At 38.7% G+C, this 144179-nt stretch overlaps 5 protein-coding genes across 5 annotated transcripts; 3 read left to right on the forward strand and 2 right to left on the reverse strand.

Annotated features, from left to right (window-relative positions):
- Positions 1-24426: 24426 nt before the first annotated feature.
- LOC140237777 (large ribosomal subunit protein mL45-like) lies at positions 24427-31808 on the reverse strand. Its single transcript, XM_072317713.1, has 7 exons — positions 31695-31808; positions 30472-30742; positions 29006-29070; positions 28230-28381; positions 27345-27393; positions 26598-26747; positions 24427-25478 (listed from the first exon to the last, which is right to left on the reverse strand). The coding sequence occupies exons 1-7, from the start codon at positions 31740-31742 to the stop codon at positions 25185-25187; spliced, it is 1029 nt and encodes a 342-aa protein (XP_072173814.1). The 5' UTR covers positions 31743-31808; the 3' UTR covers positions 24427-25184.
- A 74-nt stretch (positions 31809-31882) lies between these two features.
- On the forward strand, positions 31883-42730 carry LOC140237725 (uncharacterized). Its single transcript, XM_072317653.1, has 5 exons — positions 31883-32021; positions 34574-34617; positions 36541-36717; positions 40214-40308; positions 41727-42730. The coding sequence occupies exons 1-5, from the start codon at positions 31948-31950 to the stop codon at positions 41967-41969; spliced, it is 633 nt and encodes a 210-aa protein (XP_072173754.1). The 5' UTR covers positions 31883-31947; the 3' UTR covers positions 41970-42730.
- A 1887-nt stretch (positions 42731-44617) lies between these two features.
- On the reverse strand, positions 44618-56487 carry LOC140237518 (nascent polypeptide-associated complex subunit alpha-like). The gene is given in 8 exon segments (XM_072317449.1): positions 44618-46841; positions 47623-47745; positions 50243-50386; positions 52051-52163; positions 53976-53994; positions 53996-54171; positions 54900-55001; positions 56290-56487. Coding segments are annotated over 7 exon segments (654 nt in total). The 5' UTR covers positions 54961-55001; positions 56290-56487; the 3' UTR covers positions 44618-46823.
- A 7446-nt stretch (positions 56488-63933) lies between these two features.
- LOC140238237 (uncharacterized) lies at positions 63934-86887 on the forward strand. The gene is made up of 8 exons (XM_072318173.1): positions 63934-64087; positions 65820-65958; positions 68608-68750; positions 69956-70239; positions 73861-74017; positions 84605-84746; positions 85856-86001; positions 86541-86887. The coding sequence occupies exons 1-8, from the start codon at positions 63946-63948 to the stop codon at positions 86885-86887; spliced, it is 1500 nt and encodes a 499-aa protein (XP_072174274.1). The 5' UTR covers positions 63934-63945.
- Positions 86888-114237: 27350 nt separating this feature from the next.
- Positions 114238-130188, forward strand: LOC140237640 (uncharacterized). The gene is made up of 8 exons (XM_072317566.1): positions 114238-114379; positions 117442-117580; positions 123207-123349; positions 124260-124549; positions 125192-125348; positions 126332-126473; positions 128085-128230; positions 129851-130188. Exons 1-8 carry the CDS (start codon positions 114238-114240, stop codon positions 130186-130188), a joined length of 1497 nt encoding a protein of 498 aa, XP_072173667.1.
- The last annotated feature ends 13991 nt before the right edge of the window (positions 130189-144179 follow it).

Raw genomic sequence — 144179 nt, forward strand, 5'->3', positions numbered from 1 at the left:
AAAAAAAAAAAAAAAGTCACGTGAAAAACCCAACCTGAATAGTTCTATACATGCTACCAGTGTTTCTGATGTTCTGTTAAAAAGGAATTACACACACACACACACACACACACACACACATACACACACACACACACACAAATATACATACATATATAATGATATTTGTAGTCCGCGTGTGTGTGTGTGTGTGTGTGTGTGCGTGTGTGTGTGTGTGTGTGTGTGTTATTTCAAATCCTTCGAGGGTGAAAATCTGTGAGTGATGGGATTTACTCATTTTCCCCATGAATTGATGAATATAAAAGCTGTGTGCTTAAGCGTGTTTCATCTTTGTAAACATCAATACACAGCTCATCAGTACTATATATGAAGAATAACATTTCCCCACTTCTATCCTACATCGTCGATTCTGAACCGAGTGAAAGGAGTTGATAAATAGGTGTATGAAAGATGAAAAAGGTGTAATATGCATATTTTGTTACTGTGTAAATCACTGACGGATTGGATATCAGACATTTTATTGACCCTACACTCTTTCTCAGAGGATAGTTCAATAATAGTAAAGCCTTTTCAACCTCTTTTGCAACCATGGTAACAGATAGGCAACAATAAATCGGCTTTAAGCGGTTTTAGTCGTTACACTTTGTTTGCTTGCAGATACCTTTGTGCAAAATGAAAATACAAAATAATCGAAGGATAAACAAGCATATAATACACAGTACATATGCAATGCAAAAATTGTATTATAATGAAAAAAAAATGATTTATGCAAAGGGAGGAACTATCATGAGCAATATTGATTGAAGCAATGAAAGTAGCTCGCAAAAGTACATAAGTATAATGGATGTTTACAGGTCAGTGCAATAATGCTGTGATTTGCCACTCAGCGTATGATAAAGTTTTGTTGGAGATGGAAAAAAAATGAATAAATCAAACTGATTTGCATACGTTTGTGCTGTGCGTGCAAGGTGTGCTACTGTTGCAGTGTGCACACTGTTGGGAATTTTGGCTATGTGAAGTAATGCTGCCATGGTTCAGAGGAGGACTTTGTTTGAAGAAAAGAAAAGAAAGGATGAATCAGGTCTTGACATTCAGAGCAATCATTCATGGTTGTATTTCAGCAGAGCGCGTTTCTTCATCAGGGTCCTAAAAGAAAAACAGAGAAGAGGCAGTTTTCATATTATATTAAGGTAATAAATTGCACTTGCATTTTTCAATCGCACGATTGCATTTGCAATCATCTTCACTTTTATTGATTTAAGTCGAGCCACGTGACAGGGTCGTGACATTTTCTTTGAAAAATTACTTCCATAATCCCGCCACCCATGCACCTTGTTTTTCTTTGCGTATTCGAGAGTGGGAAAAAGACACGTAACAAGATTGGGCACGTTTTCATGCTCGGTGTTTTTGACTTGAGGTGAATTTTAAAGCGCCACATTTTGATCGCATGCAGAAATACATGCTTTATGTCACTCTCGTTTCGTCGGTATACTCTTCACCTGGTTTTGGAAGTAAGCCCCACACTGCCAGTGGTCCATATAATGGCCTCCTTTGTAATTCGTTCCGCTCAGCCTCCCGTGGGAAATTACAGTGAAGGACCAGTAACACGTGGCTGAATTCAAGTTACATCATGAAAGCAGTCCGGTCTCTCTGATTTTCATTCAGTGTGTCTTCAGACTGATTTATGCCCGGAATCTGACTCAGAGTCAGATCTTTCGCATATAATATTTTTTTTCATCTAGATGAATATGAGTATGTTGTTGATGTAGCTGCAGTTGCATCTTATATTACTGGGTTTTATCCATGAATGATGCTACAATCACATTAGAATCCATGCTCTATAACTGAATATACTGTATGATATGATTACAGTATGTTCGCTTCAATGAAGCAGGGGGAACTATATGTCTCAGTAAGAATAATTCTGGTGAACGTGCGGTAGTGTATAAGGATTAATGAAAATAAAATGCGTCAGTTGAGATGCCAAAGGCTCACACCCTTTTACATCATAGGGCATAGGGACATTATCACTTTGTGTTATGCGCTATAAGCACTGTCGATTATTATTATTATTATTATCAATACTCCCTTTAAACCGAAATTTAACGTTATCGGCTTATTTATAGCGAGCCTATTATTGTTCATATTTAGAGGTAACTGGAGAATCTCCTGAAATCAAGGGCTCTAGAACGAGTTAAGATGTTCCAGTTACTAGACGGGCTCTGATGTGTTGTTTAATAAACAACAATGTCAAGTGTAGACTTTTTTAAAAACTTAAATGTCATGTACTTTGGAAAGAATCATGAATATTCAGTCCTACATGTTCGCACGATCATGCGAGGAAAGGAGTGTGTTCACATAGTATGACAGTGAGTGCAAATTGAGATTTTTTTTCCCCCCAAATAGAGCTCTTTCAATGTTGCTTTTCTACTTCTGATTTGGAATACTCTGCCAACAGGAAACTATGATTTATGTGGATTGAAGGAATTGGTTAACATAAAATCTCTCTCTTAACCAGACTTTGTTAGATTTGGAGCAAAGGCCTAGAGCACACATGATGTTTTTGATCATCCTTACCCCCTGTGTGATAATGTAACAGCGATAATTATCTAAAACACCCATTTACTTGGAATCATGATAGCATAATCACCCTACACACAAAATGCCTACTCTCCATAGTAAGCTATAAAGTAAGGGCCCTCTAACGTTCGACTAGGTATCTTTGTCTACTAATTTGATAAGAAATATGCTCTGGGTGTGCGTGTGAATAAAACTAAAGCCGACGTACCACTTACAGTGTTATCTCCGCCTCACCACGGCCAAGACTGATTGCCGTGCCACAAACGGGATGACGCCAAACGGCTCTTGTTCCTTTCTTTTGTGATCGTGAAGTGATGAATCCGTTCCATTGGATATACAGACGGCCTCTTTTACAGCGGAGGGCAACTGATCCTACAAAATGTTTCATTTTAGCCCATTTCTCGTAAATCGCAAACTATCATATTTTGCATTGCAGCTATACAACACCCTTCATGGCTTTATGGTGGGATCGAAGTGACACGGTCATAAAGCTTTGCACCTATTATACTTTCATAGAAGTGAAGATTTAAGCTCTACAAAATATGACACATAACACTGGAATATAAATGGAACACTGCAGGTAAATGTATAGGCCTAAATGTATTCGAAACATCTGCACATTTACCGGGACTAAAACTGGTATTGTTATTCTATCACGCAAATTTCATTTACATTCCAGCATTAACCCATCCCCCCCCCAAAAAAAAAAACAACAACAACAACAACCCCAAACAAACAAACAAACAAACAAATAAAAAACAAACGAAAATGCTTTGCAGCTTTTATACGACACGTTTTATGACATGCACATCATGTTCCCATGCTTTGATGGTCAAGCATAAACCGGTCATAGAGCGATTCAAGATTCTAACGTACAAGCAGTGAAGACAACACGACAAGGATGCATCTTAAACGTATTTCACGTATTATGCCTCCAGAATTAGAATATAATGCTGCCGGAGGAGATGTATATAATTGGATGTCTATTTTTCGTAATCATGTTATTCTCTTTAATAATCTCGGATAGTGTAGGTTACAGATATAGATTTACGTCAACTTTGTTTATTTTGACCCTTCTTCCTAATCCTATGAAGAAACAACAATAATACCTTTAAAGGAGCACGGAGGTAGAGAACACAAGGCCCTAAAACACGAGGCCGAGAATTCGAATCCTGCCAGGCGCGAGTGTAAGACGTGTCGCCACAATGTCTGTCTTAGCTGACTTATTTGTATAGTGATAAACATGTCTGTGTGAAGGCGGGTTTCTCTGGAAGAACTTTCTGTCCCACGCAAAATGACCTTAACCACCTCATGAAGAATACTATCATTAATATAAGTGCTATAGCTATTGCTTCTGCTCCTATAGTAAATCGCCATCATCGTCACGAATACGATAATCACACAGGCGTAATTGAAGAACATTAAATTGTGGTCAGCCCCGTCATTCTGCTGTAGCTATTTCGCCAAATTTTAGTGCGTGTTTACCAAAACGATTGCTTGAAAGCTGAGACATAGCATGGCCGGCGGCAAAAGAACTCATGTCGTCGCTAGGGAGAACAAAAGTGATGGCCTGAAGTCTACGGGGAGAAATGTTGCCCTATACCACTGCATTCATCAACACATCGTTATCCCAATCGATTCATTAATGTTGCTGTTCCACGTTTCGCCGAATTCGATTTACCCCCCCCCCCCCTTCTTCCCCTCGCGGTCATCCCGATGTTCAAACAAAGAAATAACAATTTCCATCTTCCTTTTGATGGGCCCTTATTTCGGACTCCATGCCGTCTGCGATTCAAATTTGTCCAATCAAATCGTAATAAGAGACTAAGTGGAGACTTCACAAGCTAGATTGCCTTTGTGATGACCCTCAACTTGACCTCTGCTGCTGTCTCAACATGCATGTCTGACCATCTTTAATGAATCTTAAGATATACCCTCAGTATTTTTCCTGTTATTTGAGACTGCAGAGATACTATTGAAGAAGAAGAAGGAAAAAAAAAAACACCCAGGCGGAAATCTTTCCGCGGAGCAGGGGAAAGTTTACGATGAAAGATGCCCACTCCCAAGCGGCTTTCAGTTTCCCATCGCGCGTGTCAGTCAAAGTAATGCCCGCCTTCCATCAGGCGCGGGTGTATAAAATGTGGCTCAAGAAGTAAGCCATGGTACGGGATGCTGTTATTCTGTCGTGTTTTATGTTGCGCTGAATATTGTATTGCTTATAGTGTTGTGTTATGTTGTATCAAAGCTTTATGATAGTTATGACCTGAAGGAGAATATACGTTAAAAGTGTTCATCAACAATCCCCTTCCATGTTAAAGGTACACATTGATGGGCTCGTTTGTGGTGAACAGATCTGATATAATGTGAATTTCAAGGGTTAGAGAGCAATTGAAATAGGGACTTTGACTTCATAAGATAATGGTAAACCGTTTAACTGTCCAGTCTTTTGAACCACCTCTTTCAAGATCACTCATTTTCCCCCTGCCTCCCGAAGGACACCCATCCAATATCAGATATCTTAATACAAACAAAATCTAAATCTAAGCTTCCGCGAGGGCATTTACCTTACACTCACATACACCTACACATACGCGCGCGCGCACACACACACACACACACACATTATCATACACTTTTTTAAAATGATATTCTTCATTTAAATTTCTTCCGATATCGGCATCATGAATAATTTACAATGAAACAAATATAAACAAAACTGAACGGCAATATTCTTCTAACTTGTGCTGCTCTTTTTAACATGCTGTGAAATATTTTATGCAAATTCATACCGTGTCAGTGGCGGATCCAGAGGGGGCGCACCAGGCGCGCACCCCCTCTTTATTTGTTGTTAAAACAAAAGAAATACAAGGAAAAAATGAGATGAAACCCTGCGAAGTAGCACCAGAAATACTGTTTGTGCCCCCCCCCCCCCCCCTGTACGGAATTCCTGGATCCGCCCATGCGTGTGCACAAAAGTGATACAAAATTCTACATAAATCTCAATATATATATAAAAAAAAATCCACCTTGATCAACATGGTCAAATTCATGAATATCTGCTTAATTGCACAAAATGCATACTTGAAAAGACAGCATTTCACAAAAGTCTGAAGTAAACTAAAATCTTATAAACCATAATTTCTTTGAGCGAACGAAATTCATAATTGTTTTATCTGTCACCCTACCCCATATCTGCTTTCATTATACAAAATAGAACATTATTTACATGTGTGTTGCTTGTCACCTTTACCAAAAGATAATAAACCATATCCCTACTTAACCACCCCAACTAACAAACCATGACCCCACTTTACTGCCCTAATTACAACTACCCAACCCCACCCGCATGCACGTGAAACATCTCTATACACACATCGAAACAATCCCTGTTCACTTCCACACTATAAAACAAATCCCCAGAAAAACAAAACAAAACAAAAACGAAGCAAATAAAAAACAGAAGAAAACGACAGGTATGTAGTTACACAAGCAAATACACATACACTTGACAAAGGACACATACATACACACATTGCATACAAACACATTTAACAAAAGACACACAGACACTCGATAAAAGACAAACTTACACTCGCACATACACACACACACACACACACGACACACACACACACACACACACACACACACACACACACAACACCTACTGTACATTTTATGAAATCGATGTTGCACATGCTTCCGGAAAATATAAAGTGACGGCGTGGACAACGCTGCGACAATTTTTCAATACGCACATGGTTGTCGCTCAGCTTATCACATTTTGTGAGTAAGTGAAGTAGAAAAAGATTGTTTAAGTGATCTAGGAGGTAGACGTTCTTTCCAGAACGAAAAGGGCACGATAGCGCATTTCCTTCCGTCGAAAGCCGGTTTGTCGTTGAATATAAATGTAACCGATTTTGTCCCAGTTGATTAATCGAATTCTTCCTGTTTTGGTCAAGTGTTAATTTGTAATGAGTAACTAATAACGGATATTCAAGAAATAGTTCAATCACGATTTAGCCTCTGGTGAGAGGCAAGATTTCGTAATAAGAAAATGTGCTAGATGTGTTTTATTTCATTTTCCCCCCTCCAACTGTAGTCCTTTTTACGGACGTGTGTCAAAAATACGTTTGCGTCATATTCTAGTGTTGTATGTGAGTGTGTTTTGCAGGTGCGTATGTGCTTGTTCTGTTTACTTGCTTACATGTGTAATGTGTTGATCCATTAAAACTGTCCTCTGACACAGGTCTCACGAAGTATATTCACATCATCTGTAGATCTCGACTGCACTCCTGCATCTATGCGCTTCTCAAATCCGCCAGGCGGTTTGATTTTCCTAAAATGGAAAATACTAATATCAAGCCAGAAAAGAAGTGCTAAAGCTGATGTAATTCCCTTCTCTTCCTATAGCATGGATTGAAAAAATTTCAGACTCTTGCCAGAGTGGGATATTTGACTCCATAGGACCTGTGATCTCTTGATCGTGAAAAGCGCGATCAGCGGTATCCCGTGACCATCTCCGCGAAAGACGAGTTTTCTGCAAACAGGCAACTCAGTGTTATGTATACACCTCTTCCGCAGTGTCACTTATGACCCCAGAAACGTACTCTTGACTGACCAGACAATGTTATGAGATCTACACGTATACCAAACAGCACCGTCAACTGGTTGTTTGGACAGCGGGGAGTCCCTCCTGGCAAAAAGTATAGTTGACGGGTGACCCAGTGTCCATCTCCTGACCAGCTTGTGCTTTCATCTTGAAGTACCTGCGTTTCCTTTGTTTCGTCCCTTACTGTCAGTTTACCGTCATGCTTTCGGCGCTTTTGTAGTTTAAGCCGCATAGTTAGGTGGAGTACCCCCTTTGCAGCATTCTGACCGTAAAAGAAAGTTGTCATCACCTGCCCTTGCATTCACAACAGCTTGGTCATTGCCTCCTTGTGGTTTCCTCGTGCTTGGCTTGAACTTGAAAAACGAAAAAGAATGTGACTCTCCTAACAAAAGTATTGCTGATTCAAAAAGAAAAAAATCTCGATTTTTTTTTTGAGGCAACAATTTGACATTGATTTCAGATACAAAGGTATTCTGCTGTTAAAAAAATAAAGGAGAAAAATACTATTAAATAATATTCTCTATCTCTCTGTTACATTAAATGCTTTACCTCTTCAGTGAAGTATAATGCAAATAAATTACTAAATGACTAACTCTTCTTTAAAAGACAAAAGCTGTTGGTTTTATGCGCTATTTTTCTTGTCATGCGAGTGTTCCCCCCCCCCCCCCCCACTGATTCAACGTGTTTGCAAAACTTTCGAGCCATTACTCTTTATTATGAAATCGAGCACCCCTCTTGTTTCGAATGCAGGTCGGATTATGAAATGGCCTGCGATCAACCTCGTTACTCCCGCAGGTGTTGGTGACGGAAACAAATTCCGTGATGAATTCGACGGCTCCCCGCAGCCGACAAACCTGCTTCCTAATCACATGGTTGCGTGATAGAACAAAATGACCACTTCAATTCGTTTTGGCGCCATTCTGTCGGCAACAAGAGGTGACTGAAGTGACAAGGCAATATCATCGTGTCATTCCTCTATAACGCCAGAGTCAAAATGGTTCCGAATAAGAAGCTTGTAATGGGGTGATTGAATGAAACGGCAATGATCTGATTACGTGAGGATGATACCGATTTGGGAGCCAGCCGTTGTCATGGCAGCGAGCGGCCGGGAAGGCGCGAAATTATGTTGCATGAATGCATTGTGATAATACGCGCAACACTCGGATTTCATCATAATTCAATTACGACACAAGATAGAAATGGCAAAATGAAGTTAAGGGTGCTAACCCTAACCAGGGTGTGGTGTATCGACGGGAAGGTGGATCAGATAAAATTGAGCCAAGACTTTTGCTTTGCTGTAAACGTGTCGATTAGTGGTCGCAAGTTGAAGTAACACGATGCATATTTCATCTGTACAGCGCCTAAAAGTGTTTAATAATCATTACAAACAGAGACTTATCTACCCATATGGCATGCATAACAGCCTCTTCACACACTTTCTGCCCTGTTATTATCACTAACCCAACATCGCCGTGTACCTATTCACACACCAGGGGGGTCAAGACAGACAAACGTTTTGATACGTGCAGGCTTCCAACCTACACATGCTATAAGAACTCCTGTGTAGGAGTCAAGCCCAACAGCCCAATCGACTCATGTACAAGTACCACAATGTTAACATTTGTTGTTAACCCTTTCTGTACCAGGAACTTTGGACACACAAATCATACAAAGGGTTAATGTGCACAGACTGAGGTAAAGGAAACTCATCGACTATTTACAATGTACATACAACAGTCCTATATGAGCAGAGACAGGGTTTATCGTATGCCATCTCCTTAATGTCGGATGGGACATTGAGATTGAGAAGAGCACATTTTCTCAGAAACTAAGAGAGCTTGAGAGGTACTAGTGTGGTGCTTCTATATCAATCTTGACCGGACGTTTGGTGTACTAATTGATCTGATTCGCACACTTCCATGTGAATAACATAAGTATTAATTCGTGTCGTCGACCCCACCCTGTGATGCGGAACTTTCAGTTATCAAGTTTCCAACAATGCATCGTAAAGTACCCCTGCGCTTACCTCTACCCATGATACCTTAGTTCAATTTCATTAAGTCATCACATTAAATATTTTTACCTAAATGATCTCAGGATGGCCCAAATCGCTCATTGTTATGCAGCTATTAAAGACTTTCGAAGAGAAGTAAAATCCATTTCATGAAGTCTCTCATAAGCGTGTCTTATGGGCGAAAAGTCTCCCATAAGACTTTCATGAAACGGAACCTCGGATGGGGGACCAGTGGATAACGCAATGCGCCTGGCTTTAAGAAGGTTAAGAGTTTCTGCCGTTCTGTCACTCCTGTTCTTGAACAAAGCATTTTGGCAGCAACGCTCTTGAATACTTGATTTAGCATGTATGCGCCGAAAAGTGGCTGGAATCCTCGCAAGGGATTTAAAGTGGAAGCTTCATTGATGGCGCGAGTTTGATCTTTGGTGACGACGTAATGATACGTAGCACCGCTACGTGGTAGAAAGGCACAATATCAGAATAGTATCAGGCAAACAACTACTACTACGTATGTAGTGAACACTTTGACAGGGTTTTCAACTACTCTTTCCTCCATTCCTACCCAGTCCGTCTTCACCCGTCTTTGCTGTGATAATTAACTTTGCATCGTCTGCTATACGGGAATGAGTGATGGTTTCAGAGACAGCGTTGCACTACTGCAAGTTACCAACTAGGCCGATATGACTACATGTGTGGTTGTGTAGAACGTGGCAACTGTGTTTGACTTCTCGAGATGTGTGCAGGAATACTTGGACGAGACACCAAAGTTTAATGCTAGATATTTTTGCTCCTTTTCACGGGACTAAATTGCACACAGCTCGCAACGTCACGATTGACACACACACACGCAGCATATGCATGTAAATAATCACTGAGGACGTCGAGCGGTGTACCAATAAACATAGATTATTTTCGCCCTAGATTATCCACGAGTTCCTGGAAGTCCAGCGATTGAACAGGTAGAATGCAATGAAAATGTCAAAGGCCCAACTTGCTCGTCAGAAGAAAAAAGGCGGAGAAAATAAAGAAAGTGGTCTGGACGCGTGCCTCGGGTTCATCGATAAGGTAAAATGATTGGATCAATGGTGTGACGAGATACGGTAGCGGAGCACCCAGGGTCAGCCTAAATCGTAGGGTGACGAAATCGGGAAGTCGGTCAACTCATGATAATGCACCCACGTCGGGTAATTTGTTACGTGGTCGCTTCATTAACTCCGTCACCTGCTTATAACCACGGGGTACAGAAGGAAATGTACGAAATTATACGAAAATGCTGGATACGAGTCTACTTGCATATTCACGTCACAGAGAAGGACTGATATTGACAATGTGTGGGCTGGGTGAAAAAAAAAAATCACAAAAGAAAACTTCGAAAATGAACCGTCGGAAGACTACTGTGTTTGTTTATGCCAGTTTGGCACCTGATTAGACACAGACACAAGAATTTCTGTATTTAAGGGAATGATTATCATAAAGTCTTTATACAAACTTGAATGTCCTAACGGAAAGTGAGTAGGGCCTCCTCACGTCATTGAATATTGCTAACGTTAGTCGTCTTCAGTAGAATGATCATGCATCGGGGTGAATTCTGGTGGATTTATTGAAGTTTTTTTTTTATGACATGGGTGGAAAACGTCAGTACCATAAAATGGCCACCTCCGGGTATTTTCGCCCTATTTCCGTCCACAAAAAAAAATAAATAAATGATAAAATGGGAGAGCAAAGGAGATAGAGGGAGAGAGAGAGGGAGAGAAAAGACGGTTCAGAGCTTTTCCGCGAGGACTATTTATTGGGAGTCTCTTCAGAGCCCTTTCGCTTCAGAATTTGATTTCAGAAATCGCATCACGGAGGAAGAGAGTATCAGGAACGTGCCCAGGGGTCCGTATACACAGCTTGACGGTGTGCCCGCTTACATCACTCGAAAACGCACGGCGCGCGTCACTCTTCATTTCCCGCTTTGCTTGCCTTTCAAAACGACTTTGTGAATAGCGCTCACACTTGATTCCGGTGGGAGAAAAAGTGAATGAGCACATAAGAGTGTAGGAAAAATCTTGTATTGCTAGCACGTCCATTCCCTTCAAAGATCTGTCTGTAACTCATACTTCTTCAGTCATTAATTTTTAAGTGAAAACGAGAATAATTAGATGACGTCATCGGCACTCAATTTTCACAGTGGTGTGTATCCATACAGAAGAAAATCGTAATTTGGTTTATGATTTGGCCAGTATTCACAACCTCTGATACGTCAAAGGCATAATTACTGAGTTATTAACTGCAACAAGAAAGACTCAATGTGAAGGCATTGCATTTTGATTTCCATTACAACCGTCTGTAGAGGTCTTCCGTTATCGCCTGACGGAAGATGTGGAGTAAATTGAGCAACGGGTTTTTACTTGCACCATGTATCATATGCACCTTGCATCCAGGCACTACACATTCAGGTGCCCTTGTGATACGCACACACACATGTAAATCTGCAAGAATCTTCAGGATTGAAGGAGGCAGAATAAACAGGAGAAGAAAAAAATTTAATATAGGCCTACTTTTGTGTTTGGGAGACCCGCTAGGCGATAACGACATATCACAATCATTCTAATTTTGTGCATTGAAGATTTTAATGACATTTCCATTGTTATTCTCCTTGTGTGCCTTTAAAGTGAGGTCGCTTGGTGAAATCACCGTTACGCGGAGGATAGAAGCACCTCCTTGATATTTAGGAGCCCTCTGGATTTTTTAATGCTCAATTTCTTTTTCCAGGAAATATCGCAAGCATGAAACAAATTTCGCGAGGAGCAAAGATTCGCGAAAGCAAAATGCGCGCGATTCCATATACATTGTATTGAATGCCAGTGGCAATTCGCGGAAATTTCATGCCGTGAAAACGGCCCTTGGCTCCAGTTCGCGGAAGCTTATTATGCCGCCAAAGTAACACTGTGTTCATGTATCTGAGAAAGTAACGTAACAAACAAGAGGTTCAGATTTGTTGCAAATTTTCTCATTATGGCTCCTCGCGAAATTTGCGAAAGTTTCATGTATGCGAAAATTCCTGGAAAATAAAATTCAGCCTTTACCAGAGAATTAAAAAAAAAATCCAGAGGGCACCTACTCTTATATCAATGAGTAGGTCCTGAGGGATCATTTCTCCAAATTTGGTGCTTTTATCCGCCCTGTAACGACAATCTCAGAATTTAACGTGAAGTAACCAGACTATTATTTGTCGAGGTAAACTCGTACACTGGGCGTAAATTAGCTGAATTTAAATAAATTGGTTGGTAGCGCGCACCTCACCGTCCGTTCCCCCCCTCCCCCATTAAAGGGATGTATGGTACTGGTTGAGATGAGGATTCAGCTCTTCACTCTTTATGAGATATTTAAAAACCACTTTATGGAATGCTCCAAAGCATACAATTCTAAGAGGAGTTCAGAGTTTATCTGACGAAAATCGGTTTTAAAATGGCCGAGATATCCAAAAACAAAGTAAAACAAAACGATCCTAATAAAAGATGGGCCCCTCCTTTCATAAGGGCCTTGTCACATCTTTCCGGGCAAGCCTTGCGTGCGATTTGCGAAGAACAATTATTACTACCCGGAGGTCCCCGCAGATGACCAGCACATGACGGTACCTAGCACGTATCTCACCGTAGTTACCCGAAGTTGCTCACGCAAGTCCTATTCAGCCGCAGCCAAGTTTAGGCCCTGTCACACCTTTCCGGGCAAGCTAAGCGGGCTTGTTGCGTGTGTGGATTTTCCAGCAGGCAGGACAATTTTTGCAGGCTAACAAGGATTTGGGCAAGTTTTGAATGCGTCTTACCTGCTGGACCCGTGCTACTTACGTTCTACTTCCGTGTGAACTGCGTGTCAGGCGCATGGTTGACGAGTGAGGGCTGACAACTCGGTGAAGGAATGCCTCTGAAGGAATGGCAGAAGTCCCACAGAATGCCATTATCTTGGCCGCATAAGGGGACTACGAAGTATCTGCGTTACAGCTGCGAAGTACCTGCGTGGGAGTTGCCTGCGAGGTGCTGCCGCTAAGGGCCTCCTACTGGCGTTCTGCGTGGATCTCTGCAGGCAATCCCCGCGACTCACCTGGAAAAAGTTTTGGTCATGCTCAAAACTTGGCTGCGGGTAAATCGGACTTGCGTGCGCACCTCCGGGCAACTACGAGAGAGATACGCGCTAGGTACTGTTTTGTGGGGACCAACTGCTGGGAGGTCCGGGTAGCAAAAATTTCTCCCCTCAAGTCAATCCGCAAGGTTTCCTCAGACATGGTGTGACAAGGCCTTGGGTATGCTCAAAACTCGTTCCGGGTGAGTCGCAGGGGTTCACGCAGAACACCTTAGCGGCAGCACCTCGCAGGCAACTCCCACGCAGGTACTTCGCAGCTGTAACGCATGCGGGTACTTCGCAGTCCCAATATGTAGCTCGTAGCTGAAAATGGATCGGTTTCAAAGCTCTCACGCAGGTCACACGGAATACACGCAAGTAGCAGGTAAATAGCACGCGTCTAGCAGTAAGACGCAAGTACGGAACTCGCAAACATCGCGTGCTGGAAAATCCCTACTCGTAACAAGCCCGCGAAGCTTAGCTGAAAAGGTGTGACAGGGCCTTTAGGATCGCTTCTTTTTGGATATCTCCGGCCATTTCAAAACCAATGTTCATCAAATAAATGTTGAATTCATCTTAGAATTATATGCTCTTCCATATCTCATAAGAGGTTTCTCACTACCTCGAAATATCACCATCAAAAACGTTGGAAACTGCCCCTGCTCAACCGAAACTGTACCATCCCTTTAAGCAGCACTTAAAATTCTCTTCTGTGCTCATTCACTTCACACTGTTTCAAATTCTTGTTTCCTTCCACAAACTGGTCGCCTAATATCGGGTCAACTTGCATCCAGGACTTTGCATCCATAATTCATTCTTTACAAGTTATCACGAGTGAAAATTTAGAGTTTGCATTCTAAATTCGTCTCTCTGCGTCTGTATCCTTAAACGTTTCAGCTGCAGAGAGTAAAAAGAAAAATAGGCTGCAAAGGTCAATATTTGATCAAGTAATGATAAATGACGTGTGCGTTGAGCTTGAAGTCAATCCGTTTATACGTTACGTGGGCCGATGATTAATGCAACTATTCTCACGTCTCATTCCTCCCTGCCACTTAATTTTCCTGTCTTCCGCTTCCTTTCTTACTTCTTTAATCTTTCTCCCTCCCTCCCTCACACACACACACACACACACATAAGCGCTCTCCTTTTATATCTCCCTGCTCTTCATGTGGAAATAATGAATGTTAATAGGACTCATCCATGCTTAAAAACACACTTAACGTAATGCTTAGTTTGAGGTGTGAAACAATTTTACAGAGGCCTATTATACATAGCACATTACCAAATCGCTGTTTCTGATTATCGCATTCCTCCGTCTATATACTTCCATAAAAGCAACACAGCAACAACAACAACAAAAAAAGAGAAAAAAAACCCAAAACCCCCAAAACAAACAAAACAAAACAAGCAAACAAACAAAACAAAACAAAAAACAACAACAACAAAACACTATTTGCATTCCTGGATAAAATTTTCAAAATTTTCCGAGACATTCTTTCTGGCTTTGAAAAGAATAAAAGCGATCGAATCCGGTCCTTGTTATTCATCACATACCCGTGAAATTCCCCCATCATTTATTTTACAATGCAATATGGGAAAATAGAAAAAAAAAAGAAATATGAAAAGCCGCAGTTGTATAATTATGTAAGATTTGTAATTCCAAAACAGTTACACAATTCTACCAAAAAGAAAGTGTTTCAAATATCCTTGTTAATTTTTCGTTTCTAATAATCCAGCGCGGGCGCGCACACACACACACACACACACACACACAGACCAACAACACACACACGCAGAAGAAGAAGCAGGATTACGCCTCGACATGGCCTGCGAGGGTAGAACAGACACTTTTGAAATATTTTGAAGATTAAGTCACAAGTAATCTGACCCATGTCTTCATAACTATGTCTTGTGAGAGGCGGGGAACTGGAGTAGCGTTTGATGTCGATTTGTGATGGGCTTTCCAGCAATTAGCGCATTGGATTAAGTGAAAACCCAACCCCATGTTCAAGTTAACTGTAACAGCTAGAAGCACAGTGTGGTGGGGTTCCTCTTAGAAGAATGTGAAGACGGAGTCTAAAACCTTGCGGCGCTGAATTGGCTTGCTCTCATTGGACTAGATGTATTGGCTCTTGCGAATGGTCTCGCCATTTCTCCCGGAAATTTGAAACTACACATCATTACAATCATTAGAGTATGCGATGTGGTGGTATAGCCTCTCATGGCAGGCACGCTCGTCTGCAAAAACTTTTCTTTGAGTGCGTTTCCATGTCTTGCGTCAAAAGTAAGCAGAAGAGAATGGATCTTTTTGTTTTTTACCATCTTTTCATTTTGAGAAGGTGCGGATTGCTGCCACTTCTCGTTTAACATGATGACCGCATTTCTGACGTCGCGTCGTGGCGCTTTCACGCTGATGGAAAGCATGAAAGTAATCACTTGCGAGGAGATTAGGTCTGTATTAGCACATTTTACATGGGAATTTGTGTCACATTTCTCTGATTTCAGTGAGATCACAGTTTTAATGTTTGTCACTGTTCTGGGACCCCAAACTAATAACGAGAGAAAGCATGGTGACCTACATGTCGAGAGACAACTCTTTCGGTTATATGGTGCACCGGGGCTTCTCAACCAGTATGCCGTGATGTCTTCCCAAAATAGAAATGAAATAGAAATGTCGTTATGGCGGCTGGTATGCATCCGCCATAATGCATGGTTCTCCCAATAGGTCTGTAGTAGCCTACGTCTTGACAATGTGTGACGACAGTTTCACATAATTGGCAAGATATCAAAATAACATGTTTGTCAGAAATGTGCTAAGTGCTTTCTTGAACTAGGTTTGATTGGATGAATGGCTATATTGTCTAAGAGAGCAGGTATTTGGGGATTTCAGGATATCTGCCTGACCTTTGACCCTTTTACAAGTTTTAAAGGCATTGTGTAATTTCCAAGGTATAGAGAAAAAGTGTAATTTCAGTATTAAATAGTAAAATTTCAGCATTTAAACCGGGCCTTTGACCCTTGACCTTTGACCCATAACCCTAAAGTTCCCAGGAGAATCACAGTCAAGCAGTACATGCATGAATGTACTACGTTTCATGAAGATACCTTGAGTCACTTCCAAGATATGGAAGAAGAAGTGAAATTTAGCATTTTCACTTGATCTTTTGATCTTTAACCTTCTGGCAAAAAAAACTTTCCCAGAGAATCTCTATTCGGTAATATATGTATACACTAAGTTTCAAGAAAACTCCTTTAGGCATTGCATAGATAGGAGGGTATTTGTGACATTTTGAGGATTTGACCTTGACCTTTAACCATTGACCTTTGACCCATGACCTAAAAATCCCGAAGATTATTACTGTCAGTCAGTACATGCATTATGTACTAAGTTCCATGAAGATACTTTGAACCATTTCCGAGATATAGAGAAAAAAGTAAAAATTTTCACATTTTCACTTGACCTATGACCTATGACCTCATGACTCGAAACTTTCTCTAGAGAATCTGGATTATGTAATACATGACCACACTTAGTTTCAAGAAAATACCTTCAGGCATTGCATAGATATGGGGGAAATATTTACATTTTGAGCATTTGATTTTGACCTTGACCTTTGATCTTTGACCTTGAGCATGTGCACTCAAAAGATGATAGGCACAACTTCGGATATGCCAACTTTCGTAAGGATACCTCAAACGGTTTTTTAGTTACGCTGTCCACAAAATTGATTGCGAACGGAAGGTCGGACGAACGAATAACCCGAAAACATAATGCCTCCGGCGACGCTTCGTGGCGGAGGCATAAAAAGATTTGTATTCGATCTACACATAAATGTAACTGGGCCTCAAAGAGAAGCGCCGGGGTAGACAACCCCGGATTCAATTCCTATTCACAACATCTTCTATTCACGACACAGTATCTCATCTTCACGGGCCGAGGAGCCGGGGGATGGGGGACTTGGGCTTGCAGCCATTCCCTCCTCCCCCTCCCCCTTAGCTATACAAAAACGAACAAGAAGAAAGGAGGGAACATGCATTTTGAGTCACAGAATTCCCCAGGGTCTAATGTTGTCAGCGTCTAGCTCATGTATATACAGAGTCATGAAGTAATAAAAGGTTTCTTTAAAGTAAATCTGACAAGCACCCGCTCCTTCTCCATTCATGAAACATGAGAAAGAGAACAGATCACGTGACACCATAATCAGATGACTTGTCTAAGTCACGACACAATGTTGGGTTATATTTTAGTCATTTTGATCCCTGTCCATATTCCGTGCTGGTCATCGCACGTTTTCTTTTACTCGTCTTTTGTTAACGACTTTTGTTGGAGGGGGGTAAAGGGATACATCATCACTTTTTTTTTGGGGGGGGGGGGGGTGGTTACGGACACCTATGAGAATATCTAGAGAGATCTACTTCCGTTCCTGCACGTGTTTGCGCGCATTGCTTTGTCGCCAGGAATCGCCTCGCGCGTTGCGCTTATTTTCGGCGCTCTAAGTATACAATGTACTCTAATTCACCAGTTTAGATTCTGCATCTTGCCTATAATGTGACATGACGTTCCCGTCCCACCAACTGAGTACACTAATGTGCCCCTACCCTCGAGATGCGAAGACCTTTAGACTTTTTATTGTCTATCGCCAGACTTTTGAACTTCTGTTGTTTTGTTGTTGTTGTTGTTTTTTTTTTTTGGGGGGGGGGGCAGGGAGCGTGGTGAATTGTTCCTGAGCAAACACTTATGTTCGTATTCCAAGTATACATGCTCATGTTGCGTTTACACCATGTTCCCGGCAGCCACGGCCGGCAGCCACGTTTTAGGCCACCGTGGACAAAGCGGAATGGACGTGAAACAACGCGGTGAGACGGGATGGGCAAACATGACAGGCCGTGATTGCTGTGGATGCCGTGTCAGATTTTTAAATTGTCCAATAAAAAGTTTGCCACGGCAGTCCCGGTGCTAATGAGGGATCTTGTATGCCGTAATAAAACCAGGTGAACACAACAAAACACGACGGCACGGAATAGGCGGTAACAGAACTTGGAAGCGGTCCGTAGCGGGACGCGACGGAAAATATTGATAGTCTGGCTTGACCAGTCGCCGTGAGAACAGTGTTTGATTACTGAGACCCCGTTTACAGTGCAGGGCTGGGTCGAGCCCGGGCCAAGCCGCGGCCGAGCCTGTCCTCAATTGCAGTACAGTGGAGGGCTCGGCCCGGGCTTTTAAATCAAACCTCTCAATATTTTGTCGCAGTGGCGCTCCGCTTGTAAACAAAGTAAAAAGATTATTATTGGAAGCGCCGGTCCCTTTGGAGACTACCTCCAGAGCTTGGCCAAACTTTCATGCGCGGCCGATTTCGGTACCGCATTAAAGGCCTTTTGCGCGTACACAGTGAAATGAAGGCTCTTTCACGCACTGTAAACGGGGTCTATGATAATGTTCACTATATAGGGTAAGGATTGGAACGAAAAAGACTAGAATGCGAAGGGGGCAAAAAATATGCCATCTACCTATACGGCGCACTACGTTTCAGGAAACGGGGCTGCCGTGCCTATGACCGGGAACATGGTGTAAACGCAGCATTTTAGTATAACAAGATGGGCATCAGCACATTATAGACTCAATTAGGCGGTGCACACAGTCGCGCTTTCCGAATCACTTTCATCATCAGCATCATCATGATGACAGCGGCTTCTGACACTATTAAATCAATAAATAAAGTGCCTCTTAAGTTGTACATGTATGTCTACCACTTGTTGCGCGAAGTTGGCGATAATCGAAGAATATAAACACTATTTTTTTCAATCCTCCGCTATTGATTTCAAAATAAAACAACTTTGTGAGAGACCAACTCGCTCCCCCCTCCCCCCATCCACCCCCTCCCGCCACATCAGCCGACGATTAGACTGCTCGAAACAAAGTATATGAGAACAATATCTTCGTAACCAAAAACACATGTCTACCTCTGAGAAATTATCTTGTACAATCTTCAGCTGTTTAAAGGTGAGTTTCTCTGTGCGTTTGTTTGTTGTGTGTTTGTGTTTTGTTTGTTTGTTTGTTTGTTGTTGTTGTTGTTTTGGTTTTTTTTTTGGGGGGGGGGGGGAAGGGGATTTGAAGCTACTTATGGTTGAAGGGCTTCCTGATCAATCTATAGCGTTGTAGATTATTGCCACCGTTCTATTTAGTTCAATCGTTTTGCAATTAGTTGTGTTCCACGAACGTTATTTTGACCCGATTGTAACTGATGTAAAAGGGCTGTATTGTAAACCAGTATGGTCGGATATTAGGCGTGTATGAATATAGTGATATGAATAAGCAATATATTGTATAAACTGAAAATGGCTTCAAAAATTGCGTGCGTTCGTTGTTCCACTATCAAAAGAGTTGTCTCTTTAATCCACGGAGAGTCAATGTCCGTTGCATAAATCCCATACAGGTGTCTAACAGGCGTCTTTGCTATTAATGTGAGTAGACCTGTTATTATATCGTACATAATTTTGGTTTTGTCATCCCTCCAGTTCACTACTTCTCTGTTGTTTGTTTGTTTTTCTTGTTGTTTTGGGATGTCTTTTTTTTTTTTTTTTTTAAACCTAGTATGACAATTATATAGTTAAATCTCCACTCTCAGGAACCGGGCGTTCCACATTCTGTTTTGAAATGAATCCTGTTTACCTCATCTTTGAGGTAACGGGAGTTGTATTTATCCTGTGAATAGTGAGCTTCAGATCTGAAACGCTAATCCTACAACACGGCGAAGCAAGAAGAAGAAGAAAAAATATGTTGTTCTGCACATGCGCAATACAGCTGTTTCCATTGTCCAACCCCGGAAACGAAGAGTGAGCGTCATAAACACTAAACTCATAACTCATAAACATTAGTGCCGTCGCATATCTAGACCAAAGCTCGCTCATAAAGTCGACTAGAGACTCAGCACTTGATACAAACACACATAAACACACACACACACACACACACACACAGTGACAAGTATAATGGAAATCCTCAGCATAATATTATGCATTCACTTGATACTAGTACTCGTGTACATGGATTACAGGGTGATTACATTGATGGGAAGGAGTTATAATCAGGACTTGCTAAAATTAATATACAATGTACATTGTAATTGACAAGCAAAGCGTGTCTTTAAAATTGAAACAGACAGGAATGAGAAAATTGCTACTTTTCGGGCAGCAGATCAACTACAATTGTATTATGGGTTGCTCAGATTAGCACGCGGAAGCGCTGACGAAAAACCGGGACGAAATGAAGCGACACGAATCGAAAAACTACTGAGGCAGCTTAATTTACTCAGTTCGCCACAACATGATTATTAATGGCAGTCACTCGCTCTAACTGAGAGACAAAAAAAAAAAAAAACAACTGCCCGCCCAAAACATAAAAATGCAATTTGATGATAAACACTTCAGCGGTTTCGATATGATTTTTGCCGATGTAGTCAGATTTGATTGGAATCTGAAAAAAGGGGAAAAATAATGTATTCCCATAGTGCTTAGTACATGCCCATGTGTGGAAAACAAAGCCGTAAATCCTAATGAGTTTTCCAGCTACGTGTTTACGTATTTCACAGGGTTGTTTCATTTTTGTTTCTTTAATTATAAGGTATCGGCATAAACAGCGCTACTTCAGCAAATGAAGGGTAAGAAGCACTCGTGACCAGGTTACCTGCGTACAATCTGCGTAAATTTCGCGGAAAGTCGCCAAGCGTGACATTACCGTATTACCTCCTTTTTCCGCTCCCGAGTGATTAGTGGCGCGAGCACGTACGATTGTTTTCGGGAAAATCATGAAACCTCACTTTCTGCTGAGATCGTACACACCGAGCAGAAAGTTTGACACATATCAAATCTGAACAATTTCAGGTGGTGCCATGATGCAATATGAATATGTGATAAGTTAATCATACACGTATATAAGATTGACTTCACATACACACACAAACACACACACACACACACACATATATATATATATATATATATATATATATATATATATATATATATATATATATACGTATATATATATATATATATATATATATATATATATATATATATACGATACGTATATTTATATATATATATATATATATACGTATATTTATATATACATATATATATATATATATATATATATATATATATAATACACATATAATGAACATATATCATAAAATTACATCTGCGACACCTTGCAATCGTTTTTGTTGTTTTGTTGTTTGTTTTTTATTACTTTGCATGTAATAAAGTATTTGAACAAAATTTTAAATTGTATTTGAAGCAGTAGTAACATCATGTCTGAGTCGACCTAGCACACCTTGAAAAATTTGGTGGGGGAAAAAAAAAAGTTGAAGAAAAATTCACGTAGATTTAAACACATTATTCTATTGCATCACTTGTAAGTCAAAATCCACATAAGTTGAAGGATTTTCTCTGGTCACTGTGGATTTAATTTAGGCGAGGGTGACTGTAATTCATGCGACAGTGACATCAACAATGAGACATGCAAGACGTTTTCATCTCATTGGTTATAGATGGTGCTATATACTATCCACTGAAACTTGGAGCTTGAGTTTTGAAACCTTGCAGTAGTCAAAACTACTGTTAACACAGCGACAAAAGCGAGACACAACAGCCAATACCATTTATCATGCAAATATCCATTGTCTTTATTTTGTAATTTAGTCATTTGAGGTCATCCCAAACACAACCTTCATCTCCCCGATGTCAAAGGCAAATTTTATCACCGATTTGCATAATTGCTTGCCATAAATAAAACAATGCGATACACAAAAGTCACACTGCATACATGGTACAAGTTTTCTTGGTATTTAATCATTACTTGTGGTACAGACAAAAAGCCATCTGCAGCCACTGTATCAACCCTTCTTCACACTTATCTGGTTGTGAAGCAGTAGTTTTTCTTTTTTTTTGGGGGGGGGGGAGGGGGGCTGGTGTTTAAAGATTTAGAGGAACAAAATACCATAGACCTTAAACTCGTGAAGCAGAAAAAAAATGGTGCCCTCAAATGTGAAAAAACTCCAAATATCACAGAAGAATCCCCCTCCCCCCCCCCCCCCAAAAAAAAGGAATGAACACATCATTATTAATGAAGAATAAGCATTCCCTCCACAGTAAGTAACTCTACTAACAATGTGTCCGGGTCTGACCAATTTAATGATCTCCTGGTATCAAATAATGTTCTGCATTCCACACATTTCAACACTATAATTTATGGATTTGCACACTGCTCTGCCAGCTTTATATAATTCTCATTCTCCAAGCCCAAGTCCGTGATGTGAACGAAATACAGCATACCTGTGCAAGCACACCTACATTTAAGGATGTCAACATAACCTCACCAAAGTCAGGGATACTGTAAAATGAGGAATGTTTGTGTGAATTTAATTTCGCGAAATTTAGGAGTGCGAAGATTCGTGAAACTACATTGCACACAAAAGTTCTTCTCTACACTATATGCTATGAATGCCAGTGGAAATTCACAAAAATTCCATGCCGCAAAAAAGTCTGTTGGCTCCGATTCACAAAACTCGCATGCTGCGAATACTGTATATGCATCTTGTTTTACAGTATAGCACAGAGGAATCAGAAAGCTCCTTCTGTGTTACACGCAGATCCATAGGCAAATATAAATCCCGAATCAGGGAGATTCTTATACAGTGGACTCCTGTTATAATGAAGTCCTTGGGACTGGCAGTTTTCTTTCGTTATAACCCAGGAGGTTCAAGAGAATGGAGTCACAACTGTCGTATTTCCTTTGAAGTCACGTTCGATGCCGCCACTCGAAAGTATTTGAAGCATGTGGCAAACTGGATCTGCCGCGCAGATAGGAAGACAATTGACTCATGTCTCATTGCATAATCATCAGCCACTTTCTAAAGAAAATATGTCTTTGTGATGGTAATTACTTTTCGCCATCCCTACCTATAAAAGATAGGTGGTATATAATGGTAAAGACACGGGGATGCGCGAATAGAAATTGCGCAAAAAATGATGAAATGAAAATGAAAATTACTCGACTGGCCGTGCCCGGCCACTAATCTGATATATCTATTGATATAGAATTATACTCGAAGATTATTCCATATCAGTTTTATTTGGAGGAATTAAGTGGAAAAGTGATAAAACTGGCTTTCCGGGAGGGTACAGTTTTAAACACTTTCACATGATACAGCTCTGATTTACACTTTTGCACATATTTCCTGAAGGGATTGACCTTTGTTTAATGAGCTTTATCATTACGTGAGATTTCGTTTCATTTAATAGATAAACAAGCAAAATATAGCCAACATTAAGTTAACATTAAAAATGAATCTTCAGATTGTTCAGCAAGACGGCGGCATCAAACCTCGCCACCAAAGGCACAGATGCACCTGTGGAATTCTTTTGTACATCAATAGAAAAGTGACAACTGTTTGAATAATTACAGCCAGTTGGAACTCCATCTCTTAAACCTCCTTGTTATAACCGAACAAATAAACAATAAAAAAATAAAAATAAAATGGATAAAGATGCAGCCTGACTTTTGACCTCTATGTAACCGGAATCTTGTTATAATTGTGTTTGTTATAACGAGAGTGCACTGTACAGTCAAGCCTATCTAATAGCGGCCACCTGTCTATAGTTGCTACATGTACCTGTCTATAACAGTCATTTTTTTTTTCATCTCCCATGTATGGCCACTACAGACAGGTTTGACCGTATTCTCTTACCTGGATAGGAAAAGATATCTGGCTTTTCAGCGAGCCTCTCGCAGAGTCAGGGATACTTGGTAGCTCTCTACTCCCCCTGTCCAAAGAAAAAAATCTTTGAGACAATCTATTAATTTGTGCCAAAACACACATCCCTGTCTAGCTCCCTCATTCACTGGTTTTCCTACACTAACTCCCATCTTCCTTCTCACATTTTTGGTCCAAGCCATGCAATGGCAGGGCTGCCAACCTCGAGTAAGAGTTTAAAGTAAGACACTGTGAGGGAATGAGCAACCAAACCCGAGGGATTGAAGTGACAGTAGTGGTGGGGGTTGGGGATGGTGTAGAAGGGGAGTGTCTCCCCCCCCCCCCTTTTCCACTGGAAGGATATATGATAATTTTACATTTTAAATGGTGCACTCTGGTGCATACTTAAGTAAAGATTTCAACTACATGTAATGCATCTAGAGAGAGAGAGAGTATGTGCCTGTATTAAAGAAAATCTTGAAAGTTTGGGCTTGGGCATATCAAATGTTTGGATTATCAGGGATTTGAGGAACACTTCTCTTTTTTTACTTTTTGTTATTGGGGTTCAGCGTGAGAATTCTTTCATCAGAGTGAGGCAGTTAAAATTTCGTGAACTGCGTGAGTCTCATTCTTTCATCAGAGTGAGGCAGTTAAAATTTCGTGAACTGCGTGAGTCTCATGCTAATTGCTTGAGAGTTGGCAGCCCTGCAATGATGTACCATCCCCTAATGTGTCATATGAAACATGTGATAGGAAGAATGAAAATCATTTGTGTTCTAATCCCAGCTCTTAGAGTAACAAGTATACTCCTGAAAGGTGATTGGCTTCTGACTGCTACCAAGTTATTGCCATGGTAGCTGCAATCGGTGAAACCTGCAATTCTTCAATATGAGCATCATGTAGGAGGGCTCTGGCACAACATAAAGTTCAATGTTGAAATTCTTCCAAAGCTCCCCTTAACATCCTCTTCCATCCTTGCTGAATGAGGGTACAAGTATTACCCCTTGCTCAAGGTGCCTCTACTTGTCCTAGGTCGGGTTCTCCAATTTGGCATGGCTCCTGTTAGCCTCCAAAGCTCTTTTAAAGATTGGAGGGCAAATCATCTCTGCACAACTCAGTTCCCTTTTTGCTCCAATTCGACCTTGCGGTCTCCTTCCATTGCCTCCTTCACTGCCGCATCCTCCTCCTCTACCAGTCCCTCCTCCTCCTCCTCCTCCTCTGGTATCACCATGGTCCGGATGACTGGTTCCCGATGATCCGCCCACTCTGGTATAATCTTGCCGTGCATCCTCCATCTCCCGTAGCGATGGGGCAGGTGCTTCTCAAACACCACATACTCCAGCACGTCCTTTGGGATGTCTTCGCTGCCGACCATGAGCCGACCGAATCGATCGTAGATTGCCAAGGTCTGTAAACATTGGCACACAATGTTGATAAAGTTGCATATCAATTTCTACATTTTGCTGTCTTCGTATGAAAATCAGTGCCTCCTACCAATGACAAAGCACTGTATTGGCACCTGTAGACTACAGTGGACTGTCACTTGCAGAACTTCTATTTTCAGAATTTTTACTTTATCTTCTACTCTATTTTCTTTCCTGGATTTTTCCATCTTTCTTCTATAATATCTGCATGTTGTGATTCAAGTTCTTGTTTGGGATCAACTTTAGAAAGGGCTGTAAGCCTACATTGGCTCTGTCATTCTCTGAGATATCATGCAAATTTGTTTTAATCATGTAGATTTTAAACGTGTATGTCTATTACATATAGTTTTGCTTTCTATAAGATTGTGGAAATAAATTCAAATTCATTATTCAAATTCAGACTATAAACAAAACCCTAGTACAGACGCTCCTCATACTGGTGGCATTTTTGACATTGCTGCTGCATTTGCAATTTATCAAACTTATCACCAATATGCCTCACAAAAAATATTGCTATCTGACAAAAGGTTGACTCTTCACTTGAATAAAATATATAAACATTTTCAAACTCCTTTGAAATATCAACAATTGAACTAATGACAACAGCATAATATAAGCATGAAGGACAGAGAGAGAAAAAGGAAAAAAAAAAGAAGAATCTTCTGAATTACAAAAGGACTTCTGATTTCAGGAATGATACGTACAGTGTATCACTTTGAAAGAGAAAAAGCAATTGAGTGGTCAACATGCACACACAAAAAAAGGCAGCATTAAGCATCCAGGTGAGAACCCAATATGGACACAAAGCTAAACAACAGGTGTCTTGCCTCTTGACCAAGAAAACAAGAAATATATCAACACTACTATGCTCACTTTGCAAAATCCTTCCTTCATTTAATTTCATCAAGAAAGGAGTCATGTAAAGTAAGAAGTGAAAATAAGGGAGGAGATTAAAAAAAGAGAGCTTTAGTTGTTATGGTATGTTTCAAGAAAGGTGTCACATGATAGTCATTCTATTCCCCCTTCCCCCTCCCTACCCCCCCCCCCCCCACCCCCCACAAAGAAGTTATAAAATACATAGTGGGAGGAGTTCTGTTGCTAACCTGTTTGGTATGCAGCCTGACGGTCACCTGACCGTAAATGTTGCCCTTGTTGATCATGTCCGTGCATCGGATGTGGACGACTCTCGGCTTCTCCACGGACTCCAGGAGCTGCCAGCGGATGGTCTTGTAGCGGAAGCCGGCTATCATTTCCTGGAGTTGCAAATGACAGATAGAATATGACAACATTCTCCAGCTCCTAGAATGGTTTCTCAGAATTGGAATGATAAATTTCAGAGGAAACTGGCTTCTGAACAGATTATTAACAAAGGCGTGATAACTTCAGGTCATTTTGGCATTTTATCACATTGCAGGAGATATGGAAACATGTAGCGTATTTGAAGAAGTTATGCCATCTCATAATTCCTGAAAGGTTATCTCGATCTTTCTTGTATGTCAAAGCTTACCTCTACTGGAATGACATCCCTGACGTGCAAACCACATTATCAACTGTGGCAGATTATATAACCGCAAAAAGCACTGCCTTCGAGTGACCTTGAATGAATCATTTTCATCATAGAATGAGATGAAGAGAAAGAGATCCGAGTGTCCCATGCAGTCTATCTGTAGGTAGTATTTAATCTTTGTTCATAAAAATAGGTTCTGAGACATATAGGAGATTTCCTTCTTAGGGTGATGTTTTTCATGATGCCAAACACATCAGGTTGAATTCATTTCACACACACACACACACACACATCACACACACACACAAAAAAAAAAAAAAAAAAACAAGTGGCACATACTCACTGGATAACATTTCTCTGTGACTAGTGAATGTAGTAGATGTCTGTCAAAACTGTAAAAGAAGAGGATGAAAATTGTCAGGCAACAGTATCATTACAATGGAAATGGCAGTTTTATTTTGTGAAGGGGATCAGCAAAGTTAAGACAATAAGTCATAAACAAGACTGTTCAAAATGGTGTGCAATTTCCACAGGTCGTAATGCTAAATATAAATGAGGAAACAAAATAGTATTGCACACATTTGCAGGTGATATTGGCTACATGCATATTACTTAGATTTTGTAGTCACTTATGCTGCAACTACATCAGCTTAAAAATGTACAATTTCGAGACAAAGATGGCACTCATCTATGACGTAAACAGTTACGGGAATATTCCCTTGGGATACTCATATGTCTAAATGCATTTGGAGTTCAAGTTGTTGTTGTTGTTCCTTCAGTTCAAATTTGATTTCTGAATTTCATAAATACCACGTTGTTCCAAGGCCATCATCCCAGTGATGCACACTGCGTATTGCTGACAGCCTCTTCCACTTATACCTCAAAACATGTTAGTGTTTAACATACATATCTCATTTTGTTTATGTGCCTGTATGTCTACTCATGTTATGAGTAAGTTTAAATATCACTGATTTGTCACATTATAATTGAATTGTTGCTGATCTATCACATATCCTTGTTTGTACAAGTGAATAAATAGAACAAACTGAAACAGAATAACTGAAACTGAAAAACGAGGAACATGCTATCGAACTTACAAATGTGCTTCAGATAGAATGTGGTGAAAATTGCAAGTGCCAGAAAGCAGAATAGACGCTAGCTTTTTCACCTAGCAGGAAAGTGTACATACATGTTTCAGACCAAATCAGTAAAAATGCAAATGACTTACTCTTGGAGTGCATTGTGTGCATCTACATATATCTGTTGTGCTTGATATGCAAAATCTGTCATGGTGAACTCCGGTTCAAACTGCCTAATCTTCCTCTGGTTGAACTGTGTAATGCCAACATTCTTCACTCTCTCAAGACGTTGCTTGGCACCCTGTGTACAGGACGATCAAAATGAATGCACAAGAAGAGCATTATATCAAAACATTACCTCTAAATGATATTTGACACATAGCATCATATGCAAGGAGTCCAAATTTGAAATCATTTACAACATGAGAATGTGTAGCAGGTACTATTGTACTAAACATAATTTTTACTGTCAGTATGAAAATGAAAGAAATACCATGACTATGCAGTTGGTTTCAAACACTACATTGGGCAAAAATTACCACTTTGTCTAATAATTCAAACTCTAGCAAGTTCATGAGATCTACTGTTTTGGGATGCCATAAAATATGAGTAGTATTGAGCTAATTTGATTTATTCACCCTTACATCGATACTTTGACCACTCTTAAGCAAAAAACAAATCAAAAAACAAAACAAAAACGATTGCACAGCCATAAGTTAACTGAATAAGAGCAAAACTGCAACTCAATAAATCCATTCTACTACTTTATGACAACACACACTGTAAATCAAGAGTAAAATTGCATCAGTAGAGAAGGAAATGAAACACCCATGTGTTCTTCAAACCCCATGTACTGGATTTTGACCAACATATTTAAGCAATGTCTGATACACCATGTGCATAAACCCTGTAACACAAAACATACCTCAGTTGAAAGGGATGAAGCTTTTCCGTCACCCTCAGGGGGAACATACGGCTCGAAGAAATCTCCTAAATACAGACACAGGATGAAAATAAATACGAGCGTTATCAAATTTTCAGACATGTCAATAGCTGTGTAAAAGTCAAAAAAAAAAAAAAAAAAAACCTCTTATCATAAAGAATGAGGGATACCCTTTGGTGAAATGTCCTTTGAATGTGTTTGTTTTTAATAATTTTTGAAAGCAACTTGTTTATAAACTACATGTGACCACGCATTACAAAACCAAAAAGAAGTGGCACATCTTGATTTCATGTGAAAACTTGAAATAAGTGGAAGAGGTTAACCTGGTAAATCTCTAGCATTTCATATTTTCTGAAAGACCAATTGCTCCACACAATACCCATTTGGGATTATAAACAAATGGGAAATTGATTTTTCTTTTTTTTTTTGGGGGGGGGGCAGTTTCTTGGAACACTTTTTCTTTCTTGTAGAATAGTGTGATTAGCTACATGTACGTGGCTTATGCTTCACTCTGATATTAACTTCATTACTGGAAGGATGGTGCTACTGCTTTGAATGTTGAAAGTAGTCATTAATAGAATGTGCTAACAGAATGTGCAAAATTTTAGCGTAATTTGATAATTCCTTCATTGTGAGTTGTGCATCCCGTTTTTTGTCTCATTCATTTCGCAGCACACACTTGGCGAGATCAAGCACTTAAATAGACCTTAAACTTCAAAGCCCGTTTTCTAAGTAGACACTTTTCCAGAGTTTATACTTTCTTTCCCTTATTTAAATAGGTTAGGAAAGTCTATTTCTCATGAGTAATACATCATTCTACTGCATAGAGTCTACTCTTACAGAATCTGCCCTGAACTAAAAGTCCCTATCTAGCAACTTTTTGGTGATTTTGTGATGCAGGGTCACATACGCATGTTTGCAAGACAGAAAATGAGCAGTTATGGCACATATTGTCTAAAGTGTCAAATCAGCAGTAAAAATGTGATGCAAAGCCATACCATAGATGAGTAAGATGAAAGTATCAAAATATTCCTGTGATGCCATACTGAGAAATTGAGAAAATGTTCATTTTATACTAGAGCAACAGAAATCTTTTGTCATCATGTTCTCACAATCTCAAAGGGAGAAAAAAAAAGAAGAAAACACCCACTTGATACTTAGACATAACTTAACAAAACCCTGCATATCTGGGCTTTCTGTGAGCTGAAATTAAGGAGCACAAAACATTGTTTTGACAGAGCAGGATAGAGGGTTGGTGAAGATCCACTTTACACCACTATAGGTGATATACTGGCATTCAGCCTTCACTTCATAATTTGCCCAGTACCCATCCAAACTTCACTAAATGATCGTATTACACTACTCATAATGGGAATTTATTTACAGCGACTTTGCTCTTGGGGTCAAGAGACTAAAAGCTTTCATTTCAACAGATCTTCAAGTTTCACCTGTGCAGGTGATGGTTATGGGTCTCTCCTGGTACTGCTGGCCCGGTCTGATGCCTGCCTTCCGGAGCGTGTCAAGGATGTACTTCCGTCGGTCATTCTTGTATTCTTCTGCCTTGCGGAGCCGCTCCTGGTCCTTGAGGGTGAGGCGGCCCTTCTTGCTAGCCTTATGAATTTTCTGGGTGGTCCTGGTTCTCACAGGCTGGTGGCTCGTGACTGCCTGTGCAGTGGCTGCTACCTGCTTTGTTGTGAGGAGGAGCCGACAGTAGCTTACCTTTGGGACAAGAAAAAGCCAAGGTTAGAAGTCTTGAAGAAAAAAAAAATCGTACACTGTACATCTTCCCTCCCCCTCCCCTTTTCATGAAATGAGGTGGGGTTAAAGATTTTTCATGATTGACAAAAGAAATGCTGTGACCCTATAGCTAGTGCCGTGTAACAAAGTCAGTCCAACCTACTACTGAGATCAAATAGATTATAGCCTAACCAGACGCTGTGCGAAGCGACACTTGCACTTGTGAGTTGTGTACAGTGAAAGGGCTGTGTATATAATTAGCTAGAGATATTAGTAGAATTATAGAAACCCATGTTTATTATTGCTTTCAATAGACATAAGTTTTACCCGGTAATATAGATTTATAGAACTCAGGAACTGTCTATCTATCTATATTGCACTTACAATAATCTAACTGTTGTTACAGCCACAGGGTTCCCCAAAATTCCACACAGGGTCACAGGACTTCTTCTCTTCAACTAACGTTAGACCTAGGGCCTACCTACTATTTACTAAACTGAACCTTACCATTATTATTGCCATTGACATTACGATTAGAACCTCTCGCAAAGAATGTTTATAATTCTTTTAAACCACTCCATGATCATGATTACTGCCTGTAATGTAAAAAGGGGCTTGGTAATTTTTAAGGGCGCAGAATTATGTGATACCTCTTTGGTAAGGGTATTTTTTATGCAATAACATTGGCGCCAAGTTAGACAAGGCGATGATGCAGATCGGAGTACATGAATACATGTAGGCCTAGGCTACCAACGTCCTTTAGAAACTACACTACAGCAGATATGAAGAATGGTATAATGCACAGCCCCACGTATAGAAGATTGTGTTATCATGCAAAAGGGAACGTTCAGGGACGTTTGAAATAATCTGCCTCCACAGAAGTCCACGCTGCTTTCACACTACAAATGTACAAGATGGTATGCGCACTACTCACCGGAGAATTATAGCAGCGGTTTGCTGTCCTGAAAATAACATTTGCCATGATTTTTTTTTAAGCAATTCGAGTTGTGAACTCCCCCCACGCAGTCAACTCACAGCTTGAAGCTTCGCTGATTGACAACACGTGCGTGTGGATAGCACTAACTAACGTTACGTGAGCTGTGAGGAGTCCTCCCAGCTCCAGCCAGGAACATCCCACCAGCGGTTGCTAGAATTCCCAGTAAGCTAGTCCCACAGGCAAGGTGAAAATGACAGAAACTGAAAATGATTCGGTTTCAACATCTGGTAATTCCGGTTTATCAAGAAAAGAAAGGAGAATGCAGTAAGTTGCCTGCTGTTGCGCCTACGAATAGTTTTGTCATTGTGGCGGTATTCCAGTTTCTATAGAATTGTACAGGTTTAATAGTCCCGCATGCGCATGTTCATGTTTGTGTTTTTTTCCAGGATTTAAAACCACCATCTCACTGCTTTGAGACAGGGGCGGTAAATCTTTTGATCTTTCCTATCACTCCAGGAGTATCAGTCCAGTTGGGGTGAATATCTTGGTCGTTTTCCTTTCCAGTACTGCAGTAGAATAATTATTGTTAAATAGTGTAACTTGCTATTTAACCCTTTATTTAGCCTAATTAGGCTTTGTATAAACTTTTGTGTGCCATATTGCTTATCGGTCCATCATGTCCATAGGTTTCTGTGTGAAATCTGTGCACATTTGACTCAGTGTCACAGAATGGGATGAAAATTCTATATTATAAACTCTTGTTTAGTGTTAGTCTTGAAGTCAAAGTGAAGTAGATCTATATTCTGCTGGTGTGGAAAGGCCTACATCATCACATCATAACCGATAACATGTAACGTTATACATCATAATTTACAAGTATGTTGTATTACCGGACAGCATGGTAATTCCGGACACGCACATTTCTGCGTACTGATGACATTCAATACGCGCAGGGCTTCGTAGACTAGCCTCACAGAGCGTTGTATGGACCAAAATTGCAAAAAATGCGACACAAAAATGTGAACAATGCTAGTTCAGAAGCAGACATTGATTTTTCACATGATTTCATCGCGTGAACTGTTTGAAATGTTCATGTCAGACATTTTACTGTAAAATATGAAATTAGAGCGTCATTTGCCGATTCACTCTTTGTCGTCCGCTTGGTAGGAATGTGTACGGTGAATCGTGGGTATGAATTGTGATTCTGGTGCAAGGACAAGATGCTATTACAATGCGATTTTGCACCGCGCAAAAAGACAACTTTTATTTAGAGGGATATGTTTGAAGCATATTTTCTAAAAACTGGAGCAATCAATTGACAAAAGTTGGCTGAATTCATAATTTCCAGGAGTCTGTGAATAAGTGGTGTTATTTTAAGCCGAAATTTCATCCTCTTGAGTACGGAATTCAAAGCCACAAAAAAAAAAAAAAAAAAACGTCCGGTGATAGGATCTACTATCCTACAAAGTGAGCTGGAGCTGTACATGTAGAATAAGGGGTAGGCCTAGTGCTATAATTAGTACCTGGTAGCTGGTCCTGGTTGTGGGCATTAAAGTTAATATACAGAACTTATTTGCCCCTCTGCTACTCCATCATCTGGATGGTGGTGACTATATAACTAATATTTGTTTTCTGTGCTGTGCGGTTTAAATCTCATATATATGTTAATACTTAATAGGACTCATAATAGTGAGAACATGGGCGTAAAAATTGCTGCTCAGGGTTATATTTGTCCTTTTTTTGTCTTCCATGATTTCTCCAAGTTAGATTTGAAAGAGTTGACTGATGTGCTCTGTCCTCAGTGTCGGATAGGTAATTTGCTGCTATGTTTAATAGTGGAATTTGGTCAGTTTTGAATATTCCAGTACTCGACGTGTAGAGTGTAGGGGAATCACACTTGTGGATACTTGGATACTTGGTTGATTAGCCCTCTATTCCTGTGGGAAGGGCTCTCAGTCTATTCTTGAAGGATGCCACAGTGGGTGCAGACACAACATGCTCTTGAGTAGAAGTGGCCAGCAAGTTGGGTTTTGTAGCGTCTATGATAAAGCTTGTAGAGTGACCTCTTAGTGTTTGGGTGGGGTAGAGGAGAAAATATCTGATTTGGTTTTATAATGGCCATTTAAAAACTTGTATAGGTATCTATAAGATCAGTCTTGATTCTTCTCCCCTGAAGAGATTCCAGTCTGATTTTGTTGCTACATAAATGTGTGTAAGCATCTTGTCTGCACCTTCTCTAATGCTTCAATGTCTTTCTTTGTAAAAGGACTCCAAACTGTGAATGAGTATATTCCAATGCTGGTCTCACTGTGGTGGAGTAGCTCTATTTTTCTTAATATTATTTGTAAGGATTGTTAATGTAAATTTATTCGTGAACTGAGGAAGTGGCCATTTTATATGAGATTGTTGATACCCTAGCTTCTGCAAAAGTACTATGTACATGTAGCATTCAAATATTTAGTTCTGATGAGTATCACGAGGAAGAGACCAAATACTCAGCAATAGGCATATTATGTACTCTGTGCTACAAAGTTGATGGAAGTAGCCTTGTATCTAATTTGCTATTTTGCCCTATTTATCTTCATCACCATGTTCTCCTTGAACTCTACCTTTGTTGCACCAAGTACCAACATTGTTTTATGATTGTATCATAATATCATTATGCTACAAATCACAGAATTCATTCTACAATCTTTTTAGACATGTAGAGCTCGATATTGCTCAAATGTTCCTCTATCACTTTTTTGTGATGTCGGGTTTTAACTTTTTTTTTATCAGGAAGGCAAAGTGAAATACATTCACAAAACTTCATCAGACTTGTGTCTTTCCACTTTCAACTTATCATTTTGTGTTATTTTATTTCATTTGTTTTTCAGATGGTGGAGTAAACACCAGCCTCAAAATGATCAAGCTCCAAAAGGTACTTTGAGATCATACAGCGTATATGACTTGTCCTTGTGATTTTAAGGAGAATGAAGCCCAAATATGTGGATTGAGAGAATGCAGCAATATTAGTACAGTTCCTGTTTCTGTTTTGGTTCCGTTGGTATACTCAGAATTAACTGTACTCCACCAATGTTAGTAGAACACTATCAGTGAAGTTTTAGGAAAATCAGAATATCCATTAAAAAGCTATGAATTTTCAGAGTTTTAAGCTGCCATTTAAATGGATGAAAAGACTACTAGTACAACCATTTGTGATGTAATCACATGACAAGACAGAGAAAAAAATAAAGAGACTTCAACATATTTTAGTGTTTTGTTGTTGTTTTTTTTTCCAGCATAAAAGGAAGAGCAGTTGAACTACTGTATCTCCTTGAGAAAGCATAGAGAGTCAGTATCACCCTTGACAAATGATGCATCACGCGTCACCCCGGGGTACTGTAGTACCCCAGGTTACTGCGTTGTGTAGCGCCACCTCATGTCCACTCGAGGACAGCAAGAGAAAAATGCATGCACCATGTGTGAGTGTACATGGTCATTCCCATGCCACTGCATGATACCACTAGCATGTGCTTCAGTGCAGTGCAGTGCAGTGGCTAGCACACCCTAGCTCCAGCACCAAAATAATTTCCTCTTTTTGGCACCCAGGGTACAACCTTCTAAAAAAAATAAATAATTCAACAAAATGGCTGATTTTTATTTGGTACCCCGGGATACCATTTATGTCATCAAATGTTAGTAACAAGTCGAGGGAATGTACTTTTCAATAAGAAATGAAATTTTGTGGCATTCTCTTTTTATTTTCTCTGTGTCGTTTTCGTGCTGTGACATCACAGGCTGTAGTATTCTACTCATCCAGCGATGGCGACACTGAAACTTTAAAAAGTAAAAATCTTTCAATGGATTACATGTAATTGTCTTAATATCCTCAAACTTTCTGACGTGTTCTACTAACATTGCAGCATTCACTGAAGCCATATACTCTGAGGTTCACCCGTCTGTGCAATGTCATTTATATATACTGTATTTACTCAAAACAAGGAATCAAAAAGGGATATCGCTCAATGTCAGGATGGCTACATAGATTTATGAATGAAAGGAGTCATGTGATTAGAATTATAAGAACATTCTGCAGGACAGTATCATTTATGCAGACCTACATCTTCTAATGCTGGACATATGCTAAAATGTGCCATGTAACTGTTCAGATCTGAACTTATGATACTTATTGCAAGGGATTGATTTTTTTTTTCAGTTTATGCTACAAGATTACAGTTTTCGTAACTGAGGCTTATTTCAATATGGCAATCTTAAATAGCAAGACCATACACTGCATTGCTTTTACATAAAACAGCTTTACTGACTCCATTAGGAATATTGTCTAGAACCTGCAATTGCCTTACAAATACAGACATTATCAATGCAGTGGGGGAAAGTAAGTATATGTTTTATGACTTAATTTCAGGCCAAAGAAAGGCCATATAAAGTGATGTTTCTTTAATTTGTTACATGTCATTTTTTTTTTCATTTGTGTGTAAGGTGGTGTCTTGTCCATGTGTGTATGAGAAGAGGTTCCATGACATTTGCTCCTGCGACAGTTGCTCCCATGAAATATCTGCATGCTAAACCACAAAACCCACCCACAAACATAATCCTATTAGCTAACCCTAATTGTAATCCCCACATCATAAACTTAAAACCCTATCACAACCCTAACCCTAAGTCCTTGGAGAAAATAGACTGCGGCCTGAGCAATTGTTGCAGGAGTAAATGTCTGTCACCATGAGAAGAGCACTGTATATGAAGTGGGCTGTTTGTATTTCATAATTGTGCAGGCTCAGTAATTTGTCATTATCATAAATAATGAAGATAGATCATATCAAATCGAAATTGCTATTAGAATCCAGCTTTAAGGAGGCCCTCAAGAGTCAGGAAAGCACAGATGCTTTGGCGCCCTCTCAGTCAGGAGATGTCAAGGCGAGGAAGCAATCCGACAAGAAGTTCTACGTGTTGTTTGTTGGGCAGATTCCATACACCGCCACCACGGAAGACATCACAAAGCATTTCTCAAAAGCAGGTGAGGTTTTTGGCACTTGACACAGCCCAGTAACTCTGTGTGTGTGTGTGTGTGTGTGTGTGTGTGTGTGTGTGTGTGTATGGATCAGGGCTGCCAACTCTCACGCATTGAGTGTGAGACTCACGCATTTTGGTCCTTTCTCACTCTAAAACTTTATTTCATTTGCATGCATTTCTATTGATCTCACTCATTTTGACTCCTAAATTATAGCATTGACCTATGGGAGTCTCACTCTCAACTAGTTTCCAGTGCTGACAGCCCTGGTGTGTGTGCATGTGAAGGTATAACCAGTTGAGGACGAGCTGATTTTACTATGAGACGTTTCCCAGAGACGCCTGCCCGAGTATACTTGGGGACAACTGTAGTCTTGAAATGGTTAACTATCAAGCTCGCCTTGTAGTATTATCTTGAGGAGCATAATTTTTCATTTCAGGTGAGATTTATGGCACTTGACACAGCCCAACAGCTTTGTGTGTGTGTGCATGTGAAGGTATTAACCAGTTGAGGACGAGCTGATTTTACTATGAGACGTTTCCCAGAGATGCCTGCCCGAGTATACTTGGGGACAACTGTAGTCTTGAAAGGGTTAACTATCAAGCTTGCCTTGTAGAATTATCATGAGAAGCATAATTTTTCATTTCAGGTGAGATTTATGGCACTTGACACAGCCCAACAGCTTTGTGTGTGTGTGCATGTGAAGGTATTAACCAGTTGAGGACGAGCTGATTTTACTATGAGACGTTTCCCAGAGATGCCTGCCCGAGTGTACTTGGGGACAACTGTAGTCTTGAAATAGTAAACTGTCAAGCTTGCCTTGTAGAATTATCTTGAGGAGCATAATTTTTCATTTATCTTCACAGTGCTTTGTTTGCCGGTTTGAATGCACACGAGAGTGCTCTCTTTCCCAATTGGTACATATGTCTGGAAACTGAATAAGATTACTTCGTCGGCCGAGAACCAGAAGGGTGTTCTTGCAGTTTGGGGGGAATGGAGTTACTGGTATCACATTGTCAAGCTTGATCTCCTCTACATTATGGTGGCAATTTTGAGTTACTGTATTTTCATTTTCAGTAAAATGTAAAAAAATCCAAACCACAAAGGTGCTATTTTACCCGATATTTGGAACAATGCTTATAAACCTACCCACTGTTGATTAAATAAACTTTTTATTTCATGAAAATTGATTGTCTTGTTTTTATTTATGCTCAAATCGTAAAATGCAATAGTGCCCTTCTGGTTCTAAGCCGCCGATTTAATCTCCCCAATCCTTGTGTCATCGTGGCCTTTCTGTTAACCCTTTGGCCCGAATTCACAAAGATGGTACAAACAAAACCATGGTCAAAACCATGGACAAAAACCATGGAGCGCCAAGTGTCAAACAGAATATTTCGTTACGAAATTGGTCATTTCGTCGACAAAATGACTGTTTCGTTAAGGAAATTATCATTTCGTGGACGAAATGTTCATTTAGTTACAAAATGTTGTCATTTCGTAACAAAATAATCATTTCATTGACGAAATGACTGATTTCGTAGCGAAATATCGCATGCGACACTTGGCATTCCATGGTTTTTGTCCATGGTTTAACCATGGTTTGATTTGTACCACCTTCGTGAATTCGGGCCAAAGGGTCCGTAGGTTTATGTGTGAAATTTGTGCATATTTGACTCATTTGCACAGAAAGATTGAAGGACTGCTGCACATTGCTACATCTAGATAGGCTTGCTATCCTGCAACTAGGGTCAAGTTTGAAAGGATTATTGAATGCTGATAAAAAGCCTGACAAGTTTATTCAAGTGCCCGGGCACATAAAGGGTTGATCTGTCTTGAATTACATCATTGAGAATGTGTTTACAGTTGAACCTCTCTTATCCGGTCTCCCTTTATCCGGATCTCTCTATTATATGGACGCAATCTCGCCGTGATTTTTTTTTTTTTAATAATTACGGGAGGAAAGGGGGATTCCCAACTCCTTGAGAACTCCTACACAAACACACATGAATTACATATTACTTCCAACATTAACATACACCTCTATTTTGGGGTCTGTTACTGAGTGTAACAATGAAAAGGTTGCAGTATACACATTACTACATGTGGTACTACAATGGGCTACATCAGTACATGTGTATGTACATGTATATGTACATGTATAAAGCATTGAGTCTCCCGTATACCAACCGGCCAAATCCCTTATCCGGATGAGCCCCGGTCCCGACTTGTCCGGATACGAGAGGTTCAACTGTATTATGATTTAAACAAGAAAAAGTTAGAATTATGTTTTCTGGCATGTTATAATTTCCTTAACATCCACTTGGTACCAGTAATTACTCCCAAGATATGAAATTGAGTGAATTTTCATATCAGCATTGTTTGCATTTGATATGAACATACGTATGAGCACTCACGAGACAGGAGTGACATTTATGCCTTGTCCAAAAGTGCAGGAATCCATGGCTGATTGATTGTGGTTATACAGCTCCCTTACTTTCAGGACTGATTTTCTTGAGTCAAGAGGGACATTGTCGGTAAAACATCTTATTCACGCATGTTCGCATTCACATTAAATTGCATTAATTCCATTATCCACCATTATCGATAGTGCTGTTACATTTTATTAAATCTATAGTTTTCTGTTCCAGCTGTCAACACCTAAAACACACATTTATGTTTTTGTGTTTATGTTGTTTTTTCCCTGTAAATTTGTACATTGCAGATAAACATGTTTTGCCAGAACAGGCTGTGAATGAAGCACCTGCATAGCCTCAGATATTTGCTCTTTCTGACATGCATAGTGAGAACTAATCCATTATTATGTGTATGAACATGTAGGAGCAAGAAATGTCTCTTACTGTTCCACTTATCATTCTTTTATGAGGTGTGTTTTCTGTGAATTTTCTATATGACTCACTATCACCAAGAAAGGGCAGAGATATTATAAAAACTAAACTATTATTCATCAGGTGGTTTCTGTCACTGAAATATGAATGCATACTTACTGATTTCAGTGTAAAGGATAGAGTTAGTCCAGGGAGGTGACCACGCCCCTGGTTATTAGGCTTGATGTAATTACCAAATGAGTACAGTAGTGTTTTAGCTTTGACACATCTAGAATTTTAAATACAATACATGTACAGTGGAACCGGGGAGGTGGAGAAAAGACCTCAAGAAGAGGTTAGATTATAATGTATAAGCTGTTATTTTTGCAAGGGTTTAATTTTTGTTAATTTTGCAAATCATAGTTGGATTATGAATTCAACAACACATGAAAATGTTGCCATGCCTTTACATAAGCGTTGGCGTCAATTTGCGAAAAACATCTCGCGAAAATGTCTATGACCTCTTTATTCACGAAAATAACAGCATATACTGTAACAGAACTCTCTTCTAATAAGGTCATTTCGCAGGTCCTAAACTGCAAACAGTTGTCATGGTTTTTTGGTTGTCGCTAAAATGCGGTTCCCTTGTATTGCTTTTCTCTGTGATTGCAACATAGGTGACTTGAAGTCGGTGAGGCTTGCCACACACAAGGATACAGGCAAGTCCAGGGGATTCGCATACGTTGAATTCAAGAACAACAAGGCGTACATGGTGAGCTCCGTGTTTCATGTGTTGGCTCAAAATGCAAATTATGTGTTTGTTGAAAAGTGTGTCACAGGCACAAACTTGTGCATGAATGAAATGCCATGCTGATCATACTTCAATATGTGTTGGTCCACCACAATGTTTTATTTCTTTTTAATGTCAATGAATGTACATTATCGAAATGAAGAAGTGCTAAAAATGCTGTATTGCAATTAAAAAGGTTTCAATATGCTCTTTATAGGAGATGCTAATGAAAATAAATTGAATCACATAATTTAAAGTGAATATTTGGTGTTGTAAAATAGTGACTTTTGTCTCAGATGGCTGGATTCCTATCAGATGTGCGTTCTTCAGAAACTGTGCCCACTTAGATTTATGTACAATTGAAAATACTGCACTCTGTAAAATCAGCAGGATGTAAGTTGTGTCTACAATGGACCAAATAGAGTAATACGTTACAGTAGTATATTGGTGGAAATATATTTCAAATTTTAGTGAGTGGTTTCTTACTCCTTTAAAAAGGAAACATAAAACAGGTGCTTTTATTGAGTGTAATGTCAGGCAGGTTTCAAGTTGCCCAAAGTCTTATTAAACATGAAGCTGCTACCATGTTGATGTGTTTTTGTCGGCATACAGCATACAATGTTCATGTAAAATGATACTAACGATGCATGTGACTTATAATCCACCAAATTCACTCTGCAGAATGCTCAAGGCACAGTAAACAAAGAGATTAAAGTACATACAAAGTTGACAAAGTCAATATGCATATATTGCATTACTTGCAGTCATCACATGTGGGGAAAACAATTTTTTTTTTTTTTTTATTGCCAAGCAGTCATTTGTATGTATTGATCAAGTACAATGAAAAACACACGCACACACACTCACACAGCAACAAAAAACAAAACAAAACAACTACAGTAACAGAGCATGAATCTAGCTGATATCCACAATAGTGTGGTAGTTATTTCCTTTATAAGTATGTGCATCATTGCCCTTTAAAATGCATTGTTGTGGGTATGTTTATGTATACATGTATGTATGTATGTATATACATAATACATTGTATATATATTATATACATTGTATATAAATGTATAACATAATTTTTTGTTTACCTTTGTGAGTCACGATAGCGGAGCATAATTCCACTGACATGTGTATGAATAATTTTTACTCTCATTAGTTTTTGTTTTGTTTTTATTTTTGTTCTAGATAATATGTACATGTATTATATATGAAGTATCTATGTAAATTACAATTTTTACATGGTAAGACATTTTCACGTCCAGCATTCTACCGTTAGCATCAGTTCATTGTGTGAAGATTTCCAAAATGCATTTACACGCTTGTGCATTTAAGTCCACAATGTTTGTGATGCTGTATTGATTTTGGACACTGTTACTGTATTTCCGTGGCAGAATGGTCTCAAAATGCACCTGAGCAAGATCCAGGGTAGACCCATCAACGTGGAGATCACATCTCCAGGCCGCGGGAGTAGCACTTATCGCAAGGAGATACTCAAGGCCAAGAACAAGGAAATGGCGCGATTTCGAGGAATCAAGGAGGACGCCTCTGGGGTCACCGGTGGCGCTCTGTGCATCCCGTCCGCGAGTCAGACCCGAGGAAAGAGGCAGAAATTCTCCAAGGGCACAAAAAGATGATATCAGTGGGTTCTTTAAGATGAGGAATGTTTCCAGGAAAAAACTAAGCAAAGCAAATGTGATAAGCAAACTCTCGAGGCAAATCTTGAGAAATTTCTGCTGAGGAAGACGTATGGGACAGAGCTGTGAAAGATATGTAACGGAATGAGAAATGCTGTGTGTGGGTACATTTAGTATGTACACTTGTGTCTCTATACTTAGAGCTGCAAAGAGATCAGCTTACAACCATCCATTTGGTGTGAAAGATCAATGTTCATTATTGTGCAGCAGCTACATCATGTCATCAACTCTGACACCATCTAAAGTTGCTCCCTTGCTGTAGACAAATAGAGCAGGCTGCAAAAATATCATTTTTTTTATCACTTTGTATTGTCAATATGTGAACCGCTACAACAAAAGGATCCTAAAGTCACTGACGGGTGAGCCGAGAAAATCGAGTTTGAAGTCAGATCACCAAAATCTGTCAAAACGTTCGAATTTCTGTTTTTAACATAATTTTGTAGTCTAATGTATCTTCTATCATTTGCCGAAATTTAGAAGCTAAATGATCAAAGGAAAGGCCTGAAAATAGCATTTTTCTGGGCCATACTTTGCTCGCCCGTCAGCGACTTTAGGATCCTTTTGTTGTAGCGGGTCACATATATACAAGTAAGCAAGCTGCAGAAAGATCACCAACTCTGTGTGTCAAGGGCAAAGGACAGCACGTAACCTGTACTTGTCCTCGGGAACGGCAGTTTTCTTTCTGTATTGAATTTTTTTTTTTTTTTTTTTTTTTTTTTTTTTTTTATAACCGAACAAATGAACAATAAAAGTACATAAGAGTGGATAATGTTGTGGCCTGAGATTTTACTTTGTTGTAACTGGAATTTTGTCATAACCGTGTTCGTTATAACGGGAGTGCACCGTATATTACTTCAATGAAGTTTTATCTGTGTGATGGGTGTAAAACTGTCTGTAGGACAGTTACAATACAGAAGTAAATGACATTTTTATCAAAAGGTTTTGATTGTTGAAATTCTTTGATAGTATGGACTACCAGAAAATGAAACTTTATACCTAGACAGTGAACTCAAAAAAGACTAATTTACCTGAAATACACACATGCAAAAATTATTTTGTCGAAGTACACATTGGTTCTAAAGTAATCAACATGTGAAGGGCGAAACATATATATTCCCCTGCCTCCCAAAAGATAATTCAGTTGCTCTTTCATTGTGCCATAAAAATTAGAAAATGTTGAATTTTCCTCATATTTTAGTTGTATTGTTGCCCTTCTGTTACATCATGAATGTTGCTAGTCTTATTATCCAGTGATAATTGCATATAGATTTGACCAAAACTCTAATAATATTAATACACTTGTGAACAGATTGTCAGATTTTCCTCAAACTTCTATGTGTACTATTTCTGCATGCACTGAATCCACATACATGTACTCTACTGTATACATTTGTGGCAAGTCAAAGTTACCCTTGAAGAGAATCAACTGCAGTGTCAATTTGTACAATAGGTATGATTTAGTTAGCAGGGGCGGATTCATGAATTCTGTAAAGGGGGGAGGGGATGCAACTAATAATTCTGGTGCCACTTCCAGGTTTCATTTCATTTTTTTCTTTTTATTTCCTTTGTTTTTAATGAAAAAATAAAGGGGGGGGGGGGGTGTGGCTGCTGGATCCGCCACTGGTTAGGATGTTAATTAAACTGAAAAAGTTCTGGTTTCTACACAGAATGCATCAGTCTGCCTGTTCTTACATACGATGTACACAGTGATGGTTTTTCATTGTGATGGTGAAAACAGTAAAAGAGATCAGAATTTTACACTTTGTATTGTATATCATTTCTCCCCTCCCCCTTATATTTGTTCGTCATGCCCAAGCTCACAGTTCAAAGGGACTGTACAGTACTGGTTGAGGTGGGGATTCAGGTTTATAACATTCTTAAGTGAGATAATGAGAAACCTCTTATGAAATATGAAAGAGTATGTAATTTTAAGGATTCAACGTTCGATGAAAATTGATTTTCAAATGGCCGAGATATCCAAAAAAGTGATAATAAAAAAAGGTGACAGGCCACGCCTTTTATTAGGATCTCTTTGTTTCACCTTGTTTTTGGATATCTCGGCCATTTCAAAACCGATTTTCATCAAATAAACTTTTGATACCCCTTAGAATTGCATGCTCTTTGACATCTCATAGAGTGGTTTCTGAGTATCTCGCAAAACATTAAAAGATAAATCCTCACCTCAACCAGAACTGTACAGCCCCTTTAAAGGTACTGTGGTAGGTGTGACATGGGTGGATCTGTGGTGCAGATAGGGTCATGTGTGTGTGTGTGTGTGTCTGAAGGCGATGGTTTTATATTTGAATGATTCAGTTGTTCTGTCTTTTGAATGATCAACAGGATGCTTGGGCTGGAAATGACACAATGTAGTATTAGTACGGCAACAACAAAAATTGTTCTGGAAATACAGAGAAACTTTAAACTACAGATACTTCAGAATTCTCCATTGTCATGGCTGGATGCCACAGTCACGGTCACTATACATTCCATCTCCAAAGGAATGATCTTCTGTCTTTTGTTTTGAGCCATTTCCTTACCAGGAAAAATGTACCAGATTTACATAAATCCACACATAGCACAAATTTATTTCTGTCCTACTTTTTTTAATGAATTTTTTAGCACATGTATGTATCATGCATCGCATTTGGCGAGATCTTTTTGATTACTTCAGCTTGAAATGCAAGCTTCACAAAGTATGTATGAGGCCTGGTATGTTTAATGGTACGTGTTGGTACTTGTCCTCGTGTGTTTTGATATAGGACAAGATATCTGTCCTACAGAAAATGATCCATGAACCAGACAAGAACGAACAGTCACTCCCACCCTTGCATATCTGTTAACAGCAAGACACCTTTCACACACATAACTAGGCATCATGACACACCCCACACATAGTAAAATCTACCTAAAACAATGAAACGCCAAATCACCAAAGGTCTAGAAAATTGGGAGAGAAAAATTACAGAGCCCGATACCTTTTGCTCCATGAACACCTTGAAACTTTCTGAATGTTTGAAGTCCAAAATTCAACTGAATACACATACCTGTGTACAATTCAGCTTCTGCACCTAGCCATCACCTAGTGATGTTCGTTGTTTTTATCGTTCTGGTATAAACAATCACTGTTTATATATAAACTTAAAATTAATGTTGAATGCTCTCTTGTGCTTCATTCAAGATGATGAGCTGTCGTACACATTTTCAAGATAATAAGTACTCCAAATGGTCAATTAGCTCTCCTGCAGTTATACCCCATGTAATATAATGTACAAATGTACATGAACGTGGTGTATGCTTTTATCCTCGGTAGAGAAACCGGACTAGGGCAGATTAAGATACTGTACAGTATTAGTTGTGCACATCATTCATCGTGGTGCATTTGATGATGTCAACTACTGTGTAAGCCGTTATTTTCATGAGGGTCTAATTTTCACGAATCAAAGTTGGACCACAAATTCATCAAAGCAAAAATGTCACCATGGGCCAAGATTATAGTGCGCATTATGATGGCCTGTGTCAATTCGCAAAAACATCTTGCGAAAATGTCCATGACATCCCTATTCGCGAAAATTTTTGTACGCGAAAATAACAGCATATACAGTATTCATTTACAATGTAATATCAAATGTAAATCATACTCCCTCTCACCTTCATAGATATTCTAAACCACTCTGGCACATTTCAATAAAGAGACCAAACACAGGTGACAAAGTGTTTTGTAGCTACAGTATATTTATGTAGTACTAATAAAGATATGGATGATTTAAACAAATTTGAAAAAGTGATGAGACCAAAAAAAAAAAAAAAAAAAAATGAGATAGGAAACGGATTATGTATCGGTAAATACAAAGAAATTAACTGATAATTGATGTTTTGCTAAATCATGAAACAAGCATTTTGACATCAATCAACAGGAGGGCACCAACTGTTAACACTTCAAACACAGAAAACCACCTTTTTGGACAAAATATACTGTAAAAATTTCCTTAAACAAAAAATACCCCCCCCCCAAAAAAAAAAAAAAAAAAAAAAACACAGGGAATTACTCCTATGCATGGTTTCCTGGTTGCATATTCCAGCAACCATAATCTGTTTGCAAATCTACCGGATAAGAACAATACATTGTACTTGGCTCCCTCATTTGGGACGAGTCATGCACCATCATTGGCTCTATTTGACATCATGTTCCTAAACCTGTCCTATAACTTTATATAATGAATTACCAAATCTGCAGTGGAGTACCTACAGAGTAGAATAAAACTCTTCATTACATGTGCAAGTTTGCTTGCCCAATTTTAGACTCGTGTCCTTTATACTGGTGACCATGTCATCGAAAAAGTGACTCCGTTAAATCACTTTGTAATAAAATTTCCTCAAATTTGTGCCTCCATCATGAGCAACCTGATCAAGTTAGATCAAAGTTTGGGACCATGATGACTGGAAACTGAATACAAAAGACAGCATTAGGGAGCAGTAAAATATATACTGATTTCCACAGCTTTGTATGTCATTTGTTATGAAACAAGCATCTGACACTCCTGTGAGCAGAAAACTGAGCCAAATTTGGTGCTAATATGAGGGTTATACCTGGGTCAAGAGTGAATGGTGAACCATAGTTTTCAGCTGTTTGTACCCATGCACGTTAAAGTTTTCAGTTAACCCCCTCCCACTGTTTACACAAAGCTTGACAGATTTGTAGCGAGAAAACTCCCTTGGAAGATTTGCCAACAGATCACAAGACCCCCTCCACTTCATCCCTTCTTCTCCTCCTCCATTCTCCGCTGTCTCCTTGTGCTAGGACATCGTTAGGGACTGTGGAATACAGAAAGAAAAAGACATAGTAAGTAGTAAATTATGTGCAAAGCTGAGCTGTGGCCGTTAAGAGTGCTATGTTGCATGTGATGATAGTTGAGAGGTGGAGCTGATGCAAGCCACCAATGTTTGAAAGATTGTCTCATCATTGTGAACATGCACATTTGCCAAAGAGCAAAAAGTGGCAGTTCAAAAAGGTGTCTGTCCTTGTTTTCTTAGGCAATCACTGGTTTTCTTTGTTTGCTTTTTTTTTTGGCACAAGTCCCAATTTTTGTTTATCGCAAGTTTCATATCATACAAAACTGAATGGTTGTGTCACACAAGCCTAAGAGTTTCACCGAGGTTTCCAGCAATGCTGGCTTGGACAGGTGGGGAAGACCACCAAAACATGTGAAAATGCTGCACTTTACCATTAGGTAATATAATTATTGGTTATGGCAACCACGTAGATGACACTCCCTTCTTTGCATGCGCCTTGAGCTAGAGTAGAAAGGTCTTGCTCAGTTGTTCATGCTATGGTTAAACATACAGAAAAACTCCTCTATCTTAAAATGGTATGTTGAATGCAATGTACAGGGTCATTATTCAGGTCACAGTAAACCATATGCTAGTCCTCTTTGTCAAAATTCTTGTCACTTCTTTCCATATTCATGTGTAAATCAAGGTGAAACTGGCAAACTTTGCAAAGTGCTTTCTAGACCGTATGAAGTTCAGCCCTGAACGACATATGAAGAGTATATACTGTATAGGCAAAACAAAAGCTGCATGGGTGGATACTCACCATAATTGCATTAACAATGTCATTGTTGTTTTCTTGTAATGCTTTCACAGCCTTTTTCCTCGAGACGCTTGCTTGTGTCATGACTAGTTCAATGTCCTTGGGTTCGATGTTGTTGGTGTCGATCTGGTCAGAGATAAAGTGGGGTAGAGAACAAAGCATTTCAATATGTAGGATAAGCCCATGTTATGGAAGCTCAAAACTTTACAAAAAGGAAAACACAACTCTAGGACTAGGAGGGCATGCATCAACATGTTAATGACTGGAAAATATGGAATTGAGTATGGATATTTTCAAGTACAGAAAATTATTGCTATATCACAAGCTTTCAAACAATGTGCCTGGAAACTCTATGGGATCAGTTCAATTTCTCCCTCAGTGACCATTATTGTATATTTACCTCAACAAAACAAAAAAAAAAACAAAAAGCATGAGAAACCTACACAAACTTGTCACTACATGGAATGAACAACATTCATGACCCTCCCACTGAGATTGCTTTACAGCAATAATGCACCTAAAGAATATTTCACTGTGACAAAAGCAGTCCTCACCGGTGTACAATCCTTTTTTTTTTTTTCTTCTTTTTTTTGGTGCTATAAATAAACATATGAAGAGTTTAAATGCAGAAACTGATATATCCACATTTATCAACTTCAGATATTTGAGATTGAAGCTGCTGAAAACAACAAAAAAATAATTGAAATATATGTAATAATCTTAAAGGGGTTGTATAGTTTTGGTCGAGTCCTAATTTCAGATTTCTTACACTTTTGGTGAGATAATGAGAAACCTCTAATGAAACATGAAAGAGGATGTAATTCCATGAGGAATTCAATGTTTATTTGATGAAAATTGGTTTTGAAATGGCTGAGATATCCAAAACAGAGCCATTCTAATAAGTGTGGGACCCACACTTTATTATGATTGCTTTGCTTTACTTTGTTTTTGGATGTTTCAGTCATTCCAAACCCGATTTTCATCAAATAAACTTTGAATGCCTCTTAAAATGGCATGCTCTGTTTTCTTGGTATCTCGCAAAAAGTTAAAGGCCCATTTCTCATCTCCACCAATACTGTACTATCCCTTTAATATCTTTAAAAATACTTGATAAGTAACAAGACCAGTATCATCGAAAAGATTTTAATTTTTCTCTACTTGATGACCTCACTTAAAACATTTGAAAATGGCATTTATCGGTTTTTGCATTCAAACTCTTCATCATCAGCAGATTCCTTCAGGAGGCACAATGGCATGTTGGTATTAAACACAAACAAGCAAGCAAACAAAAAACAAACAAACAAACAAACAAACAAACCAAAAACAAAAAACAAAAAAAAAAACGTGGGGGCATTTCATGAAGGGTTCTGTCAGATTTTTTTTTTTTTCTGACAGTGTTATAAGCTACTGAAATCCTTGCATCTGATTGGCTGGGAGCAAATTTGTCTGACAAATTTGTCAGACAAAAACACTTCATGAAATGCTCCCCCCCTCCCCCCCCCCCCCCCTCCTGGTTTGACAAAGTAATTGCCCTAAAAAAAAACAAGAGACCCGCGGGTCTAGCGCTCACCTGAGTATCGCAAGTTCACCTTTCACGCAGTCACTAATCTAAATTATTCACAGCTCTACTAAAATTTGACCAGGCATTCTCAAGTAGAAGATGAAAATGTACAATAAGGGCCCAAATTTTTTTAAGATTCCTTAATTTGGGGGGATTGGGGCCCCCTGGGGCCCTCTGGGTGGGGCATGGTGCCCATTTTGATAAATTGAGATCCTGACCCCCTAGGGATGCTACCTGCCAAGTTTGACGAAAATCCATCATGAGGTTTTCAGGAAGAAGATGAAAATGTACAATTCAGGCCCCCATTTGGACCTTCCCAACCCCCCCCCCCCCTCCCCCCGCCCCCAAGAGGGGCACCCCTGGATCTGCTATGAACAAACTTGAAACTACAGTCATTAATGTACTCACTCATAGTATTATCTTAGCTCTATAACTTCTGATTCTAGAGAAGATTTTTAAAGATTCCTTCATTTTGGGGGGTTTGGGGCCCCCTGGGGGCCCCTGGGTGGGGCATGGTGCCCATTTTAACAAATTGAGATCCTAACCCCCTAGGAATGCTACCTGCCAAGTTTGGTGAAAATTGGTCATGGGGTTCTCAAGAAGAAGATGAAAATGTACAATTTAGGCCCCATTAGGACCCCTCCCCACCCCCCTCCCCTGGGTCCCAAGGGGGGCACCCCTGATTCTGCCATGAACAAACTTGAAACTACAGTCATCAATGTACTAACTCATAGTATTAACTTAGCTCTATCACTTCTGGTTCTAGAGAAGAAGATTTTTACAGATTCCTTAATTTTGGGGGGTTTGGGCCCCCCTGGGGGCCCCCTGGGTGGGGCATGGTGCCCATTTTAACAAATTGACCTCCTAACCCCCTAGGGATGCTACCTGCCAAGTTTGATGAAAATCGGTCTTGGGGTTTTCAAGAAGAAGATGAAAATGTAAAAAGTTTACGCACGACGGACGAAGGACAACGGACGACGGACGACGGACGCCGGACGAAGGGCGATCGCGATAGCTCACTTGAGCCTTTGGCTCAGGTGAGCTAACAAACCCAAAACTCACCTCCTCCCCATCCTCTCCATCACTCTCCTCTGCCTGGGGCTGCACACTGGCCACGGCCTTCTCGCCACCAGCTGCGGGGGCTCTCTCCGGAGCTCGGAACTGCTCCGCCGCCGCCATCTGCGCCTGCTGACTCAGATCCTCAATCTGTGCGCAGACAATGTAACCATAAATTACTTGCAGCAACTAAAGTATGCCTGTGTGGCAATCTGTCTTTTAGATTCATACACAATCCAATGACATGCAAATGGTAACAGTAGTCAAACTTGTTTTTACTGTGATTATGTGGAAATCTTTGTTTCAGATATGCTGTACAATCCCATCACAACGAACATAGTCATAATGGAAATCTCAATACAACAAAGGAAAAATCTATGTCCCAAAATTATCATCCTCATCTGTACTGTCTTGATTACTTTATAATTTCGTTATTCAAAAAAAAAAATCAATATAACAAAAGAAAATTGCTGGTCCCCGAGGACTTCGTTAGAATGGGAGTCACCTACATATAGTGTCACTTTGTACTTCCTGTAATAAATCCAGAGTTAACTCCGGTTTATCAGCTAATAGTAATAGTATATGGGCAATTCCGCAGTTAGGTGGACATGACATGGATAAAAGAAATGTGCCTCTTTATCTTACCCTGTAATCTAGGTGTCAACTAATGCCATGGATGTTCACAAATCATTAGGGTCTTTCAAATTCTGTAGATTTTATTTTTCGTATTTATTGATTTTGCGAGATCTAAAACCATCATTTAAAATGTACATGTGGGACTGGGGACGCTAAAATTCACTTAAATGCAAATTACAGTGGGTTCCTTTGAAATTTTGTCCTCAAAGTTCTGCTAAAGGGTAAAAGATGAATACATTTAAATACTCCAGAAGTCATGTGACATTTTGTCAATTACAAAAGGGTGAAATGACCTGCGGAATTACTCCGGACAAATGTAACGTTACTAACCGTAACGTTACTAACCATGCTTTTGGGGGTCTAGCTAAAAAATTATCGGTCGAACTGCTAAAAAAATTTGCATGAACATTTGTCATGATGCAATAATTGAAATTAATGCAACACTTTGTTTGAAGTAACTTGAATTTTTGCACACTTTTTATTACAAAACATTGATTTTTTTGTCATGTCCTTTTTTCGTAACGTTACTAACCAGCCCTTTAAGTTGCTATAGCAATTCTAATATTTCTTGGATTGTGTTCATTCTTTTCTGTATCATAAACCTGGGAAGGATGAACATGTTTTTGACATAATTTTGACTTGAAATGAATAAATGGTAATTTAGTGGTAAAAACAAATATCTAAATTTGTTCAAATGTAACGTTACTAACCGCGGAATTGCCCATATACACAGAGTAAATTTTCATCATCTCTTGAAGGGTACCAATACAACTCTTCACACAAAATGTTAGAAATCTGGAAACCTTTTCAACAGAGCTAGCACACAAATAATACCATGTAAGCACTCTTGATGAATATCATAATAGGCAGACCAAATACCCTAGTTCCCATAATTTAAAAAAGAAAAAAAGAAAAAAAGGTACACTTCACAATATTGGCCGAGCACAAACAATTAATATGATCACTTTCATAATGCTCGTAAGTGTATTGTCTCCATAACTCGATGATAACCTAGAATTTTGTAGTGATGCTATCTCCAATACAATATACCCTGAATAAAAACAATCCATTCAAAGAGTGATTTTGTCCTAGATCCCACTAACATGACGTTACTATGCCACAATCTACAAGAGCAATCATAATCCTTGCACTTTGGAGTGAGCATGTCTTCCCATTACCTTTGCCTCTCCAAAAACAATGTAGGTGTCTGATGCTGGACTCTTGTAGACATCTGGTTTCTGGATGACGAACAGGATGTTCTTGGATTTTCTGATGGTCACTCTCTGTACACCTGCAAGATTAAAATACAAGGTATACACATGAAAACATAAAGTAAACTACATGTACTAAATATAGACAAGGAAGTTCTAAGTGTGAAAATTCTCTAATTTTTTTTATTTTTTAACTAGAACTATGTAAAACCAAGGAGGTTCTAGAGAATGGAGTCACAACCGTCTTATTTCCTTTGCTAGATGTTCAAAGCCGCCGCACAAAAATATTTGAAGCATGTGCAAAACAGGATCTGCCGCGCAGATAGGAAGACAATTGACTTGTGTCTCATTGCATAATCACTAGCCACTTTCAAAGGAAGATATTTCTTTGTGATGGTAATTACTTTTCGCTATCCCTTCTTATAAAAGGTAGGTGGTACAGACATGAGGATGCGCGAATAGAAATTGAGCAAAAAAATGCTAAAATGAAGATGAAAATTACTCGACTGGGCATATGCGGGCACTAATCTGATATATCAATAAAGAATTATACTTGAAGATTATTCCATAATAGTTTCATTTGTGGAAACTAAGCGGAAAAGTGATAAAACCAGCTTTCCAGGATGGTAGTTTTTCACATGATACAGTACAGTTCAAATTACACTTTTGCGCAAATTTCTGGACGGAAATGTCTTTTGTTTTACATGCTTTATCATTAATTGAAATTTCATTTCATTTAATAAATAGATAAGCAAAATATGGCCAAAATTATAACGTTCAAAATTAATCTTCAGAATGCTGAGCAAGACAGCGGCAAGGAACATCGATCATCAAAGCCACAAGTGCACCTGTGGAATTCCTTTGTACATCAATAGAAATCTGACAACTGTTTGAATAATCACAGCCAGTTGGAACTCCAATGCAGTATAAAGCCTCCTTAGGTTGACCTTGGTCAAACAAACTTGTGAATATCACTGGCATGAAAGTTTCCCACATTCATAATACAGGTCCTATATGATGTAGTTTCTGTTTAAGGGTTTAGCTAATGTTTTCAACATTCTTCCCTTTACCGAACATCGTGAGATTGAGAAGTATGCTATTATTGTCCACTCAAAAAGGATGTCAATATCACCACAGTGGAATAATCTAAATCTTGAAGACTAAATCATTCGCTAAATCAAAGCATACAATGCTTTGCATAACCTAATTGATAGAATTCTTCAAAGTTTGCAAATGAGAAAGGGTGCCGACAGTAATTATGAATCCAGGGTAATGTCTTGTCTGCAGACTGCACTCGAAGGGGCTACAGTTATTCAATGACACAAGAATTCATAGTAAATGTACGTGTGTATGCATCAGTCACAGATTATATAAATTTGCCAAGCCAGCCGTGCATAAGCAGAGCTGCCAGTATTTGGACCATGCAATCTACCAGTGCACATTTTGGACTGCCCTAGGACACCCAATGGGATCTTTTGGTTTAGGTGAGCAGAGCCAGCATACACTGTGGGGTTGTGATGAAGAAACAACTGAATTACAATCAAGTTCTGTAGACAAAAATTAACAACCCTAACCCTAGATCTGTGGACAAAATAAGACCAGAGCAATTGTCACAGAAGCAAATGTTGTGTCACCAAGCAATACAATTTAGCGAGCCTAGTTTCTCACGAATAAGGACTTTCAAGACAATTTTGAGGGTGGCTGAATTCACAGTTGAGTACAGTAATGGAGGGAGAAATGTGCATTCGTGTATGTCACATTCATGTCGGGATCAGGTAAATATTTTTGTGCATAGTAAAATTTGTGGATAGTATCCAACTCGTGAAATTCGCCAAAATAAAAACCTTCCTAATTATATGCCGTATACAATATTTTGGGCTTCCCCCTCTCACCAGAGATGGCCTTCAGACCAAGCCTTGGACATGGCTTTTCTGGCCTTCTTCTCACTCCTGCTCTGCTTGGCCTTGCTGGCCGGCTCCTCCCCAGACCCAAACTGGGCATGGAGGTCGGCTTGATCCGTGGAGATGGGGCTCTCCTCCTGCTCAGGGGCAGAATCCTCACTGTCTGTATCTGATCCAGATGATTCGGCTGGGGGTTAAGGTGGTGTACAGAAATGAAAACAAAGATAAACATGGACATCAAGCATTTCTTCTAAAATGTAATCATGTAATGGACACTGGTGAAGAGTACATGTACTCCATTTGTTCGTTCATACAATACTGTGCATGCTCCGCAAGTAAAATCATCGTGGGTAATCAGCAAGTTGACCGGTTTGAAAGCAGCATAAACCAATGAACTCCTTATTGTCTGATCATGGATGGGCTCGAGTGGCAAGGGAAGAAAGCAGACTATCCAGCTTATCCAACTTGTCAACCTTGCCTACCAATTTTCAATGGGGGAAAAAAAAAAAAAAAAACAACCCTCAAAAGTAGACACTTTGGTACCGGTATTTACTTTTCTTCCACACATTTAAATGCATATGTTTGCATCACTCCCCACCCTCCCCCCCCCCCCCCAACAACAACAACAACAAAATACAAACAATCCATTACCATTACATGAACACATACACATACACACAGACATAATTCAACCAAGTACGCCCTTCATTTATCATCACATTACAGGTCATGTTTCGGATTCTAACATTACTAGAAATCACAGAAGACAAATGGGGGAGCAGAATCTAGATACATTGCAGCCAACAGAGCAAACTACCACAGTCCTGTAAAATCCATGTTGCAGTTGGTTGGACAATGTGATCGACTGCATTGTGTGTGAAAAGAAAGCCACTAAAACAAAAATTTGTTTCATACCATCATCTTTGGTGGTCTCCTCAGTGGTCGGCTGAACAGCTTCTGTCGTTTCTGAAGGCATGATGATAATTGCTCACCACAGGTTTTCCCCAAGAGGTTTCCCTATAGATAATTATAGAGATGAAGAAGATACCGGTATGTTTACTGTACATTCATGTTTGACAAAAAGACTGCACAGACTTGAAAATCATCTTCAACTGCTTGGCCATCACCTGCTCACGGATATCAAACTGGTTAGCGGAATGCTGGTAGACTACAGGGGTAAAACCTATAAACCAGTTCTAGCATATGAGACCTACAGCAAAATGCAAGAAATATTCACAACATGAAATTTTTGTGAATTGGAGCCAGTAGCCTTTCCATGGCATGAAATTTTCATTACATTTTGGGTAATTGCCGAACCAGAAGAATTGCTACTGGCACCCAATGCTTTAAAGGATAGACGAGAACTTTCATGTGCATGTTCATTTCACAAACCTTGTCTCTCGCAAAATTTGGTAAATTAACCCTAAAAAGACTGGGCTATTCTGACAGTTTTGCGGAAGGGGGGGGGGGGCACAATCTCGGCCTTGGAATGTCCGATTGCTGCCAAGTTCGGCATGCAGATAGTTCTTGACGTACCCTACAAAAATGCATAAGAGTTAATTTTTTAAAAATTACCATAATTTTTCTAATTGAGGCTAGTTAATTGTGCAAATTTGCTAATTTTATGGATTTTTTTATCATTTTGTTTATTTTGTGCCAATACAAGTATGGTTGTCATGTGATCCCTTAATTGTGAAATATGTGAGGGAGTTGTTCAACATGAAAGAAAACTGATTGTCAAAGATGAAAAAATAAGTTATTAGGTAATCAATTAAACAATTATACTCATTATTCATACCAAACTTGAGTATCGCAGTATTTATGTTAATTATTGTTTTTATTTCTTATGTTTTCTCTTGTTTTATGGTTTTTAAATTCAGAACAATTTCAACTTCAGATCAAATTGCTTTGAAAAACAGACTGTGCAAGAAAAACATAAAAACACATTAGAATCTTGCAAAACCTTATTCATTTTACACATTCGTCTACAATCATGTCGTTTTTGACAGACACATGTGACCATAAAATGTTATGTAACACCTTACGGCTGCAGGTATAGGTCTTAAGTGATACGCAAATTAAAGGTATCAAAAGATATGTATTACGAGTCTACGACGCTATAAAGAATGAAGTCATGCAATGAGAATTTCTCACTAAGCAGAATGAAAATGATTCCTTGTTACCCATGCTCCATGGCCATGCATGGACATGGCCATGCTACCTCAATACAAATCCTTCGACTACCGAAACTGAACTGCTAACCTATCATGTGTAGGCCTAGGCCTACATCAGTACAGTAGCCTACCTTGTCAGTTGGTTCTTTTTATTCCTGGATTATTTCTTCTGCTTGTGTTCATTCTTGCACGAACAGTTAATACCATACCAACAAAAAAGACCAAATTAAAGTGATGTCTGTATTACGTCTATCAGTATTAGTACACTTATATCGTTGTGGGAGGAATACCTCCTTAGAAAAGACCTTGTCTGTGTGGACGAGCAACTGTACACACACCAGCCTCTTTCATACATCGCGTATTCACATGAAATCGTACGACACACGCTGCTCGTGGAAAGGTAATGTACATGTGAGCATCAAAGTGAAACAATCTTCTTATCTTAACTTAAATGCTAGAAACATTACGGTAACCTGAAATAAACACGAGTATAAAGTACCACATTAATCTAATCTATAGTAAACTTAATAACTTTAACATAATGACTTACGAATTTTCGATGACAATCGATGAAATTTCAGTCACGACACACCGTTCCTTCGGTCGGACAACTTGTCAATCTAAATAGTGGTCGAAAGTTAACGTAGCTGGCGCGATTGATCCTCGCCTCGCCTATCAGAGAGCGCCTCTTCTTCTTCGCCTTTTTCGGTATGGTTTTGACTGACCTAAATTTATGTAGAAATTATTATGCACAATAAACTATTCCATGGCACTGCATGGCGTTTATCTTTTGATTTATTATCCCCTTTCTCGTCTGTAATATAGTCGACCTATCCATTCTGGTAGAAGATCCGCACGCTTTGTATGGTGACTGCATGAATTATATTGCGGCCCGCACCTGACAGTATTTACCACATATCTCGCCCGTCGTTATAGTTGCCCGGAGGTGCGCACGTTTTTAGTCCGATTTACCCGCAGCCAAGTGAGAGTGACCAACACTTTGTCCGGGTGAGTCGCGGGGATTGCCCGCAGAGGTTCACGCAGAACACCAGTAGGAGGCCCGTAGCCGCCGCAAGTCACAAGCAGTTGACCCGCTTGAAGTACGTAAGTTGCCCGTGGATCTATGCCTATGGGCCGGAAGCGTGCGTCATCTGCGGGCATTCTACGAGCATAAATATACCGGTGTTTTACTGGCAAGGAAAGGTGTCGAAACTGCCAATATCCGTGTAGCTGGTCAGTTCTGCGGGCGTAGAGCGAGTTATACGTGCATGCTGAGGGTCAGTTACTGCCTTTCTGCTGGTTAGTTGAGAGTCGACTGCGGCCAAGATATTAAGGGAGATTCCTTCACCGAGTTGTCAGCCCTCACTAAAATTATAATCAAATTTATTTTTGTTCTTTCATTCCTTGCGCTTTTTCCAATTGCAGACCATTTTTCCCCCGATTGATTCCTTCCTCTTGTCAGAGTCTCTTTTATACAGCCTTTTTCCACCTACACATACACACACTTGTTTTGGTTTGTATTTATACATATTTGTGCTTACTATGTCCGTTATTATACATTTTCTCTCCCCTGGATTTTGTGCCCCCACCTTTTTCTTATGAGCTTTAATTATTATTATTTCAATTTCTTTTATCAATATCATTATCATTATTGTTGTTATTGTCACCATTATTGTACTTTGATGAATATGTTTGATTACTTGCATTTGTTGGTTGACTCTCACTTTCATTTTGTTGCCTCCTCTTGGTACACCTTTTTAGGGCTTGCTGTTTCCTCAGCCCCCCCCCCCCCTCCTTGCTGTTGCTCTTTCACTCTTTTCTTTTCTTTATCTCTATGTTGTTCCTTATCTTGTTTGATGTTGCCTCCCTATTCATCATTTTCCTTCAATGGTTGCCCCCTTGGTCCTCAGGAACTTACCCTCCTGCTCTAATCCCCCCTCCCTTTTCCTGTTGGGCTCCTTGCTCATGACCCCTACTCTCTCCTTTTGTTTTCTTTGTTCTGTGTCCCTAGCCTGTCTCTGACTGTTCTTGTTGTTTGAAGTCCTTATATGTGATTGTTTTCCCTGCCTGTTTGTCATTTTCCTGATGATCATAATAAAGTAGAATTCACTTTGAAGACATGTCATCTAGCTCTGTAAAATAGTCATGATTACCATCGCCACTACCCTAGGCCTTTGGAGAAAACTAATCATAATGTCTTGAAAAACTTACTTTTTCCTGCATTTATTTGGAGTATACACAGATAAACTATATTTGTTTATTGTAACTCAGCCCCTATACGCTGCTCAAATTTCAATGGACAACAGACATTGCCGAATTAGGATGGGATAGGATCATAGTAATCAAAATTACACGCATTGAATTTTCCTTTGGGGTGTTCGGGTGTGAGTCACGTGTGTAACATTAGTATATTGCGCATGAGGAATTTTGGTACACGTAAACAACAACAAAAGCAAGAAAAAAGTAATCAGTTAAAAAAAATATTAATAATGACTCGACTCTACATGTACATGACCCCTTTCCGCACTACAGCACTTAAAATGAGCCGCGCGATGAACCTTAGCAGGCATTCAAGCACTCAAAACATGCCAATATGAAATAAAAGCGGCCATCAGATAACGTGAAAGATAATTTGAGTCCATCTGTTTATCTATAGCTGACATTAGATAATGTTTATTATAGTTTACTAATGTGGTGTTCATTGCTACTCAATGAATGATCAGAGATAATTTATTATGGAAACATTACATAGGCCTTTGTTGTTTATACAAATTAAGCCATAATTATTCAGTGTGAATCGTAAGAGTACTATCTCTACATTAATTTGAGTAGTATATTTTATTTGGATTTACAATGTACTTGTTTTTTCTTTTGATTGATGGGTAATTTGACCTAGATCTTGACACCAATGCGAACCCTAAAGCAATCTACTGAACAGCATTTTAGGGGCATAACCATTCAAACGTATGGTGTAGTAAAACAGTCAAAAGATATACGAGTCTTTTATTTTGGAACGATGTGTCTTTAATTTTGTTGCAGATATCTTGGGCGTGCGGACAGCCCCAAAACGTTATTGTTCGGGCACTATTCTGGGAGAAAGCATAAACGTCACAACGGCAAAAGATAATTTAGGATTGATACATGTATTGCTTGCCATATTAAACGATTGCGCAATCAGTGAAGCATGATTGGAAAACATGGTGCAGTAAATACTGCAGATATCCGTGAATGAATGGGGAAAACCCATTCCATGTACCAAAGGTATACTGGTGGTGGGCGAGGCTGATGTGTATGCACAGTCATTGAAACCCAAGAATACGACCGGTCGTATATAATAGCAAAGTGCCGTGTATGTATTCATTTTTGTTTGTGGACTAGCATTCATTCTCCCAAAGGTGCCATATTGAGCTTCGTCGCAGTTACCCTGCATGATTATGAGTTACGAGTTTAAAACAGTCGGCGTGAAACGTTTCATATCATAATACGTCTGCCAAAACAGTCAGAAAAAAAAAAAGAAACAAACTAACAAACTTGGATTCTCTACGTATCGAAACCTCTTGTCAGTCGCGTAGTCCTGCTGCCCAAGCAAGTTTCGACCAACCTTTGATAATTCCCAATTGTTGCACTGGAAAACGTTCACAGGATTTTCAATGGGTCAGGAAACAAGCGGACAGTCACGGAAGGACGAGAGTGAAGACGATTTTACTCTTATAAAAAGAGACGTAACAGGTGTTGTAAAGAGCTTCTTAGCCACACATGGGTACGGCTTTATCTACCGTCATTCTGTCGATCAGGTATGTTTTGTCTACGAAGATGTCTTTTTCCACCACTCTGCAATCGTCGACGACCATCCACGCAACCATCATCAAATCATAGAAAAAGAAGACGTGGTCATCTTTGATTTGGGTATCGGACCAAAGGGGTATGTCGCCCGCCGTGTGAGATTGATGTCCCAGACGGATGATGAGGAATGGGAGACGGCCTCAGAGTTTTCCGAACGGAGCTCCAATTGTGAGGAGACCTCGGAGTTAAACTCGGTAGAGACCTCTGACGACGACAACGACGACGATGAGGAAGAATATGAAACTGAAAGCAACTTTCATTCACCAACGGGAAGAAAGGGCAGCAGTCATCGGCAACAGCCGAAAGGTAAGTGGGTGAATAGGGAATTTATTTAGAAATTTGTTTTATTATTAATTCAAGCTTCAGTAGCAGGCATGATGTGGAGTATTTTGCTATCAAAAGAAAGAATGATGGGATGGACAATGCTATCAATGAAATAATATGACTCAAGAAATAAAGTTACCTATATGCGTGTGTGTGCGATCTCATTTATTTTCATTATTATGAAAAAAAATCATGACAGCAGTTGAACGAAATCTTTTTTTTTTTCTTTCTTTTCTTCTTTTTTTTTGCCAGGGAGGATTTCATTTACATTTGTAACCAGTATCCTGTACACATGTAACTGCCACTCTTGACTGTACTCTTGGATGAGTGTAATCAGTTTACCATAATCTATGTTTTCCATTCATATGCATTGTGGTAAGGTTACAATACAAACCTGGTAATATTTCATAAGTAGCAAGACTAGCTATTGATTCACATTACACTGACAATAGTATCAGAACAGATCAAGAAACAAAGTGATAAGTTATGTTTGTTATTGTTTTGTCAAGTGGACTTGAAGAGCTAATTTTTGCACTTCACGGAGGGTGTTTTGATTGCCCCCTCCCCCCCCCCCCCCCCAAAAAAAAAAGTGACATCAACAATTGAAACTGGAAGACTTCTTATCATGCAGATATCAAGGGATGGCGGACAAACACTTTGGCTGATTTCATGTTCGGTGCTATATAGGACTTAAGTTAATGCTATCTCAACACTGGCAATATCCCGAACTTGAAATCAGACAGTCCTGGCAGGTTAACCTAAGAATTATAACGTAATTCCGGCTGCTACTTTTGGACAAGTTGTTGAATAAATACCCAAGTACACACAATTAAAGCGTAGGCCTGCTTTGTAATTGATGACGAATTCAGATGAATAAAATCTATGGATACAGTAATGAAACTTGCAATTTGATTGACCATCAAAATGATATTTTTTGAGTAAAATTTTGTGGACAAACATAATTATGTATGATATTAAAAAAAAGTCTCAGCTTCTGCCCATCTATGATGTTTTCCAAAATAAGGAAGAGAGAAAATGAGACAATAAACTGTACCGTCCTCCCAGAGTGGATAAGGCGGATTTGAAAACAGGAGGACTTGGGTTCAGTGGCGTATCTAGGGGGGGGGGGGGGCAAGGGGGGCACGTGCCCCGGGCGCCACTCCTTGGGGCGCAAAAAAACGAAAAAAAAGAAGAAGAAGAAGAAGAAGAAAAAGAAAAAAAAAACGAAGAAGAAGAAGAAAAAAAAAGAAAAGGAGAAAAAGAAGGAAAAAAAAAAAACTCGCCCGGAAGGGGGGAGGGAGAATGGTGGGGGGGGGGGGGCAGAAAGCCAAATCAAACAAGATAAAAACAAAACATGATGATGACCCGGACAAAATGACAATGTTTATTGTGTTCACACAAAAATTCCATTTTCTGTGAGCTGAAATACAAAACTTTTCGGCTCGCTCGCTGCGCTCGCTCGCCAAAATTTATATAAAAAAGAAGGTAAGAACAAAACGTGATGATGACAAAATGACAGTGTCTATTGTGTTCACACATGTCATTTTGTATTTAGCAGGCAAAATGTTTCACGGAGCAGCGGCTGCAATTTCGTTCTGAAGCGATCGCCAATTGGATCAAAAGAAGGCGCCAACGGTTTCGAACATACGGGGGGGGGGGCGCAAAAAACCCCGAATCAAACAAGATAACAACAAAACGTAATGATGACGCAGAGATATACAAAATTTCGGCTCACTCGCTCGTACTAATTTAGAGTATTTTTTTCAAGTCCTCATTTTGTTGGTATAAATCGTTATCTATAAGGCCGTCACTATATCTTGATTAGAATTGTAAGATTTAATAAGCAAAAAAATGACAAGAGTTTCGTGATTTGTAAGCTGAAATACAAAACGTGACGATGACGCGGACAAAATGATAATGTCTATTGTGTTCACTCATGTCATTTTATATTTAGCAGGAAAAATGTTACACGGAGCAGCGACTGCAATTTCATTCGTTCTGAAGCGATCGCCGATTGGATCAAAAGAGGACGCCAACGGTTTCGAACATACGGGGGAGGGGGCGCAAAAAAAAAATCAAAAAAGATAAGAAAAAAAACGTAATGATGACGCAGAAATATACAAATTTCGGCTCACTCGCTCGTACTAATTTAGAGTATTTTTTCAAGTCCTCAGTTTGTTGGTATAAATCGTTATCTATAAGGTCGTCATTGTTTATTGTGATATTTAATAAGCAAAAAATGACAAGAATTCCATGTTTTGTAAGCTGAAATACAAAAATTTTCGGCTCGCTCGCTGCGCTCGCTCGCCAAAATTTATATAAAAAAAGATAACAATACGTGATGATGACGAGGACATATACAAATTTCAGCTCACTCGCGCGCACTAATTTAGAGTATTTTTTAAAGTCCTCAGTTTTTTTGGTATAAATCGTTATCTATAAGGCCGTCACTATATCTTGATTAGAATTGTAAAATTTGGTAAGCAAAAGATGACAAGAATTCCATGTTTTGTAAGCTGAAATACAAAAATTTTCGGCTCGCTCGCTGCGCTCGCTCGCCAAAATCTATCAAAATTCATTACATTTAAATCACCCTCAAAAGATCCCTTTTAAGTGCTTGAAAAAGCATCATGTGGACTTTGTTTAAAGTCCTTACCGGGATCGGGTGTTGGGGTTGAACACTTTTTCAGAAATTAGGGGCGCAATTTTCGTGCTTGCCCCGGGCGCCGTTTTCCCTAGATACGCCACTGCTTGGGTTCGAATGTTGGCCAGTGCGTCCAATCTTGGACAGGATTATATCTTGCCCACAATGTCCCTCTTAACCACAGTGTACAAATAGGTAGCTCTACCTGGCAATGCTGAGCAATTATAATAATAATAATCTTTATGATAACTTCCTCTGGGAAATTGTCTGGGAGAGCAGTGTTAATACTGAAGAGACTACCTTTGGTGAATATGTGTGATATATAATAATTGTATTGCTTTCATCATTATTTTTACACACAGATAAAAGCTCGGAAGCATCTGCCAGAGCAACTGCCCCTCCCGTCTTGGCATCGGCCATGTCGGTGGAGGAGATGACTTTGAGGAACAGGCTTTTCTGTGCCGCCGACGAGTACCATGAGGATTGGCAAGAAAGGATGCGCTGCCTCAAAGAAGCCCTGAAACTGTACAAGGAGGCATACCAGTTGGCTCAAACTGATGAGGACAATGTTTCGGCTGCCAAAAACGTCGCCGTGACCTCCATGAAACTGGCCACCTTATATCGAGAACATCACAGTCATCTAAGAGAGGATAAGGTGGGATGATTGCATAGGACTCTCCTTCAATCAAATTAATGAATTTGTCTTCATGCCACTTAAATAACATTTCATAGCCTAATTTCTTTCCATCATTTTATTGGACAGGATCAGGAATCAGTCATGCTGTCAAAAAATACTCGAATTAGGGACCATTTTCTTAAACATGAAATATTCTGTCCAATCACTACAAGATTAATTAAACATTCCATGACACTTATTCAGATTTTTGTTCAAATTGCGTTTAATGGCGTCGAACCTACATTACTTCTTTGCCTATTTGTATCTTGATACTTTCTCCAGGTTATTGAAGATCATTTCATGGAGGCTGCTGAGTACTTCGAAAAGGCATATTCCAAGAAAAACTGCAAAAGCCCGGCTTGGGGCAACCATCTAGAAGAATGCTTAGAAAGCTGCGTTAGTGAATATTTGGATCTGAATCATACTCAGATTACACTTAAAGGTACAGGAATGAGTTGAGAAAAAAAAAAACAGATTTAGTGAATCGTCTCATCTGTGATCGAAGATACGGTATAACCTTTCGATTGTTTTGTTCATTAATAAGCAATGTATTCTTTTTAAGTCATTCGTGAACAAATTTGATTCCACTGATCACTGAAGTTTTGGTAAGGATCGGGTAAAGATTTTTTCTTTTACCAGACATTCGACGACGTCCCTTACGCTATAAAACGCACAAATTTTCATTTTAACGTCCTATACTACTAGTTAAAAATTCGACATCCCCTATACTGATTGATAAATATATTATTGATCACGCAAACAACTTCATTGATAAGCCACCTCACAGTTTCACTTTGAGCAGAAGCAGAAAAAGGGCATTTGCATAATCCGGCATATTGATGTTGGTTTTTAAATTCATTGAGAAAAGCATCTGTGATGTGATATTCATTTTATTGTAACAATGATGCGTGTTAGCACATCCATTGCAGCCGACGGCCAGCCTGTTACTTGGCAATATCAAATAGAAAAGGGTTTATGCATTCAATACAAAAAAAAAGAAGAAATACTAGTAGATGCCTGCCGAAGTGTCTATTAACAGATCATTGTGGTCTACGGTATGTATAATACGCAAGTTTATTCTTTATTTGAACATGAATTCCATAGACTGACTGCTACTGCGGACAAGCTAATGCATTATGCCGCTTTCAAAACGAGTGAAGTGCCTCACCATGCAACTGAGAAAAAACAGAAAGGTTATTTGTACCGATGTGTAAATATTAACTGTTGTGGCTTATTGCATCAACACGTACTGAACGCTTGGCAAGTTAAACCAGTTGACCTCACCCTGCATGCATTTACAAGGGTCATATAAATTTGATTGACACATACGGAATGCGTAAGCGTATTTAAATCTTAACACTTTCAGTGCTGCTAGTATAGCGATCGATTTGCCGCCTGAAGCCAAGTTGCCGGTTATCAGACAGCACATTGGTTCATTCCACCCCCGTTAAATTGTCGGCAGTGTCGCGGATAACATTATTTTACACTGAATTAAAGGACAAGTTCACCTTCATTAACATAAGGATTGAGAGAATGTAGCAATATTAGTAGAACACATCACTAAAAGTTTGAGGAAAATCGGACAATCCGTTCAAAAGTTATGAATTTTTGAAGTTTTTGTGCAGTCACCGCTGGATGAGAAGACTACTGCAGTGTATGATGTCACATGCGTACAACAATACAAGGAAAATATAAAGAGAATTTCACAAAATTTCATCTTTTAAAAAAAAAAGACTCGTTACTGACATAACTGTTATGGGTAATATTATTCCCATCGCCTTTAGAAAGAGGCAAGTCAAGTGCTCTTTTATTATGCGAAAAGAAAGTGAAAATATGTTAAATTTTCTTTACATTTTCTTTATACTGTTGTACTCATATAACATCACAAGCCTTAGTAGTCTCCTCATCCAGCGGTTCCAACACAAACATTTTAAAAATTCATAAATTTTGCATCGATTGTCCGATTTTCCTCAAACTTTCACTGATGTGTTCTACTGATATTGCTGCATTCTCTCAATCCTTATGTTTATGAAGGTGAACTTGTCCTTTAAGAAGGTTCACTTAACCACAATTTTGAGAATATTTAGCTCAAGGGAATTCTGACAAAGCATGAAGTTTTAAGGGAGATAGTAATAAAACTTAGACTCTTTCCCTGCATGTTATTTTACTTCCAGACAAGACGTTTACACTGGATGCTTTTCAAGAACGTCTGCCGAACTGTAGAGCCAAAGCAAGAGCTGAAAAGTTTTTGGCTTTAGGTCTCTACGAAATTGGCTTTGAAAAAGCAAAAGCAGATAGCGAGGGATGCCTACGGTATGTGGCCCTATATACACTTGATACCTTTCATGGTCATTTCCAGAGCTCGAACATTTTGTAATATTCGGTGATTACTGGTATAGGTGCCATTGCATGTGACCGTACTGGTCAGTATTGTTGATAGTCTGAGAAAAGGTGTATTGCTATCATCAACTCTTTCTTCTTCTTTTTTATCTATTTATTTTTTTTTTTTGGGGGGGGGAGGCTAAAAAATAATTTATAATTGAAATAAGTGCTTATTCTTTTGCCCTCCACTGATAAGACTAAAAAATAGTTCTTTAGGGGAATATCAAACTTAAAAGAAATAATGACTGCTAGTTTTCTTCGCGGTATTACTACTTTCTCGGTTGTCCCTTAATGGCAGTAGGAATTCAAATAGAAGATAAATCCATGCAAAAAATTATCATAACTCTCATAACTTTTTTTTTCATTTGTCATTATTTCATCAAAGTTATGTTGATGTGCTCTTTCTTTCCATGCCCCTATAAAACTTAACTCTCCAAAGTGCTTACTCTTATAAACAAATTTGACGACAGGTTAAATTGAAGCACATAATCATCATATTGCCCAGGGAATCTTGTTCGTTATAAAAAAAAAAAGAAGAAAATTTTTAGATATCGGAGGGTGTAGTGTATTGTCAAGCTTTAAGTTTCTAAGAGCGTCTACCGATTTTCATTGATGATAAATGCAAAGGGGTCATCCCACGAGACCGACACCCACGAGTCATACGGTCCACGAGACCGACATCAAAAATAGGTCCATGAGTCATACAGCCCATGAGTTATACTGCTCACGAGTCATACAGCCCATGAGTTCGACACTCGGCACAAAAGGCTCGCGACACCGACACTAAGCAAAGAAAGCTCACGAGACCGACACTAGGCAACGTAAGCCCACGAGACCGACACTAGGCAAAGAAGGCTCACGAGACCAACACTAGGCAAAGAAAGCCCACGAGACCCACACTAGACAAAGAAGGCCCACGAGACCGACACTAGGCAAAGAAAGCCCACGAGACCGACACCAGGCAAAGAAGGGTCACGAGACCGACAGGATGAACAGCCAACTACATGTCAATTAAAAATATGTTCCTGTACAGGGTGTTCCATTAAGAGGAAAATTACATACTGGCGGGTGCAATTTCGTTACGCTGTCGAGCGAGAGATTATTACTAACTAACAACAGCACCATGTACATATCAACGACATTAAGTATGTATTTCTACACGTGTGTCTTTTGGGGGGCAGTCACGCTACGGGGAGCGACATTGTTACCATTTTTTCTTGTAATAGAATTGTCCTCTTCATAGGACCTCCTCCCCCCCCCCCCCCAAAAAAAAAATAATAATGAAAAAGTGATAGAGAACAAGAACAATGAATTGTTTACTTTTAGATACCATCATGCTATATTTGATAGGCTTCTTAATTTCTACTTAGACTTTACTTCTACTTTTTTCGCCCTTTTTTTTTCTCGCTTCACAAGTTAAGTAGGCCTTATTAGATATCCTATCTGCCTGCTTAGAGTTCAATTTGTAATTTTCTCTTTAACTTTAACATATGAAATTCAACGGATAAAAACGTTTTGTCTTAGTGGGTTTTTTTTTATCGCAGCGATTCACCTCGATTTCAGTAGCTTGTGTTTGTAAAATTGTTCTTCTCAAAACAGTACATTTTTCATGAAATAGAAAAGTTACATTCATGGATGCATCTTCTTTTCCCAAATTCTTAACGCTGCCTTAATTGACGATTACAGTATTTTCTGTATTTTTTTTATTATTTCAACACCTTTGCAGATGACTAGTCCCCCCCCCCATATCATGTAAAGCAGGTGTGCACTACAACATTGACCATTTTATGAATAAGTTTCTTGTAGTTAACTTCATTTCATACCTGGATATTTTTCTAGTTGGTTGATTTGAATGTCCACATCATTTGGGCCTTGCAGATAGGGAAACGCGGATGTTTTGGCACTTTCGAAAGTAATGTTGAAATATCTCATGCACTTTTTCTGAATTTTGTTTATTTTTTTACAAACACTCACATACGCAAACACAATTAAAGATCTTATGACCCCTTCAGGGGATGAGGGAGGGCAATTGACGGGGTAATACCCTAGCAACTCCCCTTTTCTATCTCTTATACCATCGTTATGCCATTATCTGGACACCCTATACAATTAATTGGTCTACAGGTGGCGCTGTTCATCCTGTCGGTCTCGTGGGCCTTCTTTGCCTAGTGTCGGTCTCGTGAGCCTCTTTTGCTTAGTGTCGGTCTCGTGAACCTCTTTTGCCCAGTGTCGGTCTCGTGAGCTTTCTTTGCTTAATGTCGGTCCCGTGAGCCTTTTGTGCGTAATGTCGAACTCATGGGCTGTATGACTCGTGGGCTTATTTTATTTGATGTCGAACTCATGGGTTTAATTTACTCAGTGTCGAACTCGTGGGCTGTATAACTGGTGGGCTGTATGACTTGTGAGCTGTATGACTCGTCGGCTGTATGACTTGTGATCTGTATGACTTGTGGGCTGTATGACTCGTGGGTGTCGGTCTCGTGACGTGCACCCAATGTAAAAACGTCCCACTGAATAGTAGTTTTCTTGTAGTTTCTACTTTCTACTTAAATCTGTGATAATTTTCACAATGCATTTTAGGTACATGGCGAAGTGCTTAAGTGTGCTGGACAATGCCGAGAGCTTGTACGATGGATTAGCTGAGGAAACATCCTTACCTCGCCTCCGGAAGGCCGTGAATACCTGTATAAAAATAGTCAAGAGGCGACTGACCAATTCAGCAGGTTATTTCTTAGATACGACGCTTACCTTCGACAGCGAAATGTAACCCACACACAACACAAGACAGTATTTGATCGGAGGGGTCGTTGGTGAATCCCAAATTCAACATTCTGTAATTTTGTGACAAACTCAACGGATCGGTATGAACGGCACGTGTGCCATAATATTCAGCTGTCGTGCATGGACGATGGTTGATAGATATTCGTTACCATTGAATGAATTCTCCTACTTAAAGTGTTAAACGCAGACAAAGGGAAACTGATCAGAAATGAATATCATTTATTAGTGGAAATTGAGCAAAGAAAATGGGATCCTGACGGAATCCAATTTTCTTTGCTCAATTTTCCACTAATACTTAAAGTGTTAAATTTTCCACTAATACTTAAAGGGGATGGCTAGTAACTGATCAGTGGGAATCAGTGGGAATCGGTGGGAATGCTGGGGATGATTGTTCCAATCCTTGTGGGGTTCATTTAAGAGTATATTATATATCTACTGTTGTGTGAAAATTATTTGCTTCAGAATGGTCTCATATTCAAGTAATGTGCAGTTTAATGTTTCCAGGTTAGCATGCCTGTACAGTGACGGGGCATTAAACTGCACATTACTTGAATATGAGACCGTTAATTCTGAAGCAAACAATTTTTACACAACAATAGATATAGGCCTATAATGTACTCTTAAATAAATCCCACAAGAATTGGAACAATCATCCCCCAGCATTCCCACCGATTCCCACTGATCAGTTACTAGCCATCCCCTTTAAAGTGTTATTCACTATTTACCATTGGGAGCAGTGATTTAAAAAATGTTCAAAATATCACATTTTCTGCATGTGTGTAGGTCAGTAGTATCACAAAATACTATACCATATAAAATTATGCAATGAAGCCTAAAAAATAAGGAGATATGACTATTTTTCTCAATAAACCATACCTGTAGACTGTTTAGTCTAGAAACATTTTTATCATACCTATTGTTCACATTTTGTATATTTAACAAAACTTAACGTTGATTACACAGATTTAAAATTATAGATTGGTTGTTTCTATCCCTAACTCACATTTCGGAACTATTTTGAAGCACTAAAGCTGGGGTTTTGTTTCATCTGCAAGTTGTAAATAATGTCTTTAAGAAAAAAATGAAAACATGAAAATTGAGAAGAAACAAGATAATGCATCTCTCTAACGTTACGGCTTTTTAATAGACGAACCCACGAGAACATCTGCGAGAGTAACTGCCCCTCCCGTCTCGGCATCAGTGGAGAAGAGGACTTTGGGGAATGGGCTTTTCAGGTCAGCTGATGACCATGGGGCTGGGTCGCAACAAAGGGTCCGCTGCCTCAAAGAAGCCCTGGAACTTTACAAGGAGGCCTGCCAGTTGGCTTGCACCGACGAAGAAGGTGTTTCGGCGGCCAAGAACGTCGCCATGACTTCCCTGAAACTGGCCACCCTATACCGAGAACACGGCAACCATCCAAGCGGGGATAAGGTAGGCTAACACCGGTGAACACGCACTGTAAAAACATCGGTGTTAGATTTAACACCATGGGTGTTAAATCTAACACCGATCAAACTTCAATAGAGGACCACACCCACAGGTGTAGAAAATGTATTGTGACGGTGTTAAAAAGTGTTCGCCTGGCACTTCGTGGTGTTAATTGGGTTAATGAATACACCTAACAATTCATCCAATATTACTGAAGTTCGATGGGGCGATGCCTCCAGCAACACTCCCGCTGGCATGGCTGAAATTTTTAATGACTTCTTCTCTTCAATTGGACAAAATCTTTCTCAAAATATTCCTCTTTCTAGTAAAACTTTTACTGATTTTTTAGATACACCTAACTCCAAAACTATATTTTTTGACCCTACATATAAAGAAGAAATAGTAAGGATTGTTGCCAATTTGAAAGAAGGAAAAAGTCCTGGCCACGACGGAATTGATAACCACCTGATAAAAAACATAATTCCTCAAATAGTGGATCCCTTAGTACATATTATCAATTCATCGCTTACAACTGGCCATGTGCCAAATAGCATGAAAATTGCGAAAGTAATTCCTATTTTCAAGAAAGGGGAGAAGGATGATGTCAACAATTATAGACCTATATCTTTATTATCTTCTATCTCCAAGATTCTTGAAAAAATAGTTTACATCCGGACAGTACGTTTTCTTAAAACCTGTGACATATTTTCAAATGTTCAATTTGGATTCAGGGAAAACCACAGCACAACACACGCATTACTCGCCCTCATCGACAAAGTCACACACGCACTTGACACATTTTCACACACGATAGGTATCTTCTTGGACTTCTCCAAGGCCTTTGACACGATTAACCATGGAATACTTCTCGCAAAATTATCCCATTATGGCATACGTGGAAAGGCCTTGGAGTGGTTCACGAGTTACCTATCAAATAGATCCCAATTTGTACATGTCAATGGTTTTGATTCTCAAAATAAAACGATAACATGTGGTGTCCCACAAGGGAGCTTACTAGGCCCGTTGTTATTCATTATTTATATCAATGATTTTCATAGATCCTCGGAGAAACTATCATTCATATTATTCGCGGATGACTCTAACCTTTTCTTTTCCCATCCCGACCCAAATATCTTAGCAAGAACAGTAAATGAAGAACTGAAAAAGGTTATACAATGGATATACGCAAATAAATTGTCACTTAATATTCAAAAAACAAAATTTATGCTTTTTAGTAACTCTTTACATAGCCTCCCGGGCAATATATCATTTGATACTACTCCCCTAGAAGAAGTTTCTACTTTTAAATTTCTTGGTGTTTGCGTTGATAACAAGCTTTCATGGAGGAATCATATTGATAGCATATGTAAAACTATTTCACGAAACATTGGCGTAATGAACAGATTAAAATATTATCTTCCTTTATGTGTATTATTAACTCTTTACTCTAGTTTGATACTACCGTATCTAAACTACGGGATTCTTGCTTGGGGTAATACATATCAGATATTACTTGATAAACTTTTTTTATTGCAAAAGAAAGCACTCAGAACTGTTTTTAACCTAACTACACGAGAACATACAGATCCTTTGTTTTTTTACCATAAAATACTAAAAATAAAAGATTTGTATGTGTTTCAACTTGGTCAGTTCATGTTTAATTATAACAGCAACTTTTTACCCAAAATATTTCACGACTCTTTTCATCGAAACAGTCATGTACATAACTATCCTACGCGACGATCCAACGAATTCCATCTTCCATTCATGAGAACCGTACATGCCCAAAATACATTTCTGTATACCGGACCCAGACTTTGGAATAATCTAGATAATAGCTTAAAAGACTCACCCTCATTCCTCACATTTAAATACAAATTCAGAAAACATTTGTTATCTACTTATAATTCTAGATAATCTGAATTAATTGTTTTAATTTATGCTTGAGGTTTCACCTGTCCTGATGTCGCAGCACTTGGCGTGTTCTGTATGCAGACCTCTCTTCTCTCTTTATTCTTCTTTCCTCTTCCTTCCTGTCTTTGTTCCTCGTAGACTTGTATTGTCACCGTCTTCTCTCTTCTCGGTACTGTCTCGCGTCGTATATGTGTGTGGGTAACTGAATGTCTGTACGAGTGTGTCGTCCTTCTTATATTTTCCCGGTACACCAGTTCAATGAACACCGTCTGGGCATTAGCATTGATACTTATTTCCTATTATTGTCGAAGCCAGCGTATAGCTATATTTTTACAAACGACTTAAGTAATCTATATTTAATATAAATGCTGTAAGAAAATAATAAAACAAACTTGAACAATATATTGCTTACTCATCAATTATCTAGGGATCCACGTCCTACAAGCTTTGCTTTTTTGTGGATCGCTATTTTCCAAAATTGAAGTTATTTTCTGAAAGCTCGCGAAGTATACATGTATACGCATCGTTCCTTCTGATTATTGTACATATGTTGATGTATATAATTTATTTCGTATATTACAAGAACCTTTTGTAAAAGTGTAGACAATATCATTTTATGATATGTATACTTTGCATTACGTTTTGATTTTCTTTGATTGGAAATAAACTATGATTGAACTTGAACTTGAACTTGAACTTGTTAATTTGACACAGTGGCTGGTGATATTTTTGACACTGCGCTAGAGTTAATTCAATAATGACACCGCATGGTGTTGATTTGATATTGGTGGTGTTAATTTCAATGGTATAACACCCGTCCAGCTTCAATAGGGGACCACACCAACTGATGTTACTGTGGTGTAAATGTATTTACAGATTTTTTCAAAAATCAAGTACTTTATCGGAAAATTCTTTATCGTCTTGTTGAAGTTCAAAATTAACAAGAAGTGCAGTAACTAAGAAACTATTCAAAAAACAATCTTAAATTTTGAAATAACACCCGGAGGTGTTAATCTAACACCATGAATGAGCACCGGAAATTTAACACCAGCTCGGTGTTTCATATTTAACACCGGGCTTTTTGCAGTGCGGAGCTGTCTTTCAAAACACTCTACTAATGTTACGCGCTCCCTTCGTTTTCGTCTTGGATGAACAGAAGTATGGCTGCGTAGGTATCTTGGCATAGTTATATGCATGTATATATGTATGTATATATATATATATATATATATATATATATATATATATATAAGTTGTATTTGCAATATCTTTGTTTTGGTATTTCCATAATTCCCTTTGTATGTTTTGTAATGCCACAAAACCATTGCAAGAAAAATCAGCCTTCAAGTTTAGATGTATAAGGGCGAGCAGATATGTAGAATTTAAAAAACAAAATAGGTAAACCTCCGAAAACCATACTGAAATCACGAAATCTGGAAAATTCTCGGAAAGAATCTCGAAACATCCCTTGAATTGGGCAGAATTAAAGCTCAAAAGCTGTAAAATTTGAATATTTTGGAAAAAACAATATCTCATACACTTCTGCCCAATTATCTTATTCGGTAGTTTGTCTTTTGCCTTTAATGGATAACGTGGTAGAGTGCTATATAATGTTGTACATGTATATTTTTACAAAAATGGAAGTGCAGATAATCTACTTACAGATATTTACTCCTTGTTCAACTGTTCACATCATAACACTTCCTGCAGGGTATTGAAAATGACTTCATGGATGCTGCAAAGTATTTTGCTGGAGCATTCTCGAAGGGGAGATGCAAACCTTTCGCATGGAGAATTCACCTTGAGAAATGCATCGAGAATTGTCTTCAAGAATTTCGGACCTGGATATCTCACATGACGGTTAAGGGTGAGAGGAGTTTTTTTTTTTTTTTTTTTTTTTTTTAATCATGCTTACTGAATTACTGATCTGGTAATAGGACCTATTTTAAATGTAGACAGACAGGGATTTTGTTCATTACTTTGTGCACTTTACTATACACTTAAAATCTTGAGTTTGACACTTTGGGCGCATTATTTTAGTCCGTGACATAAAAGGAGAACAGAAAAAAGGCAATCCATCCGTCATATTTTTGTATAATTAGAGGCCATTTATGTGCTTATGTTAGTTGGGGAAAGTATTACTCTCGACGCTTTTAGTTGCTCTAAAGGCAGCCAGTTTCCAGATATGAGACCGATATAATTTTTAATGCGCTGATCATGCTAAATTCATGATGTTTAATTGGAAAGCCTATCTGTGCTGAAAATGACATAAACAGTATACAGAGTATTGAAATTAATTCAGAAGGGCAATGAACTTTCATTAAAACATGAACAAAAATAAGACAGTTATGACATCTCACATTTTTATATACTAGCACTGTTTACTTTATTCCCTCTCTAAAATGAAATAGAATAAATAAACAAGAATATATCATAAACTACACATTGAATTACCTTAGTGCTGTAAAGTTGTATTGACTTGCCCTGATAAGCTTTCAAAGATAGGGACACTGTTGCTTCATGAATTTTGCTTGATAAGACATCCTCGTCATATGAAAACGAATTCTTCATCTTGTTGTGAATGTTCAATCGTGGCGGCTAATCCGCTACATGAAATACACTATACAAACAAGTTGATTCATCGTCACTTTCTGCGAATATGTCAGATATTGATAAAAGTTTTATATACTTTTGATTCTTTTCTCAGTGGAGAGACATTATCTTGTATTTAAGTTATCAAATGCTGGGGCACTTAACGTCACAATGTCATCAACCTGCGTCATTTACTTGGAACTACATGTACTTGAATTTACTGTATGTGTTTTATATTACGTTTGTCAAATCTACACAAAGTCGAAAGGAATTTACAAAATCTGTCATTTTGAGAGAGAAACCTATTCTGTAACTTTCTAAGATTATGCTGAGATTTTAGAAAATCTACTATGAACCAAATGAAGAACCAAGGGCTGTAATACGATCGATGTTTTAATTTGTTTGTTTTCTGTACCTCACAAATCCTAGTGAAATCAATAAAAACGAGACATGAAAACTCGTCACATTGAGGACGAGTTAGGTGATACGCTTGTGGTCATCAGATGGCGGTCATCTGTGATCGACAAGAAACGAATGTGATATAGGCACCTTGAAGTTATATTGAGCGTGCATGCGAAACTGTTTCTGTAACCACTCGGCCACGGGTCATCCACGGAAATGGTAAGACAAAAAACAACAACAATGTATAGATATAACAGGGGGAAAGTCAATGCCCACTCAACACAAAAAAGAGGGATATGGCGTGTGTGTGTGTGTCTGTGTGTGTGTATAGGTGCGTTTATATACGAACGTGATTTTTACATAGACGAATATGTAATACAAAATTGAAGAAAAAAAAAACAGTAAAATAGCTAAGTATATTGTTTCGTGATCTTGTGAGGTTCGAACCCGCAACCTCACGTCTCTGAGACGTCGCCTTTAACCACTCAGCCATACGTCTCGACGAGAAAATATGGGGAACGTTATGGACTTCAAAGACAGTTGTTCAATATATAACACATTCATCGTACGTTGTCAGTTTGCTATTGACATGACGATCTATCGCACGAGTATGAGGCAGATATTAGTACCTGTATGAAATTATTATAGGCATGGTTATCAAATTCCCCTAAAATTTCCTTATAATTGCCTTATTTTTACACACAGTTATGCTATCCCTTTAAACTCGTCAGAGTTTAATTAGAATCATTAACATCATACATCAGTACCATATTCAGTTCCATAGCTGATCACGTTTGCTAATTAATTAAGATCATTTGTCTAGAATGTGTCATATGGCCAACCTGTATACACACGTATATACACACACAATGCTAAATGCATGTATCAAACATCTGTAACACAACTTTGAACTAACTGTAGGAATTATCGCTGCACTTATCATCCATACTTTTTATCACTATCTGAAACTCCACAAAAACCACTAATTGACAAATAATCATCAATACAGAAGACTGACTTAAAGGAACAATGCAAATACCTTTTTTACAATGTATAGCTTGTTACATGTATAAATCAGCACAAAGTAACCACGACTACATTGTGTTACTGAATTGGTATGAACAAATTTCATTTTGTTACAATATACTATATCAGTTTGAAAAGCCCAGCCTCCAAAATTTTGCAGCAGTCGAAGTAATGCAGTCTCCAACGCAAAACAAAGGTATACTGTGTGAGTGTGTGCGTATAGGTGTGTTTACATGCAAATGTGATTTCTACATGGACGAAAAGCCCAGCCGGCAAAATTTTGCAGCAGTCGAAGTAATGCAGTCTCCAACGCAAAACAAAGGTATACTGTGTGAGTGTGTGCGTATAGGTGTGTTTACATGCAAATGTGATTTCTACATGGACGAAGGTGTAGTACTCCATTGAAGAAAAAAAAAGTAACAAAAATAATAATTATTTTCTTTCGTGCTCTTGTGAGGATCGAACCCGTACGTGTGCAACCTCACGTTTCTGAGACGACGCCTCTAACCACTCGGCCATATGTCTCGACGAGAAAATTAGAGGAACGTAAACTTATGTACGTGAAAGACGAATCAGGAATCATTTCGTCCGCATTCCATTCTCATTTTCAGTTTTAAATTGCAAAATTGTCAACCTCATGAGGAGATTTCAAAGAATAAAGTGCATGATTACTGCAGCTTATTGTCACAGCTACAACATACTTAAGTTTCAGAGGAAATGAAGCAAAATCAGCTGAGATAAAGGTGCTTAAACGTTGTCAAGTCAATGCATGGTTTCTAAAAAAATCACCTCCCATAGACATAACACGTAAACTTGTCCGATTTTGCGTCTTTACATTTAAACACAATTTAAAGCATGATGACGTCATCAAGTTTCAAATCTATGACATGGACTTGAAAGGTAAATGTTCAAAGTACAACATATCTGAATTTGGGATAATATTGAGCTTAAACAACAGAGATACGAGCAAATGAATGTCAGAAACAGTACCTTAAAAAAATCAATTCCACTTTTTTGATTTCAGATGATGATATGATGACGTCATAATGTATTCATGGAGATATTGATACTTGAAACGTTATTTCCAATTCATATGTTTTTGTAATATGCAATAAAAACATAGGGTAACCAGACGTTTTAAAGAGCTATGGCGAAATAAACAAAGACATGTTTTTCGCTATATTTGCACATAGACGCGCACACGAAATTTCAACTTTGACGCCAACGCATTCCTTTGTTATAGGTCAAAATTGATCGGAAATCAAAGGATATTATTGCTTAATGTATCAGGAATCCAAATCTGTCAAAAAATGTGCATTTTCATTTTGTCTACGCGCACTACGCGCGAAAATGTGCGGACGGACGCGAACGCGCGAAACGCTTAAAATTGTCTGAAACTTCGAGATTTCCCATTGGTAAGTTGTTTTGAGCCTTTTAAAAGTTTGACGCGCGCGTACGCGCCCGTAATAATGTCCTAGGTAATTAGCATTAAAATGTAAGATAGAGCGTGACCTGAACTTAATGTCCACCGAAAATGATACAGAAATGACCTTTAGTTATGAAGTTATGATCGATCATGTAACATGGTCCGAAAATCACAAAATGGCGCCTAGATGACGTCATAGATATGTTACTGTCATGAAAACCTTATTGTGGCTAGATTTTGTCATGAGACATGTTCCCTGAAAATGTCATGTTATTCCGTAATGTCATTCTTGAGATATTGATGACACAAAATTGTCCAGAAAGAAAGAAGAACGAGACATGAAAACTCGTCACATTGAGGACGAGTTAGGTGATACGCTTGTGGTCATCAGATGACGGTCATCTGTGATCGACAAAGAAAAGAATGTGATATAGGCACCTTGAACTTATATTGAGCGTGCATGCGAAACCGTTTCTGTAACCACTCGGCCACGGGTCATCCACGGAAATGGTAAGACAAAAAAAGAAACAATGTATAGATATAACAGGGGGAAAGTCAATGCCCACTCAACTAACGTGGCCTGGTGAACATCTATTGCATTGCTAGACGGAGAAGCGGCCCTGTAACGACTGAGGTCACTATGCCATTTCTGGCAACTTGGGAAAAATACGTCCCGCAGACATAAAACCTATAATCGGCTGGTTTTGATACCTTGCCTTTAATCACAATTTTCAGTGTAATGACGTCATCAAATTACAAAACAATGACATCGTCTTGAAAGACAATTGTTCAAAGTACAACACCTCAGTCGTCGTCATTACATACTATGATCGGTTTGACAAAGTCAACCTGCAAAATGTTGCTGCAGTCGAAGCAATGTGGTCTCCAACACACAAAAAAGAGGGATATGGCGTGTGTGTGTGTCTGTGTGTGTGTATAGGTGCGTTTATATACGAACGTGATTTCTACATGGACGAATATGAAATACAAAATTGAAGAAAAAAAGTAAAATAAAAAAAAAAATGTTTCGTGATCTTGTGGGGTTCGAACCCGCAATCTCACGTCTCTGAGACGGCGCCTTTAACCACTCGGCCATACGTCTCGACGAGAAAATATGGGGAACGTAAACTTATGTATGTGAAAGATACATGGGGAATCGTTTTGTCCACATTCCATTTTCATTTTCAGTTTTAAACTGCAAAATTGTCAATCTGATGAGGAGATTTCAAAGAATAAAATGCATGATTACTGCAGCTTATTGTCTCAGCTACAACATATTAAAGTTTCAGAGGAAATGAAGCAAAATCAGCTGAGATAAAGGTGCTTAAACGTTGTTAAGTCAATTGATGCTTTAAAAAAAAATCACCTCCCATAGACAATACACGTAAACTTGTCCGATTTTGCGTCTTTACCTTTAATCACAATTTAAGGTATGATGACGTCATCAAATATCAAAAGCATGACATGGACTTAAAAGGCAAATGTTCAAAGTACAACATATCTGAATTTGGTATAATATTGAGCTTAAACAACAGAGATACGAGCAAATGAATGTCAGAAACAGTACCTTAAAAAATTAATTCCACTTTTTTGATTTCAGATGACGATATGATGACGTCATATTTTAATTATGGAAATAATGATACTTGAAACGTTATTTTCAATTCATATGCTTTTGTAATATGCAATAAAAACATAGGGTCACCTGACGTTTTAAAGAGCTATGGCGAAATAAACAAAGACATGTTTTTTCACTATATTTGCACATAGATGCGCACGCGAAATTTCAACTTTGACGCCAGTGCATTGCTTTGTTATTTGTCAAAATCTATCAGAAATCAATGGATATTGTTACTCAAAGTATCAGGAATCCAGATCAGTCAAAAAATGTGCATTTTCATGTTACTGACGCGCTGTGCGCGCGAAAATGCGCGGACGGACGCGCACGCGCAAAATTGTTTGAAACGCTTAAAATTGTCTGAAACTTCGAGATTTCCCATTGGAAAGTTGTTTTGAGCCTTTTAAATGTTTGACGCGCGCTTACGCGTCCTAGATGACGTCCTAGGTAATTAGCATCTGAGAAAGAAAGATAGAGCGTGACCTGAACTTTATGTCCACAAAAACTGATACAGAAAGGACCTTTAGTTATGAAGTTATGATCGATCATGTAACATGGTCCGAAAATCACAAAATGGCGCCTAGATGACGTCATAGATACGTTACTGTCATGAAAACCTTATTGTGGCTAGATATTGTCATGAGACATGTTGACTGAAAATGTCATGTTACTCCGTAATGTCATTCTTGAGATATTGACGACACAAAATAGGCCAGAAAGAAAGAAGAATAAGAAACGAGATATGAAACTCGTCAGACTGACGAGTTAGGTGATACGCTTGGGGTTATCAGATGTCGGTCGTCTGTGATCGACAAAGAAAAGAATGTGATATAGACACCTTGAAGTTATAATTGAGTTTGCATGCAAAACCGTTTCCCTAACCTCTCGGCCACGGGACATCCACGGAAATGGTAAGGCAAAAAAGAAATGTGTAGATATTACAGGGAGAAAAGTCAATGCCCACTCAACCAACGTGGCCGCGTGAACATGTATTGCATTGCTAGACGGAAATGCGGCCTTGTAACTACTGATGTCGCTATGCCATTTCTGGCAACTTGGGAAAAATACGTGCCGTAAACATAAAACCTATAATCGGCTGGTTTTGATACCTTGCCTTTAATCACAATTTTCAGTGTGATGACGTCATCAAAGTACAAAACAATGATGTGGTCTTGAAAGACAATTGTTCAAAGTACAACACCTTCGTCGTCGTCATTACATATTATGATCAGTTTGACAAAGTCAGCCTGCAAAATTTTGCAGCAGTCGAAGCAATATGGTCTCCAACAAAAAAAAGAGGGATATGGTGTGTGTGTGTGTCTGTGTGTGTGTATAGGTGCGTTTATATACGAATGTGATTTCTACATGGACGATATATGTAATACAAAATTGAAGAAAAAAAAAAGTAAAATAGCTAAGTAATTTGTTTCGTGATCTTGTGGGGTTCGAACCCGCACGTGTGCAACCTCACGTCTCTGAGACGTCGCCTTTAACCACTCGGCCATACGTCTCGACGAGAAAAAAAGGAGGAACGTAAACTTATGTATGTGAAAGATGAATCAGGAATCGTTTTGTCCACATTCCATTCTCATTTTCAGTTTTAAACTGCAAAATTGTCAAACTAATAAGGAGATTTCAAAGAATAACATGCATGATTACTGCAGCTTATTGTCTCAGTTACCACACACTTAAGTTACAGAGGAAATGGAGCAAAATCATCTGAGATAAAGGTGCTTAAACGTTGTCAAGTAAATGCACATAAAAAAAAAAAAATCACCTCCCATAGAGATAACACGTAAACTTGTCTGATTTTGAGTCTTTACCTTTAATAACAATTTGAAGTATGATGGTAAGTCTTCTTGAACCAAGAGTGTGGAACGCAAGCTTCTACGTGAAAGATGAATCATGACGATCACCCGTGACCGACACATCTTCAAAGGGATCAGTTATTAGAAGTGGAAGCCCTCGTGCCAAGCATATTGTCTCAGCAATTCCAAAGCAATAATACCCTTACATTTATGCATACCATAATTTCCCTCTGAAATCAATGGTAGGTATATTCATGTACAATTGCTTGCCTTGTCCATAAACTTTGCTTTACAAACTTTCAGTGAAACGTGTCATAACATAATTCTGTAACTCCATTAGCAGGGATTGACTTCATAAAGAAAGATATATCAAATTGAACGCTTAGCGCGTATAACTAAGGGGGATTTTAGCCTGATGCTCTGTTCTTCACTGCTCAGATACCAACAACACTCATTACCTACGGCTACGTATAGAGAAACAGCCATGACGAAAATAAGTTATTCCTTTTCTTTGGCAGATAGACACACAACCCCTTTAAACCACACTATAATTGACATGGAGGGACATGAAAAAGTTCATTACTACTACTGAACAGTGATGCCTTCTACTCATGTGGCACAAGATACCTCTATAGCAACATAAAACCTGTCTACAACTCCGTTATTGCGTCAAACAATAACATCCTGGAATTTCAAAGAGATGAGCGAGACGCCATACACCTGGCCTAGAGTTAATTCATTCAGTTGCCATTCCTGCTCCAGTTGAGTTATGCAAATTATTTTCCGACCTGTCTTGTGACAATATAACAGGAACAAACGTAGAGAAAAGGAAAGGGAAAAGGAAAGGTGGCAAGCGGGGCACTGTACCAAGGGCAATTTAAACAATACGTATGATAAATGAAGCAAATCCAACCTAGAGCCTCCGACAAAAAAAAAGAGGAACTTGAGCGACTGTGTGTCGCGGGGTAGTATAATTGATAAGATAATACGATAAATGACATCGATCGGAATAAAGCTGAACTGCCAAAAGAAACACAAAGAAAGAGAGAGAAAAAAATGATAGCGTCCTGCGGGTCTCGAACATCTCGTCCTAAGGTAGTGCATAATGACCATGCAGCGCGCTAAGTGACTATAAAGCCACACGGCTGTACCGAAGATTGGATGTGAAATTTATCTTTAATCTTTTTATATATATATATATATATATATATATATATATATATATTTATCTTAAATATTTATACCATATACAACATGAAAAAGTTCATTACTACTACTAAACAGTGATGCTTTCCATTCATGTGGCACAAGATACCTCTATAACAACATATAACCTGTCTACAACTTCGTTATTGGGTCAAACAATAACAACCTGGAATTTCAAAGAGATGAGCGAGACGCCATACACCTGGACTAGAGTTAATCAATTCAGCTCCCATTCCTGCAAGTTATTTAAACATACATGTTCCTACCTATCCTGTTACAGTATAACAATAACCAATGAAGAGAAAAGGAAAGAGCAAACGAAAGGTGGCAAGCGGGACACTGTAACAAGGGGCAATTTACAACATTAAGTGTGACAAAATTAATGAAGCAAACCCAATCTCCAAACTCCAATACAAAACAAGGGAAATAGAGCAGCCGTGTTCACGGGTTACGTACACTTGATAAAGTAATACGATAAATGACATCGGAGTAAAGCTGAACTGCCGAAAAAAAAAAGAGAAAAAAAAGAAAGAACGGATAAAAGTCCTGCGGGAGTCGAACCTCTCGCCTTCCGGTATGGCGTTATGAACAACCAGCGCGCTAACCGATTATGCCACATGGCTGTCCTGAAGATCGAGTGCGAAACTTAAATCTAAATACTATCGTGACAGTGTTGACTTGTGATGGCGCTATTCAACTTCCCACAAGTGGCAGCGTGGATTCGATCAATATACAGTTGCAAAGAAAAATTGGGAATCGTTCCGTACAGATTGCATTCTCATTTTCAGTTTTAAATTGCAAAATTGTCAACCTGATGAGGAGATTTGAAAACATAAAATGCATGATTACTAAAGCTTGTTGTCTCAGCTACAACATATTTATGTTTCAGAGGAAATGGAGTAAAATCAGATGAGGTAAAGGTGCTTAAACGTTGTCAAGTCAATGCATGGTTTAAAAAAAAATCACCTCCCATAGACATAACACGTAAACTTGTCTGATTTTGAGTCTTTACATTTAATCACAATTTCTAGTATGATGACGTCATCATATTTCAAAACCATCACATGGCCTTGACAGGCAAATGTTCAAAGTGCAACATATCTGAATTTGGGGTAATATTGAGCTTAAACAACAGAGATACGAGCAAATGAATGTCAGAAACAGTACCTCAAAAAAATCAATTCCACTTTTTTGATTTAAAATGACGATATGATGACGTCATCGCGTATTCCTGGCAATACTGATACTTGGAATGTTACTTACAATTCATATACTTTTGTAATATGCAATAGAAATATAGGGTCAACGGACGATTTAAAGAGCTATGGCGAAATAAACAAAGACATGTTTTTTCACTATATTTGCAGAAAGACGCGCACGCGGAATTTCAACTTTGACGCCAGTGCATTCCTTTGTTATAGGTCGTAATCGATCGGAAATCAATGGATATTATTACTCAAAGTATCAGGAATCCAAATCAGTCAAAAAAATTGCATTTTCATGTTGCTTACGGGCTCTGCGCGCGAAATTGCGCGGACGGACGCGCACGCGAGAAAATGTTTGAAACGCTTAAAATTGTCTGAAACTTCGAGATTTCCCATTGGGAAGTCGTTTTGAGCCTTTTAAAATTTTGACGCGCGCTTACGCGCGCGTAATGATGACCTGTGTAACTAGCGTTAAAAAGTAAGATAGAACGTGACCTGAACTTCATGTCCACCGAAAATGATACAGAAATGACATCTAGTTATGAAGTTATGATCGATCATGTGACAAGGTCCGAAAATCACAAAATGGCGCCTAGATGACGTCATAGATATGTAACTGTCATGAAAACCTTATTGTGGCTAGATTTTGTCATGAGACATGTTGACTGAAAATGTCATGTTATTTCGTAATGTCATTCTTGAGATATTGACGACACAAAATTGTCCAGAAAGAAAGAAGAATAAAAAAAAATAAAGAGAGATTTTGACAATCACAATAGGTGATACGCTGATAGCGTATCACCTAAAAAGACAGATTTTGACAATCACAATAGGTGATACGCTAAAAGCGTATCACCTAATAAAAAGAAATAAAGAGAGATTTTGACAATCACAATAGGTGATACGCTGATAGCGTATCACCTAAAAAATCAATAAAATATTTTTCTGAGACTAAATTGGTTAAAATATAAGCAGTGTGATGTCACTTGTCATCCTAATATTTGGGGGAGAAGATAATGATGTGTATCTATGTCCCCTATATTACAATGCGGAGAAAACTTTTCACACGCCAGATTAAACACAAGAAGTATGGGGCTTACTGTTGTGGTTCCTGTTGATAATGTGCAATTGAAATCCATTCTCTCATTACATTACGTTCTCTCATGTACAGTCAAGGCTTCCAAACTGGAAGAATTTCTGGAATGTCTGCCGATTTGTCACTCTAAAACGGTTGGTAAAGTGACACTCGCCCAATATGCTTACAACATTGGCCTGGAAACATCCCAAACCGACGACTACGAAGAGTGTCTAAGGTATGTCATGCCACGCTTTTGTACAACATTATTCATTTTAATCAAACTTAGTTCAGTACGGTAAAATTTGTGATTTTCACCCCCCCCCCCCCCGTATCAAATATAATCCCCGTTATTAACTTCCAGTAAAAAAAAAAAAGGGGGGGGGGAAAGAGATGTGTGGTTGAGAATACATGTATCACTATTATATTGTACCGGCCAGTTTGACAGTAATTCTGAAAATGTACGCAGTGTCGATCTGGTTGGCTGTTTTGCCTGGTGTCGGACTCGTGGGCCACTCACTTACATTTCGCAAGATTTCGTTAACTAAGAGAGGGTCAATTTTACCCCTTCTGGACATCTGCTACATTGCAAATTCATTATTCCGGGGATACTCCTAGCCATGATCAAATTTTTCATGAAATGAAAAAGTAACGTGACTATAATGAAAACGGTCATAATGGAGTTATGGAATTTGTAAGTGTATAATGATTTCTCGTAAAAGCGACATCGATCAATGTCGATGACAATCAAAACGCCGTACAACGAGATGATACCGTTGCGAGTCTATTCTTGCTTTGTTATTTTTCTCAATAAAGTTACAATCGTTTTTAGAATGTAATATAATTTGGGTCTATGCAAAAGCGAGTAATCTCCTTTTGAAAGAGTCATTGCTTTTGCCGAATCAAGGCGACTTTTTTTGTTTCCTATACCTCTTTTGGACACATTTCAGGTATGTACATCATTAGTTTACAAGCTTGCAGGCAAATGGGAGAGGTGGGATCGAATAACATCATCACTTCCTAAAAATCAAAGACAGTAGACATGCCTGCTAAATTATTCGGTAGAATCATCGAAATATTCCATGCGAAACTTGGCGCTCCATGGTTTTTGTCAATGGTTTAAACCATGGTTTCATTTGTACCACCTTCGTGAATTCGGGCCATTAAGTTAAACAATCGGGCATGGAGCTCTCGGAGTTAAATGACTGTGATAAAATTATGCACAGTGAATATTAGATGGTGTGTTTCTCACAAATATCACACAGTGATTTTCTTTTTCAAACGTTTCACATTTTTTTTTTGGTAGTATCTATTCAAATCGTTGATCCTTGTCACAATGTGATTCAGGTACATGATGAGATGCGCACTTTTGTTGGATGATGCCGAGAGAACGTGTGGTGGAGAAGCAAATGTAATGACAAACGTGCGTACCCTTCGGCAGGAAGTGGATGCCTGTAAGGAAAGTGTCAAGAAGCGCATGGCTACTGCAGCAGGTACGTATGAAGATATTACGCACACCTTGAAATAGAAATGGGGCACGTGCTTGATAGGAGGGCTCCTTTCCAAAACTACAAAATGAAATAATCTCCATTGTTATTTTAAGGATACCTTACCCTGATCTTCCCTGAATGACGTATATTGTTAGTTTTCTACTATCCGAGTATGACCTGTGCTTTGTACTGGGCCATCTTGTCGCGCCACGCATTGCATTGTTGTATTAACATCCATGCACTTTATACACACACACACACACACACACACACACCCTCACACACACGTAACCATATAGTAAGTATACTGTCTATGAGTAAGGCAACAAAAGTTTGGTACTCAGTGTGTTATCGCTGATATTCGTTTACGCTTGCTCAGTGTATTTCCATAACATTATGTATATCACAGTTGTAGAAACAGCATATCTTGTGCTTATCAACACCATTCAAGTGCATTACGTGCAAGTTTGTCGTGTGTCATGGACTGTTTGGCTCTTGTAGACTGTTTAAAGTTTCCGACATCAATGCCTTTTCTCTTGTAGAACTTCAAAGACGTTTGGAGCGGGAAAAGCAAGAGGCTGAGGAGAAGACTAGGGCTTTGGAGTCACTGAAACCCAAGCTGAAGAAACTCAATTCTCTTACGGCATCTTCCCTGTCCACTGAAATGTTCGTTCGGACGCTCTATGATGCTTGGCCCCCTAAATCCAGCACCGTTGCCATGATTTGCCACACAAAGCCATCGGGATCAGCGAAAAAGTGCCTTCTCCGAGCAATCGCCTGCTACCATCCCGACAAGGTGGACAAAGCGGCCCATGGGATGGAGTGGTACTACTTCTGCTGCGAAGTCACAAAGTGCCTCAACAAAAAGTTGGAAAAATGCAAGCAGTAGTACAAGAATGTGTTCCAACCGCCTCATGCAGCAAATTCGCAGTACCGTATCCTGTCCAACAAACCTGTTATTGGCCTAGATTGCGATTCACCGGAACTACTCCTGCTCTGACTAACTATATACACTCAGGGAATTATCCCACTTGTGAAGAAGATTTCAGCCGTGATAAATCGATCCCTCAAAACGGGAAAGTGATAAAACTCATGACATTGGGAGACGACATAAACCATACTGTTTTTTATATTCTTCTTTGTGCAATATTCCATGACGATTCATGACAGTATCACGATACCAATCTGTTTTATCTCAGTATAGGAAACTATTATCACACTTTACTTTAAACAGAAACATCTCACGTGAGGACAGGCGAAGAACATCGTCCTAAACTTTTTTGTGACATTCTACTGTCCTCTTCACAGTTCTTTTGACATCCTTATGCTGAAATATTCTATCTCTCCCCCCCCCCCCTTTCTCTCCACCTCATTCACTCATGTACTTGTAACAAATTTTAAGCAGCAGGATACCCACTTTTTCTCAATGATTATTTCATTTCCATCCAAAAGAAGTTCAAAACATGATACAAAGCATACGTTTCACATGTTATATTTGTAACCATTTTTTGGTAAGAAATGCGTTTCGTACACAGTGACTCATAGAGTACCATTCAGAATATTTTTTACGTACAGATAGCAGTCTATCATCATATAGCAGGAGATTACGGCTTCTACCAACCTTTATAGCAATTTTGTGGGCGAGCTTTCATCCACTCCAAGCCAAGTGTACTGCCTTATGTACTGCCTTAATTTTGTATTATGTGTACCTATAAATGTTTTACAAAGATTTTTGTTATGCATGTAGTATAAACTGAACTTTTGTGTTCAATTCAATTCAATTCAATTCACTTTATTGATAATCATAAAAATAGAAATATATAGTGTAAAATGTGTCGGGGAGTTCACAAAGAAAGCCAAAGGCTTGAGACAAGTGATCCCCTTTGTAGCAGAGTTGGATACATGAGAATATACATGCAAATGCAGATTCAGAGTTACATTCAGAGTATACTTAATGACAGCTATAGATTACATAGACAAATAAAATGAAATAAAAGACATATGCTACTACATTACACAAATAAATCAAACAGACAGAACAACTACTAACAAAGATGGATTGATACAATTCAATAGGCAGTTAAAAGATTTTTTTTTTTTATATCTAGACTACAGCACTTTGAGTGGATACATTCTTAAAATTTGAATCTAAATCATTCCATAACTTGGCACCTTTATATGTAATAGAATTTTTTTTTGTTTAATGCTCAAGCGACAAAATGGCAGCACAATATTATCCTTATTTCGAGTTTCAATGTTGTGTGATGTACAATTCAGTGTAAAACAACCATAAAAAATATCAGGTAAAATTGCATTCGAATATTTATACATAAAAAGACCAAGTTTGACTGAGACACTGTCAGACAGTGTGAGAGTATTCATTTTTTTTTTTAAAGTGAAGCGGTGTGGTCAAGAGGGTTGGCGTTTGAACAAATTCGAATTGCTTTTGTCTGTAGAACAAATAAACGACGCAAATTAGTTAAGCTGGTTCCAGGCCATACAAGACTACAATAATCAAAAAGAGGCAAGATAAAGGCATTATACAACATAAAAAGAGTATGTAACGGCAGTATTGGACGGAGCTTATGCATTATACCGATAGAGATACTAATTTTCCCATGAATACTATTAACATGTTTAGTCCAAGTCAATTTATCATCAATAATAACTCCTAGGTAATTGATACTATCGACTTGATCAATATTCGATCATCTATCTAATTTCTGAATACGAAATCAATGAAACATCTTGTCGAAAACTTCTGCTAGAGCGGTATATCATATATTTTGTCTTATCAACATTTATCTGTAGCTTATTAGCTCGGAGCCAGTCACGAACGTATATCATTTCTGTGTTAACAGTACTATACAAAGTATTTACATCTCTATGTGAAAACAATATATTTATATCATCTGCATGCAGAATGAATCGTAAAAATGTTGATGTATTTATTGTATACCAGGAAAAGAAGAGGGCCCAAAATACTGCCTTAGGCACCCCACACGTTAAAGGTAAAGTACTAGAGTTTGTGCCATTAATACATGTGAACTGTTTACGATCTGTAAGATAATCCCTGAACCAACTGAGGGGTACACCTCTAACACCAGAGTGTTTCAGTTTGTGCAGCAAAATGCTATGGTCTAGCGAATCAAAAGCTTTACTTAGATCGACGTACAAGGCAATTACGGTTTCTCTGTTGTCAAGTGAAGCAAGGATTTGTAAGGGTGTGTAAAAGAGCTAATTCAGTTGAGTAAAAAGGTCGAAATCCAAACTGTTCTTTGGCCAGTATTTTGTTGCTCCTTTGTCATTTGATTATATTTGGTACAAATTTGTCACATAGATGTAGTTAAATTTTTATTTGATTTTATTTGAGAAGCAAAATAAGCACCAACGAACGAACGAAAGTGATTCTCTTCTCCGTCTGTTTCTCTTCCGATTGTTGAACCGAAGATCGGAGAAAAAAAAAAGTAGCCTGAATCCCTGTTGAGTATTTTCTGTATGTTGTACAGATGTATCGAATAATAAGGAAAGCAATGCATATACCTTGAAGGGTTGATAAAAGAAAATAGATAAATATGACAATGAAAAGATTTGTAAAATCCTGTAAAACGTTGATCACTTAGATAATATGTAGACATCATATCATCTAAAATATATTCATGTACAGCTACAGTATAAGTGTAACTTTAATAATGTAGGTTTTGTATTATAAGAACAGATTGTGAGCAGGTCAGGAGATACATAAATTAGGAATAGCATATGAATTATTGCACCCTAGACAATATTCATTAAACCGTGGGTACCAAGAAGATGTGGTGGCAAAAACGATAATACATACATACACACACTCACACACACACACACACACACACACACACACACACAAGTGACATACAGAAAGACGGGGACTGCAAGAAAGCACATCCACATAGTGTGCGTTAGTCTTAATTTGCTGGCTTAGCATCCAAAAAAAAAAAAAAATAGTGATAATGCCCCATTTTCAAACTGAATGTTATTGAACGCATAACTTTGGCGTAAATAATACTTTAGAAGGACTTATGCATGTACTACTTACGAATCAGGGTTGTGAGGAATGAGACGAGATTTCAGGTAATGAGAAAGAAGTTAGATTTATTTTAGGATAATGCCGCTAAAATGAAATATTTTCAAGGGACAGTTTGATGGCTTGTTGGTTCCCAAGAGAGATGTTTCGATAAAACTAGCTCATGATTAAGTTTTGTATAGTACGTGCATTCATTCAAGTCTGTGACTGTATCTTAAACTGGTTTGCCGACTAGAGATATATCCAGGGCAACTGAAGGCCGGCCCCCATGGTGCGTTCTCTTTATGGCTATCAGATGAGAGAGAGAGAGGGGGGGGGGGATGCAACAGTGAGTTACGCCATATGATGCAGTAACCAAAATGTCATCTTATTTCATTTCCGTACAAGCCATGAGTTTATTTAATTGTTCAAATCTTTTGGCAGACGTGTTGAGGTGTATGGGTGTGTGTGTGTGTGTGTGTGTGTGTGTGTGTTTATCAAATTTATATTCTATGCATTATTCGTTCAAGGGGAGATTTCAATGTATAGTAATGAATAAGGATTTGGATTATATGGTTGTAAGTACAAATTTGAGAATAATGTTAGCTAAGAATTAGAGGTGTTTTTAAAGAAATATAATGAATTTGATTGATATATGGGGGAAACGGAACCCAATGTTACTTTCAGGTAAATTGCTCCGCAGGTTCAAAGTCGTTTAGACTATTGGTTTATATCAAAGGGTTTGGAAATTTTAGTACGAACATGTGAGATATCATCAATGCACCTGATCATTCTTAGATTTTTTTTTTTCAATTGAAACCTATTCGATAAAATGAAAGTTATGGGAAGTCATATTGGTAATCTAATAATAGTTTGTGTTTTGATAAGGAATTCGTACAGGGAATGAATGGAGAAATAAAAAGTATTGAATCACAGTGGTTGACGGAATTTGATACTAAATCTTCTTTCTGGGATTTTTTAAAGATGAAAATGAGACATTTTGCAATGAAATTTTCGAAAAAAAAAACAAAGAAGAGAAGATTATGTATACAGCAACTTGAATATGAAATAGATATATTGGAGAAAAATCTTCTGTCGTCTCTTGATAGTGGTGAAATTTCAAAGGATATAGAGAGTAAAAAAAAAATGAATCGAAGAAATTGTATAATGTGTGTACGGATGGATCGAAATTTAGGTCAAGAGTGGTTTGGTATGAAGAGGGCAAACAGAATGAAGAGTGTTTTGAGCAGTTGCTTAAGTTGAATAAAGAGAAAACAGTTATACGGGAAATGTGTGATGATAAAGGACAGGTGATTAAAGAGAAGGATGTGATAATGCCATTGATTAGAGATTTTTATGGAAATTTGTACTCAGAAAATGTATTAGTGCGTGATGAGTTTAGAGAAAGTGTATTTTATAAGGTTATTCCTCAATTAAGTGATGCAAGTATGAGTTTTTGTGAAGGAAAAATTGCTAAAGAAGAATGTTGTGAGTCATTAAAAAGTATGAAATTAGATAAATCGCCTGGAAATGATGAAATGATGGTTTTACAGATGAATTTTACCTTATACTTTGACCACAGATCGGAAGTTTATTGGTTGTAGTTTTTAATGAAGCGTTTGAGAAAGGTTGTTTAGAAACGTCTAAAAAAAAACAAGGTATATATCTTATATATATAAAGAATTAAAGATCGACTACTTTGTTAAATACGGATTATAAGATGCTTTCTAAGATAATGGCAAAGCGAATTGTTTTTTATGAATGATTTCATTCCAGAGTTTTATGATGTATTTTTTGTTTAGTTTTTTTCATGTATATGGTCTTGTGAGAATGAGTTACATGATTCAATATATTCAAGGTATATAATATGTTTGGCATATAATTTCATGTCAATACTTTCTCGTAAAGGAATTATCAGTGGGATAGATTCATAATAGAGTTATCTATGTTGAAGATAGATTATTTGCAATATGAATTGAAAAAGGGATTTGTTTTGTTTTGAATTGTATTGTATTTTTTTGTTGTTCATGTTACACCCAGAATGGGTTGATTCATGACTGATTTGAATGAAATCAATAAATATCAAGGAAAAAACAAAAAAGCATGTGTGTGTGAATGTGTATATGAAAACAATGCCCTTTAGTAAAACAATAAAACAATGCCTTTCATGGGTATAATCTTCAAAGAAGATGAGGTTTAAACCGGGATATGAAAATAAAGATAATGCATCTCAATTATCCTGAAATGACGCTACTGAGAACCAAGGAGCATATAGCGGTAAAAAGAATCAAAATGGAATTCATTCTGATGGTTACTACTCTTGAAGCTTGGATGGGCTAGCTGCATTGTAATAGTTACTGTTGTTGCCTACTTGTAAAGATATTGAAGCAAGACATTTCCCAACAATTTATGAAATCGTATCCATGCATGTAAAGTGCAGTGCCTGAATAATTACTCGTATTAACACAAAACACGTATTTCATGTATTTAGTACTTCTATGTAACACAACATGACTTTGTTGAAAATTCATCGTGGTAAGTTGTTACACCTTGATAACATTCAACAGATATAACCAACCAGTTTACTATTGTAGTATTCATCCATGGCGAGGGAGTTTTTCGTACTCGTCTCGTCTTAACAGGCATAATAATTATGCTTATTAACAACCTTCATCAACATTTCCCATATATCAACTGAATCATTTATATCACTGAATTCTTCTACCTTCTTCCAATTTTGTTTACGTAAGTCCGACCTGAAAGCTTCCATGTCAACGTTTCGTGATTTTCTGAAGGTTACATACGTCTCACTTTGTGATGTATGTTTGCATTTCCATACCATATTATATCTGATATAGTGATCACTCATGCCTTTCCGAATTACACCATATGATTTCACTTTGTCTGAATAATTCGTGAGCATGTGATCAACAAGTGTTCTTGATCTTTCAGTCACTCTTGTATATATTTCATTATTAAAGGGATGGTACAGTATTGGTGGAGATGAAAATTGGGCTTTTAACTTTTTACGAGATACCGAGAAAACACATATGATATAATACAGAGCATACCATTTTAAGAGAAATTCAAAGTTTATTTGATGAAAATCGGGTTTGGAATGACTGAAACATCCAAAAACAAAGTAAAACAAAACGATCGTAATAAAGTGTGGGTCCCACACTTTATTAGAATTGCTCTTTTTTGGATATCTCAGCCGTTTCAAAACCAATTTTCGTCAAAAAAACGTTGAATTCCTCATAGAATTACATGTTCTTTCATATTTAATAAGAAGTTTCTCATTATGTCACCAAAAATGTTAGAAACCTGAAATTAGATCTCAACCAAAACTGTACGATCCCTTTAACCTGTTGCAAACAATATACACTATTAATTTGATTATAAACCTTAATATTTCTTTCGGGTGTTTTCTTCATAATATCACAATTTGTGTCGCCCATAATAACCAGTTGGCCAACAAGACTACTCGCAGAATTTAAAAAATCCTCATAATGATCAAAGAGATCGATTTTTTTTTTATTTTGGAGGTCTATACCAATTTAAAAATAATATTGGTTTAGAGTTTTTCAGACAGATCTTGATGCACAATGCTTCCAGGTTGACAAGTGAATCATGGGTTATCAAGGTGAAAGGAATAGATTCATGAACATAGACTGCGACACCACCTCCATTTCTGTCTCTGTCTCTCCGAATTAAAGAATAATGGGGAATACCGATTTCACTGTCTGAAATAGAAGAGTCAAGTCCAGTTTCATTCAGGGCAAATACATGTATTTCATTCTCAGTCATGATTTGTTTAATTTCCTTATGATATTTCACGAGGCTAACTATATTCAAATGAACAAACTTGATTCCCTTCTCAGAAAGTTGTTCATACCAAAGGGTTGGATCTCTCTTTTCACCAGAGTTTGCTGACTTATCTAGTAAATTGCAGTCTGGGACAGTTTCCGAGTTAAGTTCAATGAAATTGGGAAGATGTTGAAAAGAACATCTGTTACACTCCCAGTTTAAGAACAGTTCATTGGGATCATTGTATCTACTCACGGGGATTCCTGAACATGATATATGCACCCATTTCTGACATGAAGTACGTCGGAGTGCTTTCTGGTTATTTTTAACACATCTTGTACAAAGAACACATGGAAATAATTGTACCATTTCAAAACGTACACAAAAATATGAATGCAGTACCAAAACAAGATCTAAAGGAAAGAAAAACTGTATTGTGTACGTGTGGGACTAAGTTTCATTGGCGTACGTGTACGATTTGCAACAAACTACCGGTATAAAACGATAAGAAAATAGTGTAATAGTGCGAAGGCTAGTTAAATCCGTACCGTAAATAAAAAAAAAAAAAAGAAAAGTCTTTTGAAGGTTCGTTAGTGCGCATCATTTTCCCGCTAAAATGAAATTCAATAAACAAATTGTATTAACTTCTCGGAAGAACAAACGCCATTCATTTTCAGGTTAACGAATCTGCGGAATAAAGAACCTTAATTTCATTTCGGATGAATGAACCTTCGGAACAACGCCACACATGTTCGGATTAAACTAACGAATCCTATTTCATTTTCCGATTAACAAGTATACGGAATATCGGAATTTCGGAACTTCGGAATATCAGCAAAACTATTTTAAATAACTCATTTTGCGCATGTTTGGTGAAATGTTTGATATTTGTTCGCATGATTTCATCTTTGCCGTATCCGCACCGCACTGGTCTCGCCACTGCAGCTCGCTCACCAGAGCTGAGCTAGCAGCACCATGCCCTAATCGGCGAGGCGCGGCGGGGCGCGGGGCGCGAGGCGCGAGCGGCAGAGGATGCAGCCGCCCACTCCGTTAGTAGGTTACGGTGGTTGAATTTTTTTTTTTTTTTTGCTGCACTTCCAACTTCTCTATATTATGTGAAATCAAATTATGTAGCAGATCATTCGATGTGAACTACATGAAGGTCATATGCATTTGATTTTGGAGGTTGATAATTCACAAAACTATTCCTAAGCTCTACCCAGCTCAGTTAACTGTTAAATAGTTTGTTTGTTTTTGTTTGTTTTTTGTTGTTGCTGTTGTTGTTGCTGATTTTTATATTATTCATAAGTTATTTCTGTCCAATAAATGTTACTTTTTTTTTCTCAATAGAAACAAGCAAAAGTCAAAGGGGTGGGTCTGGGCATTAATTAATAAATTGTTTGATATCCAGTGGTCAGTTATTTGACCTGTAGATATGAATGGTTTGGTTGAATGGTTGATATCATGAAACCGGTAATGAAAATTAAATGTAGTGCTTGCTGGATTGGCCTTGTTTATAATTATACTTTTGTGTGTACTTTCAAAAATAAAAAGGAATTGTTTTTGTTTTGATGACATGGACATTTTTGCCATGGGAATCCTTACCCTAATTCAAGAGAAAAATCCTCTGCCACCTGTACCTGCACGATAATGGCCAACTGTCAAGTTCGTTTTCTTTTTCTTTTTTGTAGTCTTATTTTTATATATATATACAGTGTCTATCTCTCCTTCCCTCTAGCTATGTTATGTATACTGTGATGATCTATTGGACCAAACTTGGACTTCATATCTTAATCTTTTCATGCCTTAGCCCTATTATATGTGTTAATCTTTTAAATGTTTATTTATTTGTACAAATTAAGGCTGATTATAAAATTCTCAAATCCTTGCTTGTCCTGCACTCATACTGTTGAATTCATGCACATTTTTTTTTTTTATTAACAAGCAGCAAAGATGAATATGTTCTCAAATGGTCTTCCTTCTCAAGTACGGTACTCAAAGTGTTACATGATTTGCAGTCATGCAGGGTCACAAAAGAAACATTGCAACATGCACTGGTAGGCATTGGCAAGGTCATGCATATTATAAGCTCTCATCTTCCTTCACGAAAGAATCTGTTGTTTTGTGGCCATTGCATCCTTTCCACTGTTGCCCTGCCCTTGATTACAATATACTGCTCTTTCCAAGACTGCAAGATCGCAGCAAATTTTGAATAATATCAATGTGAGCATGTAAAGTATGTTTGGGTTTTTTTGTTTGTTTGTTTGTTGTTTTTTTTTTTTGGGGGGGGGGGGGGTAATTTTAATATCTATTATTTTCTCTCTATTTTTTTTTTCTTGAATAACAGAACATTCTCATTTGACTTGAAATAATACTTTCATTTTCAATTATCACATTACCAAGTATCATCAGTGTACAAACTTTCTTTCCACAACTGAATTGTAAAGTTCTGTATTTTGTTATGATTCTTCATTGTCTGGCTCTATAATCACCTATATACTGCCAATATTTCTGCTTCCTTTCCACGTCTCTCTTTCTCTCTTCCATCAACACACTCTTTTCTTATGCGTGATGAATGTGTTTGTCAAGTGTCAAATTAGATTTGATTTGAAACATTGCATACTTCATGTGAATTGCACACCAGTATTTGGGTTTTTTTTTTTTCCGAATTCATATTTACATAGAACTAGTGTGTGCATAGCTACACTGATGTACAATGTACACAAATTTGATATCTTTAATAAAAAAAAAAAGTCTCAAGTAGTGCTGTACTATGGATTAAAAAACATATATGACAAAAACATAATTTTAGAGTAATTATACTTCATCATCAGTGAATAGTGTGCATTCATAAAATGTGAATTTAATTCCAACACATTTTATAGTGTGTTATAACGGTATACACGACATTTGTTCCTGTTCCCCGTAACAATTGCTCTGGTATTATCTTCTCCAAGGACTTGGGATCAAGGTTAGAATTGTGATGGTGGTGACAAGTAGGTTAAGCTTGATGTGAGGAGTAGGGTTAGAGTAATGTTTCTTCACAGAATTTATGTTTGGCTTAGCATGCAGAATTTTCAAGTGAACAATTGTGGCAGGAGCAAATGTCATGGAACCATTATGACACTGACTTCAGGATAGGCCAACTTCAGTTAATAGGCCTACATTGTACTTCAATTGATAGTTTGCTTTCTTCTAGATTTTCAACCTTTTGACCTACCTGTACAACATACATGTAGTTTACCAGATAGTTGCCAATAAATGCACTCTGCCCCAGGAGAGGTGCATTGCAGGAAATGAGATTGTTGTACATATGTCAATCCAGATACACTTTATGAAATGTTGCATTATTGTAACACTCATCTTGGTGTCCAACATTATGCTCAGTCACTCCACAAAACCAGACAATGTTCTCTCAAAACTGAATATTCACCATAGCTGTAGGGGCTGAAGAAAGCAGATTTGTTCTTGGTCAGTTCCTGTGGTAGACTCTTTCTCAATTCTACCCACTTACTTTTTCCAGGGTAGTTAATTTACATATTCAAATCATAAGATAAACAAATCAACCAAAACGCAAGGAGGAAAATAGTTTCACCTGAGGACCGAAGGAACCAATGGAAAATAAAGGTAGGTGATCATGAGGTGAAGTTGAACATGAATGGAAAGAGATCAAAAGATTCATGAGGACGTAGGTGTGGAGGTGAGTGGAGAGAATTAGGTTGTGTGGAAAACTAAATGTGGAGAATTCATTAGGGGTATGTCTGAAAAGTAAACTACAAATATGGAAAGCTAAACAAAACAACAACAACAAATTAAAGTTACACAGAAAATTAGTTCCTGGTCACAAAATGCTCTAGCATTATTGTTAGGTGTTTTGTTGATCTTTTTTATATCATTGGTTTTCCACTGATTGCAATAATATTAATAATAATAGTGAGACTCTTATAAAACGCTCATTTCTACCTAAAAAGAATACTCAAGACGCTATAGAACTGAGTACATATTGTGTCACGGTACAACTGTATCACAGGAAATAATAAGAACAATAAACAAACAAACAATATATACGTACACATATACATACAAGTATACAATTGTCAATTCAAATTGAAAAGGGAAGCTAAACAAAACAACAACACCAAACTAAAGTTACACAATACAGCTGAGGTGAGAACTTCTTCTTTTCCTATGTCACTGTCGAACATCCCAATGTAGTGGCCAACTCGACAAGGGAAGTTAAAGGGAAGATAAACCCCAAGAACAATGTGGATTGAGTGAAAGCAGCAACATTAGTAGAACACATCAGTGAAAGTTTCAAGAAAATCGGACAATCGATGCAAAAGTTATGAATTTTTAAAGTTTTGGTGTTGGAACCGCTGGATGAGGAGACTACTAGAGGTTATGACGTATGAGTGGACTACAATATCAAGAAAATATAAAGAAAATACTACAAAAATCCATTTTTCATGAAAATTACAAATTCCATCAACTTGATATTGACATATGTTAAGGGTAGCAATTATTCCCCCTGCTTTCTGAAAGCGGTTGGTCCACTGCTCTTTCATAATTCTAGAAAAGTGAATTTTTGTTGAATATCCTTTATATTTTCTTTGTATCGTTGTCCACTTATACGTCATATCCTCTAGTAGTCTCCTCATTCAGCGGTTCCAACACCAAAACTTTAAAACTTCATAACTTTTGCATCGATTGTCCGATTTTTGCTCAAACTTTCACTGATGTGTTCTACTAATGTTGCTGCTTTCACTCAATCCACATTGCTCTTTGGGTTTACCTTCCCTTTAAGTTCGGACAACCGAACTTAATATGGAATGTTAAACAAAAGATCAGGTGTGGTGTGAAAGGGATGAACACATGAATGGGAAAGGAATGAGGGCGATAAAAAGAAATAGCATACAGGTCAATGAGAATGTGTGTCAACCTATAACCATATACAATTACAAACTGAACTAAATATAATGATCTGAGAATGAAAAGAATAAAATAGCCAAGAAGCTCAACAAATTCAAGTTTGCTGTGTCACCTTGGGCCTACATGCCATCATACTGGTAATTATTATTTTAGGCGCAGGTGAGAAAATGTGAAATATTAGCCAAAAAGCTTTGTCGAAAGTTCTAGGTGTTACAAAAAACACTTCCCACTTTTGATCTTTAATACAATGTAGTTCCAAAACTAGTACTACAATCTCAGAGCCTACCTGATCATTTTTTCCCCTACCAGGCCCCAGCAGTATCCATCCTGCATATTAAGTCTGCATGCAATTCAATACCACAGAGTTTACTGGTCTATCCTGCCAGAGAAGTAATACTTGGGTGTAAAAGAAAGAAAGAACATACATATATACTAATGTAAAATTAATTTCAGGGCAATAGTATTCATTGTTAGTAGCAAGGTGCAGTCTATGACAATTCAATGATAAAGTAATAACTTAGTTTGCTACATAGATATACTTCACAATGTAATTTATCATTGCTTTACTAACAGAACTTTGCAGTCACTTACTGGACACTTTGAGATTAAGTGAAGACATCAGAAGAGAACGTAAATTTTGGTGGCCAAGATATAAATGTTTAGTGGCACTGGTCCACTGCTAATAAATTCATTACACAGCAGCCATATCAGTAAGGGTCGTCATCATAGGACATATTATTAAAAAAAAAAATCATATTAGGACAATCAATGTTATACTTGAAGAAGGATAGTGAATGGTTAAAGTCTTCATTATCTTTCGAATCCAGTCATATTTTTTTCTGAAGCGTTACCGCCCCGTAAGTATGTAATAAATGAAGTTTTACGAGGTGACAATGCAGTCAGTGGGTATTGTTCACAAATATGTAAACAATATACTGCAGTTGGTGGGTTTATTCACACACACACACAAAAAAAAAAAAATAATAAATACCTGGTAACACAAAAACTATCTGCTGCTTTCATAGATCGTTACAAGGTTATATTCCATGCATTTCAGTATAACAGTATTTCTTCAAATTCATGAAATTCTTCCATCGAGATGTTTTTATTGCAAGTGACTGACAAATTGCCCTACATCGACGTAAGTAATTATCTATATATAAATCATCATATTTACATAAACATTTATGTCGATGTGGGGCAATTTGTCAATCAGTTATATACAACAGTATTTCTGTTAGCAATTATATAGTTGAATCGAATAAATATCACTTTGAAAACAGACCTCATCATAGTATTAGTAAATCATTTCAGTACACAAAAAGGTGACATTTTCACATATTAAAACTCGTATTATTTCACAAATGTTGCATATTCGTAAATTAAGGAGCAGTGTCCCAACATAATGAATAGTGTCATCCGAGACAAATGATAATTGCCAACGCTACAGCATGCATCCAAATTGTTTTTTTTTTATGTGTGTGTGTTTGTGTTTGTTTGTTTGTTGCTGTTGTTTTAATTCAGTACAAGGGCGTACCGAGGGGGGGGGGTGTTTTGGGTGTTCAAACACCCCCCTTTGCCAAAAGGGGGGTGTTTAAGGTGTTCAAACACCCCCCTTGGGCAAAAGGGAGGTGCTTGAGCTATTCAACACCCCTCTTCAGCAATGCTTAGATGTTGACAAAATAATGAAACAAAAGCTGTCTTTACCGCTTTTATTTATTTATTTAACACCAAATCAAACAAGATAAAAACAAAACATGGTTTCCATGAATTCCATGTTTTGTAACGCAGAAATATAAAAATTTTCGGCTCGCTCGCTGCGCCCGCTCGCCAAAATTTATCCAAAAAAAAAAAAAAAAATAAGAAGAACAAAACGTAATGATGACGTGGAAATATAAAAATTTCGGCTCACTCACTCGTAGTAATTCAGAGTATTTTTCCAAGTCCTTAGTTTGTTGGCATAATGAAGCCGTCACTATATCTTGATTAGAATTGTAAGATAAACCGAAAAATGACAAGAATTCCATGTTTTGTAAGGTGAAATACAAAAATTGTCGGCTCGCTCGCTGCGCTCGCTCGCCAAAATTTATCAAAATTTATCAGATTTTATATCACCCTCAAAAAAACCCTTTTAAGTGCTCGAAAAAGCATATCAAGTGGACTTTATTTAAGTCCCTACCGGGATGGGATTGGGGTTGAACACTGTTAGTATACATCGTTATCTATAAGACCGTCACTATATCTTGATTAGAATTGTCATTCGAAGATTTAATAACCAAAAATGACAAGAATTCCATGTTTTGTAAACTGAAATACAAAAATTTTCGGCTCGCTCGCTGCACTCGCTCGCCAAAATTCTTCAATATCTATTACATTTAAAACACCCTCAAAAGACCCCTTCTATATAAGTGCTTGAAAAAGCACATCATGTGGACTTTTTTTTTTAAGTCCCTACCGGGATGGGGTTGGACACTGTTGGTACAAATCGTTATCTATAAGGCCGTCACTATGATTAGAATTGTAATTCGAAGATTTAATAACCAAAAATGACAAGAATTCCATGTTATGTATAAAGCTGAAATATAAAAATTTTCGGCTCGCTTGCTGCGCTCGCTCGCCAAATTATATCAAAATTTAGGGTTGCCTATACATTTAAATCACCCTCAAAAGACCCCTCTTAAGTGCTTCAAAAAGCATTTATCATGAGGACTTTTTTTAAGTCCCTACCGGGATGGGGTTGGGGTTGAACACTTTTTCAGAAATTAGGGGCGCAATTTTCGCGGTTGCCACGGGCGCCGTTTTCCCTAGATACGCCACTGACTACCAAGTACAGTCAGTATGGTAGCCTACTGGAAGCAGCAAGCTCTGGAAGCTCTGGGAGTAGCAAGTTACTTGCTACTCAATGTAATTAGTAATAGCACATGGACTTGGTAATCTTTAGTAATAGTAGATATGAATTTTTTCAATGACTGAAAGTTAAAACTGAAAGATAACTGAGTGTGAGTCTACAAATTGTGGTTGGATGACTTTATTGCGCCTAAAATTCATTAGATATCTAGGTCTAGGAACAGTGGCGTAACTACGGTGCCCCCCCCCCCCCATCCGCTGATTTAAAAAAAAAGAGAAAAAAGAAAGAAAAAAAAAACCTACGAAAATGGTAATTCAAGGGTTAGTAAACTGCTTTTGAAATCGACATGAAAGGATGATCAAGAAAAAAAAAAGATATTTTTCTAAGATTTCTTTTAACCATATAATTAAAGAGGTATAACATTGTTCAAAAAGCCCGGAGACGACAAAAGATTGTGATTCAGCGTGATTCCTGGTTGGCATTTTGAATACACGCAGGATGTGCGCAGTGTACTCAGAATATCGGAATGGCAAAAAGAATCGCTGCAATGTTGCGCAATGTTTGATAGGTTGTACACATTTTGCTATCAAAGCTTGATCATTGATTTTGCAGTGTTGCTTTACATACTACTCTATATTAAAATGCCTTGCATTGCCAATAATAAGACTTGACCTTGGCTATTTCCTAACTTTTCCATCTATATGAAACACACACACTCACAAACACAAACAAATTAGGGGATGCTCTATACAAAGTGCAGATTTTGGACATCCTTCTCCCGCTTGGTCACTTCGACGCCCCCTCGCTGGTCATACCTCCCCCAATCATGAACATACAGGTAAACCGACACCCTTGACTACCAGTGGCGGATTCAGGGGGCGCACCGGGCGCTCCCTCCCTCCAATGCGAAAAAAATATACATTTTTGGACGGTGAAATGACAAAATTTTCAAGCTCGCTCGCTTCGCTCGCTCGCATTTATCCGTTATATGCCATTCTCCTGATGTTACTGCCAGTAATTGCCAGCAGTTGCGCCCGTTGCGCCCCCCCCCCCCGAATTTCCAAAGCGAAAAAAAATATAGCTATAAACGGCAGTTTGGGGACTGTAAAATGTCAAAATTTTCAAGCTCGCTCGCTTCGCTCGCTCGCATTTAATCGTTATGCAATTCTCCTGATGTTGCTGTCAGTAATTGCCAGCAGTTGCGCCCAGTGCGCCCCTCCCCTTAATTTCCAAAGCGAAAAAATATAGCTACAAACGGCAGTTTTGGGACTAATGTCAAAATTTTCAAGCTCGCTTGCTTCGCTCGCTCGCATTTAATCGTTATGCAATTCTCCTGATGTTGCTGTCAGTAATTGCCAGCAGTTGCGCCCGGTGCGCCCCGTTCCCTTAATTTCTAAAGCGAAAAAAAAAAGCTACAAACGGCAGTTTGGGGACTTAATGTCAAAATTTTCAAGCTCGCTCGCTTCGCTCGCTCGCATTTTATCGTTATGCAATTCTCCTGATGTTGCTGTCAGTAATTGCCAGTAGTTGCGCCCGGTGCGCCCCCTCCCCTTCATTTCTAAGGCGAAAAAATATAGCTACAAACGGCAGTTTTGGGACTGTAAAATGTCAAAATTTTCAAGCTCGCTCGCTTCGCTCGCTCACATTTAATTGTTATGCAATTCTCCTGATGTTGCTGTCAGTAATTACCAGCAGTTGCGCCCGGTGCGCCCCCTCCCCTCAATTTCTAAAGCGAAAAAGTATAGCTGCCACTGGCAGTTTGGGGATTTAAAATGTCAACATTTTCAAGCTCGCTCGCTTCGCTCGCTCGCATTTAATCGTTATGCCATTCTCCTGATGTTGCTGCCAGTAATTGCCAGCAGTTGCGCCCGGTGCGCCCCCTCCCCTTAATTTCTAAAGGGACAAAAATAGAGCTACAAACGGCAGTTTGGGGGCTGTAAAATGTCAAAATTTTCAAGCTCGCTCGCTTCGCTCGCTCGCATTTTATCGTTATGCAATTCTCCTGATGTTGCTGTCAGTAATTGCCAGCAGTTGTGCCCGGTGCGCCCCCTCCCCTTCATTTCTAAGGCGAAAAAATATAGCTACAAACGGCAGTTTGGGGACTGTAAAATGTCAAAATTTTCAAGCTCGCTCGCTTCGCTCGCTCGCATTTTACCGTTATGCAATTCTCCTGATGTTGCTGTCAGTAATTGCCAGCAGTTGCGCCCCCTCCCCTTAATTTCTAAGGCGAAAAAAATATAGCTACAAACGGCAGTTTTGGGACTGTAAAATGTCAAAATTTTCAAGCTCGTTCGCTTCGCTCGCTTCGCTCGCTCACATATAATTGTTATGCAATTCTCCTGATGTTGCTGTCAGTAATTGCCAGCAGTTGCGCCCGGTGCGCCCCCTCCCCTTAATTTCTGTAAGGCGAAAAAATATAGCTACAAACGGCAGTTTTGGGACTGTAAAATGTCAAAATTTTCAAGCTCGCTCGCTTCGCTCGCTTGCATTTAATCGTTATGCAATTCTCCTGATGTTGCTGCCAGTAATTGCCAGCAGTTGCGCCCGGTGCGCCCCCTCCCCTTAATTTCTAAAGCGACAAACATAGAGCTACAAACGGCAGTTTTGGGACTGTAAAATGTCAAAATTTTCAAGCTCGCTCGCTTCACTCGCTCGCATTTTATCGTTATGCAATTCTCCTGATGTTGCTGTCAGTAATTGCCAGCAGTTGCGCCCGGTGCGCCCCCTCCCCTTCATTTCTAAGGCGAAAAAAATAGAGCTATCCAAACAAACGGCAGTTTGGGGACTGTAAAATGTCAAAATTTTCAAGCTCGCTCGCTTCGCTCGCTCGCATTTTACCGTTATGCAATTCTCCTGATGTTGCTGTCAGTAATTGCCAGCAGTTGCGCCCCCTCCCCTTAATTTCTAAGGCGAAAAAATATAGCTACAAACGGCAGTTTTGGGACTGTAAAATGTCAAAATTTTCAAGCTCGCTCGCTTCGCTCGCTCACATATAATTGTTATGCAATTCTCCTGATGTTGCTGTCAGTAATTGCCAGCAGTTGCGCCCGGTGCGCCCCCTCCCCTTCATTTCTAAGGCGAAAAAATATAGCTACAAACGGCAGTTTTGGGACTGTAAAATGTCAAAATTTTCAAGCTCGCTCGCTTCGCTCGCTCACATTTAATTGTTATGCAATTCTCCTGATGTTGCTGTCAGTAATATTGCCAGTAGTTGCGCCCGGTGCGCCCCATCCCCTTAATTTCTAAAGCGAAAAAGTAAAGCTGCTAACGGCAGTTTGGGGACTTAAAATGTCAACATTTTCAAGCTCGCTCGCTTCGCTCGCTCACATTTAATCGTTATGCCATTCTCCTGATGTTACTGCCAGCAACTGCCAGCAGTTGCACCCGGTGCAACCCCCTTAATTTCCAAAGCAAATACATACATATATATATATATATATATATATACATATATTATTATATATAGCTACAAACGGCAGTTTGGGGACTGTAAAATGTCAAAATTTTCAAGCTCGCTCGCTCCGCTCGCTCGAATTTAATTGTACAGTTATGCAATTCTGATGTTGCTTCCATGAGGTGCGCCCCCCCCCCCCAATGTCTTGACCCACGATACGCCACTGAACACCCCCCTCTAAAAAATCCTGGGTACGCCTATGATTCAGTATCAATAATTAATAACGTTGATGCAGAGGGATAGACAGAAAAACAGAGCAAAATGACAACTGCAAACTGCACTAGGTTGGAATACATATTATTGAGACATCCTGGGGGAAAAAATCAGAAAAAAATAAAAGACAAAAAAAAAATCAGAAAAAAAAGAGCCAAACAACCCCCTTTGGTCCTATACCCTGCCTATGAGTATAGGCCTTGCCCAGCCCAAGCAGCAGAGTACCTTGGCATTGGCTGGCGGTAGCTCACCAGCACAACCCAGTGGTAGCTCACCAGCCCAGCCCAGTACACGCGACGTTGCAGCAAAACACGATTGAGTTGTGAGTCAAATAAGTTGCTCCCTCTCTAGCTCTCAGCTCAAAGTTCAAGACTTTGGATAGGAAAATGCCGAAAATGCTAAATGAATACTGCATAGAAATTACTCAAGCGAGAAAATTGGGAAGTGCAGCAAATGACGCCTTTTTCTCCAATTTCAACCACCCGCCCGTATCCGTATCGACGTTTACGGAGTAGCCGGCTGCTCCCTCTGCCGTTCGCCTCGCCGAGTGGGGCATGGCGCTGCTAGCTCAGCTCTGCCACTGTGTGTGTGAGCGAGCTGCAGTGGCGAGCGACCAGTGCGGTGCGGATACGGCAAATATGAAATCATGCAAACAACAATATCAAACATTTCGCCAAACATGCGCGAAATTAAACTCCCTCGAAGATGAAATTAGTTGAAGGTACCCTGAATACACCTTCATACATGATAAAATTGATAGTTTAACGGAGATTTTTTGACAAAACGCAACTAAAACTTAGTGGGCCGAGTTAGCCTACCGCGCAGAAATGAACGTGCGCCTATGGGGATCGCAAACCGCGATAAAAACGTCTGAAATTTCATTTTTACGTCGTTGTATCCCCCAAAAGTTGGGAAATATTCTTTAAAGAAACCACTGAACACAATTCCATAAAGATTACGGTTAGAAAAGACGTCATAAAGACAAAATAAACTCAAACACAGACAAGCGCTAACGATCACTGTCGATACCAACGGGTGGGACAACTCGGCCCACCTTCGACGGGTGGGACGAGATGTCTCGTGGGCCGAGTTACCCCGACCCCACTCCAATGTAGTCATCACGCTGATCAAGGAGGTTTAAGAGTTGGAGTTCCAACTGGCTGTAATTATTCAAACAGATTTCTATTGATGTACAAAAGAATTTCACAGGTGCACTTGTGCCTTTGATGATCGATGTTCCAAGCCGCCGTCTTGTTGAGCAATCTGAAGATTAATTTTGAACGTTATCATAATGTTGGCCATATTTTGCTTATCTATTTATTAAATGAAATAAAATTTCACTTAATGATAAAGCATGTAAAACAAAAGTCAATTCCGTCCAGAAATTTGCGCAAAAAGTGTAAATCAGAGCTGTATCATGTGAAAATGTTTAAAACTATACCATCCTGGAAAGCTGGTTTTATCACTTTTCCGCTTAATTTCCACAGATGAAACTAATATGGAATAATCTTCAAATATAATTCTTTATTGATAGATATATCAGATTAGTGCCCGGGTATGCCCAGTCGAGTAATTTTCATCTTAATTCCAGCATTTTTTGCTCAATTTCTATTCGCGCATCCTCGTGTCAGTACCACCTACCTTTTATAAGAAGGGATAGCGAAAAGTAATTACCATCACAAAGACATATCTTCCTTTGAAAGCGGCTGGTGATTATGCAATGAGACACGAGTCAATTGTCTCCGTATCTGCGCGGCAGATCCTGTTTGACACATGTTTCAAATATTTTTGAGCGGCGGCATCGAACATCTAGCAAAGGAAATAAGACGGTTGTGACTCCATTCTCTTGAACCTCCTTGCTCCGATGTAGTTGTCACTCCAATGTGGTCATCACTCCGATGTAGTCGTCATTCCGATGTCTATAATTTATAAATGGTGATTTCTCGTAGTCATCAGTCCGATCTGATTTTCTTTGAAGTCTGGCCATGCTGCATGTATTGGATGCTCGGGCCGTGGATGAAAATCTAAGTCCATAGGCACACTTATTATCTCGGTTTCCGGTATCGTCGCAGTCCGTTGTTGTGATTTTCTTTGAAGTCTGTCCATGCTGCATGTATCAGATGCTCCGGACGTGGATGAAAATCTAAGCCCACCTGTTCGATCACGTTTCTTCTCGTTAATTACACAGATCGTGTCATGTCGAACTGGTCTAAGAAATCTAGTAGAAATTGAGTATTGACCGTGTAGTGATCGTCTATTGATTCTGTGTAGATTGGGATGTTCGAGTAGAGATCTGTGTGGTTGTCGAGGAGAGATTCTGGCGATGTCGAGAATGGTCGGGTGTGGATCGCAAAGGGGGTATCCCACCGGGCTTGAAACTAGTTCGCGACTAGTTCGCGACTCTAGATTTTGCTAGTTGCAGAGACGTCTCCGCGACGTCTCCGAGACGTCTCCTGAAAATTACATAGCTTCCGATTAGTCGCCAGTTAGTCGCAAGAAATTTAAACATGTTTGATTTTTCGCGAAGTCTCCGAGACGTCTCCATCAGTCGCGGAGACGTCGCGGAGACTAGTCATATCCGCGACTGCTGAGACGTCTCCGCGATGTCTCAGAGACGTCTCAGAGACGTCGCCGAGACCTGCTGGAGACCAGAAAAGCTGGTGAGAGGTCGCAGAGACGTCTCCGTGACGTCTCCGCGACTCTATTTGACGCTGTTTGACCTACTTTAAAAACCACGTGACCTATATGCGAGCTGACATCCTGCCTAGATCATGTCAGATGTACCTGCAACGGCTCCCTCATAATTTTGAATTTTTTGACACCTGCCATAACTCGTCTCAGAGACGTCTCCATGGTGAGACCGCAAGACATTTTTATGTTGGAGGCATCTCCGCGACTGCTGCGACTGATAAGTTGGAGACGTCGCAGAGACGTCTCCGTTGGTGAGATACTAGCTTAAAAGAGCGAATAGCAATCGGGAAGGGATCGTGTTGAATGACAATCGAGCATTTTGGTCGAGATTGCTCTGGTAAAAATAGGTGATCGGGATTGATCTCGCTTGATCGAGTTGATCTGATCGGCAGCGGGAAAGGGGTATTATCCCCAAGTTGAATTATCCTTCAGGTTTATGCCAGGTTCAAGTGTGTACGTGTGTGTCACACACAAACACTCTGCTATAGCTTCTAACCATTCGAGCATTGAGAATTTAGTGTTTCTGGGACGAACATTGAACTAGGACTTTCTATAGCTCAGTCGGTAGAGCACCGGGCTAGCAATCCGGAGCTCTCGGGTTCGAATCCCGATCAGTCGATGGAATCCCATTTTCTTTGCTCAATTTTCCACCAATTGTTAAAGAGCATATAATTCTTACGGATATCAACATTTTATTTCAAAAAAAAAATCGGTTTTGAAACGACTGAGATATCTAAAAACAAGGAAAAACAAAGAGATTCTGATAAAAGTCGAGCGTGGCCCGTCAATTTTATTACGGTCGCTTTTTTTTTTTTTGAAGGCCAATTTCAAGGCCAATTTTCATCTAATAAACTTTGAATCTTTCTTGATATTACATGCTCTTTCATATTTTATAAAAGGTTTATCATTATATCACCAAATATGTTATAAACCTGAATCCTCACCTGAATCAGTACTGTATACGGTCCCTTTAATCATATTGCCATCTATCAATGCGAAAATCGGATTGCAATTTTTGGGGGACATACTGTATAATACATACATCACTTTATGTACTCATATGATATCAAACATGGAGACCAATTTATATCCGTTTTGCCCATGTGTTCTCGGAAAACGTCAGAGCAGCGTGTAGAGATGTAAATGAAGCCTTTCATATCATTATTCTTTACATCACCGTAAGAGAAAAAGTGTGCAGTTTTAGTCTTTTTTGTTCAATATAGCGGTAAACAGTAGAAACCATTTGAAAGAGAGACTTTACATTGTATGTAAAATCGCTTGAAGAACAAACGGATAGGTCATTTTTCATTATGAGCCACCACATGGCACTTTGTTCTTTTCAACAGTGAGTTTTCAATTGTATTGCCATTTTCCCCCTGTGTCATAACATCGCCGAATCAAGATGAGACTGGATCAAGTAATCATAATCATCTAGATGATAATTTTCCTTTGGGTGCGAGTGCACGTGTGTGGGGAGTACAGTGCATGTAAACAACAACGAAACAGAGACAAACAATATCAACTTGACCATATTTAGATGTTATCGACATGCACCTTTCCTTCTACTAAAGTGTTCCAAACACGCCGCAATATTGTTGTCACCAGGTTGCATTAATGGTCGTGTTTTTTTTTTTTTTTACAAGTCATGTGCTTATGTGTGATCTTCAATTAAACGCAAAACCTTGTTACGTGCTCCCTTTCAAATCGATTAGAAGATTGATTCAGTGATGAAGGATGGATCGACCTTTCACATTCTAGTTCATTGCAACTCGATGAATGGCGAGAGATATGGCAACATTGTATTTTTATGTTAATACAAAATAACTGTACAGTTCTATTATTTCATTCACTGTGGCAGAGCCTTCTATTAATCATGTGAGAGCGCCCTCTACACGTGTATTTATCTAATTTGAGTAACATCATTTGCTTGCTGGTTTGTTTGTTTGTTTGTTTGTTGGATTTGGTAGGGTAATTATCACTGAATAACACTTGTTTTTGTTTTTGCTTTTGTTTTTTGCTTTTTGACACCATTTCGAGCCTTAAAACAATATTACGAGCATTTGCAGATAAGGTTAGCCATGTTGGATTTGCATATTGAATCCCTGCTTGAAATGTTTGTCTTTTGGGCGTGTGGAGAGCCCAAAAAACATAAATCATCAGCCACTATTCTATAGGGGGAAGCATGATTATCCAGTATTAAACAGCAAAGCACGTTGTGTACTTTTGCCCTTTTGAACCATTGCGCAATTAGCGAAGTATGTTGGGAAACACGACGCAATGATGCAGCTGCCTGTGGGGAAAACCCACTCCGTGTGAATAAACTACTAGTGCACGAGACTGTGCTTGCACTTGAATTGACACCCCAGATTACGTGTGACTTGTGAATGCGCCATGTTATTCGATGTTGTTTGTGGAATAGTGTTTTTCTCCATACACTGCTAGATATGCTAGATTGAACTTCATCGCGCTATGATCTTGCATGATTATAACTTGTGAGTAGGGTAACTTTTTATAAATAACAGTCAGCGTGAAACGTAACATTTCAAAGGACACCTGCCAAAACAGAAAAAACCCAAGGAAGTTTTGGTTCTCGACGTATCGAAACATTTTTTTTTTCAATCGTGTCAAGCTGTCCTGCCGCCCGAGCTAGTTTCGACTATTGTTGTTTCCAGTCGTTGCACTGGAACACGTCGTCGGGATTGACAATGTCTCGCCAAACAAGAGGACAGTTAGGAAGGAAGAACAAGAGTGAGGACGGTTGTAAGCTTCTTAAAACAGACGTAACAGGTGTTGTGCACAGCTTCTTAGCCTCACGTGGATACGGCTTTATTGACCGTCATTCTGTCGACCAGGTACACGTGGACGGAAATATCTTCTTCCACCTTTCTCATATTGCCAACAACCATCTGCGCAAACATCATCAAATCATAGAAAAAGGAGATAGAGTCATCTTTGATTTGGGGTTCGGATCAAGGGGGTTTGCCGCCCGCCGAGTGAGATTGATTTCTGAAACGGCTGATGACGACGAAGCCGATGAAGAACATGAAGGCCAGAATGATGGCGATCCCTATAATCGGAGCCCTCATTCGCCAAAAGGTAAAAAGGATGACAGTCAAAAGCCAAACAGTAACATTAACAAACTTATAGACAGAGACGTAACTGGTGTCGTGAAGTGCTTCAAATCGACAGGCGGCTACGGCTTCATTGACTGCAAGTCCATCGACAAGAAAGTCATTGAAGAAGACGTCTTTTTCCACCACTCTCATATTGTCAACGACCACCCGCACAGACATCATCACATCACAGAAAAAGGAGACAGGGTCATCTTTGACTTGGGTATCGGACCAAAGGGATATGCTGCCCGCCGTGTGAGATTGATGTCCAAGACGGATGATGAGGAATGGGCGACGGCCTCAGAGTTTCCCGAACAGCCGAGCTCCAATTATGAGGAGTTAAGCTCGGTAGAGACCTCTGACGACGAGGAAGAGGATGAGGGGGATGAGGATGAGGAGGAGGAGGAGGAGGAGGACGAAGAAGATGAAAATGAAACCAACTTTCATTCACCAACGGGAAGAAAGGACTGCAGCCATACGCCGAACGGTAAGTGAGTGTATAGGAAATTATTAGAAAATGAAATTTTCAGATTGACTCCAGACTACAGTATGAAGGCATGAATGAGGGAGAACATCTTTGCGATCAAAAGAAATGTTAGTATGGAAAATTCTATCAATGAAATATGAAAGAAATAAAGTTACCTCTATGTATGTGCGTACATGTGTGATATACACACGTGCATTAATTGTTTTTGAATATCATATTGTTATTAAATATCAATTATGAAAGCAGTTTTGTGCAATCTTTTTTCTTTTTCTTTTCTTTTTTTTTTTGCCAGCGGGGATTTCATTACAACTGTAACAAGTATCCTGTACACTTTTAACTTCCAATCCCTTGTAATAAGGCCTAGTACTATAAATCAGAGTATTAATCAGTTGTTGGTTTTTTAACCGCTGACGAAGATGAATATAATGTCAAAACTAGACATGTGATTTAAGATAGCAAATGATATTTTCAAGTAAGAGTGATAGAACATCAGCAAGAAACAGAAGACAAAAGAACTTCTCTCTGCCTTTTGTCTGCTCAAAATGACAAAAATCGAATAAGAAATAAGACAATATATAAAAGATATGACATTTTGAAATATCAACATTTTTCGGTACACTTCTTGACAAGTCGTTAGTAACTTGATGATATCATGCTGTCACGACTATTTTATTCATTTCATAATAAAGAAATGACAAAAAGTCATATTTTAGCTGTACAGATGCAAAACTTGCCTTAAATCCCCATGAGAGGTTCTCTAATCCGAATGTGAAAAGGGGTTTAAGCCAAACATTAGTGGCGTTATTTTGTAAATCCAAAAATGAAACAGGGATCGTTATTTCGGAAGTTAGTTAATCCCAAAATGAAATAGGGCTCTTTATTCCGAAGGTTCATTGATCCGAGAATGAAATAGGGTCCGTAACGAACCTTCAGAATAATGAGCTTTGTTTCATTTTCGTATTAACGAACCTTCGGAATAATGAAACTTATTTCAATTTCGGATTAACAAATCTGCGGAATAACGAATCTTCGGAATAACGAACCTTCGGACTAAAGAACCTTCGGAATAACGAACCTTCGGAATAACGAACTGTAACCCCTGGAGGCTACCTATTTTTTTCTGAATACATGAAAAACTATGAGAGCATGACATCATCAACTCGTTCATTTGAGTATTCATAAGGACTGGTCAAAAAATGTTTTCCGGAAAAAAAGTGAAATTTTAAGATGTTATATCTTTCTTATTTCTTAACCATTTTTTTTTGTGGGGGGTCATTTTGGAACGTTCTGTAGGGATTTTTTTCTATGTCTTTTGGAATTTACTTATTTTTGGGGTGGATTTCCTCCTTAACTTACCTGATGTCGCCTAAACCCAAACCGGCTATACACACATGGATGTCAGGTCATCATCTACAGCTTAGCTCATAAAACAAACTATCATAGTCAATCGTCATTTTAGTCATAAGCGCAATGTAAATTTTCCATATTATCATTTTCATTTATTATCATTAAAATAAGATCATAGAATACCGTCTTCCTAGAGTAAACAAGGCTGTGAATTTGTAAATAGAAGATCTGAGGTTGGAATACTAAATAGTGCGTTCATCCTTGGACAGGGGGTTTTGCCCACAATTCATTACAATGTTCACTTTTCACACACACACACACAAGGCGTACAAAATAGGCATTTGGTAATGATGATAGTAGGGCTCCTTTGGGAAACCAGTAAAAATGGGTGCTGTTGTGGCGTTATTCCGAAGGTTCCTAGTTCCGAAGGTTCGTTGATCCGAAAATTAGATAGGGTTTGTTGTTCCGAAGGTTCGTTAATCCGAAAATGAAAAAGGGTCCGTAACGAACCTTGGGAATAACGAGCTTTATTTCTTTTTTGGATTAACGAACCTTCGGAATAACGAATCTTCGGACTGAAGAACCTGCGGAATAACGAACTCTGACCGTGAAAACACTGAAAAAGCTATGGGTAAATGACATATTGTTGTTATTTGCATGACTGATTGTTACCAGCCTCATTTTGGGGCTCAGATAAAAGCACGGAAACATCTCCCAGAGCCGCTACCCCTCCCGTCTCAGCATCGGTGAAGAAGAGGACTTGGGGGAACAAGTGTTTCAGGGCAGCTGATGCCTATGGAGCTGAGTCGCAAGAAAGGGTGATCTGCTTGAAGGGAGCCCTGCAGGTGTACAAGGAGGCCTACCAGTCGGCTCGCACCGATGATGACAATGTTTCGGCTGCCAAAAACGTCGCCGTGACCTCCAAGAAACTGGCCACCTTATATCGAGACCATCACAATCGTCTAAGAGGGGATAAGGTGGGCTAATTTCACGGGACTCTCCTTCAATTCCATTAATTCGTGTTTATGCAACTTAATAGTATTTCATATCCTAATTTTTTCCTATCATCTTAGATCGGACAGGATTAGGAAGCAGTCATGCAGTAAAAAAGATACTCGAATTAGGGACTACAGTATATTAAACGTGCCAATTTCTGTTCCAAATATGAAATCGCTGCAAAATTAATTAGATATTCCTCGGCACCTACTCAGAATTTTGTACAAAATAGCGTTTAATGGCGTGGACCCTACCTTAATTCTTTGCCTATTTGTATCTCGATACTTTCTCCAGGTTATTGAAGATCATTTCATGGAGGCTGCTGAGTACTTCGAAAAGGCATATTCCAAGAAAAACTGCAAAAGCTCGGCTTGGGGCAACCATCTGGACGAATGCTTAGAAAGCTGCGTTAGTGAATATTTGGATCTGAATCATACTCAGGTTACACTTAAAGGTACAGGAATGAGTTGAAACAAAAATATTTCGTGAGTTGTCTTTCATATACATTGTATGTTGGTTTTCAAATTCACTGTGATAAGCATCCGTCATGTAATGATTATTCATGTAGGCCTTATCCTCCACGATGCTTGCAATCACATGGCAATATCAGGTAGAAAAGGGTTACAGAGACTCCAACTCTTCCGTTTTCGACGGGAGATCTCCCGTCGAAAGCCCTTTTTTGCAAAATCTCCCGTTCTCCCGTTTGAGATTTGATTTCTCCCGCCCTGGTTCTGTGTCTCCCGGTGGAAAGGATTTCTTACTTATTGCTATCGTATGTTGAAAAAATAAGCCTTATATAGCACCAAAGAACATCTAGAGAATCTCCAGATCAGAAGGTGCTTGGGGTTGGAGTCTCTGCAAATATGTCTTTCAAATAGAGGTAGAAGCTTGAAACAACCTTGGTATAGAAAGTTTAAAACAAAATTTGGATCAATCACTCAAAAAATTCAAGATTGCAGGCCATCAAAGCTGGCATAGTGTATTGCGCCAAATTAAATGTATTATTTCGATTTTGATACAATTTTGTCTGTTTTGCTGTCTATTTATATGGTTTTTATGTATTCTGAACATTGTAATGCTATTTCAGACCATCTTAGGGTTTTATGGAGACATTTTTTTCAGAATGCACCATGATTATTTATCTAAAAAGTTAAAAAAATCAAATTATCATTTACCATTATTTACCATTAGTGAACGTAAAACAAAAACCCAGCTTTAGTTAATTCCTCAAACTAGTTCTAAACTGTGAGTTAGGGATAGAACAACTAATGTACAAACTTAAATCAGTATAATTAAGGCTAAATATTGTTAGATTATTATTATACTAAATAGATCTGATAAGAATGTTTTGTTTTATTCTAAGCTGTCAACAGTTATCATGGTTATAGAGTCTTGAAAAGAAATGGTGATATCTCCGTATGTTTTAGGCTTTATTATAATTTTTTACATGGTAGAATGTTTTGTGATACAACTAACCTACACATATAAATCGAATGTGATATCTCTCCCAATGGTAAACAATACCTTTAGTGTGTTGCGTCAAAGTTAAATCTCATCTTATAAGTTGATATATTTTTAATCTTCTTATATTGCTGTCTATTATATGTTTCTATATATCCGAACGATATTGTACTAGTGTAAACCCTATTGTAAATCATGTCTCCCGGTGGAAAGGATTTCTTACTTATTGCTATCGTATGTTGAAAAAATAAACCTTAGATAGCACCAGAGAACATCTAGAACCCTAGGAACTTCGCGCTTCGCACACATCAACTTGTTGGAGTCTCCCGTTTGCTAGGGGTTTCGGGCGGGAGAATCTCCAGATCAGAAGGTGCTTGGGGTTGGAGTCTCTGAAGATGGGGTTATTATTGCATTAATTACAAAATAATGAAGAACGTGCCTGCTGCAGTGTCTATAATTATGCATATTCATTCTTTGTTTGAACATGAATTATAGATTTACTACGGGCAAGCTTACCTTACGATGCTTCATGCCGCTTTGAAAACGAGTAAAGTATACCTAACCTATACATGTATAGCGATAAAACAGAAACGGCTTAGGTTTGTGCACATGCGCTTATTGTGAGATGACTTACTAGTATTGCATCAACACTTTGAAAGCTTAGCAAGTTCACCCAATTCACCTCACCCGGACATTTATAATGATAAAAGTATGTTTGATTGACACGACACGGAATGCATCAAGTTTGTTAAATTTATCACCCATATGAAGTAGTTTTGCCCGGCTATCGTAGTTGGTATTTTGATCGGTAAGGAAACCACCATACATTAGCACGTAAAAAACGAGGACGATCGCTGCGACTGTGTGAGCGCGCGGCGTACCTGAATTGTGCATGGGGTCGTGTGCAATCGTTTGGGTGTAGTTGAGCGCAGTCTGTCGTGTAGTGTAGGGTTCGACCTGACGCCGAGTGGATTTTGTTACCGTAAATCGGGAAGTTTACATTCTAATGATTTAGGACCCCGTTTACAGTGCGGGCCGGGCTCGGCCGCGGCTCGGCCGCGGCCGAGCCCAGCCCGGCCTCAATTGCGCGGCCGAGCCTCGCAATTTTGTCCGTTTACACTGCTGGGCTCGGCCGCGCTTTTAATTCAAACCTTTCAATATTTTGTCGTAGTGGCGCTCTGCTTGTAAACAAACGCAATTTGGTATAGCCTGGTTTTCAGACCCTCTGCCAACTAGATTCCGTGGCGACGAAGTCGCTGTTCGAGCAAAGGCCTTTGCCGAAGGAAAAATCCTTTGCAGGACAAAACCACCTTAAACTATACTAGTTTTCCACGTTGAGGGGGTTAATATCGTGAATAGTGAAATAGTACGGGCAGAGGGTCTGGAAGCCAGACTAAAATTGGCCGCGCAATTGGCCCAGTTTGCGTTTACACCAAGAAGAGGCCGGGCTCGGCCGCGGCTCGGCCGCGGCAGAGACCATCTCCAAAGCGAGGCCAAATGCGAGGCCAATTTTGGCCTCGCATTTGGCCTTTTGCGCGTTTACACGGCTGGGCTCGGCCGCGGCTCGGCCGCGGCCGAGCCTCACACTGTAAACGGGGTCTAGGTAACTGCCCGAAGATGCCTGAATGCCTGAAAATGGATAATTGTAATAATATGGACTGTCTAATTTCGGGGGATACAATTTTATTGCCCTCACCAGAAATAGTATTGCCCTCGTCTTCGACTCGGAGAATACAATTCTAGTTCGGGCAATAAAATGTCGTATCCCCGTCAAGGCCAGTCCATATTATATTAATGTACCACAAAGCTGCAAATAAAGAGATCGAATTGTCATTTGATATCAAAATTATACGACAGCAAATTGGTCTATTCAATTCCCCTGTTGAATGGTCTGAAGTAAGCACGGATGACATTACAATACACGAAATTAAGACGGTTCATTTAGCAACAACTTTTGAAAATATTCAGCTCAGGGGTATTTTGGACAAGCATGAAAGTTTGGGACAGATATAAATCTGAAAACTACTCACTCCCTGCATGTTATTTTACTTCCAGACATTACGTTTAGACTGGATGCTTTTCAAGAACGCCTGCCGAACTGTAGAGCGAAAGCAAGAGCTAAATATTATTTGGCTTGGGGTCTCTACAAGATCGGCTTTGAAAAAGCCGAAGCTGATGGCGAGGAATGCCTACGGTATGTGGTCCTATGCTAATCTCTTCATGATCATTTCCAGAGTTCGAACCTTTTGTGATACTCAGTGATTACTTTACTAGTAATATTGTAGATTATCTCGGAAAAGATGTATTAGTATCATCAAGACCTTTTTTTTTTTTTTGGGGGGGGGGGGGGAAGGGGACCCTAAAAACATAATCACCGTCATAATTGAAATAAATGTTCATTTTTTTTTTACCCTACACAAGGAATGAAAAACAGTTCTTCAGGGGAAAATGTAGGAAATAGCAAACTTAAACAAAATAATGACTATAGTTTAAATTGTCGCGACATTACTACGTTCTCGTTGTCCTTTAATGGCTTTGGGAATCCATTATCACAAAAGTTTAGATAAAAATAATCATAACAAACTTAACTTCTACCACTTTTTGATAATTTTGTGAAAATTATGTTGATGTATGCTCTTTCTGTCCACGCTTTTATAAAAGTTAACTCCCTCAAAGTGCTGACTCTTATAAACGAATATAGTAGAGGCTACTATGTAATCCCGTGAGATTTTTGTGCCAAAATTGATTTTTTTTTTTTTTGTTGCTAACTTTGTCAATTTGGGGGTGCTGAATCCAAAAAAAAAAAGTGGTTCCATTTTTTCCGACCACGTCTTCAGCCGCCATTTTGAATTTCACAATGGCTGCCATAGCAAACCGTGTTTTTATCCATATCTCATTAAGTGAGCATTGTAGAAGCTTCAAATTTGGTGTAAAATCCATGGTTGTAATGTCAGACACTAAAATATCTTTTTCTGATATTGTTTTAATACAATTTATAGGCTGCCATCTTGAATTTCAAAATGGCCGCCATAGCGTTTTTACCCATATGTCATGTTGCAATTATTGTAGGAGCATCAAATTTTCAGTAATGCACATGCTTGTGGTGTCCAACGTTCCAGTATAGCTGTTTCCTATTGAGGATAATTAGCCAGGCCACAATCTTGACATTCAAGATGGTGGCCATTAGAAAGACATATAATACTGTGGTAAGCGCCTTAGATGAATTTGCCAAAATTGTACTAGTTAGACCGAATTCATTTTCAGGTTACGAAGAACGACAGCCATCTCTTAAGTCAAAATGGGCGACATAAATTCAGACTGCAAGGACGAAGTTCCAGTGACGTCATCAAGTCATCCTGAGGGGCAAAAACTGCGTGGGGGTGGGGGCCGGGGAGGGGAGGGGTCCCATACCACTTACCATAAGTGTGGGCAAGCGTGTAAGCGTTACATCCCACGTCCCATGTTAGCCAAGTGAGTATGTGGTTCCCGTACACATGATTTGTTTTTGTCTCTCAGGCAAAACATTATTTGGTGTCGTGGAACCTCGTTAATAGTTATATTTAATCCCAGTTATTGAATATTTGTACAAAAGCAAGCATTGGTACGATTAAAGGTGATCTTCAAAAACTTGATGCTGCCTCGAGAGAATGAAGACAAACAAGGAAAATTCTCGCAATGGCAAGAAATACCATGGTCACCCTACCAGACATCCCAATCGCAAGCTTGTTTGTTGACCACAAAATGAAACAACTCATCAGGGAGCTCATAATTGCTGGATATATTTCTGGAATAACACAGAATGAATACGGAATACCAGTCAGTAGGTTCCTGATTGCCCTTGTGTGGGTCATCCTCAATTATCAAGACTTCCAAAATGCTGTACCGCCAATAATTCTAAAACTACAAAGGAGCAATAATAGCTCAGTTCTGTAGCACTTTGGATGCATCAGAATTCCTCAACAATTTAGAACACCATCACACGAGGGTAATCTAAAAAATTGTCACTGCATTGAAACTGATGAATATGGTGTTTGGCAATCAGGTATCGGAAACATTCAAGGAGGATATTCTAGAAAGAGATGAAAAGGGAAGTTTTCATGTTCTGTACTAAGAATTTGTATCTGAAAGGATTAAAAAAAAAAAAAAATCTGTCTGGGATAATATGAGAAAGGCCAGACATTCAGCTCTTTCAACTGAAATACACCGTTTAAGATTGGGTCAAAAGTCATTAAGCTTAAGAGGACCACTACCTTCTTATAATCAATACTTCTACCGATACAGCAGTCTGAAAGACCTGTCATTATACAGTCATTACTTGACGATACAATTATCGGAAGTTATGCTGTTCTAAGTAATTCCTCAATCACTCTACATCGCACAATTTTATGGCTCTCTCTTCATTCTCACCAACAAAGGTTCATTTTTCATACCCATGCCTTAGAAACTCATAAATCTGAGCCAAATAATCAGCCTGAAAGTTGAAATACTGATCAGTCAAATTTTCCATCTAATGCAGAAAGGGGAAAAAAAGAAACAAAGGATTCATCAAAGATGCCATGGGAGTTGTCACCCGTCACAACGAGGAAGCAGATATCATTACATTGTATGTATTAGCTGCTACTTCAAGAGCAACAGGGAATTTCGGAGATATTGATGGTTATTACGTGTAAACACTAATATTTTTATTCTCCTATAATGGATCTTTGTTTTACTTTTAATACTGCATTGCATTGTCTGCTCCATCACTGGAAAAGGAGATGATAAAGTACAATTGACATTGTTGTCGGATTCTGTTCTGCAAATTGTTGCGAAAAACAAAGGTCTGCTTGGTCACGCCTTTCGTGGCGCAGGCTGAAGTTGGAAATGTGACGATGTATCAAAGAGCAGATGGATCAAGAATTCTCTAAGCCTTGAATCATGCAGAATGTGCAATGACACAGTCCATGCATTCAAGAAGTTGGGCGTGGATGACTTCAACCTGGACAATCTCCCTCTTTGCTCTCTCAGAGTCTTGATGCAACACATCCAGAGAACAAACCTAGTAAACCTTCACAACCAGATTTGTGCCTCTACTTACAGGGGAATATAATATGGTACATTGTAGTTATTTCCAGCGGATATACATAAACTGAGCAATCAAATGCTTTGTTTAACTCAAATCAAATGGACTCTCCTAACCTATCTAAATATTGGAAAGAAAGCACAAACTCAGGAAAAGTGTGAAATGAGAAAAGAGGCTCTGAAGTACAGTGTCTATTCAAGCGCTTAATCTTTACCAAACCGTGCTGGCTGTGCGATGAATGGGACAAAAAAACAGGAAGTAAACCACCAGAGTAACAACAATGAAGGGATTATCAGATTAAACTGAAATTAAGCATGCCTCATTAACACATTCTGTCCATAATCAATGCCAACTTTCAAAGCAGTAGCACTATCTTTTCAAAAGTTATTAGAGTTGAAAGTGAAGAGTGTGGACAAGGTTTTTCAGAAATGAAAAAGGGATTCTAAAGACACACCTAATCAAACTACTCTACCAAAAATATTAGAGATGAAACTGCTAAAAAAAAACACACTTTCCTGCCCGTTTTATGATACCAAATTTTAGCATAATGTAAAAGAAGACCCGCTCTTTCAAGTTCGGCTAGGTTGACCCATTTCACTTATTTTCAGTCCTCACGCAAAATCAGTGTGTGCGACTTTATGTTCGTTTTGAGGTGCACGGTCACATAATATTTAGTCATTCAGACACAGTCATTGAGGCACTTTTGAAAGTCATTTGCTCTGACACCAGAATCACATGATTTCCCATACACAAGTTTTACCCAAATGCAATGCTCTTAAAGGAATGTTTCCCATGGCAGCCATTTTGCATTCCAACATGGCATTGTACCTACAGGAAGCAGTCCCACCTATGCAATAATACTATTACTGAAGTGATTGACTTACACATATAGGTCCTACATCACCAAAGTGCTCCCAGCATGCTTGAGTTTGCAGAGTAAAGATCTTACAGCACCAAATATGTGTCGAAGTCCATCTTGAATTTCCAGAGTGGCAGCCAATGCGAATAATCCATTATTACAGAATGTAATGTGTGTTTCTGTTTGTAAAAGAATGTACAATGTACACTACCATAAACATTGATATGACTAAAAGTTGCTCGTAACCACAGATATTAGCTGAAAAGCAGCCATTTTGAATTATAAAATGGCAGCCTAAAAAATGATCGGCAATTTTAGGGAGGGGATCAAAGTGCATCTGAATGTTTAACATCATGAGCCCGGTTTATGTCCAAAAGGTGAACTTTCTGTATTGTTTACGACAGGAAATATGGGTCAAAATATACATTCTGGTATGGCAGCCATTTTGAATTTCAAGATGGCCACCTATAATATCAAAATGGACCATCATTTCAGAAAAAGATGTTTCAGAAAGTCTGATAGCATAGGCATGCTCTTAGCCCCAAGTTAGAGCCTTACACAATGCATACAATATGAGATATAGGCCCAATTACATTTGCTATGGTGGCTATTTTGAATTTCGAGATGGCCGCCAACTAAAATGGTCCAGCAAAAACAAATGGATATGTTAGCATCTCTGACATCATAAGCACGCTTTTTGCCCCAAATTTAAACTTTCCATAATGCTTACAACCTGTGATAGAGGTAGAAATACATTTAGCTATGGCGGCATTTTGAATTTCAAGATGGCAGCCCTCAAATTGTATTAAAACAATCTACAATATCAGGAAATGGTGTATCAGAATGTCTGACATCATAAACATGCTTTTTGCATCAATTTGAACCTTCTATGATGCTCACATTATGAGAACTGGGTCAAAATACAGTTTGCTATGGCGGCCATTTTGACATTCAAAATGGCGGCTGAAGACGTTGTCGAAGAAAAATGGAACCAAAGTTTTTTGGATTCAGCACCCCAAAATTGACCGAGCTAGCAAAAAAAAAATAATAAAATAAAAAAAAAATCAATTTTGGCACGAAAATCTCACGGGATCCAATATTTCGACATAGCAGACCGTACTAATAGGGCTACAGGCTAAATTGGAGCACATGTAATCATAATATTGCCTTGCAGATCTTGTTCGTTATAAAAAAAAAGAAAGAAATAAAGTCTGCGGATCATTGGAAGGTGTAGCAATTGCCAAACCTTACGCCCAAGTCACATAGACATCCCGGATCACCCCAGACCACCCCGGATCTGATCCGGGATGATCCGGGGATAAATCCGTGTTGACGCCTTGGACATCCTTGGACATCCGTGTATGTCCGTGTAGATCCGTGTTGACGCCTTGGACATCCTGTGACATCCGTGTATGTTCTTGTAGATCCGGGGACATCCGGGAGGCCGGCAACTTTTAGAGGTCAAAACATATGGCGTCATCCGGGGATTGCCGTGTTGGCAGACCAATCCGGGATGGTCCGTGTGGCTGCCGTGTAGCTGCCGTGTTGATCCGTGTAGATCCGTGTTTGTTTGTCCGTGTAGACGCCGCGCTCTTCCGGCCTTATCCGTGTAGCTGCCGTGTTGATACCGTGTGTACAGTCATATCAACGCTCGTCGACACTCCATCGAGGTCAAAAACTATCCCGGATCTCCCCGGATCTCCCCGGATCTCCCCAGATCTCCCCGGATTACCGTGTAAATCCTTGAGGATCCGTGTTTATATGTGACTGGGGCCTTTAGTTTTAAAGGCGTCTACCAATTTTCATTGATGATTTATGTAAATAAAAAAAGTCCCACTAAATAGTAGCTTTCATGTACTTTCTACTTGAATCTGTGATCATTTTCACAATGCATCTCAGGTGCATGGCGAAATGCTTACGTGTGCTGGACGATGCGGAGAGCTTGTACGATGGATTAGCTGAGGAAACATCCCTACCTCGCCTCCGGAAGGCCGTGAATACATGGATAAGAATAGTCAAGTTGCGAATGACCAAGTCAGCAGGTTATTTCTTAGATACGACGCTTACCTTGTAACAGTAAAAGGGAACCCAATACAGACTTTTTATTAGAAGAGTCGTTGTTAAAGCCCAAATTCATGCTGTTATTTTGAGACAATCTTGAGGCAAATGTAATCATTCAACACATCTGTATGAACGGCACGCTATATAGGCTTACCCATCTGTAATTTTGATTTGGATTGTGTCATATGTCCAGCTGTTGTGCATGGGACGATGCTTACTTTTAACAATAATTACGATGGATATACCTTGGGGCGCTGTGGCATAGTGGATAAGACTCCAGACTCCCTATCGGAGGATCCGAATTCGAATCTCGCCCAGTGTTTACGTCCTTGTACAAGATGTTTTACCCACCAAGTCCCTCTCTACCCAGTTAGCCCTTAAATGGATTCTTCTTCTTAAAGAGTTAGACGCAAAAAGATGGAAACTGACCAGAAATGAATATTATTTATTAAGTGGAAATTGAGCAAAGAAAGTGGGATCCTGATGGAATCCCATTTTCTTTGCTCATTTTTTTTTTACTTCTTCTTCTTCTTCTTCTTCTTGTTATTATTATTATCATCATCATCCTCGTAATTATTATTATTATTATCATTCTATGTTTCTGTCTAATACCCCTATTTAGGGGCCGACTGAACAGGGGGTGCGCTGGTGTTGGTATGCGGAGAGAGAAACTACTTTAGTTGCTTTGTTTTTGGATGTAGTGGAGGAGGGTTGCTGTTTTGAAGTCCTTGTTTGTAATGCCAGTAACTGTCGGTGGTAGTGAGTTCCAATCTGGGATTGTTCTTGAAATGAATAAGCACTAATACTAAAAGTGTGAAGAAATAAATGGAATATATGAAAATTGAGAAGGAAAAAGGTTATATGGCATCTTTCTAACGTTACGGCTTTTAGGCGAAACCTCGAGATCATCTGCCAGAGCCACTGCCCCTCCTCGTCCCGTCTCGGCATCAGTGGAGAAGAGGACTTTGGGGAATGGGCGTTTCAGGTCAGCTGATGGCCATGAGGCTGGGTCGCAAAAAAGGGCCCGCTGCCTCAAAGAAGCCCTGGAACTGTACAAGGAGGCCTGCCAGCTGGCCATCACCGAGGAGGAAAGTGCTTCGGCAGCCAAGAACGTCGCTGTGACTTCCTTGAAACTGGCCACCCTATACCGAGAACACGGCAACCATCCAAGCGGAGATATGGTAGGCTAACACAGAGCTGTCTTTCCAAACACTCTACTATAATGTTATGCCCTTTCTTCGTTTTATCGTCTTGGATGAACAGAAGTACGACTGCATTGTTGTTGGTTGTTGGTTTTTGTTTTGTTTTGTTTTGTTTTGTTTTTTTTGCATAGTTATACACCTACATATATATATGATGTTTTATTCATGATACGGTCTATGTTTTGGTATCTTTTTTTAATTCCCTTTGTATGTTTTTTAATGCCACAGAACCGTTGTAACAAAATAAGCCTTCAAGTTTAGATGTACAAGGGTGAGCAGATATTTGGCATTTCAAAAACGAGAAAGGTAAACCTCGGAAAACCATACTAAATTCATGAAATCTGGAAAATAAAAAGAGGAAAAGAATATCAAAGCATCCCTTAAGTTGGGCAGAATTAAACTTCAAGAGGTTTCAAATTTCAATATCTGGAAAAAGAAAATCATATTCCATACTTTTCTGCCCAATTATCTTATTTGGTGTCTTTTTGCCTTTTATAGGTAAAACGTAGTACATTGAAATTTATGTTGTACATGTGTATTTTTACAAAAATGGAAGTGCAGATATTTTCTTACAGACATTCATTCCTTCCTTAATTATTCACATCATCACACTTTCTGCAGGGTATTGAAAATCATTTCATGGATGCTGCAAAGTATTTTGCTCGGGCATTCTCGAAGCAAAAATGTCAACGTACGGCATGGAGAAGCGACCTGTGCAAACGCATCGACATTTGTCTTCAAGAATTTCGGACCTGGATATCTCACATGACGGTCAAGGGTGAGGGAATACTTTCAAACAGGAGTTTTCGGGACTGTCATCGTGTTGTCAGCCCTGCTGCATTAATAGTGAAGTGATAATGAAGGACCAATTTTCAATGTTAACAGAAATTAATCACATTCATTTTGAATTCTTTGGTCACTCTACGCTTAAGAATTTGAGTTTTTACACTTCGGACACATTATTGGGTTCTGTCACATAACAGGAAAACAGAAAATAAGCAATTTATCTATTCTCTTGTTTAATTTAGAATGAGAAGTCATATATCTTCATATACTTCGCATCAAGTGGCTTTGACGTTGTAAAGTTGTATTCATTTAAGGATATCTTTGAAGGACTGGAATATCTTTGCTTCATGAATTTTACTCTATAAAGCAACATCTTCAAATGAAAACTAATTCCTGTGATTGATAAATCGTGGCGGGTAGTCTGCTGTCACGAAATGCATGAAACAAAGCAATTCATCGTCACTTTCTCTAAGTATGTCAAATAGTGTTGAAACCTTCATTGTCTGTGTTGTTTGGTTTTTTTTTTTTTCTCAGCTTAGAGACATTATTTGTGTTAAATCAATACTTCAAAATATCATCATCCTGCGGTTTGAACTTCTGAATTTTTACTTAATATCTTACATTAACTTCGTCAAATCTACACAAAATCAAAACGAAATTTACAAAATCCGTAATTCTGTGAGAGCATCTATCTGAGATTATGTTGAAATTTAAAAAAATATCGTAACCATCTGGTAACTAAACTATAAGTGTATGAAGAAACAAGGTATGTAATTTGATACTAAAGACATTCTAATCTTCTTTTTTTGCTCTACCTCACCAACGATCATAGAATAAAATCATGCTGAGAGAACTTTTCACAGACCAGATTGAACACAAGATGCAAGGGGTTTACTGTTGTGGTTCTTGTTAAAGGTGTTAAAGGTGTACAATTGAAATCCATTCTCTCGTTACATTACGTTCTCTCATGTACAGTCAAAGCTTCCAAACTGGAAGAATTTCTGGAATGCCTACCAAATTGTCACTCTAAAGCGGTTTGTAAAGTGATGCTCGCCCAATATGCGTACAACATTGGCCTGGAAATATCCCAAACCGACGACTACGAAGAGTGTCTAAGGTATATCATGCCACGCTTCATTTGTAAAACATTATTTATTTTAATCAAATTTAATTCAGTACGGTAAATGATAATTTGTGATTATCAACTATCCCGTATAAAATAATCCCCATTATTATGTAAGTTATTTCTAGTGAAAAGGAGGGGGGGGGGGGAAGGGATATGTGGTTAAGAGTACTATCACTGTATATTTATGTACCGGCCAGTTTAAAAGTAATTCTGAAAATGTATGCAGTGTCGGTCTCGTGGGCCTTTTTTCTTTCTTTCTTTTTTCTTTTGCCTATAGTGTCGGACTCGTGGGCCACTCACTGACATTTCACAAAATTGCGTTTACTCAGATGGGGTCAATTTTTACCCCTTCTGGACATCTGCTACATTGCAAATTCATCATTCCGGGGAAACTCCTAGCCATGTTCAAGTTTATAATAATCAAATGAAAAAGTTACGTGACTGTGATGAAAACGGTCATAGAATGCACTCTGAATATTCATTGGATTAAAAAGTAATCTAATGAGACCATGAGGAGGGACAAATCCACATAAAATTAAAATTTTTAGTCTAATTGATTTAGAAATTAGATCCATTAGAATTGAAATTAATAATCTTATTTGGATTTGTCCCTCCTCATGGTCTATTAGATTACTTTTTAGTCCAACGAATTCAGAATGTGGGTTTATGGAATTTGTAAATGTAGAATTATTTCTTGCCAAAGCGACATTGATGACAATCAAAACACAGTACGACGGATGATATCGCCACTCGACCATTCTTGCATGTTATTTTGCTCTATGAAGATACAATCTTTTTAAGAACGAAATATTGTTTGTCTATGAAACAGCCAGTAATCTCCTCTTGAAGGGGTCATTGCTTAAGGGACATTTCAGACAATTTTCATAATTTCACATCATGTAGTACATAAATCAACAGCTCCATGAATAGATTTGTGGAATTTATTGTGGTTCTTCAGCAGAGAAACAATACTTTGAAAAACCATAAACAAATTACACTGAACAAGGATGATGACATAGGAGGTTCACAGATTTCAGAAATGTAGCAGTGTAATTCCATCACAATACCGCTCGCTTGCGAGTTCACCTGTGTATAAATTATGCATGCCTTCTTCTTTTGTTTTGCTTCCTTGAGCCCCAACTCATAAATTCTTATGCTGACTCTGCCATGTCATCATCCTTGTTCATTGCAATGTGTTAAAAATTTCGAAAATATTCTTATTCTTCATCCAAATTATCATAAATTCTGAAACTGTGTCCTCAGTATAACGAATTTATAGTTGTGGAAATGTAAAATTTTGAAAATCATCCGGAGGTCTCCTTTAAATGTAAATTAAGAAAAATCTGTTGGTTGTTTTTGGACATAATTGATCATATTCAAAATGTGTGCATTAAAATTACTTTTTTCAGATAAGTGGGAGAATTTGGATCTAATGATGCGCTATTGTCACTTCCTTATGAAGAGGTTTTTAAAGCTGCGATTGAATTAAGCACAAATCAACATAAGACAGTGACACATATCAAAAGATGACTGTAAAAAAAATAAATAAATGCATTTTTCTAGTATCTATTCAGTCTTGACCCCTGTCACAATGTGTTTCAGGTACATGAAGAGATGCTCTCTTTTGTTGGATGATGCCGAGAGAACATGTGACGGAGAAGCTAATGTAACGACAAATGTGCGCGCCCTTCGGAAGAATGTGGATACCTGTAGGGAAAGTGTCAAGAAGCGCATGGCTACGGCAGAAGGTACGTAGAGGACGCATGTATACCTTGACACTGACAGGTAGGCCAACATAAAAATTTCAAAATCGGTACGCAAGAATTGTTCTGAAAGCCAGTATACTAACACCACATAAGCAAATATGCTCTCCAAATTACAATGGCAATCAACACATCAACGAGTTCAGTACCAGAGTTGCATATATTTGTATAAGATAATCAATGGCAATAGCCCACGTTATCTCAGACAATGAATTGCTGTAAGACACACACCATTTCGTACACGATATGCCGTTAATTGCTCCTTGTTTATAAATGCCCCCAAAATAGATTATTTTAAGAACTCTTTTCATCATCAAGCTTCAAATATGTGGAATAATTTGCCAAATTTCATTCGAAATGCGCAGTCATTGTTTGTTTTCAAAAAGAAAATATGCAAAGTAGCTCAGCATAATTGATAGGTTATACATGTACCTGTATATAATGGAAAATGTGTTGAAATCAGTTACTGAGAATTGTGTGTTTATGTTATATTGTGTTATAACTTCATTATGTTCATAATGTGTTGTTTTTTTCTGTATGAAGAAATGATAGTTAACTCCGAAATTTGAAGATATTATTGTAAAGGGGGAGGGGTTGGTGAAGTGGCAATACTCTTCTGATTGCCCTATCAAGCTGTTGTTAAGCTTTAATCGTAATAATGGTTGGGTTTGTTTGTATTTTTGTTTTGGAGTAGTGGTTGATGTTAGTATAAGTTGTTTCATTGTTTGTATACTTTGTTTTGATGTTCATGACATTTTTATCTGTACATAATGTGAGCAGGGCCCCTTGGTAGAACAGTTAACCAACTGAAAGGGCTACCCTGCTAAAAGAATATTGAAATAAATGAATAAAAATAAATAAATAAATAAATAAATATACGCACTTGATAGGAGCAGGGAGGGGGGAGCCCCACCTCCCTGATTCAGCTGCTGATGGGAGGACTCGTTCTCATAATCCCTATTCCCTCACAATTATTGTGACACAATGCGATGAGTATCCAGTGGATTTTGAAGGATACATTCCCGCTGTACTGGGCCATGTTTTGTGAGGAGTTATGGATTCATTACAAGACAGTGTAGTTGATTTCTATCATAAGTCTATGGCAGCGGATGTGGTAAGGGAATTTACAGTCGATTATGTCTTTTTTCTAAAACCGGGCCCAGGTCTTCCCCGGAATGGCGTGTATTGCTAGTTTTCTACTCATCTTCTTCCATTATGATTGTCTGTGCTTTGAAATGGGCCATCTTGTCGCGCCATAGCACGTATATTGTGGTAGAAAATGAATGGTATTCACTTAACACACACCCACACACGCGCGCGCGCGCACACACATTTTTTATCAAGTATTATTATGTACATGTATAATAAATTATATCAAAGCTGATTTTTTTTATACTTTTACTCAGTGTATTTCCTTATCCCACACCCGCATGTATATCACAATTGGCATGTTTTGTGCTAACCAACACCATTCAAGTGCATTACAGCGCAAGTTGTTGTTTTTTTTTTTCCTCTAGGTTTGAATTGAATAATGATAATGTGTCATGGACTGTTTGGGTCTTTGACTGTTTCAAGTTTCCGGTATCAATACATTTCCTCTTGTAGAACTTCAAAGACGTCTGGAGCGGGAAAAGCAAGAGGCTGAGGAGAAGACTAGGGCCTTGGAGTCACTGAAGCCCAGACTGAAGAAACTCGATTTACTGGCCTCTCTGCCCACTGAAATGTTCCTTCAGACGCTCTACGATGTCTGGCCCCCTAAATCCGGTACCGTTGTAATAAATTGCCACACCAAGCCATCGGGATCAGCGAAAAAGTGCCTTCTCCGAGCAATCGCCTGTTACCATCCCGACAAGGTGGACAAAGCGGCCCATGGGATGGAGTGGTACTACTTTTGCTGTGAAGTCACGAAGTCCCTCAATAAACAGTTGGCAAAATGCAAGTAGTATTACAAGAATGTGTTCCTACCGACTCATGCAGCAAAATCGCAGTAACGTATCCTATCCAACGGACCTGTCATTGGCCTAGATTGCGACTCGCCGGAACTATACCTGATCTGGCTATCTACACTCAGGGAATTGTCCCACTATGTCATGATTGTGAAGATGATTTCAGCCATGATCGATCCCTCAAAACGGGAAAGTGATAAAACTCATGACATTGGGAGACGACATGAACCATACTGTTTTTTGCAAGAATGCAGTCATTTAGTTGTAACTTATTGTAAGCAACATGAAATACCTACTTCTCATTTTTAGTTTATTTGCATCCAAAGAAGGTTAAAGACATGACACAAAGCATACATTTCACATGTCATTGTATTTTAGCCTTTTGTAAGAATTATGTTTCTGACACGGTATCTCATTAAGTACGGAGTACAGTACAGATATCACAGGCTATGATTTCTACATTTAACAGGGTTTCTTCTCACCTCCCTGCATGTACCAACCTTTAGCAATTTTGAAGGCTAGCTTTCATCCACTATCCACTCAAGTGGACTTTCTCAAGTAAAGTGATTAAAATTTCTCTTTGCTTTCTGTCTGTGTTCCGATCGTTGAACTGAAGATCGGAGATAAATAGCCTGAATCCCTGTAGAGTGTTTTCTTTACAACAAGTGCATCAAACAGATTTATTGGATAATAAAGAGAAGCAATACATATACCTTGAAGGGTTGACAAAATACTAAACATGACAATGAAAACAAAAGAATGATCCACAGAAAAGCAGAGCTTGTAAAACGTGGAACATGAATAAAGTGTACATATAATCCAAAATGTGTTCATACAGCCAAAGATAACTGTGAATTTAATAATGCAGGTAGGGCCTACTTATAGGAAGCGATATAAACACATTGTGGACAGTAATCATTTTCAAGGTACAGAGGAGATAGAGATTAGGAAAAAGATATGAATGTTATCACCTCAACAATATTCACTGAACCGTGTGCACCAACAAAATATGGTTGTAAAAACAACAATGCATATACATACAAAATTCACACACAACACACACACACACGCACCTACCCACACACGTTTAAAACACAATATGTACATGTACACAAACGCAAAATACGCGACACTCTCAAGTAGAGAGAACAAAATGGCATTATAATAATTACGTGTACAAACAACAGAGAAGAAGAAAGGAGGAGCATAGTGTGCTAAGAAAGAAGAGGGGTCTGTGTAATAGAACACGTCACTCCATTTTCAGGACAATGAATTCAATTCTCTTATAGTGATGCTTATGTGCAGCCTTTTCTTAGCTTCTGTTTAAATATAATGAACTAAAGGAGATTTCTTAACCCTCTGTGTGCTGTGAGTTCCGATTGGCACAGAAAACCCCTTTGTATACACAATGTTCGAATACGTACCTGGAACACGGCCCTGTTTTATGAAGAGTTAAAATTGATTATAAAGTTGGTTTTTATCATAAGTCTATGGCAGCCTGTGTGTTAAGGAAATTTAAATCGATTATACCTTTTGATAAAACAGGGCCAAGAAAGAGTTGAGCTGTTGTCTAAGTAATTCTAAAGAGTTATTTATGATTCAGTACTTCAGAATGTATTTTGAGTATGTCGGGTTCTGTGTAGGGGAAGATGATATTGAAAGGACTGTCGAATACTAGTATGCCAGATACTGTTATACTTTAATGAAATAAATCGTGAAATACTATAGGTAAGTGGTTGTTGTCCTTATTGAATACACACACTATGCAGTTATGAATATCACAAGTGGAGTCACTATTTACCTTTTAAGGGAAACGGTTTTGGCAGCGAAACACTGCGACGGCACTTTCACTTGTGAAACGCATACATGTACTGGTAAACAAACTCAGTATCACAGAGAGCACAATCTTTAGATGAAACACTAATGCAAAATAATCAAAATGTTCAATCTAGGTACAGAGCTCTTTCCGTGACGTAATATGTCAGTTTGTCAATGCACTTGATGCAAGTGCTATATGTATCTATAAGACATTTTGTGCATCATACGGATACCCAGCGAAGCCCTCATGGGGTGTTTCGCGAAGAATTTAAGTCAAACGTAAAATTTAAGATCGACTAAAAATATGGTATGCTGTGTGTGTCTTCAGTGTTGCTCAACTTTCTACTGAAAATGGAGATTTTGGAGATTTTTCTTTCATGTAATCATTGATGATACAGAATAAATTAAATAATAATGGAATTATTCTGTATATTGATAATTTGAAGTGGGTGGTGATTAGGCTAAAGAAATTTAACAGGGAAACCAGTGGCAAACCATAATTTTCAGTCAATGTTAAATTAAGCTCGACTTCGTGCAAACACTTCCCTGGTAAGTGTCACAAACCAAGTGATGGGTTAGGCAAGGCTTGCAAGATACGTGTTAGCTGACATTTTGTTCTTTACTTTTTCCCAGGCAACATTAACTTTTGGCGTTCGTAACGACAAGATGCAATTTTGGCCGCTGATATTACGTTTCCTGATAGTCAAGTATAGACATATCCTCAAAACATGTTTGCATTCGAGAGTTTACTCGCAATAGCGGTTGTCGTTTTGCTTGTCAAGCCATGTATTGAAGCCCAGATGTTTGAAATCTCTTTCACTCTTAGTCTTCTCGCCAGTTCATCTAGAATAGAAAAAAAAAAAAAAAAACACTGACACACACGTGCGATGGTGAGCTATGAAAAAAGTAATATACTATTATAGCATACAACGTCTTGCCAATAAGGAATTATAAAACGAATGCAAGGTGTGTTAGCTGACATTTCTTTTTTTTTTTTTGCTTTTGCCGTGCAGGTATCATGAACTTTTGGCGTTCGTCAAGACAAGATGCATTTTTTTTTTGTCGCTGATATTACATTTCCTGCTAGTCAAGTATAGTCATATCTTCAAATCATGTCAGGGCAATTTGTCAATCAGTTGCAAAACGAATGCTGTTTAAAGGAGCAAGTTTATGACGAGTCAATGAAGTCGACACGGGACAAATAATGATCAGTTCATGTACGAGGTGTAATATGAGGTTTCATTGATTATACATGTAGTTAGGGTACATCTATTTTTGTTCCCATCCGTGCATTATAATACTGCACTTTAACTGGCTAGAGAATATAAGGTTTCATTTACACATTTCTATTCGCTATTCGGTTTTTATATACATTGTATAGGCAAATTGATACGGTAATGTTTTTTTTTTTTTATTTTAGTTTTGTTCATCGCATCTATAATGTGTACCTGTACACGAACTTAGTGGTGGTTGTATGTAGCCCTGTACATGTGTGGATTATGAAGGTGGATGCACAAGAAATCTTCGTGTTGAATAAGGTTTTTTTAAGTAACGTTTAGCTTGGTGTTTGTTCATAGAGTTTTATTTCCTGGACTGGAGTCACTATGTTGACGCCTGCCAACCGCGAACTCCTATTCCAGGTTTTGGCATTTTTGGTCCGTGAGTGTAAAATAACCAGCTTACATCACTTTTAAATTAAGAGATCTAGGAGATTGACAATAGGCCTATGCATTCAGTTTTGGGGTATATGATAAGTTCGGAATGACTGTTCATTTAATTTCGACATTCATGTTCGACATTGTACAAGTGGTGCGAATAAAGGGAAGAATGACACAATCAATTACAGCTATTTTCAACCTTACCTTCGGTGTGCAAATCCGCTTTGTTCTGTTGATTGTCCGAGGTATCGCTTTTCCCTATTTTAATTGTTGTCGACCTTCAACATTGCCGTGACACACACACACACACACACACACACACACATATATATATATATATATATATATATATATATATATATATATATATGGCATATAGTAAGTCGAAAAAGCTTTCACAGCATATTGCTCAGGTTGATGCCTTTGCACACATTTTGGACGAGATTGACTTCAGTTTTAAAGCTAATGCTTTATTTCATTTGATTATAATAAACAAGCAAAATATACCCGATTTTGATAAATGTTACCGTTAAGATATAATTTTCCTCTTGCTCAGCAAGATGATGACATCAAACCCCAATCATCAAAGGCACAGCGATGTTCCTGTGAAATTATTTTGCGCATCAGAAGAAAACAGACAATATAAAGTATGAATAATCATAGCCACTTTTATGAACTCTATCTCTTGAACCTCCTTGTTTAGACCAGATACCGCGATCATAATTGCACTGGACATTGTTTGTAGACAAGCAACTCCACTCGTCTGTTAGCTTCCGTTGCTATAGCCGCATAAGCATACAAGAGAACATACTCATGTTTGAGGAGCTCTGCAGGAGGCCTAAGGTGCATGGATTTCGATACTGTAATAAAACGAAACAAAATGCGATACCCTTTGCAATGAAATGCATTTTTTTCATGGAGTGACGCAGTGCTTGTTTTACAAACCGGTACGCTGTTTTACCCTGAAGAACTCTAAAGGGATGGTACAGTTTCGGTTGAGATGGGCCTTCAACTTTTCGTTTGATGGTGTTTTTTTTTAGATACAACTGTAGTGAGAAACCTCCTTTGATCATAGAGCATATGATTCATATAGGGATTAAAAGTTTATTTGATGTAAATTGGTTTTGAAATGGCTGAGATATCAAAAAAAAAAAAAAAATCGATCCTAATGAAAGGTGGGACCGACCTTCCTTTTAATAGGATTGCTTTGCTTTACTTTGTTTTTTTGGATATCTCGGCCACTTCAAACCGATTTTCCACAAATGAACTTTGAATTCCTCTTAGAATTGTACATGTTCCGAAACATTTCATAATTACAGTGGTTTCTAAGTGTCTAACCAAAAAGTTAAAAGCTGAATCCTCACCTCAACCAATACTATACCATCCCTTTAAAATATATAAAATCAATGCTATTTTTGTCTGCTCCAAAATATTTATGAAGAATGACTAACTTAATCCTGCATACCTCCTTCCTGGTATATTTGTTGACATAATGAAGAAAATCAGAGGCGTTTGTATACCCAAATTGGTTCCAGGCTCTGTTTTTCCCCTAATCCTAATCAAGGAGCCAATAAAGCACAAATAAACATTCGCCCTTCCCTCTCGCATTCACAAGAACAGCTGGGATAACTGATAATTGATAATACGAACTTCTCTGTTTGTATTTTTCTTTTCTTTTTCTTCTTCTTTTTCTTTTTCCTTTTCTTTGTTGAACACAGCGAAAGATGGCGAGGGCGTCGCCAAGTGATGATACGCATTTATTATTACACACACTGCACTCGCTGAAGGAAAACTCTGTCCCACCCCATCCGATAAACAATACGAAAGAACAGAACAAAACAGACACGTGCGGCTCAAAGCCTGCGAAGGAGAACGATTACCTTGCAGCTCCATGGCTGATAAAAGAGGGTGCTGATGTAAAACGCTATTTTGAGCATCGAGCGAGGCGTCAGTAGTGATAGTGCAAGACCGATGACAATAATGCACAGGCCTGTGCGTTTCATCTCATTGCTGGTGTGTGTCGCTTTGCTTTGTAAGCAGCAAAGCATGCTCCCGTCAATGCTAGCGGGGCGACAATTATAACCGCACAATCAATATCAGTCTCGCAATACAATTTTGTTGTAGGTATATTTAAACTATACTCAAGTACTCGACGTGATAAACAGCCATGTTAGGACTGACGTTCGAGATGCAGGATACTGGTATACGGCCGGTGCAATTGTCTTAGCATGCAGAGTGTGGTTGACTGCTATGGGCAATACGAAGAGCAAACTACGAGTCGCCAACCCACACCTAGGTAGAAAGAATGCCGCTGGCGACAGCGTACACGACGTCGATACTGTACGGGGCATATCGTACACCACGCTGGAAGATGAGCCAGAGGTTGGTAGCTGTCTGGACCCATCGTCAGAAGTGCGTGATTATTGCAGTGCTATAGCAGACCCATTTAACAACACATACAACCCGTGGAATAGCTCAGGTACGATGATTCACTCACTGTGGCGACACTGGTAATTGCGCTTGATTCCTGCTGTAGATCTAAGCAGCATTGTGTTGCTAAGGACTACATAGATGTTTAATGTGCATAGAACACTGACGTGAGTGAATGGAGTGTGTTTGTTTGTACAAACATGCGTTCTCTCCCTCTGTCTGTCTGTATGTCTGTCTGTCTCTCTGACACACACACATGATGATATGAATTCATGTAAACACCTTATTTCCATCCATATGAATAGCTGCTATAAATGTGTGTGTGTACTTGTGTGTAAAATGCGTCAATGTTATAAACACACCTGTTTCACTGCTTTGCAGATGGCCAATACACACAAGCCTTAGTGTTGACTCTGTGCCTACTTTTAACCAGGGAGGTGTTAGAAAAGGAGAGACAACTCTTCGTAATTCATGCAAATACATGTTTTGGTTCAAAGCGTTAATACAATGGATGTCTAGCATTCCACTATACGCTTTGAAGTCATGCGCTGCACCGTTTTAGTTGCAAGGCGAAGTTCGGAGACGAAGAACGCATTTCACTTTTCGTTGAATTACAAGCTTTATTTCCCCGTAAAATTTTAGATGAAATACTCGAAATGATTAAGAGTAGTTCAGGAAAGAATTCAGTATTATAAACATGTATTTCTAGTTTCTTCGTAATGCGCAAATTGAAATGAAATGAAAATTAGGCCATCTTAAAAACCTAATATTTTCTATAATGCGCACATTTCCGCATGTTAGTTTTCTATCCTTTAATCTGGGATATTTTGATCTTTCAAATAAAGTACTCCGCTAAAGCGTGTACCAGCGTGCTTTTAAACTATTTGCTGTTAAAATTGTTAGTTTTGCACTGCATTTTGATTCAAGGTATACAAATTCATTGTTGCCATCACATTGAAAGAGAGAGCGCGAAATGCAGTAGGGGCAAGTATTTCTAGATGTGAGAGCGCTAGTCCCGATTATTGATGCTCTCTTTTGTCAAAACACCTGATTTCCATCTGTAGTTAAGCGCATAACTTCTCGGCGGTGCCGCGCATGACTTCAAAGGAGAGCAGGAGTTGTCTCTCCTTTTCGAACACCTCCCTGTTTTAAGAGACATTGATTATTTGTGATACAAACCAAAAGATGTTGTCGAAATAATAAGACTTCGTCTGAAGACATTTGTCGATAATTCTCCATGTTCAATTAGCAGTCAACATGGAGTCGATATTGGCACATTGTATATAGGTGCAATGACAAGCTAATCAAATGCAGGGCTGCACACTGGCGCCGGTCCGACGGTCAAAGACCGGTAAAAGTCACTGTCGGACCGGTAACTTTTCAGGAAATCCACAAGTTACCGGTCCGACATGACCAGTAAAAAAAACCAAACAAACAAACAACAAAAAAAAAAAACATTGGTGGGGTCAGTAGAAAGAAAAAGAGCAGCCCCGATCAGGGAGAAACAGAATGCAAGATATCGCACTGTTCAACAAGTTTTACGCAAGTTTTCGTTTATGTCTACCGGTGCAATTTGTACAGTAAACGGGATTATAGTTTTGAGCACTAGCAGTCGACCAGTTATCGGAGTCGCGCTAGCTTGCGCGTTTGGCGCTGCTCACGCACTGCATGCAATGCAATACATGCAAAGCATAGTGTAACTGCTTTTCGACTGCTTGCGATCGGCGGTCATGCCAGACGTAATCATTGATAGAAGCGCACGCATTTCTGGGTCATTTTACTCATGATTTTTAACGCAAGATCGATCCGATCCCGGCTTCGCTGCAGCGTGGCAGTTATGTTAGAACTAATATACTAGTGTCGATTTTTAGAAAAAGTAAAAACACATTCGATATTCAGCGATACAGTAAATGGATCTGATTGCGTTCATTTTCATTTTACACAGTCATTTCACAAATGAATATTTTCATTCGCTCAGAATGGTCTCATAATGAAGATAGGCGCAAAAAAGGATCTCGAAATCGGCCCTTCCGTGAACTTTTTTAAGACCGCATGCACAAAATGTGAAGAGATAATACTAGGGAGAAAAAAAAAATCATGAAATCATGGCAGTCCCGCTTACATATTTGAGGTAGAAATCGTCCCAAAAAGGATCATGAATTCGACCGGCCGCGTCGTATCTTTCAAAAGCTTATGATGTACGAAATGCGAAGAGATTATAGAAGAGGAAAAAAAATAAAGGAAACAGTTTGGTGAGTGCATCATAAAAGATTACAGCCGAATAACAATTCATGAAATCAACGCAATCCCGTTGAAATTTGAGGAAATAATAGGCGCAAAAAGGATCTTGAATTCAGTCCTGCATGCCGTGTTGTTCATCAAAAACGCATGCACATGCGACGAGATTGTCGAGAGAAAAATAAAAAACACATTTTTACCCTTCTGGTGCGTGCATTACAAAAGATTACATCCGAAGTAATTCATTAAATCGCCACAATCCCGCTGATATTTGCAGGTAGAAATAGGCGCAAAAAGGATCGTGAATGTGAACGCATGTACGAAGTGGGAAGAGATTAGCGGGAGAAAAATAAAGGACACATTTTCACCCCTTTTGGCGATTGCATCATATAGATTACAGCCGAATAGTAATTCATGAAAATTTGGCAATCCCGTTGGAATTTGAGTGAACAATAATAGGCGCAAGAAGAATATCGAATTCGGCCCTGCATGCAATGTATAATTTTGAAAACGCATGCACAAATGCGAAGAAATTATCGGGAGAAAAATAAAGAACGTATTTTCAACCCTTCTGGTGAATGTATCACAAAAGATAACAGCCGAAATAATTAATGACATATCGCAATCCCGCTGATATTTGATGTAGAAATAGGCGCTAAAAGGATCGTGAATTCGGCCGTGACGTACAGGCATGTAAGCAATGCGAAGTGATTATTGGGTGAAAAATACAGGACACATTTTCAACCCCTTTTGGCCCGTGCATCATAAAGATTAGAGCCGAATAATAATTCATAAAATCATCGCGATCCCGTTGAAGTTTGAGGAAACGATAGGCGCAAAAGAATCGTGATTTTTGGCCGTGTCGTGTATCTTTTAAGAACGCATTTACGAAATGCGAAGAGTTTATTGGGGGAAAAATAAAGGACACATTTTCAACCCATTTTGGCGCGTGTATCATAAAAGATTGCATCCGAAGTTATACATGTAATCATCGCAATCCCGCTGATATTTGAGGTAGAAATAGGCGCAAAAAGGATCGTGAATTCGGCCGTGTCGTATACCTTTCAAGAACGCATGTACGGAATGCGAAGAGATTATGGGGAGAAAAATAAAGAACGCATTTTCAACCATTCTATTAGTTGGTGCGCGCATCACAAAAGATTACATCTGAAGTAATTCATGAAATTGCCACAATTCGGTTGATATTCAATGTAGAAATAGGCGATAAAAGGATCGTGAATTCGGCCGTGTCGTATACGCAAGTACGAAATGCGAAGAGATTATTGGGAGAAAAAAAAGGACACATTTTCAACCCCTTTTGGCCCGTGCATCATAAAGATTACAGCCGAATAATAATTCATGAAATCATCGCAATCCCGTTGAAGTTTGAGGAAACAATAGGCGCAAAAAGAATCATGATTTTTGGCCGTGTCGTATATCTTTTAAGAACGCATTTACAAAATGCGAAGAGTTTATCCGGGAAAAATAAAGGACACATTTTCAACCCATTTTGGCGCGTTATCATAAAAGATTACAGCCGAAGTTATTCATAAAATCATCGCAATCCCGCTGATATTTGAGGTAGAAATAGGCGCAAAAAGGATCGTGAATTCCGCCGTGTCGTATACCTTTCAAGAACGCATGTACGGAATGCGAAGAGATTATGGGGAGAAAAATAAAGATCGCATTTTCAACCATTCTAGCCGGTGCGTGCATCACAAAAAGTTACATCCGAAGTAATTCATGAAATTGCCACAATTCCGCTGATATTTGAGGTAGAAATAGGCGCAAAAAGTATCATGAATTCGGCTGTGTGGAACATCTTTAAGAACGCACTTACGAAATTCGAAGAGTTTATCGGGAAAAAGTAAAGGACACATTTTCAACCCATTTTGGCGCGTGCATCATAAAAGATTACAGCCAAAGTAATTTATGAAATCGTCACAATCCCGCTGATTATTTGAGGTAGAAATAGGCGCAAAAAGTATCATGAATTCGGCCATGTGGTGCATCAAAGAACGCACTTACGAAATTCGAAGAGTTTATCGGGAAAAAATAAAGGACACATTTTCAACCTCTTTTGGCGCTTGCATCAGAAAATATTACAGCCGAAGTAATTTATGAAATCGTCACAATCCCGCTGATTATTTGAGGTGGAAATAGGCGCAAAAAGTATCATGAATTCGGCCATGTGGTGCATCTTTTTAAGAACGCACTTACGAAATTCGAAGAGTTTATCGGGAAAAAATAAAGGACACATCTTCAACCCATTTTAGCCCGTTGTCATAAAAGATTACAGCCGAAGTTATTTATGAAATTGTCGCAATCCCGCTGATTATATGAGGTAGAAATAGGCGCAAAAAGTATCACGAATTCGGCCATGTGGTGCATCTTTTTAAGAACGCACTTACGAAATTCGAAGAGTTTATCGGGAAAAAATAAAGGACACATTTTCAACCTCTTTTGGCGCTTGCATCAGAAAATATTACAGCCGAAGTAATTTATGAAATCGTCACAATCCCGCTAATATTTGAGGTGGAAATAGGCGCAAAAAGTATCATGAATTCGGCCATGTGGTGCATCTTTTTAAGAACACACTTACGAAATTCGAAGAGTTTATCGGGAAAAAATAAAGGACACATCTTCAACCCATTTTGGCCCGTTATCATAAAAGATTACAGCCGAAGTAATTTATGAAATCGTCAAAATCCCGCTAATATTTGAGGTGGAAATAGGCGCAAAAAGTATCATGAATTCGGCCATGTGGTGCATCTTTTTAAGAACGCACTTACGAAATTCGAAGAGTTTATCGGGAAAAAATAAAGGACACATCTTCAACCCATTTTGGCCCGTTATCATAAAATATTACAGCCGAAGTAATTTATGAAATCGTCACAATCCCGCTAATATTTGAGGTGGAAATAGGCGCAAAAAGTATCATGAATTCGGCCATGTGGTGCATCTTTTTAAAAACGCACTTACGAAATTCGAAGAGTTTATCGGGAAAAAATGAAGGACACATTTTCAACCCATTTTGGCGCGTTATCATAAAAGATTACAGCCGAAGTAATTTATGAAATCGTCACAATCCCGCTAATATTTGAGGTGGAAATGGGCGCAAAAAGGATTGCAAATTCGGCCCTGCATGTCGTGTGCCTTTCAAGAACGCATGCACAAATGCGAATAGATTATCGGGCGAAAAATAAAGAACTCCTTGGAGCGCGTACATCAGAAAATTTCACAGCTAAAATAATTCATCAAATCGTCGCAATCCATCTGACCACCAAGAGCAGGTTACGCAGCAAGTTCGTGCGCCGATGTTTAGAAAAAGTCACAAACGCATTTGATACAATCTAAATTTTTTCATTATCATTTTACACTGTAATTCACAAACAAACATTCTAGTTTTTCCTATCTTTTTTTTTTCATTTCTTGTGCAATAGATAATGCAAGTTAAAAAAAAAATAATAATCTGTAAAATGTACATGGGGGGGGGGGTACGTCCATAAAAAACAAGAAAATAAGTTTATTTTTTAGGTTGTCGTTGTTGACCGGTAAATTTTCTGTTCAGACCGGTAAAAAATGTTAAAACGGGGCATTTACCGGTCCGTCAGAGACAGGTTGGACCGGCAGAAAAAATGGGTTAGTGTGCAGCCCTGTCAAATGCTAACATGCAAGTCGCAGACACGTCTAGCTTTTTATGTTAAAATAAGCAGTAGACTTTTTACAGCATATAACAAGTTGGATTATGTTGATTAATTGCTGATTTTTCATCCAGTAATAACTATTTCTGACAAGGAATGAGTGTCTGTATTTTTTTTTTTCGTGGGCGTCGTCATCTTATTATATCGTGTTTGTTCAATTTTCACAGCCCAGTCAGATACGGAATGCTCTACTTCATACAAAAGACTGCAAGAGGACTTCACCGGCTGCTCTAATGAAGATCTTGCAAATTTAAATGAAGGTACTCGTAGTGAAAAAAAAAAAAAAATGAATACCACCTGCGTACGTTTTAAGGGTAAATGCGGCACAAATCCAGTGGAGAATTCCGTTGAATCATTGATCGTCAAACAGCTAAATTCAATTTTCTCTTGCTCTTTCTCTTTAAATCTCTCGCCATTGCAGTTTTCCTATTTCTCGAATTCATGTCAAAATAGATATGTTCCACGTTTTTGAAGTGCTTAATTTCCTCATTGTGTATCATGAATATTCATGAATCAAAGTTAGTGTTATTCTGTCGTGCTAGCTTTTTATAACTTCTTTGTCGGGTTTTGTTTTGGCAAATATTTGCTTTGAGATTTACATTATTATGATTTTATGAGCCAATAGCATGTCGAAAGAAGCATTGGGCTAGTGTAGCGTTAACAGTCTGGCAAATGAACTATCTCGTTATTTTATAATAACGTCATATTAATTGTTTCCTTTTTTTTGCCTATACTTCTCACAGGTCATCGAAATTCAACGTCATACAAGAGGCTGGAAGAAGACTCGGAGTGTGATGGGGGTAAAGATCATCAAGATTTAGCCAAAGACTACTTCACGCATGACAATGCACATATTACAAATATTTGCACAATCATCATGAATTTTTGAGGCATGTGCAGTGTATTTTTCTTGAATATTTCAATCCTGCATGTGATGAATTAATAATGAGATGTTTATTTGTGTCCCACCTTTGAACTTTTACGTAATCTGACTCTTATCAGTTAGAACTATACAAAAATACATGAATGCACTGCTAAAGAGGTCCACATCAGAATGATGTTATTGGACTTGAAATGAAAATGTACATTCTTGCTGAATCTGATATCGAAACCACTCATTTCTAGGGCGATTCGAGAGCCCCGAAGTGCAGCAGAAATTAACGATTACATCACAATCACACACACACACGCACACACATACCCAAAAAGAACACTCTAAAACCATCCGGGTCAGAACAATGTTAAGAGCGGCTGGATAAGCCTCAATCAGTAAATATTGCCATCATGGCTTACTGTTTTTCAGGAGGGTCCAGTTACATTTACAAATCATTTACTGCATAAACGACTGATTACACGATTACACACGAACAATATATATATATATATATATATATATATATATATATATATATATATATATATAATTGACTTTAATTAAGCTCAAGCCCTCCATATAGCATTATACCTGTCTATGATCTGTTACCTGTTATACTCTGTGTACTTTATACTCTGTTACCTTTTTTACTCTGTGTATATAATCTAATAAATATAGAACTGACCCGGAAAGGGTCCGTTGGGGTCACACTCCGTTCCGGGTCAGAAATGACAAGGAATGGGGTCAGATATGACCCCATTCAGAATTGATGGGTCAGGGTGACCCCATTCCGGGTCTTCATGACCAAATTCCAAGTCATTTTTGACCCGGCACGGAGTGTGACCCCAATGGACCATTTCCGGGTCAGTTCTGACCCGGATGTTTTTAGAGTGAAGAAGAAAATGAACAAAATGAATAAAAACAAAGCAAACATACTGAAAAAGCCATGAATAAGGACACTTTATCTCATCTCACTTTAGAAAACATTTTTAACGAATGTTTTGGTAACTCCCACTTTTTAGATATTCTAAACTCAGTATCTTCCTTATAGTGACACAGTATCATAAAATCCATTCTCTTCTCTTCATGTGATGTCAATAGAACGCTGCCCATTTAATGACAACGCCTACCGAAGTTAAAATGTTCCTACACAAACATCAGAAATCATACTATAGAGTTTCGGTTGGACCATGAATGTTCCAGCAACAAAATAAAACCTCTCGTGCTTTTCGATAGGTGAACACATAAAGTTTTCAATTTCTTCGC

The sequence above is a fragment of the Diadema setosum genome, chromosome 14, assembly GCF_964275005.1.
Source record: "Diadema setosum chromosome 14, eeDiaSeto1, whole genome shotgun sequence".
Taxonomy (NCBI): domain Eukaryota; kingdom Metazoa; phylum Echinodermata; class Echinoidea; order Diadematoida; family Diadematidae; genus Diadema; species Diadema setosum.

What these genes read in the sequence shown, in the direction of transcription:
- LOC140237777 (XM_072317713.1), bottom strand. Translation starts at nt 31,742, where the DNA reads ATGGCAAATGTTATTTTCAGGACAGCAAACCGCTGCTATAATTCTCCG. An exon ending in ACCGCTGCTATAATTCTCCG is followed by an intron (nt 30,743 to 31,694) that starts GTGAGTAGTGCG and finishes CTTGTCCCAAAG; the next exon opens with GTAAGCTACTGTCGGCTCCT. An exon ending in GCACACAATGCACTCCAAGA is followed by an intron (nt 27,394 to 28,229) that starts GTAAGTCATTTG and finishes CTTCTTTTACAG; the next exon opens with TTTTGACAGACATCTACTAC.
- LOC140237725 (XM_072317653.1), top strand. Translation starts at nt 31,948, where the DNA reads ATGACAGAAACTGAAAATGATTCGGTTTCAACATCTGGTAATTCCGGT. An exon ending in AAATGATCAAGCTCCAAAAG is followed by an intron (nt 34,618 to 36,540) that starts GTACTTTGAGAT and finishes AATTGCTATTAG; the next exon opens with AATCCAGCTTTAAGGAGGCC. An exon ending in AGAACAACAAGGCGTACATG is followed by an intron (nt 40,309 to 41,726) that starts GTGAGCTCCGTG and finishes TTTCCGTGGCAG; the next exon opens with AATGGTCTCAAAATGCACCT.
- LOC140238237 (XM_072318173.1), top strand. Translation starts at nt 63,946, where the DNA reads ATGGAGGCTGCTGAGTACTTCGAAAAGGCATATTCCAAGAAAAACTGC. An exon ending in TACTCAGATTACACTTAAAG is followed by an intron (nt 64,088 to 65,819) that starts GTACAGGAATGA and finishes TTTTACTTCCAG; the next exon opens with ACAAGACGTTTACACTGGAT. An exon ending in GCGCATGGCTACTGCAGCAG is followed by an intron (nt 86,002 to 86,540) that starts GTACGTATGAAG and finishes TTTCTCTTGTAG; the next exon opens with AACTTCAAAGACGTTTGGAG.
- LOC140237640 (XM_072317566.1), top strand. Translation starts at nt 114,238, where the DNA reads ATGGAGGCTGCTGAGTACTTCGAAAAGGCATATTCCAAGAAAAACTGC. An exon ending in TACTCAGGTTACACTTAAAG is followed by an intron (nt 114,380 to 117,441) that starts GTACAGGAATGA and finishes TTTTACTTCCAG; the next exon opens with ACATTACGTTTAGACTGGAT. An exon ending in GACTACGAAGAGTGTCTAAG is followed by an intron (nt 126,474 to 128,084) that starts GTATATCATGCC and finishes AATGTGTTTCAG; the next exon opens with GTACATGAAGAGATGCTCTC.